General features: G+C 47.1%; 2 protein-coding genes and 1 pseudogene across 3 annotated transcripts; 1 reads left to right on the top strand and 2 right to left on the bottom strand.

Moving 5' to 3' along the window:
• Positions 1–85,853: 85,853 nt before the first annotated feature.
• Pdia6 (protein disulfide isomerase family A member 6) lies at positions 85,854–102,961 on the top strand. The gene is made up of 13 exons (XM_052186065.1): positions 85,854–85,953; positions 89,603–89,744; positions 93,521–93,578; positions 94,004–94,130; positions 95,915–96,021; positions 97,210–97,340; positions 97,574–97,688; positions 98,355–98,495; positions 99,173–99,257; positions 99,361–99,433; positions 99,688–99,846; positions 101,790–101,886; positions 102,533–102,961. Exons 1-13 carry the CDS (start codon positions 85,920–85,922, stop codon positions 102,599–102,601), a joined length of 1,338 nt encoding a protein of 445 aa, XP_052042025.1. The 5' UTR covers positions 85,854–85,919; the 3' UTR covers positions 102,602–102,961.
• Positions 100,712–100,811, bottom strand: LOC127688271 (uncharacterized; annotated as a pseudogene).
• Positions 102,962–103,249: 288 nt separating the features above from the next.
• Positions 103,250–140,147, bottom strand: Atp6v1c2 (ATPase H+ transporting V1 subunit C2). Of its 2 annotated transcripts, XM_052186067.1 has the most exons (14): positions 140,050–140,147; positions 138,763–138,935; positions 137,009–137,076; positions 125,316–125,401; positions 118,656–118,750; positions 115,226–115,317; positions 112,557–112,655; positions 111,981–112,049; positions 109,579–109,671; positions 109,380–109,473; positions 106,871–107,008; positions 105,960–106,057; positions 103,689–103,821; positions 103,250–103,545 (listed from the first exon to the last, which is right to left on the bottom strand). In XM_052186067.1, the coding sequence occupies exons 2-14, from the start codon at positions 138,889–138,891 to the stop codon at positions 103,456–103,458; spliced, it is 1,284 nt and encodes a 427-aa protein (XP_052042027.1). In that variant the 5' UTR covers positions 138,892–138,935; positions 140,050–140,147; the 3' UTR covers positions 103,250–103,455. The 2 variants fall into 2 exon arrangements, with proteins under 2 accessions (XP_052042027.1, XP_052042026.1); XM_052186066.1 differs by lacking the exon at positions 106,871–107,008 and having other exon boundaries at positions 103,252–103,545.
• Positions 140,148–144,179: the final 4,032 nt, after the last annotated feature.

Raw genomic sequence — 144,179 nt, 5'->3', positions numbered from 1 at the left:
AGCACATCACACGCCTGAGTGATGCACACCTCGCCCTGGGCTTATTATTCCCCATTCTTCAAAGCTCCAGCCTCAGGTGCAAGCCTCTGACAGGAGGTCTCCTAGGACTATGCTGCTTCCCCATGGTCCCCAGTGATAACAACCCCTTCTCTGCACACTCACAGAACCACATACTGTCCCATAGCACAGGACCTAGTATGTGCAGGGAGGGAAGGCAGGAGAGGTTACTTTACTATATACACTGTTTCTTTCTATACAATTTGGAAGACCATGAGGGTGTCTGTGTGATGGGCTTTCATTTGCTCTGCTATCCTTCAAAGTGGCATCAGCAGTTTCTGAGGTATGTTAATGAGCGGAGCTTGTCCTCTGAACATGCCATAGAACTATGGTAAGCCTTAGGAAAGACACCTGGGTGCTGAGTGGAGTGGGGCCACATGGTGGAGGGGCTGCATCACAGCTGATGGAGGCGCTGCTGAGAGGCCAGAGGATAGACTTCTAAAAACAAAATACAGGCATTCAAATCTGAAAGAGGCCAGCAAGAAACCAACCCTCCATGTACCTTGATCCTGGGCACCCTACCCCAGAACTGCAAAACAATGGCCGCTGGAGTCCAGGTGCTTGGTAGCCTCTTCCGTCCTCCCTGAGACTCCCTCCTTAAAGCCCTCGGGCCAAGCCCTTGCCTTCTGATCATCAGCCACTTGAGGAGGTTGAATAAGGTTCCTGTGCTTTCAAAAAGGCTCACGTGTTGCAATCTCATTGAAAGTCGCTGTGGCATAGAAAATTCAGAACAGTCTGGATCCATTTAGAATTTCCTGAAGGGTTCAGCAAGACAGAAAAGCCCAAGCTTATGGCTAAAAACAGAAAGTCCCTTGCTGTGGTATGTTTGGTCCTATATTTGACTTCTATGGGAATATCGTACATTTCACGGCACCATGCAGGGGGCTGGGGCAAGTGAGGGAACAGCCCAAATCTCCTATTAGACACCAGCAGACTCGTTGGTTGTCCGTTTAAATAGGGATGAAAAAAAAAAAAAAAAACCCACACCATCAAGTTATGAGTTTTGCAAAGCAATTGTTTGAGCTACACCTTCCTTTATTAACTGTGTCTTCTAAAAAATAAGAAGTTATTGAACAATAGCATCTGGGGCTACAGAATGTTCCATGTTGATGACATTAATTAAAATCAGCACATGTATACCTCGGTGATTATCTAGATAGGGGAGGATGCAAGCTATAATCTGTTCCCCCTTTATATGCTAACTAATCAGCTCTGCTCAGTGAAGGTTTCTTTGTGTCCTGCTCAATCTAAGAGCACCTCTCTTTGGTTAAGCTTTGGCTCCGTGTGACTGAAACTTACATTTCACTATTTGCTGGGCACCTCCCAGCCCTGGCATGAGCGGACCCAGCAGCCAAGCACTCCTGAGCCCGGCCACCTACCAGAACTCCCTGACAGAAGCCTCAGCCCATCTAACTGCTCTTTGGAGGTCGAGCAAAGGAGACAATCTGGATGGAGGGTGATGTTGAAAAGTGGGCAGGGAGAACGAAGTAAACCAGGATCACAAGCAAACTTCTTTCTAATACCTTAGTTTTCCCATCTGCAAAATGGACCCACTGACCCTTTTTTTTTTTTCTCCCTTGAGTGCAAGATTTTATAGAAACAACTAAAATACTGTGTGGGTTCCATAAAATGGTGGCATGCTTCATGCATACAGGCAGGTGGTGTGGAGGGAGGGCAGGAGTCAGGCTGGCCTCCTGGCTCTCAGCTCAGCTGCTGTGCAAGGTCCACAGATGCTCCACAGCCCCTCCCTGCTTCCGCCTCTGCTTAGCCTCAGCGGTGACTCACGGCTTGGGACTGTGGGAGGGATAACTGCTGATGTTGATGCTGAAGATCTAGAGAAAGAGGTCTGAGCCTCTGTACATTGTAGGCTCACTGGGGTTGGGAGGGGAAGCCTGGGCTGCTATGACTCTCAAAGAGAAAGGAATAGAGTTAGGAAGCAAAAACAGGGCTGATGCTTCCAGCAGTCAGTTCAGCACGGAGAGAAGAGAGCTCTGGAGAAGGATAAAAGTGGAGTGGGTGGAGCAGCGGAGTGAGGAGGACCCGGAGAGGGTGGGGCTATGGGTTGGGCCAAGACCCCAGAGTCTGGTCTCATACTCCCCTCCCCCGCCTCATGCAGAGGCTGGAGAAGTATGCTGGGTGCCTTCCTTTACTGTGTTCCACCATAGTTTGAAACCAGGGTTTCCCACCAAAACTGAAACCCGCCATTTTGGATAAGCCAACTAGCTTCGTGGGAGCACCTGAATTACAGGCATGAGTGACCATACTCCGCTTCACGTAGGGTGCTGGGGGTTTGAACTTAGATCTCTTGCTTTCACAACAAGTGCTCTAACCCACTGGGCTGTCTTGGAGTACTATTCAGCCATTAGAAACAATGAATTCATGAAATTCTTAGGCAAATGGATGGACCTAGAGAACATCATACTAAGTGAGGTAACCCAGACCCAAAAGATGAATCATGGTATGCACTCACTAAGTGGATATTAACCTAGAAACCTGGATTACCCAAAACATAATCTACACATCAAATGAGGTACAAGAAGAAAGGAAGAGTGGCCCCTTGTTCTGGAAAGTCTCAATGAAGCAGTATTCAGCAAAACCAGAACGGGGAAGTGGGAAGGGGTGGGTGGGAGGACAGGGGGAGAGAAGGGGGCTTACGGGACTTTCTGGGAGTGGGAGGGCTAGGAAAGGGGAAATCATTTGAAATGTAAATAAAAAATATATCGAATAAAAAAAAGAAAAGAAAAATATATATATACACCTTCCTCATATTAAATTATGAAGAGAAAACTTTCAGGGGACAATTTCTTATAAATTTCTCTTTTTGCTTGAGAAATAAGAGTCTCAAACATCCATTATAATCCCTTACATTTCTAAAAAAAAAAAAAAAAAAAAAAAAAAAAAAAAAAAAGGTCTTTTACAGCCAGTGTTTGCTTGGGAGAGACACTCGTGAGGCCCCACCTGTCGGTCCCTGAGCATCACAGGCAGTTAATGGGAGTTGGGGAAGGAGAGACACTTTCTTCAGTGGTGTAGCCACTAGTAAGGTGCCCACGTTCCTGCAAGTAACCCCTCAGCCATGTTCTTATAGGTAACTCTAATTTAACTCGTCTGTTAATACAAGTCGAGAGGAAAATGGCATTAGTGAAGAGGAGGGAAAAGAGAAAGAAGGGGACATGAGTGAGTCATTAACAGAGCCAGAATATGTGGTGAGCATGTATGAAAATGCTATAAAGCCCGTTGTTATGTAAATTAACATATGCTTTTGTGGTTTTTTTTGTGGTTTTTTTGTTTTGTTTTGTTTTGTTTTATTTTTGAGGCAGGGTTTCTCTGTTCCCTTCCTGTGACCATCTAACAACCCAGCAATGTAGTTGCTTAACTCACACCTTTCCTTTCCATATATGTGTGTGTGGTGTGAACATGTGCCTACATATGCATGTTTACATGCGTGTGGGTGCACATGGATACAGCTATGTGTGTACATGTCTGTGAACCGGAGGTTGACGCTGGTTGCATCTCTGCATCTTCTTTTCCCACTGTAATAAAATATTCTGAGAGAAGCAACTTGAGGTGGAAGGGGTTTATGACAGCTCATAGATCTCAGTTATTGTCCATCATGGTGGGGAAGGCTTGAAGCATCTGCCCACATCACATCCACAGCATCTGCCCACGTCACATCCACAGCATCTGCCCACATCACATCCACAGCATCTGCCCACGTCACATCCACAGCATCTGCCCACGTCACATCCACAGCATCTGCCCACGTCACATCCACAGCATCTGCCCACGTCACATCCACAGCATCTGCCCACGTTACATCCACAGTTACAAGAAGACAGCAATGAGTGCTCCTACTGCTCTCCTTACTTCTTCCTCTCTTTAACAGTCCCTAATCCCCTGCCTAAGGGTAATAAAAATATTATTAAAATTCCTGGTGTGGGACTGGAGAGATGGCTCAGCGGTTAAGAGCACAGACTACTCTTCCAGAGGTCCTGAGTTCAAATCCCAGCAACCACATGTTGGCTCATGACCACCTGTAATGAGATCTGATACCCTTTTCTGGTGTGTCTGAAGACAGCTACAGCGTACTTATACATAATAAATAAATAAATAAATATTAAAAAGAATTCCTGGTGTAGAGTTTCTACCCGCCTTTGACCATTTATGTTCTTGGATGAAAGATACATATAGTCTTTATATTTTTAAATATGTCAGAGGCAGCATGATAGCAGGACAACTTCCTACCGTCCACGTTGTTAGAGTTCACTTTCCTATCCATGCCTCAAGCAAGTGTTCGCTATGTTTTAGTTGGGCTGTTCTTAGTTCTAAGTGGCTAGCCCATAGGGACACGTGTTTTATGGCTCGGCTAACCTGTGACAGCTCTCCTTTCTCCTTTCCTGTATGGTCTTCTATTTCATGGTGGCCTCTCTTTCTCTCTCTCTGTGGTCTCCTCTCTTTAAGCCCGTGAAAACCTCCCTCCCACCTATCTCTTCTCCCCAGCTATTGGCTGTAGGCATTCTTATTTACCAATCAGAATTAACTTGGGCCCCAGGTTTCGAAGGCCTGTAGCATTATGATGGACAGTAAAAGACAAAGCCTCAACACCTAGGGATTGGTGCCACCCGTGGTGTTCAGGCCTTCCCACCTCAATTAATATAATCAAGATAATCTCAGATATTTACATAATGCTCACAGATATGCCCACAGATCTAGCTAATCTAACTCCTCATCGAGACCCCCTTCCAAAGTGACTCTAGATTCTGTCAAGTTGATTGACAACTAATACTAACCATCACAGGGTATCTTCCTCAACCCTTCCCCCTCCCCCTGCCCCTGTATTTATTGAGGCTCAGTCTCTTGATGAACCCAGAGTTTGTCATTTCGATAGTCTTGGCTAGCCAACTTACTCAGGTGATCCTGCCTCTGACTCATAAGTGCTGAGGTACATGGGGTACAGACAGTGCTTGCCCATGGTGTATTTGGGTCCTGGGAATCTTGTGAGTGAGTACTTTATCCACTGAGCCATCTCCCCGCAGAGTAATATCTCCTTAAACTGTGGGTCATGAACTCATCTAAGGTTGTTTAATTGAATGTCAGAGGTCCGCCCCCCCCCAACACACACAATACCACCAAAAGAATGGTAATACTAAAAGGTTTCCCAACACACAATAATGAAAAATTAACAGGTGTGATGTTGTGGGGAGCCCTAGAGCAGTTTGTATTTTAATGCTAATTCTACTTCCCCAGGAAGGGCATCTGGGACTAGGAGTGAATCAAGTACTCTGGTGACTTCTTGTGAACCTTCCCCTAATGAATAAAGATTTCAAGGAACTGAAATCACTGAGTGTGTAAGTGGGGCTTCCGGGTTGGAGAGGATTTTTTTGGATGGGAGACAGGCGAAGGTCAAAATGTAGGTAGGCGAGGCCCCTGGTTCAGGTGGGAGATCTATTGGGATCCGCTACCGGAGGATTTAGCTTAGAATGGCTTAGAATTAGGATGCTAGTTGCTGGGCCCAGAGATTGTGTTAACGTTTGATTCTAAACTAAGATTGTGTGGTATTTTCCTTCATGCAGCAACTCAACTGAGTTCCTGAGAAAAGGTCTAGTGGCGAGGCACCCTAGCTAGCCACGGGAATTTGGAAATGTGGGGCTGATGTGGCAGCAGCCCCGCCATTCAAACTTAGCGAGTCGGGTGTAGAGATTTCGGAGCTCCAGGTCAGAGTCTTGCTGAGATGAGAACCGGTTGGCCAGCCCACCAATGCCTGGCGGGCCTGCCTGCCCATACAGTGCTGATGTAGTGTGGGTTGCCTTTTTAATATTTAATGCTACAGTGTGATGAATCAGTAGTGTGCCTGGAGGCGGTCACCCTTATGTGTCATGTGACCTCCCTGCACCTGTGGTTCTAGACACACACATGTACACTCTGCACCATGTGTGCCATGAAGCCGTACCTCAACACAGCCCGGAACACGTAGGCTCAGGTGCCAGACTGCTGCTAGCTACGCATTGCAGTGTTTTCAATGCACATATGAAGCTTTCTACTCTTTAATAGAAACATAATAGCTTAGTGACAGAAAACAAAGACAGAATGTTCCCCTGCCTGAGTGTGAATCACATTGGTATATCTTTGGGGTGTATCATGTTAGGGTGCTTGATTTTCAAAATTGCTGTTTGAGTAACTGACTTAAAATTCATTTTTAAAGACTTGCTAAATGGTTTTTTAGCTTGGCGTTAGGACAGGATTTCCAGCAATTCTTGTTATGGCCTAAACATACATAAGCCATTTTGTACTCTGTATTTATGTGAAGCGGTGTTGTCAGCATTGACAATTATAAAATCAAATATTGATCAACACAGAAAAGCATTGAAGGTGATCAGCGTCCTATAACATCAAATATGCAGCTAAGACTCAATTCTTTGTGTAAAACTAAATAAGTATATCCACCTCATTAGTATGCAAATTTGCTTTAATCTTTAGTAAATGGTAAAATTGTTTATATACCAAGAAATTGTTTTAAAAGAAAATTCCTTGTGATTTACGGTTGATAAATGTTTACTCTGCATATCTATTTGTATATACCTATATTCCTGGGATTGTATAGTAATTTCTTGGGTAAAGAGCAAGTCACCAGTGGAACCTGGCTTAAACTCACATTAGCCTTGTCGGGGTCTCCAGGCTTAGAGGTAAGGATACGGCTCATCCAGGCTCTCATTCTTTGCTTTCACAGGCTTTTGGTCACAGCTGGGTCTCATCTGAGGCTCGGGGTCCTCCTTGATGTTCATAAGGCAGAGTCTATTTCCTTGCAGCTACAAAACCTACTAAAGTCTGGTAGTTCTTTTAGACCAGCATTGGCATCTCTGAACTCAGAGTGCAAACTTTCTCTTAAGTACACTTGACTGTGACGGGACCGTACAAGAGATTTTCTCACTTTTGATTAGCTCAGACTCATACTGATAAAAGGTCATAATTGTGTTCTCAAGATGGCTTCACTTTTGCCATGTAAGCTGGTCAGAAGTCTAACATCTGTCTTGTTCACAGTCCTGCTAACACTCAAGGACACACTAGTGGAGACAGGAAGCATGGGCCATCTTGGAATTCTATTTCATAAATTATCTTGTATTTCTAGTCCTTCCTGAGAGATGGATAGGTAGGTAGGTAGATGGATAGGTAGGTAGGTAGATGGATAGGTAGGTAGGTAGATAGATAGATAGATAGATAGGTAGACAGATAGACAGATAGATAAAAAGGGGAAGGGGGATGGACAATTTTTTATTTAGTAATGACATACAAGTATTCCACAATGGCATTTGTGGAATATTTTTACCTACTCCCCTGTGTCTGGATATTAAGTTTCTTTCTAATCCTTATGAAAAGAATGATGTAACCAATCCACTTGTGGCTGCAAGTGAAGGGACAGGGTTACTAGCCCACAAACAAAATTCCTGACCCAGAATTGTTCCTGTCTAAAAGAACTGCAGGGACAAAAATGGAGAAGAGACTGAAGGAAAAGTGGTCCAATGACCAGCTCAACTTGGGCTCCATCTCATGGGGAGGGGGGGCACACCAAGGTTTAACACTATTACTGATGCTGTGGTGTACTCACAGATACAGAAGGGAGCCTAGCTTGTCTGTCCTCTGAGAGGCCCAACCAGCAGCTGACTGAGACAGATGCAGATACTTACACTCAACCATTGGACTGAAGTTGGAGACCCCTATGGTTGAATTAGAAGAAGGATTGAAGAAGCTGAAAGGGAGACCAACCCCATAGGAAAACCAGCAGTCTCAACTAACACAGACGCCAGGGAGCTCCCAGAGACTGAGCCACCAACCAGGAGCATACCCAGGATGCTCTGAGCTCCTGGCACAAATATAGCAGAAGTTTACCTGGTCTAGCCTCAGTAGGAGAAGATACACTTAATCCTCGAGAGACCTGAGACCCCAGAGAACGGGGAGGCCTGATGGGAGGGGAGCATCCTCTCAGAGGCAAGGAGTAGGAGGAACGGGATACAGAACTGTGGGAGGGGCAACTGAGGGTTGGGCAATGACTGGAATATAAATAAATAAAATAATTTAAAAAAATAAAAGGAAAAAAAAAGAAATCCATTTGTTTGTTCCTCCCGCTCTTGGGTCTCTGCAGGGTAGATGCTGCCAGGGACTTGTTATGCCAAAGAGCAGGCATTTTAAATTTTGACAAAATGGCTCAAGTACCTTGCAAACCAAGATCCTCAGTGACAGTGCCTGCTCTAAGTCTTCATGGTTTCTGTGTAAGATTTAATTTTTTAAAAAAGATTTCTTTTTTTTATATTATGTAAGCACACTGGAACTGTCTTCAGACACTCCAGAAGAGGGGGTCAGATCTCATTATGGATGGTTGTGAGCCACCATGTGGTTGCTGGGATTTGAACTCAGGACTTTCGGAAGAGCAGTCAGTGCTCTTAACCGCTGATCCGTCTCTCCAGCCCCTAAATTTGTTTTTAAAATGTGGTTTCCAGCAGAGTAGAAATGAGATTCTGTTTCCATTTGCATAGACCTTTTGTCATCTGACTGTGGATGGAGCTCTCCTCCCATTTGCTTGTTTCAGTCACTTGTATTCCTCACTGAAGCTTGGCTCTCCCTGACTGTCTTGGACAACAGCACCAGACATTCACCCAACATGCTTTCACGATCGGCAAAGCCAGCTATGCGCGTCCCTTCTTTCAGACACACCCCATTGCCATCTCTCATTCCATATACTTTCTGAACTCTAGGCCAAGCATGGGAAATAAAGACATAAAAATGGAATTGTTCGTGCCACCAAGTCTGTCCACGCTAAAGGGCTTGATTTGTAGAGCAAAGCCTAATTTGAGTGACATACAGGACAGCCAGCCAGATTAACCCCACTACCACCAAGGCCCAGAGAATCCTGTGGAAGAAGTGCCAGATGTGGAGGAGCACCCTACAGCGCTGTCTTCTGCATTTGACAGGGCTGTTGGACAGATGAACTCTTAGCAACTGAGATTATCTGTGTAAGATCAAGCCAGCCAAAGCCAGCTAAAGCCAGCCAACATTCCAGCATAGATAGGGAAGAAGACCTTTGGCCCCACCCCTTACTGAGAAGATACAGACAGGTAACAGCTTCTGAGGGAGAGGGACCCCTCCTTCCAGGGGGATATGGACACTGATGGATTCCCATGCTCCTGTGAATGCCCCCACCCATGCACATATGGGCATCACAACTGAACTTAGTGGGTTATTAACAACAATAATAAAAGGATGGAGATAGAAGATCAGTTGAGAAGACGTGGGGAAATGGGGTTACATGTGCTTATATTTCATTGCATAACTGCACTGAGTTTACAGGTAAATACTGTTAATTCTCAAATTTCTTCAAAGACATAAACCATCAAACATCACTCAAAAAGACCACAGAGTTCATGAATAGCCACTTGTCTACTAATCGAGCGGGAGTTGTTACTATGTCCTTCCTATAAGTCCAGGACCAGGTGCTTCTCTGGGGCATTTGAGATAGTGTAACAGAGGCACACAGACCACTGGGGTGGAATAAGAGCCCAGTAGTAAGTGGTGGTGGCGCACGCCTGTAATCCCAGCACTTTGGGAGGCAGAGGCAGGCGGATTTCTGAGTTCCAGGACAGCCAGGGCTATACAGAGAAACCCTGTCTAGGAAAAAAAACAAAATTCAAAATCCAAAAAACAAAAAACAAACAAACAAACAAACAAAAAAGAGCCCAATAGTAAATCCTCAAACTTATGGTCAACTGATCCTCTCTCTGCACTGCAGAGCCTGAGAAGCCACTGAAACAAGTGACACTGGATACAGTTCATGCAAAAGAATGAAAAGTTCTATATCTCAGTTCGTTCCTACAGAATGTATTGTCACATTAGCATTGTAAATCCAAAATAAGTTAAGTAAAATTATTATAAATCAGAGTCAAAGCTTTTTGTGTAACAGTCTACTGTGCTACATGAGCCTCAAGAATCTCATGTTCACTGTATCTTTTTGTTCAACAACAGTCCTTAGAGAGAGACTGACCTAGAGCACTGGTACTGTGCGGTCACTCGACAGTATGTCTATAGCCAAAACCCAATGATCTAACAAAGCCTTCCTTGGAGTACATACATCCCCATCAAGCCATTGTGACTTCCATGATCATCACGATCATCACAGTGGAATATTATTCAGTCATAAAAACAAACAAAGTCATAGCCCCAAGCAAAAGATCAGGTCTCTTTCTACAATTAGGGACAGGAAAAAGTCTTAAAATTGATTAAAGATTTGTGTGAGATATGCAACCATAAAAATCTTAGAAGAAAATGCAAGAGATAGCTGCTTGCCATTTTTGTCTTGGTAAATTTTTCATGGATTTAAAGAACACAATGACAAGGCCACTGAGGACAGACCACGGCCGACCTGTCAGAGGACAAATATCTGACTTCAAGACTTAGTACAAAGGTACAACAACCAAGCCAGGATGGAACCAGGAAACAAATAGACAAGTAGGCCAAGGCAACCGATTAGAGAGCTCAGAAATAGACTCACCAAAACAAGAATCAAAGGCAGTACATCAGATCAAAGATCACCTTTCAACAAATGGTATCGGAATAGCCAGGCATCCACATGTAAAAAAAAAAAATGAATCTAGAAAGAGTATACACACTTAGTACAAACTTTCAAACTGGACCGTAAAGCTGGGTGCAGCAGTACGTGCCTGTTATCTTAGCAATCGAGAGACTGAGGCAGAAAGGTCTTGAGTCTGAAGCCAGCCTAAGCTACATTGTAAGGCCCTGCTTCAGAAAGAAAGAGGAGGGAGGGATGGAGGAAGGGAGAGAGAGAGAGGGAGAGGGAAAGGGAGAGGGAGAAGGGGAGGGGAAGAGGGAGGGGGAGAGGGAAAGGGGAGCGAAAGAGGGAGAGGGGGAGAGGGAGAGGGAAGGGAAGGGGAGAGGGGAGAGGGGGAGAGGGAGGGGGAAGGGAAGGGGGAGAGGGGAGAGGGGAGAGGGGAAGGAGAATAGGGAGGGGAGAGGGGAGAGGGGGAGAAAAAGAGCCTCATATAAAAGTAAAGCTTTTTGTAACTGTTACTATATGGTGGATACAAGTCCACCATATTTGTCAGAAGTATAATATATGCACCAAGCATGAAGCCTTTTAGTGAACTCTGGACTCTGGGTGCTGATGTGCCAAGGAAGCTGTAACAAAGGTACTGGTACCATGGGGCGCTGTGCAGTGAGGGGAAGTTGGAGGAGGCAGGGAGTATGTGGGCCTTCTGTGTACCTTCTGTGCAATGTGTCTGTGGAACTAAACATGCTAGAAAAATAATTTATTATGTTTTGTTTGGTTTTTGTTTTAATTGGCAAAGCTTCATGCATACTTACTGGCTACAGTGTTGTTTAGATCCCTTTATGCAGTATGAAATGATCAAATTAGGCTAATTAGCATATTCACCACCTTAAATATTTATCATTTCTGTGTGGTGGGAACATTTAAAACCCACTGTCCTAGTTAGCTTTAAATGTCAACTTCTTAGCATAGCCCAGAGTCCGCTGAAAATCCTTAGAGTCTAACTTTAGGGATTGCCCAGGTCAGATCGGGCCATGAGCATGTCTGGAAGGTTGGCTTGATTGTTCATTGGTGTAGGAGGAGGCTCTATTCCCTAGGCTCGTGGGCCTGGGCTGCATAAGAAAGCTACGTGAGCACAAGTCCATGACTGAGCCATCAGGCAGAGTTCTTCCATGGTTTCTGCTTCACAGTCTGTCTTGAGTTCTTGCCCTGACTTCTGTCGATGACAGACTATATGGCCTGAGAGTATAGGCCAAATAAACCCTTTCTTCCCCCAAGGTCTATTAATCAGAGTCTATTATCACAGCAACAGAAAGGATACCGTAACACATTTTTTTAGCCATTTTGAAAGGCACATGCTATTATTAACTGGGGTCATTGTGTTAATTAATAAATAGGGCCCCAGAAACTATTTCTTCTGTTCAACTGAGCCTTTCCTGATCCTCTCTGCTCCTCGTTCACTCTCCAAGGCCCCAGCCTCTGGATATTCCATTCTACTTTTGACTTCAATGAGTTTGTCTTTAAGATTCTGCAAGGTATTAGCCCAGAAGCTCTGAATACCCAAGACACAACTCACATATCAAATGATTCCCAAGAAGAAGGAAGGAGAGGGCCTTGGTCCTGGAAAGGCTTGATGCACCTTTGTAGGGGATTACCAGGACAGAGGAGTGGGAGGGGGTGATTGGGGAGCGGGTGAAGGAAAGAGTGCTTATGGGACTTACGGGGAGCAGGGAACCGGGAAAGGGAAAATCATTTGGAAAGTAAACGAAGAATATAGAAAATTAAAAAAAAAAAAAAAAGATTCCACAAGGATGTGAGGTCATGGATGTGCATCTTCATGCCTGATTTATTTCTCTTAACATGAAGTGTCCCTGTGTGACCCGCATTGTCACAAACGACAGAACTTCGTGCCTGTTCACCTGGTTGCTGAGTAGGAATGAAGACATGGCCACTCCTAGGTATGGTCGAAGAGAAGGATTTTATTGTAGACATGAGGGAGAGGACAGCCAGAGGCACCTGAAAGAGTCCAGACTGAACCGGACCATGAGATGGGGGGGTGGGGGTGGAGAGAAAGAGAAGAAAGGGGGGCCAAGAGAGGGCAGGAGAGGAGTCACAGACCAAGAGAGTGAGTAGGCAAAATGGCTGTTATATCAGGAAGGGAAGCTGGGGAGGGAAGCCCTGGAGAGGCTTAGGGTAGGAGGTGGGGTGAGAGGCGCTGGGAGGAGCCACAGGTTCTGGGAGAGACTTGTCCTGGCTTCTTTGGAACCCGGCAGTTACTATATTGTGTATGTATACCTGTAACCATGGGCGTTTCTTTCCACTCTCCCCTGAGCATTTCCATGTCCACCCTTGCTCTGAATAATGACACAGGGACTTATTTTTATTTATGAATGTCTAAGCCTTGAGCCAGGCTTGTTCCAATGAGCTTGTAACTCAGTTATCCTATCTATCTACCTATCTATCTATCTATCTATCTATCTATCTATCTATCTATTTATTTATGTATTTATTTTGGTTTTTCGGGACAGGGTTTCTTTGTGTAGTCCTGGCTGTCCTGGAACTCACTCTGTAGACCAGGCTGGTCTTGAACTCAGAAATCCCCCTGTCTCTCAGTTATCCCATTTATACTAATCTAAGTTCTGCCTCATGGCTGGTTCTCTCTCCTCAGTTTCATATGTCTGACGCCATTGGACTCTTGGCTGATCTCCCCTGCCACCCTCTTTCCCAGAGTCCTTCATTCAGTCCAGAAGTCCCACCTTACTACTCTACCTTTTGCTGTAGGCCATAGGCTTTTTTAAAAAATGATAAAATAAAATACAAATTTTATTTTAACCAATCAGAAGGTACCTTGGGCAGGCAAGGAAGGACAGAGACACATCTTCACAGCATGTACAAAACATCACTCTAGCATATAGGACAGAAGCACACCTTCACACCAGGCACAAAACAAAACATCACTCCAGCATATAGGACGGAAGCACACCTTCACACCAGGCACAAAACAAAACATCACTCCAGCATCTACCACATCATCCTCACCCATTCACCAGCCAGTCAGCCCTTTGGCTGATTGATTTTATTCCAATGGTCTTATTCAAAGACACTGATATTTTTTATAGCATCCTTCATCAGCATGTATCCAATTAGTATATCTTCTGACTATACTTGTTAGAAATGCTTGACTGTTTTAAAATGCTGATTGAGTTGCTGGGTTTCATCTTTAACTTCATTTATTTATATAACATTTTCTTTATTTACTTATTTAAATTTTTGTTTTTATGGGTCTGATGGGTCTGGGTATTTTGTCTACATGTAGATCTATGTATTGTGTGTATGTGTGTGTGTGTGTGTGTGTGTGTCCTTTGGAGCTTGAATTACAGATGGGTGTGAGTCACATGTGGGTGCTAGGAACTGAACTTGAGTCCTCTGAAAGACCTGCCAGCGTTCCCAACCCCTGAGCCATCTCTAGCACGGATATGTGTGTGTGTGTGTGTGTGTGTGTGTGTGTGTGTGTGTGTGTGTGTAATACTATTTAATATGTTAAACTACATATACATATGCATATGCGTATACATCATACATATACACATACACATACACATACACATACACATACACATACACACACACACACACACACACACACACACACATACACATACACATATACATATATATATTAGACTACAAAGGATTTGGGGAGAAATCTGACCACGCAGGACCAGGCAGGTCCAACACTCTTTAACTGAACAATAGCTACTGAGTAGGAACCGTGGTCCCTAGCAGGCAACCATTACCGTGAGCTGGAAACCTGAGGTGGCAATGGAATTTGGGAAGGGTCTGAGATGAGGCTTGGAACACTGCCTTGTTCTTGGAAGCCCCACCCTGGGAACCACTGGACAAAAAGTTATTTTGTGCTGTTCCCAGCTCCATCTTTACTCCCAGAAGGAGAATATAAGAAGATGGTGACAGCAGAGGAGACTAAGTCAAAAGAAAAGAGGGAAGGGATGTGTGGTGAGGGGAAGTAGTGTGGGCTGGAAGGGAACCAAGAGCAGAGTGGGAGGTGATGGAGAGGGGACAGAAGGTGGAATGGAGGGGGAGGGGGAGATGGAGGGGAGAGGGAGAACGCCAAAACATCTTGCAGCCTTTGGAAGAAAATGCCACCTTGGGCAGGACTTGTTAATTACTGTCATCTGTGGGATGTCTGAGTCCGCAAGAACCAAATAATTATGATGTCATGAACCTCCTAATGCAGTCCCCCAAGTGAGCATACAGTCATCAGAGGAAGTGGTTTCTGTGTCCTCAGGGGCAGATTATGCCTTAGTCACAGCACAGACTTCATGGCAGCCCTCCAGGGAACAGAAAGAAGATATCTTGTGTGGGCACAAGAATCAAACAGGACTGTGCATATACAGAGATGGGCCTGTGGGCAAGGAAGCGTGGTCTCCAGAGTCTGGACCATGCGAGTTGATCTTCTATTCAGAGCAGTCTCTGCCACTGTAACCCTTCCAGCAGACCTCAGCCTCAGCCTAGATGCCTCTGGTTACACAACGTTCCTGACAGCTGCATGAGAGGCAAATACCTCATGACGACACTCACTTTGGGGTACTGCCTCTGCTGGGTACCAGCTGCATGACCTTAAATGAGCCATTTGGTCTCTTCGAGTCTCTGTTACTTTCTGTTCTGGTTTGATTTCTGTTGCTATAATAAAACATCCTGGCCAAAAACAATTTAGGGGAGGAAAGGGTTTATTTCACCTTGCAAGCTATAGTTCATCATTGAGTGAAGTCAGGGCAGGCACTCAAACAGGAACTTAAAGCAAAAACCATGGAGGAATACTGCTGCTGGTTTGCTTACATATATGTTCATCTAGATCTCTAATTGATCCCGGGACCACCTGCCCAGGGAATGGACCGCCCACAGTGGGCTGGGTCTTCCTATGTCAATTAACAGCCAAGATAATCCCACAGAGATGCCCACGGGCCTATCTGATCTAGACAACTCTTCACAGTGACTCTCTACTCAGGTGGCTCTAGTCTATTTCAAGTCAACAGTTGAAGCTAACTAGGACACCTTCTATGCAGAATATAGATAACTGTCACTAGACCATATCAGACGATCCCCTTGGATAACTGAAAAGGTGCATTGTGAGTGATGAGGAACGAGCTGTCATTATACCTACTTGTCATAACACTGGGATGGGAAAGGGCCGAAAAAAGAAAATCAGAAACAAACTTCTTTGTGCCCCAACCAAGAATCATGAAGAAAAAAGTAGACAAGCTTGGGTCTGGGAGACTGACGTCCATATTTTGTCACATGTTACAGTGGTACACATCCTAACACAGCTTGGCTCACTGCACTGGTCTCTTCAACCTCCACTTGCCTCCTCCCCATCCCCAAGGAAGAGTGAGCATGGGATACGAATAAGCTTTGTCCCTACCTCCTGCTCCACCTAGATGGTCCTGATCTCTCCAAGCCACTCCCATCATCCTGCTCCATCCATCGCCATTATCATTTTATAGAAAGGTGAGTGGCCCCCCTCCCAAACCAAAGTATTCCATTGGCCATGAAGATGGGGAAAAGCCAGAACTCACACTGTTCCAGCCACAAGCATAGCGAAAGATGTTGTTATAGTGAGAAAAACACCCCAGTGTGGAGGGACTCATGGAAACACTGTCCTTTTATTGCTGAAATGCTAGGTCAAGGCCATGCTGAAATTTGAGCTATATCTGAGCTTTCTATTGAGAGACCCAATCTACTTAACAGTTGCTTAAACCACTTTGGGTCCCTTTCAGCAGTCCTCCCATTTTCAAACTGTGTACAAGGAGATGTGAGCATGGAACTAGGGCTTAAACCTTGGGGTTGGTTAGATGGCAAATAGCCAAGGTGCCAAGTTGGTGTGTCCACATTAACTTAGCAGCCATCAAACAGGCGTGTAATGGCCGTGTGTGGTTCCTCGGGAGAACAAACATACTTGAACATGGAAGAAAACAGGACTGTTAGGATGGGTGGCTACTTCTCTCAGCCTCTGTTGTGGTCCTACAGAGGAAGACTAGAGCACAAGGAGACCACTCAAAAGCAGAAAACAAGAGAGTTTTTATGAAGGTGCTGGGAGCAGAAGACAGGCCAGAAAGCTTAGCAGCTGCCCAAATGAGTCTTATGCTTCTTTTCTTGGGCTCATTGGTAGTAGCTGAGGACAAAGGAAGTATCAGGATGTGTCCATTGGGCAGTTTGGAACCAGAAAGCCATCTGCTGTGTCTCCTGAACAAGCTCTTGGCTTTTTCAATGTCTGACTATGGAGCAGAGGTGAAGGAAGAGAGGGAGGGCCAGACAGGAGTGGGCTGTCTGGGAAAAGAACAGAAAGAAAAGAGTTTACCTGAGAATAGGGAGTTAAGAAAGGCCCCAAAGTACTGAAATCCAGAGCGGGAGAGCAAACCTTGACCAGTTTGCTCTACAATGCCTAGGTTATCTTCAAACCTATTGTTCTTTCTCACTGGGAAGCAGGCAGTTCTTGGGAGCCTGAGTCCTAGGTGGGGCCTTCAAGATAGGCATTCAAGACCCCCATCCAAAGCCATGTCCAGGAAGGAGAACTCACCTGGGCTCTCAAGAGCTGGCTAGAGGTGAATGCTAATTGGAAAATGTGGGATATGGCTAAAAGCAGGAAAAACAACCTTGTAGGTGGGAAGAGGAAGGTGAAAAAGACAAGGAGTAAGGACAGAAGTCAAGGTTAGCCAAGATCAGGTAAAAAAATCATCCCCAACAGAAGGGCGCTCCTGCTTTGGGGCCAAGTCAGGACAGCCCCCACAGGGCTAGCTAGTTTCCTCTGGGGTTTGCAGAATGCCAGGTCTGTGCTGTGGCCCAGACTTGTATACACTTGGCAGACATTGCCTGTGCTAAGCCGGGAGCAGGCCTCGGGGCTGGCTCTACATCTGAGTACTTGCTTTTCCCAAGAGCTACACAGAAGGCACTCCTGGCCAAAGAGTGTGCATGTTAGCTTAGTGCTTTCATAACACCTCAATCAACAGCATTCATTCATAGACCAACACCAGGGAAGTGCTGACGTCCTGGACGAGTGTGGAGCAGGGTCAAGATCTTCAGTGACAGTTCCAATCAGCCCTCGAGGCTTGTCTGCCTCCAGATATAGCTATTTATCTACAACCAGAACACACCTGCTCTGGGGACCCCACCGGAGGCCACCTCAGATGATCGACTCAGGTGGCCACCTCTAATGCTCAGCTTGCCCAGCCTGAGCTAAGTGGCTATCACATACTGCTGGTCTGGGCCATGATTTTCTGGCTTGACTCTAGTTCAGCGGCTGCCTGAGCCCACAGTAGGAGCTGTAGGTGACCTTTGCAGCCACTTGTGGTTGGCTCCTCCTAACTTTGTGAGCTCAGATGGGTCAGAGTGCATATGTGGGTTTCCTAGTGGCTGTTCAGAGGGACTCAGTAACACAACCCGACTGATGAAGGGGGGTGAGCTTCATGGGTGAGCTTTAGGTAGGAAGAAAAACTGGAGATTAGAAGGAAAGGCTAGAATCCTTTGCCTTCTTTCCCAGCATTCTTCCATGTAGATGTGACTGGAACCAGCTGCAGTGTTCTTAGGTTGCACTGACCTACCTATTCCTCCATCAGTCTTTCTTTCCTCCTCCTCTGGCCTCACTGCCTTAGACTTCACCCTTGCTTCTCTGGAATTTCAACTCCCCCATCCTTCACAACTCTTCCCTGGGCTCAGTTTTCTAAAGAGAGTAGTGGGCCAAGGCAGAGCCATTCCCAGAGAAAGCCACTGCCCTCAACCCCTAAGCACCCACAGCCTAAACACAGAAGCCCAGTCACCCATGGCATCTTTACAGCATCCTGCCTTTTATGATACAGTCTGAGATAGCACAGGCTTCCACATCCTTGGGTTGCATTGTAATTATTATGCCTGACAGCTCGACAGCTTCCAGGACCATGGCGGCCTCACCTACCTCATTATTCAAGCTACACATTTCATCATAGGGCTCCCACCTCAAAATGCATGCTCAAGTTTTACCCTATTTGGGCAGAGTCTTCATGGGTATTCTAGTCTAGTTTCATTTCTGCTGGTCTGATAAAATACTTTGACTGCCCCCCCCAACCTCCCCCACCAAAAAGCAACTTATGAGAGGGTCTGGAGAGATGCCTTGGCAGTTAAAAACAACCAGCTGCTCTCCCAGAAGACCCAGGTTCAATTCCCAGCACCCACACAGCAGCTCACGACTGTCTGTAACTCCAGTTCTAGAGGATTCAACCCCCTCACACAGACATATGTGCAGGCAAAACACCAACATGAAATAATAATACATTTTTAAAAAACCGATAAGAGTTTTCGTCATTAAGGTTCCAGGTTCTAGTCCATCATTGTGGGAAAGTCAAGGCAGGAACTTCAAGCAGCTAGCCACATCACATGCAGTCAAGAACAGAGAGAAATTAGCGTATGGGTGCTCAGTTGCTTACTGTGCTCACCTCCATTTCTCCACTCTTACATAGTTAAGGACCCTCTACCAAAGGGTGGTGCTACCCACAGGAGGCTGGGCCTTCCCACATCAATGAACTTAATTAAGACCACTCACAGAATCAGAGATATGTCTCAGTGGTTAAGAGTACTCACTGCTCTTCCAGAGGACCTGGCTTTAGTTCCCATACCCACATAGCAGCTCACACACATTTTAGTTCCAGAGATCCAATGATCTCTTCTGGCCTCTGCAAGAAATGCACACATGCCTGGCGGTGGTGGCACATGCCTTTAGTCCCAGCACTTGGGAGGCAGAGCCAGGCAGATTTCTGAGTTCAAGACAGGCCTGGTCTACAGAGTGAGTTCCAAGACAGCCAGGGCTACACAGAGAAACCCTGTCTCAAAAAAACAAAACAAAACAAAAAAAGAGAATCGCACACATGATCCTGTGTGTGTGTGTGTGTGTGTGTGTGTGTATGTCAGAGAGAGAGAGAGAAACAGAGGCAGAGACAGAGAGACACAGAGAGACAGACACAGAAAGAAAGAAAAACAGAGACAGAGAAAAAGAGAGAATCCCCTACAGACATGTTCACAGACCAACCCAACTAGGATGATACCTGAGACTTTCTCTTTCTAGGTGGCTCTAGGATATGTCAACTTAATAATTAAACCATCCACTCCAAGAGGTATTAGCATCAAGTTAAGATGACTTATGAACTATGGTGGACTCTACTCCCATACTGACCTGGGGCCATATATGACTTATGTTCCCAACCAAGCCTCCTAAGAGAGAATGCAGATTCATCTATCACCATTCCTTTGGTAGAGGGTCCTTAACTATGTAAGAGTAGAAAGTGGGTGTCTTCTAATGATGGTTCCTCATATCCAAGTTGTACCCAACTATGAGTCTTTATAAAAACCTGCAAACTGGATATATAAGAGGGATAGAAACCAAATCATATCAATGCTGTGATGTGCAAATTCTTCAAAAGGTAAGACTCATAGCAGTACTGTCACTCCTGTGACTGCTGCAGCCAGCCAACCTGTGTGGATGAGCAAACAGGGCCATCTTCTCAAATGGAAAGGGAAAATTAAGAAAACAACTCCAGTGACACGTGTGGCTATGATTTCATCAGATCATGGCCTCAACTAGGCACGCTACTGCATGCTTGTAATCTCAGGACTCAGAGATAGAGGCAGGAGGATCTGGAGTCCAAGGCCAGCCTAGACTGCCTGAGGCCTCGCCTCAAAATTCTAAACAGAAGTCACTAGCTGGGGCAATAGCTGTGTGGTAAAGCATTTGCCTAGCATGCATAGAAGCCCTAGGTTCAATTCCTAGTACATGCCCTCCTCCCTCCATTAAACAAGTGGCCACAGTCTTCCCAGGGAGTTGGTTACCCTGGATATTTAGTGAATTGCAGAGTGCCTGAAGATCATCTGTCATCAACAGGCTGTGAGGCTCTCTTCTCCTTGTTTTACTTTCTATGAACTAACCAAAGACAAGAGCAGCCATTAGCAACCAGTCCCCTTTCACCCACAGAAGATCCTCTGGGGTCAGGGGTGTGTCCTTTAAATGACATCTTGACATGGTCTAAAGACACCTGAAAAAGAATCTCAGCTGAGGAACTGCCCAAATGAGATTGGCCTGTCTGTAAAGGATTGCCCACTTTGGGTGGTCCCACCCCTACTGGGGTGCCCCTGAATTCAGAGGGCTGTTGTGTGAACCTATTTGCAAGACAAACAAAAATACCATCCTCAGAGGTTTTTGCTGCACTTCCTTCATTGAGTGAGTTCCTTGGTCAGAGACAACACTACTTGAAATAGCAAGCAGGCCTGGCTTCACATTCCTGCTCAAGTTCCTACACTGACTTTCCTCCATGGTAGACTACAATCTGTGAGCTGAAATAAAACCTTCCCTCCCGTAAGTACCCTTCGGTCCTGGTATTTGTCACAGCAACAGAATGAAACCTGAACAGGAAGCAGATTAAAACATCCTCCCAGGTTTGGTGCTGACACGTAGTGTGGGGCTGTGGCTCATCATTGAGTGTGTTTCAGTAGCTGTGTCCCTAGGCCTGCTGAAATCAAACAAGTAAACTCAAGAGGTGCGTGGGCCCAGTTAAATACCACCTGCCTCTGTTTTACAAGCTTGCTATTTAATCCCTCCAATCCAGAAATGCTTCCTCCACACTGAAAACTTTCTGAGGCTTTGGGAGGAAAGGGGGACCCTGTTCCAGTCCTAGCCATCTCTGCAGTGGGTGTTAATTAGCCTTGTGATCACAGACCAACATCTGTACTCTTCATCTTAGAAGGTGGGCAATTCGCAGCTCAGTGGGTGGTGGATGGCTGAGATCTTACAGGACCATACATGGAACAGAGGGAGGAGAGATCCCGGAGAGTCGCTCCCTGCCTTGGCAAGCAGATGGTTCCAGGGCTCCACAGCAGGAGCTCTCACACTGGGAGATTTCCCCCTCTCAGGAATAATAGATTATTTTTCCCTCTGTGGTGGCTTGAATGAGAATTCCCACCATAGGCTCAAATGTTTGAATACTTGGTCCCTAGCTGGTGGTATTGTTTGGGGGATGTCTAAGAGATGTGGCTTTGCTGGAGGAATTACATCACCGTAGGTGAGCTTTGGGATTCCAGGGCTGCTTGACATTCCCAGCTTACCCTCTGCTTCCTGCCCTAGCTCCTGCTCCAGCCACCATGTCTTCCCCTTTCCCATCGTTGCAGGCTCTTCTTCTTCTGCAGCCCGAATAAACCCTTCCTTTGATAACTCGCCTTGGTCATGGCATTTATCACAGGCACAAAGAAGTAACCAAGGCATCCTCCTCCAACCAAAGAGCTATGCTTGTTGGATTGTTAGAATGCATGTCAGGCTGCTAGCCATAATGAGTGAGATTAGTGTGTCCTTAGATTGGTGGAGGGCACAAGTCTGCCCTGCCCCTGTCGTGTGAATGTGCTTGCTTTTCTCAGAAGACTGCTTGCTTTTACAGGGTGTAGCCAGGACCTCCAGGCTGCTGGAAGTCCTATGTGCTATATAGAAAACAGGTTGATCACTTTTTTTAACTGGAGGGGAATTTTGCTCCTAAAATGTACCTGGCCCTGAGTGGCCTTGATTTTGACTATCTCCACTCAAACTCATATGAAACACCTACCAGGCCAACAGCAGTGCATCCTAAGAGTTTTTCTAAGGCCTCTAAACACTGGTCATTTGCTTCTACCCTTTATTAGGGTTCTCCAGAAAAATGGAACCAACAGAGGTGTGTGTGTGTGTGTGTGTGTGTGTGTGTGTGTGTGTGCCTGTATCTCTGTGTATCTGTGTGTGCATACATGTATGTGTATGTCTGTAGATATGTTAGATTGGATCACATGACCTGGAGAACACATGACCATGGGCAACCCCAGAGTATCACATTTTCTTATAGCAGCTCAGACTAAACAATATCTGTTTTCTCTAAGGAAGAAAACCACAAGAAGCTAAAGAGAGGTCAGTAATACACAAAAAAGAAAGCTGGCAATTGCATTTTTGATATAAAGAATTAACCTGAGCCAGGCACGGTGGTACAAATTTGTAATCTCAGCACTTAAGAGTGTGTGCTGTGAGGGTTGCTCAAGTCTTAGGCTAGTCTAGTTCATCTAATGAGTCCCAGGTTAGCTGAGGCTACAGAGTGAGATCAAAGTCAAGGAGGATTTTTAAAAGTATCTGTGCACAGTGAATAGAGGAAAATAAAACTAAATCTCAAGGAAAGTCAGGGCTGGGGCACAGCTTAGTCCAGTAAAGCATTTGTGCAAGTGTGGGACCCTGAGTTTGGTGCCCTAACACTCACATAAAAGGCCACGTGTGGTGGCATGTGCTTTGTGATCTCAGCTCTGGGGAAGTAGAGACAGACCGATGGATTCAGCTGGCCAACCAGTCAGCGGAATCCATGAGCCACAGCCCCCCAGTGAGAAAACCTGTTACCAGAAACAAGGTAGCTGGCTCCTGAGGAATGCCAGCTGAAGCTGACCTCTGACCTCTGCAGGAACAGAAACAGGAATGTGCACTGCCAGGATTGACTCCCAGCAAGCAAGAGAGGGAAGCAAGAGTATGGGGTGAGGGGAGGCATGCGGGGGGGGGGGAAGGGGGGCGACACAGAGAGTGCCTCCCATTGTGTACCAGCCTAGACCCTGGGACCTTTGGCCCTTGCCTCTCCCCAAAATTAAGAAATAGGTTCTCATCCTTCCCATATACATTTACAAAACCCAGACACTATTGTGGATGCCCACAAGTGCTTGCTGACCGGAGCCTCATATAGTTGTCACCTGGGAGGCTCTGCCAGTGCATGACAAATACAGAAGGGGACACTCTCAGTCAGCCATTGAACTGAGCACCGGGTCCCCAAGGGAGGAGCTAGAGAAAGAACCCAAGGAGCTGAAGGGGTTTGCAGCACCATAGGAAGAACAACAATATGAGCCACCCAGTACCCCAAGAGCTCCCAGGGTCTAAACTATCAACCAAAGAGTACACATGGAGTTAGCCAGGGCTCCAGATGCATAGGCAGCAGAGGGTGGCCTTGTTGGACATTAAAAGGAGGAGAGTCCCTTGGTCCTGAGATAGCTCGGTGCCACAGTGTAGGGGAATACCAGGACAGAGAAGCAGGAGTGGGTGGATTGATGAACAGGGGGAGCAGGGATGGGTTAGGGAGTTTTCGGGGGTGGGGGAAACCAGGAAAGGGGACAACATTTGAAATGTAAACAAAGAATATATCTTTAAATAATAAATAAATACATACATACATACATACATACATACATACATACATACATACATAAATAAAAAGAAATGGGTCCTCGGCTAATAGAACAGTGGTAGAAACCGTGGCATCAGAGGAACCTGTGAACCAGTGAGCCCACATTTGTAGCCCACACTGCCTGCCTGGGTAACTTTTTTTCTGTCATGCATCAGCCATGGGCTGGTGTTTTTGTTTGTTTGTTTGTTTGTAACAGCCTTGTATTTTCCTGTCCTTGAGTCTGTACAGGAAGAAACAATCACCCTCCCATGTAATCAGACACCCGCATCTCTCAGAGCCACCCCAGTTAGAATCTTGAATTTGGGGGAGGGGAGAAGAGAAGAAAATACCACCTCAGCCAATCTCCTGAAAGTTTCCCCATCAAATAAAGTCCTCTCAGAGATAATTGCTGACTTTGTCCTGTTATCAGCGCGCGAGCGCGCAAGCGCGCGCGCACACACACACACACACACACACACATGCGAGTGCACCAAAGAACCAGACTTCCAAACTGTCTGTTGCCTGCCTGCCAGGGGTTCATTCCTTAACTCTTCTGTCTCCTATTACATTACGTGAGAATGCTCACACATGCACCCTAAGACCACGGGCATTTTGAACCTGATGTGCAGGACACTAATCAGACTTGTGGGAGGGATCCTAAGTCCCTGTCCCCCAGCTGGAAGAAGAATATGTCAGAGGAAATGAGTTGACTAGGTAAGAGTTGCATCTTAGCATGGGTGTGGCAAGAGGGTCATTTAGAGGCAACTTCTGAACCTACAAGGGTTCTGTCACCCCAGGAAGCCTGTGGGGACCTCACCACTGCTCCCTGGTGACCCAAGCAAAGGCTATGCTGTACAGGACAGAGGGGGCAAAGCCACCAAAGACAGAGTGGCCCCTCAGACCACTGGCTGAATGCACAGAGAACCAAACTCAATCCTCAGCACACATGCAGTCTTCTGCAGCTCGCCTGTATCTAATAACTAGCGGAACAAAGAGACTTTGATTTTGATGGTTTTAAAATGGGAGCAAGCTGATTTCACTCTGTGTTTGACTTCTGAAAAAAAATGTGCCATTTGGGCTTTTGAGCACTCTGTCCCCATCTCCTGGGGGTAAATGGGCTTTTAAGTGGACAGACCTATATCCTGAATCAGGACAGGAGCTGACGTGTACTCCTCCTCCTCCCCCACCCATCTAAGCCCTTCAGCATCTGAGGGACATTTTGTGCTGACTCCCAGTGCATAGATTTGACCTTTTCCAACCCAACATGGAAAAGCTTATGGGATCTGGGACCCCAGAGAACAGAGTCACAGCTGAGCAGAGCCCTGGGGTGGCTCCTGATGGCATGAGAGGAGTCACGCAAGAAAGCCTTACGCTGCCCCTCTGTCCTCTTCCTCTCTGTGTATTATATGAGGGGACAAAGCCCAGGTATTAAGAACACTGGTCCCCAATCTGGGGACTTATGGGAGGTACCAGAGCCATCAGAGCAGGCTGTTGGCAGCCCAGCAGCTGAGGAGTATCCATTGTTTGTTGGTTCCATCACTCATCCACGCTCCTTCACCACTGTTAGGCACTGAATATCCCCCACCCCTCCCCCACCCCAAGCATACATTCCCAATACTACTGAAGGGATGGGGCTTGACATGGATAATGTCATTTGGGTCACCACTACTCCTCTGTCTTCAGGTGATCACAAGCATCAAATCCTTAGTCCTACAGAAATAGTCACTGAGTGTCTCTGAGCGGATTATGACCATGCTGTTTCTTAGATGATGGTAGATGTGGTGGGTGCCTGTTAATGGTCTCTGAGAAAGGCTGAGCACCTCTGGTTGGCTCTGGTCTACCTCTTCATGTTTTGGTTCAGTGACCTGCCTGCTTTTGCTGCCATAAGCCAGTCTTGGATCCATGCAATGCTGGAGCCATCAGGTCCTTTGGTCTGTTGGCACCTCTGCCTTCAGGCAGCTGGTTCTCATATACCAGGATATGTTTTTTTCTGAAATAGCTACTACCAACTGAATGAATCTGATAAGGTTCCTAGCATCAAGTCCCACCCCAACTTGGACAGTGAGCTTCATTTAATATACTTACATTCCAGAATGTCCTTCTACAGAGCAACTCTGCATCCTATATTGTACAGTTGTTCTTTCAACTGGAAATTGGCTCACTAACTGTATGAGAATGCCCTTACACACACACACACACACACACACACACACTTGTCATAGAGCTGACTGAGGAAAGGTAGTGGGTCTCTTCATTTCTTCAAGGCCTGTGCCACTGTGTCTAATTTAATCCTCTTATTGATTCAGGATGGCAATTATCCTAGTTCTGCAGAAAAGAAAATTAAGTTTGGAGAGCTGACAGGACAACAGATCACCTAGAGTAGCATTCCTCCTCAGTCCCACAGCCTCTTTGTCCTACAGTCCAGGCTGCAAGCAGAAGCTCTTAGGGCCTTTAGAGTGGCTCTAAATCCAGCACGACTATGCCCTCAAACAAAAGAAGTGGAACACAGAGACAGAAGACACGGTAGAAGGTATGTAGACGATGCCACAGGAGGATGGATGGTTAGTGTCCTGCTAGAAGAAGGTAAACACTTGTCCTCCCTGCAAAAGATCAGCTTCTGACCAAGGAACCCATTTCACAGCCAGAGAAGTGCGACAGTGGGCCCATGATTATGGAATTCACTGGTCTTACCATGTTTCCCATCATCCTGAAGCAGCTGGTCTGATAGAAAGATGGAATGGCCTTTTGAAGCCACAGTTATGGCGCCAATTAGGTGGCAACAGTGTTAGGAGGGGTGATAGATCCAGATTACCACAGGGAAATTGGATTGCCTCTCCACAATAGAGGTAAGCAGGATTATGTCTGGAGTGCAGGAGATCCCCTAGGGCGTCTCTTAGTACTACCATGTCCTGTGATTAAAGTCAATGGGAAAATACAATAGCACCACTGGGGGCCCAGAACACGTCTGACATTTAATATTCTGCTGATAACTAAGGCAAAGGGTAATTTGCAGGGGAAGGTTATTGTCTTAGTCAGGGTTTCTATTCCTGCACAAACATCATGACCAAGAAGCAAGTTGGGGAGGAAAGGGTTTATTGACTTCCACGTTGCAGTTCATCACTAAAGGAAGTCAGGACTGGAACTCAAGCAGGTCAGGAAGCAGGAGCTGATGAAGAGGCCATGGAGGGATGTTTGGTTGTCAACTTGACTATATCTGGAATGAACTACAGTCTAGAATTGGAAGGCTCACCTATGATCCTAATTTGGAAGCTCAGAGATATAAGTTTCTGACCTGGATCTTGGCATGGAGACCTTGAAGCATAGTGACTAAGACACATTGGTACCAGCGTAGTGGGGTATTCCTGTGACAACCTGACCATGTTCTGGGGAAGAAGTATGTGGATAGATCTCTCCAAATGGGCAGAGGATGTGAAGATATTTGTGTCCCATGTAAATGCTCACCAAAAGGTGACTTCAGCTGAGGAGGAGTTCAATAATCAAGTGGATAAGATGACCCGTTTTGTGGACAGTCAGCCTCTTTCCCCAGCCATCCCAGTTATTGCCCAGTGGGCACATGAACAAAGTGGCCATGGTGGCTGAGACGGAGGTTATGCTTGGGCTCAGCAACACGGACTTCCACTCACCAAGGCTGACCTGGCTACAGCCGCTGCTGAATGCCAGATCTGCCAACAGCAGAAACCAACACTGAGCCCCAGATATGGCACCATTCCTCGAGGTGACCAGCCAGCAACCTGTTGGCAGGTTGACTATATTGGACCACTTCCCCCGTGGAAAGGACAGCGTTTTGTTCTTACTGTAGTATGGATTTGCCTTTCCTGCACGTAATGTTTCTGCCAAAACCACCATCTGTGGACTCACAGAATGCCTTATCTATCGTCATGGTATTCCACACAGTATTGCTTCTGACCAAGGAACCCATTTCACAGCCAGAGAAGTGCGACAGTGGGCCCACGATTATGGAATTCACTGGTCTTACCATGTTTCCCATCATCCTGAAGCAGCTGGTCTGGTAGAAAGATGGAATGGCCTTTTGAAGCCACAGTTATGGCGCCAATTAGGTGGCAACAGTGTTAGGAGGGGTGATAGATCCAGATTACCATGGGGAAATTGGATTGCCTCTCCACAATGGAGGTAAGCAGGATTATGTCTGGAGTGCAGGAGATTCCCTAGGGTGTCTCTTAGGACTACCATGTCCTGTGATTAAAGTCAATGGGAAAATACAACAGCCTAATCCAAGCAGGATGACAAAGGACACAGACCCATCAAGAATGAAGGTATGGGTCAATCCTCCAGGAAAAGAGCCAAGACCTGCTGAGGTGCTTGCTGAAGGTGAAGGAAATACAGAATGGGTAGCAGAGGAAGGTAGTTATAAATACCAGCTAAGGCCACGTAACCAGTTGCAGAAGCGAGGATTATAAGTAATATGAATGCTTCTATCTTATTTTGTTGAAGATACATTTGTCTTTCTTCCAATCCCTTTAACATCAATTAGTATTGAAACACTAAAAGAATGTTCCCAAGGGACATTTCCCCATTGTAAATTTGCAAATGAGTTTGTGATTGTACAAGGAATAGTTATATCATGTTAGGCTTATTCACAATCTTGTTATTGTTTCATGTGGACATGAGATATTATTTGTGTCAAGTTGACAAGGGGTGGATTGTGGTGACTATTCCTGGTTGTCAACTTGACTAAAGCTGGAATGAACTACAGTCTAGAATTGGAAGGCTCACCTATGATCCTAATTTTGAGGCTCAGAGATATAAGTTTCTGACCTGGATCTTGGCATGGAGACCTTGAAGCATAGTGACTAAGACAGTTATCCTTGTCAACAAATGTAACTAGATGTCTGTATGCAAATAAAATAAATCCTACCTTCATGCCTTGCACTACCTACAAATATTAAATTAAAGCATAGACCTAAATATGAAATCTAGGACTATAAGCCTGAGACCAAAACATTAGGAAGAATCTGGTTATCCAGGACTTTAGCAAAGACTTTTTAGTTGGGACACAAAAAGCAATGATCTAAGGTAGAAAAGAAAGGGGGACACTGAATTCATAAATGTTAAAGACTGATCTTTGAAAGACACCAGTGAAAATAAGAAACAAACCAGAGACTGCACAAAATATTTGCCAAACGTGTGTCTGATAAAAAGATTATGCCCAAATAGTGAAGCAGTAAATGTTGATCTGCTCTAAACTCCAGATGGATGCACACACCTCCTCTACACCTGCCCAAGTGTTTTGGATTCACAAATGAAAGACACACATACCAGCTATTTTTTGTAAAGATTTATTTGTTTTATGTATATGAATATACTGTAGCTGTCTTCAGACACACCAGTAGAGGGCATCAGATCTCATTATTATAGATGGTTGTGAGCCACCATGTGGTGCTGGGAATTGAACTCAGGACCTCTGGAAGAGCAGTCAGTGCTCTTAAGTACTGAGCCATCTCTCCAGCCCAGGCCAGCTATTTTTAATATGCCTTAACTAGCTCAAAGGCTGAGCTACTTCTGAACCTCCATGTGGGTAACACACTCCCCTCCGATGTGTCTGATATTAATAAATCTATATTTAACTTTGCTCCCCTGGACTCTTGTGGGCAGCCCTCCTGGGTCCACTTTACCCTTTGCACCTACATTTTGGCATCTCTCCCTTCTGCACCTTCCTGGCATGTGTGGTCTATCTCCTACAACCTTGTTATGGCAGACCCCCCCCCTTTTCCCTAGTCCCTTCCCAGGAATTCTAAATGTTCCACCTCTGTCTCCCTTCCCAAGTTGCTATTGGCTGGCAACTTTATTTTTCAATCAAAACCAATTTGGAGCAGGGAGCATCAGTATCTTCCAAGCAGACAGGCAAATTCCCATGTAATTCCGGAATCCATTAAATCAAATCCACAACATCTCACCTTTTCACCCATTAAAGACCTTTTCTCTCATATATACATAGAACATAGTTAACAGGTATGTAAACTAAAAGTATGCTATACTCTAATAATGTCCAGTCCATCAAATTTGTCAATTGAGGTGCATTACTTTAACATCTATCCTAACTTAAAGAGCTTACAATTTTATTCCTGAATTATGTTTTGATTTCAATGTGTATTACCATCTGAAAGCCATCGTTTCAAATCTACATCATTTTCCTCAGTGCTAAACAACTTAAGTTTGATTATGAGACTATAGTCTTCAACCCTGAAAATGAATTAAATATTACCTAAATATACAGGAAGCACAAAAACATAGCTTGCAAAACTCAGCCAATTTGCAGAGACTACCTGGACAGTGCCCTAATTTCTTATAACGTTGGAGCATCTGTCTTCAGCCTTCTGGCCCAGAACTATCTAACCGACCTTAAGTGAGGCAGGAATTATGAAGGACTAGCTTACCTTATTTGGCAGAGCTTAGCAGTCAACTATCCTACACTTTTATCCTTTTGGGACAGTATTTTTGTCTGCAGATGAACTAGGGCAATTTTTGCCCAGTGGCTACATTGCCACAATCAAAGTAACTCCACCTGGAGGTAATGATGCTCAAAGTCTTCCTAGAAGGGTAACAGGGATACTGTCGGGAATAGACATGTCTCCTAGTCAAAATTTCTATTAATAATGAAATGTAGGTGCAAAGGAGAAAGTAGGCCCAGGAGTGCTGCCCAGAAGGGTCCAGGGCAGCAAATATAAAATATAGATTTAGTAAGTATTAACTCAGGAATATTAGAGGGGAGTGTGTTAGCCACATGGAGGTTTAAAAGTGGCCCAGCCATTGATCTAGTTAAGGCATATTACAAATAGCTGGCGTGTGTATCTTTCATTCGTGAATTCAAAACACCTGGGCGGGTGTGGAGGAGGTGTGTGCACCAGTTGGGATTTTAGGCACAATCAACATTTACTGCTTCAAAATAGTCTTTACTTCCAACATAAAAAAAAAAAAGTTTGTTTTCTAAATTTAAATTTAACTTAGTCTGGCAGTGGTGGCGCACGCCTTTAATCCCAGCACTTGGGAGTCAGAGGCAGGTGGATTTCTGAATTCGAGGCCAGCCTGGTTTACAGAGTGAGTTCCAGGACAGCCAGGACTACCCAGAGAAACCCTGTCTTGAAAAAAAAATTAACTTAATCACTCATATATTTGGAGTGTTAGGGATCAAATCCAGGGCCTAGCACATGGTAGGCAAGTGCTCTGTCACTGAGTCACATTCTGTGTCCCAAACAAATGGTACTCATTTTTAAGTTTGGCATTTAGTTGACTTCACTGAAGAAGAAATATGAGTGGTAAATAAACATATGAAAAATGTTTAATGGCATTCAGCACTGGAAAGTATGGGTTAGAGCCACAGTGAGAGGTCACTATGCCCATGGAGGGCACCACATTTAAATGGAGTATGAGAAGAGGAAGTGGTCAGAACAATGCAGGACAGCTGGAGCTCTTACACAACCAGCCAGCAGCCATCTTAGAAAACAATTGGTCAGTCTGTTAAAAAGTAAGGGTTAGGAGAAAGCTATGTTGGTAATGAAGTTTGATTCTGGTGTCCACATTAAAGCCTGATCATTAAATGCTCTAGGTCTCATCAAGAGACCCTGTCTTAAAAAACAGGGTAAATGAGAGGAATAATATCAGAGGTTAGCCTCTGGCGCTCTCTCTCTCTCTCTCTCTCTCTCTCTCTCTGTCTCTCTGAATCTCGTTCACACACTCACACACACATGCACACACATACATACATGGGTTCACTCAGACACTCAGATGCACACATATACACTCACTCAAAGTAAAAAGATACTAGTACCCCACGACCTAGTCATTTTGCTCTCAGAGCAGTAAAAACATATGCCCATATGAGGACTTGTGTATAAATTCACAGAACTGCATTTGTAAAAGCTCCAAACTGGAAACAATCCACATGTCCTTCAACAAGAGGATGAATAAACACCTACTACTTATGCCTCAGAATGCTGTGCAACAGTGAAAGGCAAGAAGCTCTCACACACTCAGCATTGTGGACGCGTTTTCAAAACACGATGCCAAGTCAGAAGAAGTCAAATATAAAAGGTTACTGGATTTTTAAAAAGATTTATTTTTAATATATGCATTGTAAGGGGGACATGAGTGCAGATACTAACTAGAGTTTGAGGCAGTTGTGAGCCACCTGATGTGGTGACTGGGAATTGGCCTCTGGTCTGCTATAAGAGCTACACACATGCTTAACCACTGGGCCATCTCTACAGACCCCAATACTGTGTGTGTGTGTGTATGTGTGTGTCTGAGAGAGAATGTGTGTGTGTGTTTGTACACATGTGTGTGTGCACTGTACACATGCACTCTGGCGCCATCAGAAAATGGCATAAGATACATAAAACTAAAGATATAAGTAGTTGTGAGCTACCCAACATAGGTGCAAGGAACTTCCTCTGTAAGATCAGTGCACACTCTTAACTGGTGAGCTTTCTCTCTAGCTCTGAAAATATTTTTAATTTATCATTTAGAAAAGGCAAAACCACTAAGGACAGATACCCAGCTGCTGGCTTCCAGGAGCTGGATGGCATAAGAGAGATTGCCTTCAAGAGAGAACTATGAGACACACTGTGTTCATGCAAGGGATGAGGTCATGTCCAATTATGTGTGGCCAATCTCGGTAAACTATGCCTGAGTTTTTTTCAGTACGGGAACTACATTTGGGTAACTCTAATTTTCAAACTTGTAAGTATTACCACCATCCTATTCAGAACTTACTTGCTTCTTTTTCTAGCAGAAGTTTATTGTTAGATGAAAGGAAAGAGGGCATTATTTATTCCACTCTCCTCTGATTAATACATGACTAAATACCATATTTTGTATAGCAGGAGCTATAAATACTGAGACTCTCGCACAGCCACATAGAGCACGGTACACATCGTACCTGACAAGAGCTTTCAGAATCTCGCTTCTATAATAATCCCCGGGACAGAACAAAGGTGAGAAAAGTAGCAGTTATGTCTATTATTATTCTGTTCCTTACATGCATCTCTAACCACAGCCACGGGAGTGGGCAGGGCCAGAATTATTACCTCTGAGTTATATGTATATATACAGAAGCTAAAGAACACGCTACAGGAGCTGGAGAACGCCCAGGGGTCAAGAGCGCTGGCTGCTGGGGCAGAGAACTTCTGTGCTATTCCCAGCACCCACATGGCAACTCATGGCCAACCATAACTCCAGCACTCTCATTTGACCTCCATGAGCAACACACACACACACACACACACATACTCAGAGAGAGAGAGAGAGAGAAAGAATTTACATATATGCAATACACACAGGCAGAATACTCATAGACACATAATAAATCAATTTTTTAAAATAATAAATAATTTAAAAGAAAAGAAACTTGCTACAGACACAAGTGAGACAGATAAGCAGGTAAAGGTGCCTGAGGCCAAGCTTGACAACTTAAATTCAATCTTATAAGAGCTACATGGTGGAGAGAAGTGAATCTAAGTTACCTCTGGCCTTTATACCTGCACCATCACACACACACACACACAAAGAGAGAGAGAGAGAGAGAGAGAGAGAGAGAGAGAGACAGACAGACAGACAGACAGACACACACACACACACACACACACACCAAATGAATTTTTAAATAATTAAAGAACCTGCTATATTTCCCAAGTGAGTTGGTGGTGATTCCTGGACTTGAGTCCTTGTCTTTTTTAACCATAGAGGACCTTTAAGCTTTTCTTAATCTTTCTCTCCAAAGGCAAAGGATGGACCTTGGCCAGAGTGGGCCGAAGGAAAGCCCAGCTGAGAAAACCAACGGGCAGGAGGGAAACTTGTTTTCAAACCTGTGATCTTCTCTCAGTGTTTTGAACCTTGAAAGGGCCTGAAAATAAATCTGAAAGGGCTGTCTATAACTTGGAGCTGGGAGGTAGAGAGGAATATGGGTTCAGATGTGACAGGAACCAGGACATGACCTTCATGTACCTACAAGGTAGACAGAGCCCTTTGAAGCCACATGCCCAGAACACAAATCCAGCCCCATCCAGCCCATAACTGCTTCCGTCAGCCAGGCAAGAGCCCAGGAGCCCAGGGCAACAGCGAAGGGAGGGGCCCTTAGGCAGAAGCTCCTAGCCCTAGGCAGGCAGAAAGACCTTCCCCTACAGACTGGAGAAGGCCAGCATTCTGTGGAGACACTGCCTTCCCTGGGTCACAGGAGTACAGACTCCTCTTTGCCCCTTCCACCCCTGAGACTTTTCCTCTGTGGCCACTTTCCTCTGTTTGACTCTATCTTGATCATTCGGTGGGTCTGCTTGAGGCCTAGCATGCTGCAGGGTATGTGGTCAGTCCTTTCCGGTGGCTCCAGAGTACTGCCGATAGCAGCCACTCTGACAGTCCTCACAGCCCCTGTGTCACCATCTAGATCTTCATTATCGCTCACAGCCTGCAAGGCAAGGAGCCCAAGAAGCTGATCCCTGAGAGGTGTTCATACAGAGGTCTGTTCAAGCATTCCCACACGGGCTATTGGAACAGAGAGCATTTCCAATTTCAAGTGTTGTCATTTGTTGAAGCAACATCATTTAGATGATTTAGAACCAGTCCCCACTCAGAAGAAGCGCCTGTAGGACCAGTGGGTTGAAAAGCTGCCTTGACCAGTCCAGGCTGCTTGCTGCAGAAGAGGAAGGCCCTACCCTGGGTGTATTGTAACTGCTTACGCTTCCAAACCCATCTGTAACTGGAAGCCACTCATGGAAACATGCACTCTGTGACCACCAGGCACAGAGCAGCTCCACCCCGGGCTCTGCAGAGGGCTGAGATCTAAATAAAAACAAAGTTCCCACAGATTACAGGGGACAGACACCTGTAATCCCAGCACTTGAGAGGCTGAAGTGGGAAGGTGCCTGTGAGGTCAACCTGGGTTAGAGTGAGACTGTCTCAAGAGAACCTAAAACCAGTCCCTGCCCCCGAGCCAAAAAAAAAAAACAAAAAAACAAACAAACAAAAAAAGAAAAAAAAACGTACACTTAAGTGCAAGCTAAATGGTTAGAACAAGAATGCTCCTAAACACGATGGAAGTTTCTTTTTCTCTTACGTAAACACTTCAGAGGTGACTCTATTCCCCAAAGTCATTCAGGGAACCCTGCTACTTCTTTATACTATACCCATTTTTCCATACAAGTAAAATGCAGAACCCTGACAGGCTAGTTCAGGGACTCTGTCCATCCATCATCCTCTTTCCTTTCTCTCCTCCCTCCCTCCCATTCCTTCCTCTCCTTCACCATGTGTAACTAGATTGAGGCCCCGAACCTCCTCTCAGCCCTCTGTTCGGGTGTCTGAGCGGTTTTCATGTTCACACGGCGGTTTCCCTTCACTCACGCTATTGCCTCTACGTTCAAGCCTGTAAGAAAGCAGGAAGGAGACACATGATTACCTCGACATAGAGGCCTGGAGGCTGTGCACTGGTTCACTCCATTTGGCAACTCTTGGTCACATGACCATGTGGTCTGCAGGCTATGAGGGAAAATCCTTTTAACAGGGCATCACATGTGTCTGAAGACCTCATGGGGCTCTATTATAAGAGAAATGCGGTGAGAATAAAACCCAGGACTGCAGAGCAACTAAAGTCAGTTCCCAGCAACCACACCAGAGATCCCACAGTCACCTACAACTCCATCTGCAGAGGACCCAACACCCTCTCCTGAACATCTTGAGAGCCACACACATGTACATACATAAACATGAGTCTCAAAACAAATCTTTTTTTAAAAAGATTTATATGTTGCTAAATTTCATCTATCCATCAAGAAGAGGTAACGATCAAAACATAAGAGATTTAATAAACTATCCAGGAAACACGTTTACATTTCTACTCCCTCAAACCCACTCCCAAGTGCAGTGTCAACCCCAATAATTTACCAAGGTGACATACTGGGGAGCCCTCTTGTCACTTCCTTCCTATAGGTGACAGGTCACCAATGAGACCCACTTGGGTTGGGTCTTATTCTGAAGGAGTTTTGGTTCCTTCAGAGATGCTTTATTCTAAGTTTACTACTTTATTCATTCAATGAACACTTCCTGAGCATCCACTCTGCCTGAATAAGTGTCGAGCGTGCCACAGTGAGCAAAAAGAAAGTGAGAATCCGCTGCCAAGAGGGTACTTAGTGGCATTTACGTGCAAGTGAAGGGGGCAGACGCTGTCCTAGATTTTCATTTCTGTCCCTGTGACTCTGTGTGTGTGTGTGTGTGTGTGTATGTGTGTGTCCTGACCAAAAAAAAAAAACCAAAAAAAACCAAAACAAAACAAAAAAAACAACTTCTAGAGAGAAAGGGTTGGGGGACTAGAGAAATGACTCAGTGGTTAAGTGTAGAAGTTAGGCCTAGTTCTACCTCCCAGCCCCATGGTCCTCAGACGCAAAGTATATTTACAAATAGCTTGGTCATATAGGCTCTACTCTGACTAGATCATAACTAAAGATAACCCATTTATTTTAACTTACATTCTGCCACATGGAGGTTAAATGGTTGGTTACCTGAGCTCAGGTACCATGTGTCCATCTCTTCAAATCTTCCTGGGCAGATCTCCCCACACCTGGCTCCATCCCAGAATTCTCTCTCTTACCAAATGTCCCACCTCCTATTTCCCGCCTAAGCCATAAGCCATCAGATTTATTATTGGCAGGAACCACATCCATAGAGACATAAGATATTCCCCCTGAGGGTAAGAGCGCTTGCTGCTCTTGCAGAGTACTGAATTCACTTCCCAGCACCCACGTGGTCACTTGCAACTACAGTGACTCCAGTTCCAATGGATCCAGTGACCTCTTCTGACATATTCAGAAAGGCAGTGCATACATGTGGTACAAATACATGCATGAAGGCAAAACACTCATGCATATAAAATAAAATAAATCTTTAGGAGAAAGGAAGGGTTGGGTCTGAAGAGATGTCTCAGTGGTTAAGAGCAAATACGGCCCTTTCAGAGGACTCGAATTTTCCAGCACCCAGGTCTGGTGGTTTACAACCATGTATAACTCAAAAATCTAGGGGTAAACAACACCTCTGGTCTCCAATACTCACATACTACATACACACACACACACACACACAGAGAGAGAGGGGGGGGGGGGAGGGAGAGAGAGAGAGAGAGAGAGAGAGAGAGAGGAGAGAGAGAGAGAGGAAGAGAGGGAATTATAAAAAAATAAAACTGAGAGATATGGGCTGGGTCTTATTATGTCAGCTAACCCTCATAGTCAAGGCAATCCCCCACATACATGCTCCCAAGCCAACCTGATCTAAACAGTCCCTTATTGAGTTTCTATCCTCAGATGAGTCTAAATTATATCAAGTTGACAATTAAAACCAATTAATGATTTTAATCAAAGAATCATACAAATCTGTGGCTTCCTGTTCTGAAGGAAAAGACCATGTTGCCTAGGGAGCGAGATGGACAGCTGGAAGCAGGCAGCGATCAGAGGCCTCTCTGGAGACTGGTGAGTAGGCCGAGGGAGGATGTGCTGCTCTTCATGTAGAAGAGGGTCCTGCTCATTGTGTGTGCTCCTCCTCCTCCCCCTGTGGAAACAGTCAAGGCCAGCTACCCCACCCACTGACCAGCAGCAGGAACTAGATGAAGAGAGCCCGACAAAGGACAGAGACATGCATGAAAGGTTGCTATTCTAGGGAGCCGTGAGAAGTGACATTAAGTAAGGGACTCTTCTATCAGATTCTGCAAACCAAGGGACAGTCAAGACCCACAAATAAAATCTTTAAGTTTCGGTTGAGACACAGCCTTCTTCAGGCAGCCTCTGAGCCTTGTATAAGAGAAAGGAGCTTCCCATGTGTCTGACCTCAGATCACTGAGCTTTTCTTCCTGGGGACATGGCGCACTTTCAGCCATGTGTTGTAGGTGACTTGTTCATTCTTCTCCCAAATCTGAAGCAGGTGCAACCAACATTTAGCCAAAGGAAGGTCAGAGAACTGGGCTGGGACACTGGGATAGACCTGAGCAGAGAGCCAAGCTCTATCTAGCCGATCCCAAGGTCCAAGCCCCTGGTAAAAGAATCAATAGAAAGTCTCACAGGGGGAAGGGTGACCCCCTTCTTTTAAAATATCATACAAGGGCTGGTGATATGGCTCAGTGGGTAAGGGGACCTGTCACCAAACCCAACCCGAATTCAATCCCATGGCTCACAGGATAGAAGGAGAGAACCAAGTTCTTTAAGTTATCCTCTGATCTCCACACATGCATTCTGTGATGTGTGCATGCCCACACATCTGCACACAAAATTAATAACATATTCTTAATGTCACACAAGTCCTCATACAACCTGCAAATCTACATGGACTCCTTAAACACCAAAAAGTTATTGAAAAACTACTTGCACATATATCCATGTACACTATATATATGCATATACGTGACTCATATCACATCTATATCTGGAATACTTAGGGTATTGGCATAAGCAGTAACATCTTCAAGTTCTGTAGCTGAGGGATTCAGAGACAATTAAGGCCTTAAATAAGAATTTCTAAAAGAAAGTTCTGCTGTGAGTGCGGCCATGCAAGGGATGAGGGGACTTGCTGTCATGTGATACTGGTGAAATTAGCTTTTTAAAAAGGAATGGTTATCCCAGCACTCAGGTAGTGGAGGCAGGAAAACAGAGTTTGATATCAGCTGAAGCTATATAATTAATGAAACGCCATCAAAAAAAAAAAAAAAACAAAGCCAAAAAAAACCCCAAAAACCAAAAACCAAAAAACAAACAGGTTTCAGGCTGGGTGGTGGTAGCACACATCTTTAATCCCAGCATTCAGGATGCAGAGGCAGGTGGATCTCTATGAGTGCAAGGCCAACCTGGTCTACAGACCAAATTCCAAAAGGTTAGACTCTTTGGAAACAATCCTAAAGGCACTGATCAAATAAAGAGACATTTAAGAAAATCTACAGAATTCAGCAAGAGAGGTGAGAACTTGTGACATTTGAAGCCAAGTCCCGCGCCCTCATTCCGTCTCAGCTGTGAGGTTCCATCCCAGCTCTAGGTTGCTGTGACTCTTCTGCAGACAAAGCCTCGGTGCTCTGGCCACTGCTCCTCCTTCGGTGGATGGCACCCAGGCCCTGGTATCTTCCTGCCTGCCTGCCTAGAGGGGGCAAAAGCCACTGTTTCTCATCCTGCCTCAGACCTCTGTTACAGAAATGAGTACTACAGAGAGGTGGGGCTCCCTTCAAGATCAAGGGTGTGCTTGAAAACAGTGGATGCTGCAGTTCTATGTCATTCAGAGACGACTTGCATATTCGGAAGATAGGCTGCTTAGGTATCCTGAGAGAGCCAGGGAATACAGGGTTAAGAAGGAGTTAGAACAAATCTTAAACATGGGCCTCAGAAACTAGCCCCCAAAGCACTTAATGAAATCCATCACTAAACTGATTTCAGAGTAAGGTGAAAACCCAACAGAAAAGCCAGGCAGTGATCTGTGAACCTTTACATGTGGCTGTGGTCAAGGAAAGAGATAGTGAAAGGGTACTGCCAAGCCTGCAGCAAACCCAGGGTGCTGCATCTCACAGGGCTGTGCTGAGCATCTGATGGTGGTCATGGGATACTGGGGGGACCCTCCAAAGCAGTGCAGGCAGCTTCGACATAAGCACATCATCCCTGAGGAGCAATACCCAGACGTGCTCTATGATCTAAATGTCCAATTACCAGATCTGACCAGAAACCATCCTCCCTGAGGATGAACTTTCACAAGCCACCAAAGGGGGCTGTCCATGAAGAGATGGTATTTCAAAATGACTCCAAGTGGAAAATCTGGGTTATAAAGTGTAGGATCAACAATAGACTTCACTTGGCAAAAGAACTGCCAAACTTCGGGGCTGGGGAAACAGAGCCCCTGCTTATATGTGCAAACAAAATCAGCTTGAAGATACGTAACAGATTATGTAAATTGAAGAGAGAAAATCACGAATATGGATTGTCTTCCCCCCCCCCTGAAAAGTGGGTTACCATCAATTATACCAGCCAACATATAAAGGGATTTCCAAAGAGAAGAAAGGGAGATAAAATATTCAAATAAATAATGCCAGGCTAAAATGATGGTTCAGTGGACACAGGTTGTCACCAAGCCTGACAACCTCAATTCCAACACTGAGACTCACAGGGTGGAAGGAGAACTGACTCCAAGTTGTCCTTTGACCTCACACATGTGCTAAGGCACAAACATGCCTAACATACACACACACACTCTCAATGCTAAAAACATGTTAAAGAAATGACATCTTGCCGGGCAGTGGTAGCGCACGCCTTTAATCCCAGCACTTGGGAGGTAGAGGCAGGCGGATTTCTGAGTTCGAGACCAGCCTGGTCTACAGAGTGAGTTCCAGGACAGCCAGGGCTACACAGAGAAACCCCGTCTCAAAAAAACAAAAAACAAAAAACAAAAAAACAAAACAAAACAAAAAAACAAAGAAAAAATGACATCCCTAGATTCCCCAAGCTTGATGAGAACCATTAACTGACATATTCAAGAAGCTCAATGAACTGTGGGATGCACAAAGATCCACAAACACGCACTGGAATAGAAGATGCTCCAGGGGCTGGAAAGGTGGCTCAGCGATTAAGAACACTGACTGCTCTTCCAAAGGTCCTGAGTTCAAATCCCAGCAACCACATGATGACTCACAAGCAACTGTAATGAAATCTGATGCCCTCTTCTAGTATGTCTGAAGACAGCTACAGTATACTTAGATATAACAATAAATAAATCTTTTTTAAAAAGGAAGAAAAGGGAAGATGCTCCAGGCTGGAGCAAGAAGACAGCCTTAAAGTCAGCAGCAGAGTAGAGAAAGCCTCAGGGAGGGACCTCAGTGTGACTTCTTATCAGAAACAATGGAGACCAGGGCACAATGGGACAATACTGAAGGCACTCAAACAACTGCATCCCTTATGTGCAGGCGTGCGTGCACGCACGCACACACACACACACACACACACACATACACACACTTCAATCAGCAAAGCTACCTTACAAAGAGAAATCCAAAGATATCAGCACATAGATGCAACAGAATGCCTGGCTTACGAGAAGGATCAGGGCAAGTCCTGCACACTGCAAGCAAGCAACCAAGGAGGGGATTCGAATCTATGTGAGAAATTGAGAACCGGGCAGAGATAATCCTGTCCCGTCGGCATGAGAGACACATGAGAGACACTGTAAAGGCCTTGCTCTCTGTCGCACTCACTGCGCCAGCTATGTCTCCGCCACATGCAAGTGAAATGTACGCACAGCAGTGCCAGGGAGCCGAGAGCAGAGCCAGGGAGCCGAGAGCAGAGCCAGGGAGCCGAGAGCAGAGCCAGGGAGCCGAGAGCAGAGCCGTGCTAAGCCAGGAAAGCAGGGTCGTGCGTCAGCACAGTTAACAGGGACAAGCAAAAGAGCCAGAACTAGGGAATGCGAAATTTAACATAGTAAAGGCTGTAAACACACACTTACTTGCTCTCCTTTCTTCTCCCAGACTCTGCAAAAGGCATTAAATTATATAACATAATAATATAACAACATATTATAGGGTTTATAACACATGTAGGTGTAACACTGTTAAACAGTAATACTAGGAAAGAATGAGAAGTAGAATTATATCAAATGAGGTTCCTAAATCTGTCACCAGAGTTGTCTAATAGACTCTGACTGAATATCTCATATACACACAAACAGATATATACACACACAGAGAAACATACACACAGAAACATACACACACATATACGCACATATTCACACAGAGACACACATATACTCTGACACACACACATATACACACATATTCACACAGAGACACACATATACACTGACACACATACACATGCACACACTCACAGACACAAACAGAGACACACATACACATGCACACACACACACATAGACACACACACAAACATAAACACATAGTCACAAACACAGACACACAATAACAATCATACACATAGACATAGACACAAACACAGACACACACACAGAGACACACAGAGACACAGAGACACACAAGACATTGATACATACCCCCACACACACAGAATCATACACATAGACACACACACACACACACACATACACACCAAACCCTGACTGCTAAGGAAATGACTTTAAAAGAATATATAGGAGGAAGTCATAAATTAACAGTTCTCACCTTGGTGAGAGACACTTCTTTTGCAGTGGGCAGCAGTTAATGCCAAGACTTATAACTTGTCAAAGAGCTAAGAATAAGTGACTGCTAAGTTCTCAACCCCAAATGGTGGATCTATATCACCCCTCAGAAAAGGAGGTTCTATATCACCCCTCAGAGGAAGGAGTGAAAAGAATGTGAGGCAGGGAAGAGAGCTGTGAAATGCTGATCTCTGGGCATGACAAGGCTGTGCCATGTGTGATCTCTGGACATGACATGGCTGTGCCATGTGTGATCTCTGGACATGACATGGCTGTACCATGTGTGATCTCTGGACATGACATGGTTGTACCATGTGTGATCTCTGGGCATGACATGGTTGTGCCATGTGTGATCTCTGGGCATGACATGGTTGTGCCATGTGTGATCTCTGGGCATGACATGGCTGTGCCATGTGTGATCTCTGGGCATGACATGGCTGTGCCATGTGTGATCTCTGGGCATGACAAGGCTACTGCATGCATGGACTCACAGCAGCTTCAGTTACCTGTGTAAATCAAAGCCAGACAATAGTTTCAGCATGGAAGGGGAAGGTCACAAGAGGCTCTAACCATAGCAGAAGAGTCAGTGGCACCTGATTGGCTGGAGGAGAGGGCGGGTCATTTGTCTTCAGTCATATGGCCACTGGGTGAGTGCGCAGGTTTATGTGGGTAGCACTAATTAAATCCAATGGGTCATAAAAAATAAATTTAAGATAAAGGACATGGAAGTGGAGGCACATTTTGGAGAGGTCCAGGAGAACAGAAGTGGGGAGTTGGGATGGGTGTGATCAATATATATTCTATATATGTGAATATATATATGAAATTGTCAACAGATAAATTCAATTCTTTTTAAGTATAGGGGCAAGCAATTAAGTGACCAGATTGAAAAATATTCACGGAGTCTAAATGAAAAATATACAGGAATAATTGAGCAGGGAAAACTTGAGGCAAATAGAAAACCAAAGTACAATGTCAGAGGGGAAACTGACAGTCACTGAGTCAAGACCAGATCAAATACACGGCTGTGATCCTGTCAGATCACAGTGGTGATGACAATGGCCTTCTTCCTGGTAAGTCACAGCCACTGTGTCATTGTAAAGTGACACATTCTTATTGTGTTTGGGGTAATGCTGGTGTAAACAGACCTACTGTGCTTCATCTTCTAGAAACCCACAGGGTATTCAATAACATGTACACAGTCTTGATAATTGTGTACATAGTCAGCCATGTGTCTGACTATGCAGTGACTATAGCATACTTCGTATGGCTGGTGGATATGGTGCTCGCTCTCTCCCTCTCCTCTGTCTGTCTGTCTGTCTCTGTCTCTGTCTCTCTCTCTCTCTCTCTCTCTCTGTGTGTGTGTCTGTCTGTCTGTCTGTCTGTCTCTCTCACACACACACATACACACACACATGCAAGTATGTGTGTGAATATAGGTGCATGTTGTAGACTGTCAAACTTATAAGAGTGTCAAAAGAGCTAGGCATTTGCCTGTGCTGCCTAGCAAGTCCCCAGCAAAGCTGGAACCAGATGACTTTCCCAACCCTCAGTGCAAAGCACCTTCAGCCACAATGCAAGATGTATCAACAAAGGAGGCTCCTTCCTTTCTGTGAGCAGTGTGTTTGTTACAAATGGAATGCTGTGGTCTGGGCCGAGGCTTAGGAAGTGGTTCTGTGACTCATGGAGACCTGAAAAGGCTGCCTGGAGGACACCAAAACAGGAGATGCTCTGAGAGATGCATAGCTAGAAGTTGAGCTGGCATTTGATGAGATGCCAGGGACTTAGGCAAGAATTCCTGCACACCCAAGCTGGGGCACTACCCCCTCCCCCGGCCCCAGAGGGATGGACTGGCAGGCGCCAGCAGGGCCCAGTGATAGATGCTTCAGAGCAACAGAAAATCTGCAGGGGCCCTAGGCAGATAGGAGCCCAGCGTCCTGGGGAAAGCCCCCATCCTCATTCCCACAGGTTCAGAGGCCAGGGTCTCTGGGGCCCTGGAGCCCCCGGTACCTGCCAGTTTGTGTGGCTGAGCAGATTCCCTTCTTATAGGTGGTGATCAAGGTTCCTGCCCAAGTTTTTGGAGGTGAACAAAATGAAGTCACACATAAAAGCCCAAATAGGATTCTGGGCACAGCTGACAAATTCAGGGGCCTCAAGCACCCAGCAAGCACCCAGCAAGCACCCAGCAAGCACCCGGCAGTCCCTAAACCCAAAGACAGGCACTTGACTAGGTCCATCCAAGACCATAGCTTCCAAGGCTGGCTTCAGAGGAGCCAAAGACAGAACACACACAACTTTCAGCTTTTCTTAGTTCAAGAGCAAGATGGAGAGCCTGGGAAATAATCTATCCCTGGCCTGTGAGTCTGAGAAACACTCCTTTTTTTCTGGTAAGCACAGCATGGCTCTGGGAAACACTCCCTTTTTCTGGTGAACACAGCATGGCTCAGGCTCCGCCACATATAATAATTTCTGAGTTCTCATGAAGCTTTTGTCTTATTTAAAAATCCTCTTTTTTTTCTTCTTCTTCCTAATTATTCAAAATTACTCAATTTTGAATTCAAAATTACCCTTCATAATTATCTGCTAATGTGTCCTTTCTTCCCTAATTCAAAGTCCCTAAAAAAAAAAAAAAATAGGGACTGTGGGACTGGAGAGAGATACTTAGGGGTTAAGAACAAGTATTTTTCTTGCAGAGGACCTGGGTTTAGTTCCCAGTACCCACATGACTGCTCATAACCATCTATAATTCCAGTCTCAGGTAATCTAATGCCCAATTCTGACCTCCATAGCCACCATGCATGCACACGGTGTACATTCATATATGCATGCAAACATTCACACACAAAATAAAATCTTTTTGCTAGAGTACGCACTATGCCTGTCTAGTCCGCTGTAGTATCCCCAATGCCTGGTACACAGCAGCGTTCGGTGAATCTTTGCTGACCCACATCTTTCCAAGCCTGCTTCCTCCTCTGTAGCTGCAGTCATAGTACAAGAACTTGGGCTGAGTACTATGCCCCAGAAGGGTCAATATTTCTACATAAGGTATCTTTGTCAGTCTTAATGAGCTTTAAAGCTAGGGATACTCAACCTCACTAGAGACAGAGACCACTCTGCTATGGCCTTATAAATACTGAGTCCCAACATGAAGGAGCAAATGCGGGACCCGAGACTGCCACTTTCAGCCTGTCCAGGACAAACAGAAAGCTGTTCAGCAGCAGAGGGGATAGTGCTGCCCCCTGTAGGTCATTCGGTGCAATGTCTGGTACCTGATCAGCTCATGTTAACTCATATACACTAAGATAGTGAGCCTTCTCCTCTTAGGATCTGAAACATAAGGAACATGTTGTTCCAAGCATCCCCTCAACTCTAGGCAGCAGGAAAGGCTTTGAACGTGGAGCACCTGAATTCTAGACTCCAGATCCATTCATCTTTGCAGTCTTGACACTGTATCTGTTCTGGGAGGGACAGCATACCCAAATCCTTATTATGAAACTAGAGCATCTTCTACCTTCAGACTGTAGTGGAGACGGTGCCTTTGAGAGGAGATTAATGTGGAAGAGGTCGTGGGGTGCAGTCCCCACCTAGTAGAACTGGTGCTCTTTTAAAATGTGGTACTGAGGGCTGGGGAGGTGCCTCAGTATGTAAAGCGCTTACCCTGCCTGCATAAGGAGCTGACGTTGGATCCTGGCCACCCATCTAAAAAGCCAGGTGTAGTGGCATGGCCTGTAGTCCCAGCACTGGAGTGGCAGACAAGAGGATCCCCGGGGCTTGCTAGGCAGTCAGTCTAGAGTAATAGGTCTCCATCTTCCTAATGCTGCAACACTTTAATACATTTTCTTTTATTATGCTGACCCCCAAACATAAAATTATTTTTGCTACTTTATAACTAATGTAAATATCCTTTTAGATGGTCTTAGAGGACCCCTGTAATATTCCCCCCCAAGGCATTGAGATCTACAGGTTGAGAACCACTGATCTAGACAATTAGTGAACTACAGATTCAAGAGATCTGACTCACAAAATAATACATACACACACACACACACACACACACACACACACACTGTATTTCTCTCTGTCCATAGTGTGAACACACATTAAGAAGGTGGAATCTGGGATCCAGAAGGAGTCTTCATTTGAATTCAGATAATTAGTACCCTGGTCTCAAACTTCCAACCTCCAAAATTATAAGAAGGTAAATATCTAGTATTTAAGCCCCTCATTATTATTGTGACAGCCCGGGCTGATTAGCACAAAAATATTACAAAAAAACAAATAGTTCTGTATTGCATGAACAAACTCTCTACTCAGACGGAGAACCTCCTTTCCCCACTGTGCAGTCTTTTAGAGACAGGAAAAAAAAAAAAGAAAGCTTAATATCTCCCAAGGACATCATAGAGTTTACAAAGGAACCGGGAACTGGGGGCCATTGGTTTAACTGCCTCATAAAGAAGTAATGAGGCACTAGTGCTCCCAGGAGCTGTGAGAAGCCCTTAAAGCCATTCTTCCCAGTCTGATGACTGCCTTACCAATGCCTGGGCCTTCCCTCTTCAGCCCTGTCCCCAAAGGCTGCATTTGTGTCTTCTCTGGATGCACCTGCTCTGTAAAGAACCCCTCACGTCTTCCCAGATCGTATAGAAGGACTCACTGTGTTCTATACCATCACATTGAGTCTAGGGGTGGGGGGGCTCATCTTCCCCTCTCTCACAGTCAGGAAGCTGGACCAGGGGGGTCACCTGACTTTCTGTTTAACACCAGTCTTTGACCTCCATCCATCCCTGCCTCCAGCTCCCATATCAGCCGACAGTAAGCAATATACTTACACAGTGTAAACATGTACATTTGAATAAATTTTGTTAAATAAATGAATCCATTTATGGGCAAACAATTAGCTGCAAAATGACAACTAAATAATTAGAGCTATTTGAACAACAGCCAGAAACAGAAATAACCCAAAAATAAGGAGAAAAGTGAGAGAGAGGAAGCAAGAAAAAGAAAATAAAGGGGGGGGGAGTAGAGATTTCTGCTTTCCCCTATTCACAGGGAGGCTCCTGGCGACCATCGATCAATTCTATTCTACTTGCAGTCGTTGGCCGAGGACTGATGGAGATGCACTAGGCTACTGCTAAGCCTTAAGAGTGAGTTGGTCAGAGTCTCCTGAAGACTCGATACACTCTGCGACAATCTCATTAAGCTGTGCTGACTATCCAGGCTGAACTTGTGAGTGGGAAGACACAGCTGCCACGGAGGCAGGGGTGCAGGGAGCCACTCTGTCACCACCACGAGTATGTGGCCTGAGTACAGAGCTCCCCAACATTCCCATCCTAACAACCTCAGCACATACGAGGAGGCCCAGAGTGTGTGCAGCGTGCTTCATCACGCACAAAGTACTTCTACGACACACGGTTGAGATGGTGGGGCAGTGTGGTTGTCGTGTTTACTGTCTGTAGCTGTCCAGCAGCCATCGATAGACTGGGTCTCCCTGAAAGAGGGGCTGGAAACGGAAAAAGGAAGTGGGTGTGAGAGAAGAATGAAGCCAAGACAAAGTTTCTGATCAAAGCTCTAAGTTTCTTAGCACTGAGTTTATATAGGAAAAGTCACAGACCCCCATCCTTTGTTTCAGCTGGATTGAGTTGCAAAGCAAGCTCAGCAGGCTGTCTGCTCCTGTAGGAAATTGGCTCCACCTCAGTTAAGGTCCAACTGTGGCAAACACTTAAGGTCTATTTAGCCTGTTCAAGGCTGTCAGGAAGGGCACAACTGTCAGCCTCACAGAACCTAGAATCACTTGGCAGACTGGGTCATAGGCAGGCCTGGGAGGGTCATCTTGACCACTTTAATTAATATGGGAACATGCTTGTCTTAATTGTGGGTAGGACCTGGGCTAAGAACAAACAGAAAAGCACTAGCTGCATTCCTTGGTGTCCCCCGTTTCTGAGGATGGATTTAGTGTGACCTGCTTCCTCAAGGTCCTGCCACTGTGGCCTCTCCTTGGTAGGGTGGATAGTAACCGGGAATTGTGAGCTGACAGAAACCTTTTCTCCCTTGACGCTTCTGTCAGCATCCTATCCCATCACAGGGGGAAAAAGCTAGGACATATGGTACCCAGCTCTGCTGTGCAGGGGGCGGGGAGGGGAGGCCATGATGGTTAACCTTCACTATCCACTTGACTGGACTTAGAGTCACCTAGGGGATTGGTGAGGCACACTTCTGGGTTTAGAATCACCTAGATTAGTGAGATGCACATTTCTGTTTCTAGACAAGGTCAGCTAAGTGAGAAATGCTTACATTGAGTGTAGGAGACACCACCCCAAGGGCTGGTCGTCCATACTCTGCATCCTCTCCGCCATGATGTGAGCTGCCCTGTTCCACCATGCTATCCCTGCCATAATAACCAGAACTCTCTGAGCAAATTAAGCAAAGAATACTTTTCCTAGTTGTTTGTCAGGCATCCTGGTCACGGTAAGGAAAAAGCTAGCTAACAGGGACGTATGTCACCCAGACATCAAGGAACTTTTCCAAGGTCACATTGCTAGTAAGTTACCCAGCAAAGGTCTGAATTCTCATCTTCCTGATTCCAAACCCATGCTCTTTCCAAGTGGCTCCTGAGTTTCCTGGCAGAAACTTCATCCGTCCATGGATACATATGTCCGGCCTGGCACGTCCTCTGGGCAAATTTGGATCTAGACTCCTCTCACACTCACCCCGGAACTGTGAGCAATTTGTGTCCTTTGAAGGAAACGATTTGCACCTGTCGCTGCAGGCCATCTGAAACTGGCAAGTGGCCGAGATGAGCCCGGCCATCTGCTGAGCCACACAGACGTGGGCCACGGCCAAAGGCAAGATCACTCTGTGCCTGCTGACCAGCAGGAAATCTGTGCGCAGAGTCATGGAGCAAGGCCCGCAGGGGTCTCTGCAGATGCTGCCCAGTGAGTCTCCACCTCTGTTTCTTTCTCAGCATAGCTATAGCTTATCTGATGCTTCTCAGCAGAGAACAGAGAGGTGCCTCAGTCCCCATCAGTTGTCAACCCTTTGTCAGTGCTATCCACTTCTCCAAATCAAAACTCTTTTTAACCTTCCTCATAAACATTAACACAGCCATAGAGTTGCAGATCTGCATTCTGGGGTGTTTCTGAAGGCAGTCTGATAGAAACAGAAACACCCTGGCTGTTCCCCCAAAATGCACAAACAGCCTCTCTGTGAGACCCGAGGAGACTCGGGTTTAGGGGAACATGGTGTGAGGGATAGCACTGAGGTTTACATGGGACCCGCTTACAAATGTCTCCTTCCCCAATATCTAATTATCCCATTCAAACCCCAGTACATTGTCTTCTAAATTTCTAAGTGGTTTAATAATAGAATTGCTTCATTAACTCTGATGCGTGCTTGGGAATCAGGCAAAGAAATTTAAAAACAGCTAGAAAACCAAGCAACCGCAGACACATGCATTTGTGAGTTTCGAGCATCTATGAACTTGGCAGCAGGGATTGTTCTAAGAATAAGCCGGGGCTTTGGCTGAGTGGTCACCCAGGGTACTACCAACTTCCCTGTTCCCCCTACACCAGGTCTAGCTTCCTCACAGAAATGAGCTGCAGGGGTTGGGGGGTTACAGGGATGTACTACCTGACCAGCACACCGCAGGCCCTGCAAACCTCCTTAAAACCATTAACTTCCTCAGAGCTCACGACATCCCATCATCCCTTCTGAACTCAGCATTTTCTCCATCACTCCAGGCCAAATGGGAGTCTGACTCCTCCCCTAGTAGCCGGGCACTCAGGATCCAGACTCACTCTTTCCTTCCCACAGGTCTCACCCAGATGCCTCTTGGTACCACTCAGTGATACGTCTCCCCACCTACCTCCTGCCTCCTCCAGCCTCAGAACTTAGTTATCAGCACTTGCTCCTGACCGCAGGCCATCCCTTCCCCGACAGCGCTGTTCCAGATCCCCCTAACGTGTTTTTCTGTCACTGAGGGCCCCTCTGTGGCATGCATCACACCGTTGGGCTCAGGGTGCAGAGAGCTAGCAGGCCCATCACAGCTACTTCCCTGGATTTTGGTCCTGAAGCTTACTTAACACACTTGTGGATGTTGGTATGAAAGAAGCAAGACAACTGTATGAGGCAAGAATTCCCTTCACACATCCTTCCAAACCATTGCTGGGACTATTTCCACACTGCAAAGGGGTTTCATGTAGAAGAACTCCCCACACAAGCCCAGCCCTGAAGATGTGGTATGAAAGATACTATCATACTTCTGCAAAGTAGGGCACTGGGAACTCCCAACAAACATCATTGAGTCCCTTGTGATGGGGCCCAGAGGAGTCCCACCAGAGACCACTAAATGTTTGGAGAACCAGCCCAACTTTCAGTGCATTTCCATGCCCCCTGTTATGAAAAGACCAGACAAGGGGAAGAGTGCAAGGAACATATGGCCTCATATTGGGTTCGTGGCCCAATGCAAAGGGAAGGCCACAACTGAATAGAACTCTGGTGCCCTGCAGGAGGCCACAGGTGCAGCATCAGGGACCAAACATGACACTGTTAGAGGAAGGAAACCTGATTTCAGAGCCATCTCCACCTCCAGTTAGCATGACCAGCAGTGCCCCTCCTCGTGACCACCAAATAGGTGACATCACTCACACAAAGAATCCTTGCCAGGAAAGGAAGTTGTTTCTGGTGATGCCTTTTTACAAAAAAAATGCCAGTTCCCCTGAAGATTGGCTCCCACCTCCTTTGGCTGGGGCCAGTGGCCTGGGTACTAGCCTGAGGAGAGGATTTATTGATATAGCTAGTCCATTTTCACCCCCGGCCTAGGGAAGATCCTAAAAATCATCCACCCCTCTACATCTGTAAAAACCTCAGCTTTCGGTGGAGAAGACAGAGGTGGTACCCACTGATAAGAAGAGTCTGGAGGTTGGGATGGTACCCACAGACGAGCAAAACCTCAACGCAGCCCACCCTAGCCACAGGGTAGACTAGATTCAGCACTCCCCCCTGTGATAAAAAGACAGGCAGAGTTAGGAGAAGGCAGCATTCTGGTCAATGATCTCAGAGGCCCTGGTGTTTTGAGTCTTGTGGTTGTTGTTGTTGTTGTTGTTGTTGTTATGTGGTGGTGGTTGTAGTTGCTGCTGCTGTTTCACTTCTGAGACCTGCCAATCACCTGAGCAAGCCCTTTCTCTCTCCCTGAGCCTATGTTGTTCTCCTGGGGTGGAGACTGTAATCTTTCAGCTGCTCAAACTCAGGTAAGGAAGGGTAGCATCCATATTGTGTAACCTTAAGTGACATAAAGGGGCCCCTTCCCTTCTCCTCAAAACATGTAAAAATGAATGTGCTGTGGATGCAGATCCCTGGCTGATACCAATGGAGGCTATTTTGGGAGGCGTGGTTACTAAGAAACAGTAGGCTCTGGTTGCCTTGGCAACCATGGGTAAGATGGAAGCATGGTACACCAGCCTTCTGTATTCTATCCTTGTCTCCTCACAAAGTGGGCTGTCTGGTGATTCATATATATGAGCAAAGGTGTCTCCCAGCAGCGCATTAGCCTGGTTAACCTGCTCCTGGCCAAAGGGTCCAGATGGGCTCTAGAAGAATATAGTTCCTCAATCCTACAGTCACTGTGAGAAAGCCCAAGACAGCCTCCCAGGGAGGCTGCTTTCTGCTTCCCTCCTTAGGATGGCCCTGATATAATGATGCAAATACCATATGCAGAAATAAGGGCTGGCTGATAGAGCAGCAGTTCTAATGCCTCCTAATGCTGTGGTCCTTTAATACAGTTCCTCATGCTGTGGGAACCCCAACCATAAAATTATTTCATTAATACCTCATCAATGTAACTTTGCTATTGTTATTGACTGTACTATAAATATCTGATATGCAGGCTATCTCATATGCAATCCCAAAAATGTCAAAACCCACAGGTTGAGAACCACTGCAATAGATCAGGTAGGAGAGCAGTTACAAGATGTGGGCAGCTCTGCCCAAGGACCCATAATGGCAATGTGCCCTTCCAAATTCAAGTGATTGAACCTCCATTTGTATTGAGTAGATGGAAATGATATTAATAGGTACACATACCCGGTATGGCTTATACACCTGGCAATGTCTGTCTGTCTCATGGGTCTGTTGTAAAGGCAAGTGAGAGATTATACCCTATTTCCCCCAAACAGGAAGGGATAGATCACTTTAAAGGAATGATAGATCCAAATAAGATTTCTCCTTCTCTTCTCTCTCTATACAAATGCATACACATGTGCCCATGCACCAAGGCTAAGACAAAGAGCGTGAGTTTCAGACCAGCTTGGGGATGACCCTGTCCCAAAGAAACGTGGAGGGTGGTGAACAACAGAAAGGCGCAGGCACAAATGGAAGTTCTATTCTTTGTCTCCAGTGAGTCTTCTTGCGCATGCCCACACAGGACGCTGCATCCCTATAGTATACTGAAATCCCCTATGGTCCTACAAGGAGCACTGCCCAGACAGGGCATGAGTGAGCTGAGTGAGTGGCTGAGACAGCCCAGAGCCTGGGATGGAGAAGAGGTTGTTCTGGGAAGCCGTCACCCAGCCCAACTCTACATGCGGCTAGGAAACACCTTGGCCAGGGTACTGTCCCTCAGACAAGGCCTTCTAGACATGCAGTCCTCAGCTTCTCTGCCCATTTCTCTTTAACTAGAACCACATCAATGTTTCCCTTGTAACGACTTGGTCACAGCCAAACAGGTCCTATCTGCCGAGAGGGCCCCACCTTCTCTTTTTAGGGACAGTTGCAGAAGCTGAGTTTTTCCACAGTCCTGTCTCACACTGATCTATCTCCACTGCAGTCATCCCTTTATTAGGAATATCCCTGCTTCTATTTTGAAAGTTTATTCTGTATTATATATGATGGGATCCGCTAGGTAAGAAAGGGCATCTCAAGTTTTTGATGGTGTCAAATTTAACACACTGACTTCGCTGATATTGATCCACTTCAATCAAGCAAACAATAGTAGCACACATCAGTTTGATAATCCTACTACAAAATAGATCCCGTCACTTAAGACAGGAAGATGCCACAAGTTTGAGAACAGCCTGGGCTATATAATGAACACCAGGCCATCTTAAGCTATAAAGTGAGATCTCACCTTAAACAGAGGTGGGTTTGAACATGTGGCTTGATGGTTAAGAGCACTTACTGCTCTTCCAGGGGGTAGGAGTTTGATTCTCAGAATATACTTCAGACTTCTCTGGGTATATGTGTGTGTGCCCGCATACACACACACACACACAGCATATATAGATACACACAGCATATATAGACACACATACACATAAATAAATATAAATTATTTAAAAGGATGGTATGGAAGGAAGGAGAGAGGTAAGAAAGGGACCAAGGGAGGGATGAAGGAAGGAGAGAGAGGGAGAGAAGAGAGAAGACGGGGAATGGAGGAAGTAGGATGGGAAGGTAAAAGGGAGGGAGGGAGGGAGGAAAAACTGTAGACATGGACCAGAGCCTGTAGGGCACCCACTGAGATGTCAAGGTTCTTATGTACCAGACAGTGGAAGTGGGCCAGAGGGCTGGGAAAGGCCTGAGGCTCACAGACCTGGGCCGGGGGTCTCTCTCCTTTTAGGACATCTCCAATGGCGCCAGCCATTGGTCTTCCTGAGCTGTTTGATAACATGGAGCCCTTGGTCAGAAGGGTTCCCAGCTGTCCTCTGACACTAGGGCTTTTTTCTATGTGTGATTCTTAATACCTCTCTCCTACATCAAGAGGAAAGGAAAGGTTGGAGAAGAGGAGGGGAAGGAAGAGGAAGGTCTAGTCAGACTCGCACTGGGGGAAAGTAGGCACCAGGAAGTTGCAAGCTTTGGTTAGCAAGGCCTGTGGTAATGGACACAGCCAGGACGTGAACCAAGCTCTTTAGCCGCCAATCCTCACTGCCCTCTTCCTCCGCTGGCTCTACCCCAGGGTCAGGGTAGCAGCCGTGACTCAGACTTTAGCAGGAGGGATATTGCAGATGCTATCATAGCCTGTAATTACAAGCTGGAACAACTATGACTTCAATACCATATTTAATTTTTTTGTGCAAATACTTGGCTTTTTCATTGCATCTGAATAAAAATGCCCATTACCCTAACCAGATACCTAGAATTAGAAAATAAGACATTTTTTTTAAAGACTTGAAACATCTACCGGTGTATAATTACTCACTGCCTACAGACCATACTTTTAAAAATAGTCGCAAGGAGCATGAATAATTGAGCTGGCACAACTGCTCCTGCATTAGAGCAGCATTGTGTCTCAGTCCCACCATTAACAAATTCCCTTCTTGGTTGGAGCTGGAATGACCACGCAGAGTAGCTGGATCCCAGGGTCAGTCAGAGAAGGAGGTAAATGGAAGCAGGGTTTTGATTAAATAACGCGCAGGGACTGGCAGCGCGTTAACACTGCCCAGGCCATCCACAGGGTAGAGGGTGAGTTAGGGGAAGCTTCTGAAAGGGGCAGGCAGCCACCCCCTTGAAGCTACATGAGAATTTTCAAAGAGAGAGAAACCCTAGGACAAGAACAAATGGCAAAAGCGAAGCAGAAGGCTGCCTGGGTCGGCATCTGAAGCCGGGTTGCGGGCAGCCAAGAAGACAAAGCTGGCACATTCCCACAGCCGAGAACATCACTCCTAACCCTGGACAGGGGCTCAGACAAAAGGCACCACCTGAATGGGGTGGGACTAGGAATGTGGCTCAGTTAATGTGCTGCTATCCAAGCCTTTGGACTTAAGTTTAGTCTGGTGGCCCACATTGTAATCCAGCCCTGGGGAAGCAAAGACAGGTAGATCCCTGGGGCTTGCTTGCTGAACTGCCTAACTTAACTGTTGAGCCCCAGGCTAGTAGGAGACTATGATATCCTGAGGACCTCTGGCACATACACACACAGGTGCACATGTACCTACACATGCATATACATAAACATGTACACATACACACATGTATACACATGCATGTGCACATGTACCTATACATGCATATACACAAGCATGTATACATGCACACATGTATACACACATAGATGCACATGTACCTACATATGCACATACATACACACACAGGTATACATGTACCTACATATGCATATATACAAATATGTACACATACACACATGTATACACACAGGTGCGCATGTACCTACACATGCATATACATAAACATGTACACATGCACACATGTATACACATGCATGTGCACACATACCTACATATGCATATACACAAACATGTACACATGTATACACACACACACACACATGGAAGATCAAAGCTGATTTAAGTTGGGTCTTTCCCATATGGAAAACCCAATAAGCATTAAGTAACAACCACAACAGTCACAGCTGATAGAAACATCAAAGTAAGGTTTCTGCAGAATTCAGAGACAACCCACTGGTGTTTTCCATTGAACAGTCCGCCAACTGTTCTTTCTGAAAATCTTGGGAGAGCCATCAAATCTGTGCTGGGGAGTCTGGAAAATAAAACTGTAAATGTGTAAATGACCAGAGAGCAACACCAAGGTGTGTTACAGTGAAGGCTGACGGTGGTTTCAACTCTCATGTTGGGTTGACTGCCTGGGATAGGATGCTGCAGCCTAAGGCTAACCAGTGAGAAACAGCAAAGGGAGGGCAGAGGAGTGGTTGCTCCTTCTCTCTCTCTCTCTCTTTCTCCTCTCTCTCTCTATCTCTCTCTCTCTTTCTCCTCTCTCTCTCTCTTTCTCCTCCCTCTCTCTCTCTCTCTCTCTCTCTCTCTCTCTCTCTCTCTCTCTCTCTCTCTCTCTCTCTCTCTCTCTCTCTTTCTCCCTCCCTGCCTCCCTCTCTCAACTTAATTCATTTTGTTTTATGCGTATGGGTGTGTTTTGGCTGCATGTCCATGTAGTGGCCATAGAGGCTGGAAGAGGGCACTAGATGGTATGGATCTGGAGCTAAAGACATTTGGTAGCCAGCGTTTAGGTACTGGGTTCAAACCCAGCTTCTCTAGAAGAGCAAGGAGTGCATTTAACTGTTGAGCCACCTCTCCAGCCCAGGGGAGTGGGGTCTCTTAATTTCTATCTGTCTCTTCTTCTCTATGAGCCTTTCTTCAGTCACTGCCTGCCTTTCCTGAGAGGCTGCTGCATCTAGAATCTGAAATGATAGCAAATAAAATCAGGGGCCTTTCTGGGATCCAACAAAAACAGGTGAGGACAGAGACCCCACACACCCCCCACAGGTACCCCAAGGTGTACCCACACAGCTGAATTCTGAAGGGATGGTTGTCTCAAGTTTTCTCTTCCCTGAGGGGTCAGAGGTATAGCCCTTATCAGAGCAGGGATCATGCAGGAAGATGGCACACAGGAGAGGCTCTCAAGTCCAGTCTCCCCTCCAGGGCTCTCTCTCTCTCTCTCTCTCTCTCTTTCTCTCTCTCTCTCTCTCTCTGGGGGGGGGGTTGGATTTGGTTTTCTCAAGACAGGGTTTCTCTGTGTAGCTCTGGCTGTCCTGGAACTCACTCTGTAGACCAGACTGACCTCAAACTCAGAAATCTGCCTGCCTCTGCCTCCCAGAGTGCTGGGATTATAGGCATGCACCATCACCGCCCTGCACAGGGCACTCTCTCTATAGCACTCTCAGACCAGCAAAGGCCCCACCCTGGACTCTTCCTAACAACCCGAGCTGCCCTTACATAGAGTAATTGACATCCTTACAGAGCCTGAGCTCTATAAGGTCAAAACAACCAGAGTTCCAAAGAGGATAGCACTGAAACCAAGAGTGCCTGTGGACATTACTCACAGTTGAAGCAGATGTATTGGAAGACCAACATGTTTAAAGAAGAATAATACCAAATGTCTCCAAGAAGGTGAAGGTAAGTGTGGGGCCATCAGCTTGTAAGCCCAGCCTTATGAGTCTAATTCAGGAGGAGAGTGACTAGAAACCCAACCTGGGGTTACAGTACGAGGCTCTATCTCAAAACTGAAAACAGGCTAATCAATGCCAAACTCTCAGCCCTGAAAATACATCCAAACAAAACTGTAGAAGCAGAGCAGGTTATATTTAAGAATACATCTGTATATATATATGTGTGCGTGCAAAATCAATAAAAAACCATGAATTTGATGGTGAACAAGAAAGGTTAATATATAAGCATTTAGAGGAAGAAAAGGGGAGAGAGAAATGTTGCAATCATTTTATTAATATAATTATTATTGTAATTATCAACTAATTAATTGTTAATTATAATTATATACTCAAAGATAAAATAATGTCAACAATGATAATGCATACAAATCAAGGAAGAATTATCAAGAATTATTTGTAAGAGCATGGAAATTCTTTTTTATTATTAGTATGTGTGTGTGTGTGTGTGTGTGTGTGTGTGTGTGTGTGTGTGTGTGACGTGTATGAACTCCCAGGCACGCATTTGGACATCAGACATCAGAGGACAAGTTTCAGAGTCTTGTTCTTGCCTTTCACTGTGAGTTCCAGGGCTGAAACCCAAGTTACCAGGCCTGCTCAGCTCCCCTCGCTGAGCCTTCTCACCAGTCCACGTTTGTTTTGTTGTTTTAAATGGGAGGAAGAGCATCAAGAAAGCTCAAATGTAAAATGCTTGCCGTGCAAGCCTGATGATCAGAATTCAGTTCCCAGAACTCACTTAAAGGTGGAAGGAGAGAGGTAACTCCACAAAGTTGTCCTCTGACGTCTGGCACACATACCCACACCCCCACGCCATACAAACAGACAGAGCAATGATTAAAATTAAATTAAAATATATATTTAAAATTAGCAAAAAACAAAAAAACACTCCTAATTTAAAGAAGCAAGTGAAGGGCTAAGGACTTGAATTCTCCAAGGCAGGTGTACAGCTGTGGCCAGCGAGTGCTGGAAAGATGCTCACCATCGGTTGGCATTAGGGCAAAGCAAAGCAAAGCCACAACTATGGGGCTGGAGAGACGGCTCAGCAGTTAAGGGCACTGGCTGCTCTTGCAGAGGACCTGGGTTTGGTCCTCAGCACCCTCCTAGTGACCCAGTCCCAAGGAATCTGACTCCCTCTTCCCGCCTTTGGAGGCTCTGGGCACAGCTGCAGTATGTGTACGTGATACAGCTCTACACACATACAGATTTAAGAAAAAAATGCGGATGTCACTACACACCCAGTAAGTTGGTTGTTACTCTTAAAAACTGAAAGAGCAGCCAGGTGGTGGTGGCGCAAACCAGGTGCATCTCTTAAATTCAAGGCCACCCTGGTCTACAGGTCAAGTTCCAGGATAGCCAAAACTACACAGAGAAACTCTGTCTCAAAAAACAAATGAAAAATGAAAGATTATCATGTGATCCAGCAGTCCCGTGTGTAAGCAGGCAACTAAAGAAACAGAAACCAGCCGGGCAAAGGCGCACGCCTTTAATCCCAGCACTTGGAAGGCAGGGGCAGGCAGATTTCTGAGTTCGAGACCAGCCTGGTCTACAGAGTGAGTTCCAGGACAACCAGGGCTATACAGAGAAACCCTGTCTCAAAAAAAACAAAAAAAACAAAAACAAAAAAAATAAATAAAAAATAAAAAACAAAAAAAAAGAAAGAAAGAAAGAAAGAAAGAAAGAAAGAAAGAAAGAAAGAAAGAAAGAAAGAAAGAGAAACCATCCCATTCCCCTCCTCACCTCATCTCCTACCCAGTTCCCTCTCAGTCCACCTCCAGTGACTATTTAGTTTCCTCTTTTGAGCGAGATGCGAGCATCTTCGTAGAGACCTCCTTATTAGCCAGTCCTTTCAGGTCCGTGGGTTGTACTGTGGTTATCCTAGACTTCTTGGCTGTTCATCACAGCAGGGGAGAGAGGCTGGGCTTAACACTGCATGCATACGCATGGTGTGTGTGTACGTGTGTGTGTGTGTGTGTCTGTGTGTCTGTGTGTCTGTGTGTGTGTGTGTGTGTGTGCTGCACACATGTATCCTGGAGAATTTGTTCCTGCTAGGATTCAAAGTGACTCAAGAGAGAAGATTAAGGACTTCACTTATCTCTGAGCCTTCTGCCAAAGTGCAGACACGAAGGAAGGTAGAGACAGGCCGCCTTCATCCTGCTTTAATTACCTCGTGGGTTCAAGTTGGGGGTCAAGGCTTTTTGCAAAAGTGGCTTTTAAGTGCACGTCCAAGCTATAGTGAGGAGTGTCTAAATGGAATCGAACGATTGCACACCCAGCTGGTGTCTAGAGAACCGGAGGACTGGTTGTTGATGTGGAAGACAGCCCTGCTCCATTTGATGTCAGAAGTATTTTGTGTAAAGAGACATCCTGGTGTGAGGTTGACTAGGTTTCAGAGTTTTACACACCACATTGTGTTTCCTTATTCATCTGCTGATGGACCCGGGTTATTTCTACCTTTGGCTGCTGTGAGTAATGGTGACAGGAACATAGATGTATGAATAGCTGTTTAATTCCTGGCTTCCGTTTCTTTCTCTTTTTTTTTATTCTCTTTACATCATGATCAAAGCCCTCATTTCTCCCACACTTACAAGTCCCTCCCCTGAATGCCTCCTCTCCTTTACCTCAGAAAAGGGGAGCCCCCCTTGGGTAGCACCCCACCCTGAGACATCTAGTCCCAGCAGGACTAGTAGGCACATCCTCTTCCACTGAGGCCCACAGGCAGGGAGCAGGGGATCCAAGGCAGGGAACAGAGAAGGGGACAACCTCTCTCTGCTCCGCTTGTCAGGAGTCCCACGTGAAGACCAAGCTGCACATCTGCTACAGATGTGTAGGGGATCCAGGTCCAGCTCCTGCATGCTCCCTGGTTCTGTGAGCCCCCATGTTCCCAGAGGTTAGTTGCGTCGGTGGGTCTTTTACGTGGTGTCCTTGATCCGTCTGACTCGCTCACTTCTATCCCCCCCCCACCTGACTGTAGCTGAGGGTCTCTGCACCTGCCTCCATCTATTGCTTCTCAGGAAGCAGTCATACTAGGCTCTTGTCTGTAAGCACAGCAGAGTAGCATTAACAGGGTCAAGGGCTGGCTTTCTCACATCCGATGGGTCTCAAGTTGGAGCAGTCATTGGTTGGCTATTCCCTCAGTCTCTGCTCCAACTTTATCCCTGTACATCTTGTAGGTGAGACAAATTTGGGGTTGAAGTTTTACAGGTTGATTGATGCCCCCCTCTCTCTTCGAAGTCCTGCCTGGCTACAGGAGGTAGACATCTCTGTCTCTATGTCCCCCTCTGGTAGGAATCTCAGCTAGGCTAAGCCCCATAGACTCCTCATGGACTCTCCCATCCCAGGCCTCCAGCTAGACACCAGAGATGCCCCTCCCCCACTGATTTCCTTTCTCCCTCCCAGCCCTCTCCTGCTCCCCTTCTCCCTACACCTGATCAGAACGCATTGGTACATGAGACAACTTCCTGAACAGAGCTTAGGCTGATGGCTTAGGCTCTAAGATCAACAATTGACGAGTGGGACCTCATGAAACTAAAAATCTTCTGTAAGGCAAAGAACACTATCAACAGGACAAAACGGCAGCCTGCAGATTGGGAAATGATCTTTATCAACCCAACATTTACATATAATCCATCCCTCTAATTCGAGTACTCATGAGGCAAAGCAGGTTGCACTCTGTGAGTTTAAAGCTGCCCTGAAAATTCTATCTAAAAACAAACTTTAAAAAAAAAAACACCCTCTCATTTGGATACATTGTATAGCCCTAAATTATACCTCTCAGATGAAGTTGTATAATTTTTTTTTTTTTTTTGGTTTTTTTCGAGACAGGGTTTCTCTGTATAGACCTAGCTATCCTGGAACTCACTCTGTTGACCAGGCTGGCCTTGAACTCAGAAATCCTCCTGCCTCTGCCTCCCAAGTGCTAGGATTAAAGGCGTGTGCCACCACCACCCAGTGGAGTTGTGTATTTAAAGGAGAATTGGCAAAGCAAAATTGATCAAGTATTAATCACAGATATTGGAAACACATTCAGAGATAATTTAAATTCAACTCTGCTCCACTTATTTATGTGAAGACTATCCTAATAAAATTTTTCAAACTCAAAATTATTATCCAGTTCCCTCATTCTGTCTCCTGTGAAGACCTTTTGGGGACTAAAAATTAAGAACAGGGGCCCTTAGAATTTACCAACTATTACAAACAGCAATTGTGAGTGGCTCAGTGGTGAAAATGCTTCTGGAAATGCGCTTGTAAGAGACTACTTTCTCTAATCTACACAGACAGCATTGCCTGTGTCAGCCACACAGCATCAGCCTTCACTCCACAGCTAGAAGCTAAACAGGATAATGCTGCACTAGATGCTGCACTGGATGTTGCAGGCGGCTGCAGCACAGCCGTACTGGTGTACATCAGTAAGTATCTACACATAGGAAAAGCACAGTAAGAACACAAGGTGAGAGTCTGGGATGTCATTCAGTTGGTACCATGTTGGCCTAGAATATATGCAAGCCTGGGATTGCTCCCCAGCACCTTGCAAACGAAGTATGGTCTGCACACCTGTGATCCCAGTGTTGGGAGATAGACACAGATGGATCAGAAGTTCAAAGTCATCTTCCACTACATAAGAGGTTTGAGGCCAGCCTGAACTTTGCAGAGCAGGTCTCGATTTTATAAAATATATAATTGTCAGCCAGGTGGGGTGTAGTGGTGCATGCCTTTAATCCCAGCACTTGGGAGGCATAGGCAGGAGGATCTGTGTGAGTTCAGGGCCAACCTGGTCTACATAGAGAGTTCCAGGACAGCCAGATTTACATGAGACCTTGTTTTGAAGAGACAGAGACAGATACAGAGACAGATCAGTCAGACATAATGTTGTATGCCTCAATCCTAGCACTTGAGAAGCAAAAGCAGGCAGATCTCTATTTGTTTGAGGGCAGCCTGGACTACCTAGAGAGCTTCAAGCCAGCCTGGACTACACAATGGCCTGTCTCAAAATAATTAAGTCATTAATTAGTTGAAATAATCTTTTTTAAGAAGAATACTGAGTGGTAGTTAAGATTCTTTCCTGGTCCCTCACAGATGGAAATCTCACGCAGTGCATGACTATGCAGTTGATGAGTTCTAGCTCTACCCTCATGAGAATTCAGGGCAGCCCTAAAGTCTTAACCACTTCCATATGGGGATTAGGGGGAACCAGGACAAGATAGGACTTATTCAAGATCACACAGGCTGGACAGCTGGACCAGGACCTGAGCACCAGCTCCTCTTTGAACCCTTTCTCACCTAGCAATGCCTCCAGGCAACATGGCCCCAGGACCATGAGACCCCCCTTCCCCAAATGCGGAACTTCTGCCTCCAGAGAGCCCTGTGATCCACATCTAATGAAGTTCACAGGAAAAAAAAAATAAATAAAAAAAAATAAAAAAAAAAAAACTTCCTGCAAGGAAATTCTAACCCAGTGATTAGCAGCCCTGATTGGCGTTAATTGCCTGTTAGTTACCATGGTTATGTCTATCTCCGGTCCCCCTTGAGGCCCAAACAGGAATAAACCCCAACTATTCCCCCGCTGGTTCAGCGGGAGGAAAACAGCCCAGCAGACATGTTCCCTGAGCTGTTTGTAGAACTTGTCCAGTATCTACATTTCCGAGAAGGCTCTCACACAGAAATGGAAACCAAAATGCCCAAGCAACACTTTCCTGGTATCCCGAGCCACAGGCCACGTGTGTGCAGGGCCCAGCCACAGGCCGGCTCGCTCTCTGCTAATGTTTCCCGGAGTGCCTGATGTGCTGTCTTGTATTGAACATTATGTCTCAAATATCTCAAATTAAACTGCTTTTATTTTCTGTTCTTAACAGGTTAGCTGGGCCTAGTGGTGCATGCCTGTAATCCCAGCTACTCAGCAAGCTGAGGCAGGAGAACAACGGAGAGTTCCAGGTCAGCTTGGGCTACCTAGTTTCAGGGTAGCCTGTGCTACATGGTGGGACTTTATCTCAAACAAAACAAAACAAAAAACACCCACTTCACTTCAGCTTCCTCATCTAAGGTTCCCAGTTTCAGTGAGCTAGACCACAGAGGACAGTCCTAGGCCAAAAGTCCCAGAGTCTTCCAAGTGTGCCGTGAAGTCGCCTTCAAATACAGATCTTCACTGTTCATCTAAACTCAAACCCCTGAGTTCATATCCCAGGCCAGTGTACCTTCTTAGGGACAAGTCAGCGAGTCTCTTGGTATTTCAATATAGAGAAGAGAAGGCTGTACTGAGAGTCAGTATTAACTGTTCTCTCTCTCTCTCTCTCTCTCTCTCTCTCTCTCTCTCTCTCTCTCTCTCTCTGTGTGTGTGTGTGTGTGTGTGTAAGCATGCTTGCAATGCATGCATCAGCGATTACCATCTGAAGAGTCAAGCTTGCTCACTTAGCATGCACTCATATGCGTACGCAAGCACCCCTCATCTCAAAGCACAGGTGCCTTTGGCTAATCAGACGAAGTTGCCTTAGTCTCTTGGCCAACAGCTCCTATACATATGCCGTCAAAAGCTGGAGATTCTTCGGCCACAGTAGGATAACCCTCGTGGGTCAGCGCTCTTGCCTCCCAGGATGGGCACTCAGAGTTAGGAGAACCAGTCTGGCGGATGCACCTAGAACACACACATCCCTGGCTGGTGATGTCTCTGGATCCGGCTCCACCTCTCCTTCCCTGACTACCTTCCTGAGCTCACTTCCTGCCACTCCATCTAAACCTGGGTCTGTCCTTCCCTACACACCAGTTGAGTGCCCCACCCCAAATAAATCTTGCTCTTACAGCAGACCTCAGGTGTCCCTTAGGCCCAGGATAGCTGAAAATGGTTCCATTTTCTTTCAGAACAACTGCAGTTCAATTTCCTATTTCATGAGATAGAATATTCAAGTCTTATCTTCCTGGATAGCAAAGAAAATGATTTTTATAGATAGTTTCATATTAAAATAGATTGAACATTTCTGTCTCGCTCTCACTTTATTTGAGCACCTACTGTGTGTATGCCACTTGTAGATATTCACCCCTACCACTCTTACACACACACACACACACACACACACACACACACACACACACGTAATCCAGCCCTTGCTCCTAGGCATAATAGCACCTTCTGCCAGGGAGCTACTGAAGAAGACACAGGTTTCCAGAAAGTTTGTTGACAATGTAGCAACTGGAATGGCTGCCCAGACAAACAGAGAGAGATGCAGACATGTTCATGATCCTAAGACCATCCTGAGGGTATCATGCCTTATGACTAAATAGAAATTATACAAGAGGAAAAGTAGACCAGGCGGTGGTGGTACACGCCTTTAATCCCAGCACTTGGGAGGCAGAGGCAGGTGGATTTCTGAATTCGAGGCCAGCCTGGTCTACAGAGTGAGTTCCAGGACAGCCAGAGCTACACAGAGAAACCCTGTCTTGAAAAACAAAAAAACAAAACAAAAACAAAAACAAAAACAAAAAGGAGGAAAAGTAGGTGTACCTTCCTAATGCTGTGATCATTTAATACAGTTCCTCATGTTGTGGTGACCCCCAACCATAAAATTATTTTGTTGCTACTTCATAACTGTAATTTTCTAGTTATGAATTGCAACATGAACATCTGATGTGTGACCCCTTCTCTGAGTTGAGAACCACAGGTTGACAGCTGCTGGCCTGGAGGCCTTGAGTTACGTCACAGCACCTGGACATGGGCCACAGAAGCCTGAGCCTTCCCGTGGAACTGAACAGAACTCAGGCACTTGTGTACCACATTCTCTCTGTGATGCCTAAGAGATGAGTGGAAAAGTCTTGGGAAATAGAAGAACAGCACAGAAGAAAGAGGTGAAATTAGAGCCTTCTGGAGTTTTCAGAACATCAGAAAATGAACTTGAGTTAAATCTACCACGAGCTGGGAGGACTCCAGGGGGAAAGAGAAAGGTGTGTATTGTCAATGTTCTCCAGAGAACAAACACTCCTCAGGGATCCAGGGGAACAGTGAATGACACTGTCTAAAAGGTTCAGCTGGGCTCACTTTGTTTTAGCCTGTCCACCGGACCTGACTTTGGTGCCAGCAAAGCCCTCAAAATCTATTACCGTAATGTGTGTCTGCTACCGGCTACCTGGAAATGTAAGAGGAGAGAGGGTAATGGGTAATTTCACTTAATCTCCTGAGTAAGTGGGGGCCAGCTGACTTACACAGGCGTTCTAGAACACTGTGTTCCTGTATAATTTGATGCTGCATCTAGAACGGTTTACCTTGTTGTGAGCACACTGCTGCTAGGAGACAGCCAATGAGCAAACACCCTGACTTTCTATTATTGTTTCATCGCGGCATAGACCATCTGAGTCTTGGTGGCTATAAAGCCACCAGCGTTGTGCTAGTGTGACACCTGCGTTGTACCAGCGGCCCTTCCAGGCGTCAACTAATGGTCACTAGGTAGTCCAACAAGAATGTTCTTGATTTACACTGACCACAACATCTTCCTCCTAGGCACTCATTCACCTATGTCTTCCTTCTGAGATCCTCCTCTCAGTCTGTTTCCCAAATTCAGGGCTGAACCCAACACCCATCACCACCAAAGCTGGGATGGGATGGGGTGGGGTAAAGCAGGCTCCAGGCATCAGCAGGTCTGTTTGGGGCCTTAGACTAAGTATTCAAATTCAGACCTTGTGTTCAGGTGCTGTCCCCTTGTGCCCCACACCCCAAAGCCCCTGGCTTGTCCCAGGCCAGTCTTAGCCCCATCCCTTCCTAACATTCCTAGGTTACCCCATAGATCTCAAGGCTGCACCTTACACACACACACACACACACACACACACACACACCACAGGGCTTTACTAGTTTGTGTCTGCAACGCATAGCCATTCCACAGTGCCACTCCCTGACCTTTGGATCCCTCCACCTGGTTCACCTCCTGGGCACCACCCTTGTCACCTCTCTCAGCACTATGTAGCTCCTGCTCCACTCTCCCAAGTACCCCTCACAACTGAGAAACACAAAATTAGAAATCAGATATATATATGAGCACTTGCGTTCATTCAGACTGGTCCAGGATTGAAACTTGTAACAATGATTGCTTCAAAGAGGGGGACCTTGGCTTCCTCTCTCAGGAGAAGGGAACTGACTAGTCTACGTGTGTTTTCCTACCAATTCAGCCCTCTGTGTGGAGCACACATTATCTTTTCATATAAAGATGCATTTGAAGGGCTTGTCTTAGAGTTTCTCTTGCTGTGATCAAACACCATGACCAAAAAACAAGTTGAGGAGAAAGGGTTTATTTAGTTTATGCTTCCATGTCATAGTCCATCAGTGAAGAAAGTCAGGACCGGAACTCAAGCAGGGCTGGAACCTGGAGGCAGGAGCTGATGCAGAAATCATGGAGTGGTGCAGTGTACTGGCCTGCTCAGCCTGCTTTCTGACAGAACCCCGAACCACCAGCTCAGGGATGGCACCACTCACAATTTGCTGGGCCCTCCTCCATCAATCACAAGATGAGAAAATGCCCTACAGTCTAACCTACAGCCCTATCTCATGGAGACATTTTCTTAATTGAGGTGCCCGCCTCTCAAATGGCTTTGTGTTGTGTCAAGTTGATATAAAATTATCCAGCACAATTGATCCCTTGCCACCTTGAACACAAACACATCACTCTTAAGCCACAAACTTTCCTTTCTCATTCATCCTCCAAGAGCTCACATTAAAACTTTAAAAATCCCAGTCTTTACAAATTCACTTTTAAAGTTCGGTCTCTTTACAATAGACCATCTCTTTTATAAAATCCAAAATCTGTTAAAATTCAAAGTCTCTCTAAAAATCAAAACAATTAAATACGTTCTTACTTCAAGAGGGGAAGAAGCAGGGCAGAGTCACAACCAAAGCAAAGCAAAACCAAACTCCAACAGTGTAAATAACCCAACACCCTGCGTCTGGGATTCACTCACCATCCCTGGGCTCCTCCGAGGGACTTGGGTCGCTTTGCCCTCTGCAGCACACACAGCTTGTCTCTGAGGTTCTGCTTGACTCCACTCCAAAGCTGCTACTGTTTTTGGTGGTCATCCCATGGTACTGGCATCGTCAAGACGCTGGTGTCTTCCTGCTGCAACTAGGCTGCCCTTTCACCAATTTTCTCATAGGCTCTCTTCACGGTGCCAAGCCTCAACTTCTCTCCATGCCCCTTTCAGTCCTGGGCCTTCACCTACCACTGAGGCTGCACCTTCACCAATGGCCTCTCCTGGCCTCTCAGTGCCGAGCCTCAGCTGCACTTCATGCCTCCAAAGTCCCCACCTGGGTGACTCTTGGGCTCCCAAGAAAATGCTAGTACAAGATACAGCCTTGGCTACCTCCAGAACACAGCTTCCATGTGCTGAACTTAAGGATGCACTTCCCAGAAGATTTCACTTCATCCACACTGGTCTCTTCTTAATCAACTTAATCAGCTCTAGCTGACAGGGATCAAGTATCCTAACAAAGCAAAGGTTTCTCTTTAGTGGTTGATCACAGCTGATTCTTCAGCCCCAGCTAGCCAGAAACACTGACTCTTAATTCAAAATAACAAATGGACCCACAGGGTTTTAAAACTTCCCTCTGAAATGTCACAAGCCAGGCCTCCAGAGTCTGCATTGTCCTTGACATTCTCACTCACCAAGCTCTGCCGAGCATTGAGCACGCAATGGTGTTTCTTGTACAAAGCTCCAAAGTCCTTCCACCATCCTCCCAAAAACAACATGGCCAGGTCTGTCACAGAAATACTCACGATCCTGGTACCAACTTACCTTAGGGTTTCTATTGCTACAACGAAACACCATGAGCAAAAAACAAGTTGAGGAGGAAAGGTTCTATCTGGCTTGCACTTCTACACTGTAGTCCATCACTGAAGGAAGTCAAGACAGGAATCAAACTGAGCAGGGATCTAGAGGCAGGAGCTGATGATCACGGAGGGACTCGGCCTACAGGCTTGTTCTTAAAGACTTGCGCAGCCTGCTCTTATAGAACCCAAGACCACCAGCCAAGGCACGGCACCACCCACAGTGGGCTGGACCCTGCCCCCCAAATCACCAAGAAAATGCCCTACAGATTTGCCTAAAACTCAATTTTACAGAGGCATTTTCTTAATTGAGGTTTTGTCCTCTTAGCTGACTTTGGCTTGTATCAAGTTGATGTTAAACACGGCTGGGTTTTTTTTTTTAAAGAGGGGAGGGGAAAAGGGGAAAAACAGCACTTCCCAGAGCTTCCAGAGCTTACAGCCTGAGTTCAACCCCCAGCATGCACATAGTGGAGGGAGAAAGCTGAGTTCGGTAAATTGACTTATCTCTACTCTTGTGCACACATACAAGAATAAACAAATGTAAAAATAATGTAAATTCCACTGTCTTTCACTGAAAGCAGCAACCTTAGAAAGTAAATCCCCTCAGACACCCCCCTGCTTTACCTCCCCAGGGACACTATATGAGGATGTCTCAGGGGGGCCACAGTTTATATAGCTGTCAGAGCAATTAATACCTGCTAATTAATTTTAGCACCTTCTTACTTTCAAAAGTATCCTGGTGAAAGCAATACATTTTATTTCTACTCTCTCATGGTCCTAAAATCCACTCACCTTACCATGGGCCAGCTATGTCCCGCCCACTCTCGGACTCACCCTATTCCGGCCCTGGCCAGCTCCAATAACCCCAGGCACACTAACCTAGGGGCTTGCCTGCACACAGTCTACTTTTGACCCTTCATCCTTTCCTCACTCTGGACCTTCCTCTTGGAATGCCTGGCATACCTGCCCCGCCTCAGCTCCGAGACCAGCCTGCCATATGCCCTTCAGAACAGGGACGTGACCTTGACACCTAGACCTGCCCTGCTCAGAAGCCCCGCCCACACAGCCCTAACAGCCAGCACACCTTTTACAGAGGTGTCACACACCCATCTCCTCCCCTCCAGTTCAGGTCCCAACCGTGCCTTGCTTGAGATGGAAGGAACCGGGCCCCTGAACTGGGCCAGCCTGGAGGTCAGGCTCGGCTTTAGACCCTGCATCTCCCACGTAACTCTCCTCGAAGCCAGGTCCTTAATTTCCTTGAGCCATCCTTTCTGCTTGTCTTATTTGTTTTCCTACCACCGTGATAGAACACCCTGGCGTAAGCAACTTAAGGAAGGGAGGCTTATTTTGGCGCATAGTTTGAGGATGCAGTCCATCGTAGGGAGAATTCGTGGCAGCAGGAGCGAGAAGCCGCTGGTCACGTGGCATCCGCAGCTGGGAAGCAGAGAGGGGTGAATACCAGTGTGGGGCCGGCCTGCTTTCTGTCCTTCAGCCCTGGCCCGAGACTGCGGAATGGCATTAGCTACCTTTAAGATGGCTTGTCCTACCTTCATCAACCTATCGGAGAAATTCCCTCACAGGCGCGTGCACCCAGAGACTCTGTCCTCCCTGCTTCTAGGTCCTGTCAGGTTAATCATCAATACAGGCCGCCGCACTGCAACTCTGTAATTTTATCTTACTAATGCATAGCTGTTGTCGTTCTTTGGGTCTATGAATGTGCGTGCACGCGGGAGGGCCTGGTTCGTTATGTTCGGCAGTAACAAACACAACTCACCGGGATTCCGGCTGCTCTCCCTCTCAGGTCCCCCATCTGACACGGTCACTCCATATCCACTCCTCGCCCTTTCTACAGACATCCTCGTCTGACTTGGGTGAGTTTTCTCCTCCCCCCGACTTTTGCACCTGTCTGCGTTTCTTTTCTTTCTTCTCACTATGGTATCTCAGATGCTTTGGAGTGAGGCGGGGCTGACTAAGCAAGCAAACACTACCAAACACCAGGTGAGACCTCCAGAAGATGGCGCAGAGACAGAGGTGGTGAGGATCAGAGGGGTCCTCTGGAACCTTTTTCCTTGTAATGGTTGTGTGTGTGTGTGTGTGTGTGTGTTGAAAGATTGTCTTTCTTTCATCTTCTGGTGTTTCGTTTTAGTTTTTGAAATGTTTCCCTATGTTACCCAGGCTTGGATAAAGCAATCCTCCTGTCTCAGCCCCTCACATCCCGTACATAGTTACATACACCTATGCCCGGCTGCTTAGTGATCACCCAACTTCCTTGGCTTCCTCATGTTGAAACACGGATGTCAGCCACGCCAGCACCATAGAGCTGTTGTGATTAGATGGTTCTTGAAGCCCAGCCCTTAGCAGGTGTTCTGCCGCATCAGCAAACACAGCGATGACTGGGAAGGTCCCCTAGATGAAACTGGCTCTACTGAACTCAGAGTCCAGGCAGCAGAGGAATGTCCCCCAAAGGGTACAGCCATAACCTTGTCTCCTGAAGCAGTCAGATCTCACACAGGCTCTCCCCACAGAGGGCTGGATCCCCCCTCCCCCCCCAAACACACAAAAGGATCAACTCTCCTCCTGCCCAGAGGATGGGATATCTTACCCAAGGCTCTCAGCATGACCCTTCTGTACTTAGGACAAGTCCTTCCCTGAAACTTCCGGGCCTTTTCCTAGCTGCTGACAAGGAGCCAAATGGATCATGTCCTTAAGGACAGGATACTGAGGGTGCCTCCAACTACCTTCTGAGGAGACACCCTTCTGTTATGAAGAGGTGACCACCCTCGTTAGTAATCACGAGAAGTGAATCGGACCCACCTAGAGTTGAGCTGCGGCTCCCATCCCTGTGTGCCTGAGCCTGAGTCCTCAGAGCTTGTGGCACTGTGCGGGGTGGGGGTGTGGTGTGGTGTGGTGTGGTGTGGTGTGGTGGGGGCTGGGGGCGGGTCTGGGAGGCAGGTGTTGGAAATCCTCTAACCTCCTCAGCTATTGAATCCCCTGAGCCTGCTGCGGGCGAGAGATCAGTGTCCCCAGTGGCTAGGTCCCAGACGAGCAGTGGAGAGGGCCGTGTCACAAAGAAAAAAGAACTAAGGGAAGGCCACAGGAAGTTCTCAAGATAGAGTAGCAGGCATGGTGGTCCTCCATGACAGTGGCATCAGGGCGTGGCAGAAAAGACAAAGTCCCCAAAGCAGAGAGCAGCACCTTAGGAACGGCATGACTTTGAGCGCACCATCAATGCCTCAGTGCCTCTCTTCCCTCACTGGTGCAGCATGGGTAACAGTGATCTATGGGGGGCGGGGGGAGACAGACCAGGAGATACGCAGTGGGACCAAGTACTGCCTAGGTCATCTTACCATATATTTCAGTGTGCACAGCCATGACAACGGCACAGCTCTCGCCCTCTCATATGTGCTCCCCGCCTCTCTTGTCACCTCTGCCAGTTGTGAGTTTGTCAACTCGTCAAATCCACCCTTCTTCACCCGCTGTAGGATGCTGGAGTTGGGCCCCCGGAACCTTCTCCTTTGCCAGCTGGTGCAATGCTAGGTTCTGTCAGTAGAGGGCGGTGAAGAGAGGCCACTGGGTCTTGGAGGAGGGGGAGCTGCTCTTCCTGGTGCCTGGTAGGAAGAGTCACAATTTCTCCCCAGCATGGCTGCTAGCGGGATGATGATGGAGCGCTAGCTAATCTGGCAAGTCACCCTATCCTCATGGCAACCCTACAGATGGAGACTATCTCCACAGGACAGACCATAAGGTCTAGAGGCAGGAGAGTTACAAAAGCTGCCAGGGTTTCCTGATCTTGAGTGACAGAATTTAGGGCAACCTGGTCTTGGCTGCAGGCTTTAGAGCGCACGTGATCTGCAGAAAGCCTACATGCGCTTTCTGGAAGCCCTATGACCTGAGGGAACTCACCATCCAAGCCTCTCAAAGCTACCACTCTCCACAGGCCGGGAGGCTACCTGAGGCGGACCCGTGCAGTCGAGCAGAATAGACACAGGAACATTAGAACTGCCAATGCTTCTAGCTCTCCTCTCACGGGGCGAGTTCACACTATAATCAAACAGAGTAAATTTAATTTCCTTATCTCTCTGGAGTCTGCTGTGCAGGTTGTGTTTAGAGCATGGCAGGAAGAAGTCCATCTCTCGTATGGTTTTTTTGTTTGTTTTTGTTTTTAAAGACAACCTTAGGCCATGGGAGCATTGTCCATCATCCAGTAAGCCAGAATTTGCAGACCCCCGGGTCCTGTGTCCATATCCAGCATTTGGGACCTGAGGAAGACTTGACTTCTCAGAGCCCCAGTCTGAAGGAATGAGAGATGAGGCCATGGAGCTAATGTCTACCAGGGGTCTGTTACAGAATAGTGGGGGGGGGGGGCACAGTGAAGGGCCCAGCCCAGAGAAGGAGGGGAAGCCTCTCAGAGGAAGGGGCACGCAAATCCAGAAGGCTCCAGAATCTTCCTTGTCTACTACAAGGATTTTTTTTCTCTCTCTGAAGCCCAGGGCTGAGGGCAGCATCCCTGGCCCGCAGAGAGCACTTGCCTTTGATCTTGTGTGAGAGCCTTTTACATTTTAAATCTCAGATCACAAGTGGAGCCCAAAAGCTCCTGAAGGAGCTAGCTGCCTTGCTTTGAAAGCCTGCCGCCCGAGGCTGCCAAACACAGATAATTCTCTGGGAACGTCTCTCCCCGATGTGCTGTGCTCGCTGTACAAGCTGCCGGGGTTGTGTGACAGTCGATAGAAAATTCCTAATGCCCAGCTTAATCTGCCTTCAGAAGTTTGCGGAGGTGGGGAAGGGGGAGGAGCTTATTTTAGAATTCACTTTCGCTGTGGCAGCACCAAAGGGTAGGAAATAGAATGAAGACTTGAGAGAGCAGGTGTTTCTGCACGTATAGAGACCCAGGTGTGACAAACCGGGTCCTGACGGCCGAGTCCCACTTTCAGACACCTGGTGGTATTGAGCCTTGGGGGTATATCACTTCACCGTTTCAGCCTCGATTCCTACGTCTTTTATTTCATGTGTCTCCTGGAATATGTCACTCTGCCTAGGGACACACACATGAGCCTGAGGGTTCAGCTTACCTTCCTGAGCTCCGGTCCACCCATTCCTGTGAGAAGGGTGTGTCTACACTCGTGGGTGCTGGTGCAACAGCATTCTTGAAATTTCTAAGAAGAGACTAAAACCTAGACTGATGGTGGTGACACTGACCTCTCCGAATTAGAAGGGCAAGCCGTCCCGGGCTCCTGCAGTGACCAACTAAAAGTCCCAGTGTGAAGGGAGTAGGGCTGGGGTAGAGGAAGGGGAGCAAACACACACACACACACACACACACACACACACACACAAAGAGGCTAAAGATGAGCCTGGCTTCATTCCAGGGGAGGGAGCTGTGGTAAACTGTGTGAGAGTGTAGAAGGAGAAAATTGCCTCTGAGTCCTGCGTCTGGCCCAGGCTGATGTCTGTCCCTCTATGAAGCTGCTCTGATCAAGGGCTGGGTGTATAGGCAGTAGCCTCAGATGTCCTGACTCTAAGCCAGGGTCTGCATCTGGCCTTGCCCCAAGAGACTGAAGGGATGTTTAGGGGCGCTGTGCTCCCTGGCTTCTCTCCATGCCCCAAAACCACCCACGCCCTCGCGCTCCTGGCATATCCTCTCCTCTCACTCTACCACAATCATATGGGAAAGTGACCCCGAGAGCTGGAAGCCCCCAGGATTCCGACTCCCATGTCTCTGGGTTTCTGTAGCTAGAGGGGGTCATATCAACCCTAGATTAGAGTCTACCTTATATTTCCTGGGTCCCCAAGATGGCCCTGGACATCCCAGTTTCTCCTCAAAGCTCCTTTCTCTACTCCTGACCTTTCCAGACACCCTCTCCTCCCGACAGAAGGCCTCATCTCCCCCTGGACCCCAGGGCCCCCAGACCCTGCTACACCTAAGATGATGCTGACAACAGGATTCAGCCAAGCCAGGACGCTGAGATTGGGACCACACTGTGTAGCATAAATGATTTGAAATCTTTACCACAGCATCTATTTTTATGACGTAAACATTTTATCGAAGCCTGGCACGCAAAGAAAAATGTGCACGAATCGTGGGGCAGACAGTTCAGTTTCCATGAGCAGCTCTGGCTGAGTAACAGAGCAAGCGGAGCGCCTCCTGGTGGTCCGTCCCTGTCATTACTTCCTCCGGGGTATCCGTTTCACCTTCCCAGTCCATTTCTGCTGGTTGTTTTGAGCACATTAATTGGTAATATTTCGCTGTCTGTCTGTCTGCTACTTGATAGTTGTTCTTTTACCCAGGGCTTGCTATAAACTTGGTAAACTCACTCGGTCAAAACCGGAAGTGCGGCTCTTGCCGATCATTCTCAGGATTGAACAGAACACCCCACATCCAAGTCTCCTGAAGAAGATGCCCGTGTGGGAAGGAAGCCCTCTCTGAAGGAAAAGAGGCTATGAGGGGAAGGTCAAAGATGTTCCATTACTAGAAGCTCTGACTGGCTCCATGGCCAGAGGAGACAGGTTTTCCATCTCAGCAGCGCAGTTAGCCAGGCAACGGGATACAAGGCAGCAGCCTCCTTCTAGCCTGTTTGCTGCAGGTGTGTGCATGGGGCCAGGTCTGTAGGCATAGCCTCTCAGGTAGTGGCTGCAGCAGGCGTGGCTTGGGACTTGTAAGAGCAGAGAGGCCAGCAGCTTCTCCCTGAGAGACACTCTAGCTAATTTCTCCCCCTTAGCGACCCGAAATGTCTCTTAACAAAACCACTGTGCTTCCACAGGCTGGATGTGGGATTTGAGATTTTTAGGAAGAGCTCCTGAAATCAATCTAGAAAAATCATTTGGAGAGGCTGCTGAGATGGTTCTGTCAGGACAGTGTTTGCTCTGCAAACGTGAAGCCCTGAGTTGCATGCCCAGAAACCACACCAAAATGCTAGCCATGGTGTTGCATGCTTTCAAGCCCAGCTCCGGGGAGACTGGACCGGCGGCTCGCAAGGGCTTGCTTGCCTGCCCGCCTTGATGAACTGGTGAGCTCCAGGCAGACAGGAGGTAGTGCTTCTGAGGACACTGGAAGTTATTCTCTGGAGTCCAAATCCACACACAAGAATACACATGTGCCTGCATTTAGAAGAAGGGGTGGGGCAGTGAGATAGCTCAGGGGGTAAAGGTGCTTGCTGTCAAGATCTGAGTTCAGTCCCCAGGACCCACATGGTAGGAGAGAATCAACTCCCAAAAGTTCAAAAGTGCTTCAACCTCCATGCACGCTCTCTGGACCATATGTATCCATACATACATACACGCAAACAAGCAAGCAAACAAACATACAAACAAATGGTATTTTTTTTTAAGCAAAGAAAAGGAAAATCAACTGCCCTTCCTGACTATGCTACCAGGGCTCTACAAAAGGCAAGGCATGAAACTTTCCAGCATAGGGTATTTAGCGCCACCTAGTGGTCTTTATTATTATACCACAAGTGCGATACCCGGCACCCCCACCCCACGCCCCCATCGGTTCTTCCTTCCCTCCCTTCCTTCTTTGAGAAGGGAGAACCCCACTCCAGGTATCGCCTCCCCACCTTCCATTCCCCCAACCCTCCCACCCCCAGCTTATCAGGTCGCTGCAGGACTAGGCAAATCCTCTCCCACTGAGGTCAGACATAGTTCATTTAAGGAACCGGTCTCCGCAGACAAGCAAGCAATGGATTCAGGGAGAGGCCGGGCTACATATGTGCAGAGGGCCTCGGTCCAGCCCGCGCTCGCTCTTTGGTTGGTGGTTCAGGAGCAAGGACCCTTCCTAGAAGGGGTAACAGGTTAACATCTGGGCTTAGATTTAAAAGATTAACGAGTCAGGCAAGGGCAAGTAGGGGCCAGGCAGCTAAGTTGGGACAGACAGAAAGAGGGCTTCCTACAAGACTTCAGAAGGACCCTTGGCTGAAGCTGGCAGCCTTCCCTCAGTGAAGCCACCAAGCCGCAGGAAATGGTGTGTGCCCTTCCAGATGGCCTGAAGGCCCACTTAGCCAGGCTTCTCATCTTCAAAAGACTCCAAGGTTCCTCTGTTCCAAGTGAGTGCGCGGAAACATATGGACAAACTGGCAGAGTGGAAAGAGGCCGCTCGACTCTGCTCCTGTGGACTGGTGTCCCGTGGCACAAAAGTCACCTGGTTAGCAATCTGCAACTGTCTCTGCTTTTTACTGGACATTCAGCTAGAAAACCATCCCTTTCACCTAAAGAACTGATTCTGCTCAAAATAAACACAGCATCTTTCACAGGGCTGGGTATAGCCCTGAGTTTAATCCCCAGAGCACAAAATAAAATCATAACCTTTACCATACGTTGACATATTTTTATTGATTAGTATGTTTTTAAAAAAAAAAAAAACGGGCTGGTGAGATGGCTCAGCAGTTAAGAACACTGACTGCTCTTCCAAAGGTCCTGAGTTCAAATCCCAGCAACCACATGGTGGCTCGCAACCATCTGTAATGAGATCTGACACCCTCTTCTGGTGTGTCTGAAGATAGCGACAGTGTGTTTATATATAATAATAAATAAATCTTTAAAAAAAAAAAAAAAAAACAGAACAAGGACAGGGCAGGGTCTCTCTCAATCTCCAGAAAGTTCTGGGGAAGTTAGAAGGGAAAGAAACAGAAATGGAGGGGAAGCCATTGCACTGCCAACCAAGGCCAGACCTGTCAAAGGATTTAGGGATCTTGTGGTGATTTGGTTTTTGTTGTTGTTGTTTAGAAGTTCTTTTTAATTATATGTGTGTGTATATATGTGTATGCATATTTGTATATGTGTGTGCATGTATGTGTATTGTCTATGAGTATGTATGTGAATATGTGTACATGTATGTGTCTGTGTGGTTTTGTATGTATGTGTGTATGTATATGCATGTGGGGGTGTCTGTGTTGTGTGTGTCTCTGTGTTTTTCTGCGTGTATGTATGTGTCTGTGCACATGTGTGTATATATGTGCATATATGTATGTGTGTGTGTGTGTGTGTGTGTGTGTGTGTGTGCTTGAGTGTGTGAGACAACATGCCTGTAGAGGCCTGAAGATAATTTTTAGGAGTTCTCTCCATCCTTCCTGAAAGCCCCAGGAGCTGAGCTCAGGTGCACAGTCTTTCAGAAAATGTTTTTACTTATTGAGAAGTCCTGTGGGTCCCTGTTGTTTTGTTTGTTTGCTTGATGGTTTGTTTGTTTTGAGGCAGGATCTGTTATGTAGTTCTGGCTGTCTGAGAACTGTATAAACCAGGCTGGCCTCTGCCTCTACCCTACAAAGTAGATCGTACCAAGTGTTAGGATTAAGGATGTGCACTGGTATGCCTGGCTCGGTTTTTGTTTTGTTTTGTTTTGACAGGATCACATATAGCCAGGTAGCCTGCAACTTCTTAGGTAGCCAACAATGACCTTGAATTCCTGATCCCCCTGCTTCCACCTCCTGAGCGCTAGGATGACAGGCATGTGCCATCCTGCCTGGTTTGGGGCTGGTGGTCTAGTCCAGGCCTTCCAGCCTGCTAGGCAAGCACTCTGGCAACTGAAGGGGGATTTGTATGCTCAGGACGGAGAAAGATCTGCTAATGTTTCAGCTCTGCAAATGAGGAAGAAAACGATTTGTAATGTACTGTGTCTCTGACAAGAACAGATCCAGATAGGGCAGGATCTTTTGTTTGTAAAGCCCAAAGTCAACATCCTTGTTGTTGTGGCTTTTGGCAAAGATCCAGGCCATGTGGCAGAGAAAGCAAGTGTGTGTGTGTGTGTGTGTGTGTGTGTGTGTGTGTGCAGCTCAGAGAATTGGGTGCTGCTGGCTGCTTGGCCAAGGGGCACCATGAGATACCATAGAACCTCTGTCCTTGGTGCCTCCAAAAGAGGGTGTGTTGATTATTTTACTTGGTGCTGTGACAAGAGCAAGTGGATAAGGGAGAGTTTGCTTTGGCTCACGGTTTGAGGGCACAGTCCGTGGCAGGAAAGGCATAGAGGCATGACAGCTGGCGTGTGCAGCAACGGGCTGAGCTGCATCTGCAGTCCGGAGAAGTGAGAGTGGATTTCTAGACTCTATCCCAAGCCCAGAGGATAGTACTGCCCACATCGAGAGTGGTTGATCCCCACTCAGGTAACCCAATCTAGAAACTCCCTCACAGCATGCCTAGACACCTAGACATGTGTCCATGTTGACTCTAGATCCTGACAACTAACAATATTGACCAGTACATGTACACACACACACACACACACACACACAGGTTTTAAAGAAAAGTTAATTACAAACTAAAACCAAACTAAAACAAACAAATAAACAAACAAACAAAAAAAAGTCAAACCTGATAGCTTATACTTGGAATCCCAGCACAAGAGAGCATGAGACAGGGGAATCACCATTTTAGTTTAGTTTAGCCAGACCCTATCTCAAAATGCTGAAAGGAAGAACGAAAAGGAGGGAGGGAAAAAAGATGGGAGGAAGGGAAAACAGTGCAAAAATTCCATTATAAACAAAATCTTTATTTTAAAGCAGTTTTTTTTTCCACAAAAACAAGGCCAAGAGGCTGGAGAAATGGCTCACTGGGTAAGAGCATTTGCTGCAAAAGTGTGAGAACTTGAGGTCTGATCGCCAGCACTCTGTGAAAAGCTGAGCACAGCTGGGTGCACTTGTAACCCCAGCAGTGGGGAAGAGACATGGTCAGAGGCAGGAGGATGGCTGGTGCTCTCTGGACAGCCAGCGTGGCTGGGAAACCTGTGCGTTCCAGGGTTAGTGCGAGACTCTCTCTCAAGGAAAGAATATGGAGAGCAATAGAGGAAGAGACCTGTTTCCCGTGGGTATTGGTCAACAGGAACACATGCACACACACCCTGTGGCAGTTTAGATAGGTTTGGTCCCCATAGATTTGTGTGTTTGAGAGCTTGGCCATAGGGAGTGCATTAGGAGGTGTGGCCTTATTGGAGGAGATGTGGCCTTGTTGGAAAAGGTGTGTCACTGTGTAGATGGGCTTTGAGGTCTCCTATGCTCAGGCTCTGCCCAGTGCAGAAGAAAGTCTCTTGGCTAACTCCAGTGCCAAGTCTACCTGCATGCTGCCTTGCTCCCAACCATGATGAGAGTGGACTAAACCTCTGAAACTGGTAAGCCAGCCCCAATTAGATGTTGTCATTTATAAGAGCTGCCTTGGTCATGGCGTCTCTTCACAGCAATGGAAACCCGAACTAAGATACACCCATACAGCTTTCAAAAAAAAAGAAAGAGTAATAATCCTTTTAATCCTTTGGCTCAGACTGTGCTATGGAACCAGAGGGCACTGCAGTGAGGTTTGGTCCACGAGGCATTTCAAGCTTGTTAACAGCCTCACAGATACGACACAATTGTTACAGCATTTCCTTGGCAGCTGTGGAAACTGAGGCCCAGAACGTCTGGAGTCCATGGGGACACTGCTGACAGGGAACAACGGCAGCACTGGAAGCAGGCGGTCCAACGCAGGACCTAGCTGAGCTCTTTTTCTGTCAGGTCCCTGGCTGGATGAGTTCACTCACCCCAGAGAAGAAGGCTGTCGCCTGTCTCCTGCCTCCATAGAAGACACTCCTTTCATCCGCGTGCGTCAGAGTCCACTTGCCAGCATGAGCAAGAAGATCAAAGCCCTGTGCTTTCTGTAGGACCAGAATGACCGGAGGCCCTGGGAGAGTCTTGAGGTGGTGGCCTGCCCCCTGCCTCACCTCCTTCAAGGGCTTTCCATGGTGTAAGAACTTACTCAGTGTCCTTTGTTGTGAGGAGACACCCTGACCACAGCAACTCTTCTAAAGGAAGGCATTTAACTGGAGCTGACTTGCACACACACACAGGTTTCACACACATCATCATGGCAGGAGGCAGGGCAACACACAGGCAGACATGATGCTGGAGAAATAGCTGAGAGTTCTACATCCCAATCTGCAGACAGCAGAGCGAAAGAATGGCACTGAGGTTGGCTTGGGCTTTTGAAACATCAAAGTGTACTCTCAGTGACATACTTCCTCCAAATAAGGCCACTCCCCCGTGACCAGGTAATCAAATATGTGAGCCTGTAGGGGCCATTCTTAGTCAAACCACCACACTTGTCAGCAAATTCAGCAACTCAAAGGTTCACACTCCGTGTATGTGTCTTTGTTGATGGGCACTTGGGTGGCTTCCCGAACCCATCAGCAGGCTGGCAGAGCGCAGTGGCAAAAGGCCCAGACACACAATCTTCCTGCCCATCCACAGGCCACTAGCAAAGAGATGCATCATACGTGACTGACTGTTTGTATTCCAGCTTAAGAGACCCAGCTCTGCCAATACCTCCCAAACACAGTGTAGGAAAACATGTACAAATCCTCAGCCTGAGGCCATTGATAAGTGACTGTCTTTGTTAGGGTTTCCATTGCTGTGAAGAGACACTGTGACCAAAGCAACTCTAATAAAGGACGTTTCATTGGGGCTGGCTTGCTGGTTCAGAGGTTCAGTCCATTATCATCAAGGCAGGAGCATGGCAGCGTCCAGGCAGATGTGGGGCTAGAGGACCCCAAAATTCTGCATCTTGATCCAAAGGCAGATAGGAAAAGACTGTCTCCCATGTAGCTAGAAGGAGGGTTTCAACTACACACAGAGACACACTTCCTCCAACAAGGCCACACCTACTCCAACAAAGCCACACCTCCTAATAGAGCCACTCCCAGGACCAAGCATATTCAAACCACCACAGTGACTATCACAGCAAAGGATTTACGTTAAATTATGACAGAAGTGGCTGAATCATATAAGGAGATACATTGGCTGTTCTGCAACAGGAATGGATGTAGATGCTATTAGAAACACGAAAGAAACCAAAACTCGGCTACAATCTAGAATGATCAGGTCCTTCGTAAACAAAGTCTTTGCATCTGAAAGTTGAAATATAAAAGAGGCTTTGACTACAGATATAAAAGAAACCCCTTATCCATGAATTCCTTCTTGTCTCCCTCTGTGATGGGAAAACTATCAAAGTGACACAACCTAAAATCCCTTGGGAAGAGAGTCTCAGTGAGGTACTGTCTAGATCAAGGTAGTCTGAGGACATATCTGGGGGAATTATCTTGACTGTGTTCTTTAAGGTAGGAAAACATGCCCACTTTGGGTGGCACCATTCCCTATACAGGAAATCCTGCACTGTGTATAAGTAGAGAACGTAAGTTGAGTGCCGGCATGAATGTGTTCACTTTCTGTCATTATTGAACAGTACAGAAAGTACCACGTGAGGAAAGAGTGGAATCCGTACAGAAATCTTTAGCAGAGTTTACAAGGAATTAGTCTCTGATTCCAACTGACCCAACCCATAAACAGTGCTATAAACATCATTATGTATCAACCGACATCCATAAATGAATATTCACAATAGAAAACAGCTTTCAAATGTTTCATGCTATTTATGCAGTTCTAGAGATCAAACCCAGGTCCTCCTAGCAAGTGACGAAAGCACTCCATCATCTGAGCTACATCTCCATTTGTAAAGTCCATGAAGCCAAGCACATGGTGCAGGGCACAGTGCACAGCAGGCACTCGGGAAATCTGTGCTGAGTGAAAGAATCAGTTCAGTGGGAAGCAATGAGCACATCTCTTTTATACTTAAGAAAAAAATGAATGGGGGTGGGGAACGCATGTGGCTTCCCAGAGCCCCAGAGCTCGGGTCAACAACAGTCAGGATGGACTAGGGTTTGCTGCAGTAAGTACAGAGCTGAACTTGGGTGGCTTACTTCAGTGACAGGCTGTTCCGCTCCCACTTAGTGTGTCTCTCGTCGCCCCGCCTCCACTCAGCTCCACAGGGCATCGTGGGGCCTGGAGATAGAGTAGTCCCTGTCAGAGTACTGCTGATCTCAAGACTGTGAGGAAGGGCACCCACAGCCCAGCCCCACACTGATTCTCAATCTACTTAGAGGCCGCACACCTGACTTCCACTCACAACGATGTAACTAGGCAGGATACAAATTATAAGTTGCCAGCAGCAGTATTAAGTGTAGTCACTCCTATGAAAACATTGTAACAATGTCTCTAAGGCAGGCAATCGCATTCTAAAAACTGACCACAGGAGCGGGCAACCACATTCCTAAGAACTGAAGATACTTGACCATCAGTGACCATAGGAATCTTGTTGTTGTTGTTGTTGTTGTCTTTTGGGTTTTTTTTTTTTTTTTTTTTTTTGGTTTTTCAAGACAGGGTTTCTCTCTATAGCCCTGGCTGTCCTGGAGCTCACTTTGTAGATCAGGCTGGCCTTGAACTCAGAAATCCGCCTGCCTCTGCCTCCCAAGTGCCAGGATTAAAGACATGTGCCACCACTGCCTGGCGACCATAAGAATCTTAAGACTGAAAGGGAAAAATCCCCCAGATGTCTATCAACAGAGGAATGGGGAAAAAACATGCTGTATCTCTACAATGGAAAACTATTTGGCCTTAGAAAGAAATGGAATTCTAACACCACATATGGAGAGGCTTTGAAATCATGTATGGTAGCATGCATCTGCCGTGTCATATATAGAAAATAGGCTAGACTCTAAAAGGACAGAATTGACCCAGCCTGTATGAAGCATGCATATTAGGCAAATTTCTAAAAATGGGAAGTATGATGACCAGGGATGAGGGGGAAATATAAAGTTCTTGTAAGCAGAATTTTGTTTGGAACAATGAAAACTCTGCATGTGGATACTGATGGTGGCTGCAGAACATTGTGAGTGGGGGCTGGGGCTGAGGCTGGGGCTGAGGCTCCCAGGCCGAGAGAGGGCTTGCCAGCACGTGGGAGGCAGGCCTCGGATCTGACCCTCAGTGTTGTGAAAGAACCCAAAGCGCAACAAACTGTATGCACATTTTACCACAGCGAAGAAGCAAACAAAAAGATTAATTCTGGGTTCCGTGGTACCAGGGTTGTCACTGATTCGGAACCCAAGGAACACAGCAATATGATGCGCCTCTGTGTGGGCTCTGTGCTCCCTGGCAGGGGCTGTGCTGCCAACAGGACCTGGCACAGCTAGGCTGCGTCTTAGGTTTTTTTTTGTTTGTTGTCTTTTCCTGTTGTGATAAAACCCTCACCAGAGGCTGGAGAGATGGCTCAGGAGTTAAGAACTCTGGTTGCTCTTCCAGAAGTCCTGAGCTCAATTCCCAGTAACCACATGGTGGTTCACAACCATCTCTAATGAGATCTGATACCTTCTTCTCTGTGTGTGTGTGTGTGTGTGTGTGAAGACTGATCACTCATATACAAATAAATAAATATCAAAAAAATTAAAAAAAAAAAAACCACTCACCTAAAGCAACTTGTAAGGAAAAGGTTAATTTGGGTTCCAGGTTCCGGGCTACAGTCCGTCCTCATGAGACATGAGATGCGAGACATGAAGGCAGGGAGCTAAGGCAGGAACTGAAGCAGAGACCACAAAGGAACTCTGCCTCCTGGTTTGCTTCCTACCTCACATTGTTCAGTTCCCTTTCTTATACAATTAAGGACCACCTGCCCAAGGAAGGCTGGGCCCTCCTCCAAGTATTAGCAACTAAAAAGGCCACGCTGATAGAATTAAGTTTTTAATTGAGTTTCCCTCTTCCCAGGTAACTCTAGTTAGTGTCAAGTTGACAAAAAATAACCAGCATAGACATTTAATACATGCTTTGCTTTGAATAAAAGGGAATGGGTCCTACTTATCCTGGTACACATTTCCAAGCCAGTTTCTATATACAGGATGCTTTACGGGAAATTCCACATTTGCCTTGGACTCTGGGGCAGATTGGATGGGGACCTCATGAGTTATGAAATGCAGCAGAAGTATTATCACTAACAGGACTGCTTTTTAGTAGGACTATGGTGTTCACATAGCAGGCCTGAAGAGGCACAGTCAGCTAGTAGCTTCAGAATGCATGCCCCGTGTTGTGGAAGCTTGGTGGTTCATGTGAGGAGAAGGCTGGGCTAAGGAATAAGAAACGAGGGGACTCCCTGCAGGAGATCAGAATTCAGTTCCTACATCTGGATGAAAACAGGATTTCATTCCCAGTCCTTATGCCTCAAGGGAAAGGATCTCACTGGAGTCTGGAGTCGGTTCTCCATAGCTGCATATTTCGGGGGAAACAGAGGAAGCTGAGGCAAACCTCAGAAAAGCAAGTGGCATTTCACCTCAGGGCCTTCCAGGAGAATGCACTGGCCCAACTGTGCCTCTGCTCTGATGCCACACATAGCTCTGTGAAAACTGGCTCTCCAACCAAGGTTCCAGAGGGACTTCCTGTCCCCAAATAAGCAGTGGATGGGAAAGCTTGCCTATGGCTTAGGAAGGGTCAGCCTCGTGTTCCCGTGCTCCTTGGAGCCACCTTTGCTTGCCAGTTTCTCCAAAGGCTTCTCTAGGACTCCAGCTCCCAACTGGGTACCACCTCTCCGGGAGCCCTTTGCCCAAGAGAGCTCTGGCCAGGGTCAGCGCTGTTTTGTCATTCAGTACCACAAGAAGCCGCAAACAGTAAACCCCCAGAACAACAGAAAGAGTGTTCACAGTCACTCCAAGCATCTGGGGCGGGGTGGGGGATCAGAGGGAAAGATAGTGGTTTTACTATTATTACTGTTAAAATTTTTATTAGCATTAAAAACATTTAGACAGGCTCTTGTGTAGCCCAGGCTGGCCACAAACTCACTATGTAGCCAAAGTTGGCCTTGAATTCCTGGTGCTTTGGACTTGAGGCCAGAGATGTAGACTCAAGTCTTTGCCTTTTTTTTTTTTTTTAAGATTTACTTATTTATTATTTGTAACTATACTGTAGCTGTCTTCAGACATCTCAAAAAAGAGCATCAGAACTTATTATGGATTGTTGGTTCCTGGGATTTGAACGCAGGACCTTTGGAAGTGTAGTCAGTGCTCTTAACTGCTGAGCAGTCTCTCCAGCCCTGGCCTTGAACTCCTAATTCTCTTGTTTCCTTTTTAGCGCTGGCACTACATGTGTGTTAGTGTCTTAGTTAGGGCTGCTATAGCTATGATGAAACACCATGACCAAAGCAACTTGGGGAAGAAAGGGTTTATGCTTCCATGTTTATTATTCAAGAAAGTAAGTCAGGGCAGGAAGGCAAACAGGGCAGGAACCTGGAGGCAGGAGCTGATGGAGGCCATGCAGAGATGCAGCTCACTGGCCTGCTCCTCATGGCTTACTCAGCCTGCTTTCTTATAGAACCCAGGACCACCAGTCCAGGGATGGCACCACCCACAATGGGCTGGGCCCTCCCCTTTCAATCACTAATTCACTAATTGAGAAAATGCCCTACTGTTGGATCTTATAGAAGAGTTGGTGATGGCGTTTTTTTGTTTTGTTTGTTTTGTTTTGTTTTGTTTTTTTTGTGAGGTTTCCTCTAACTTGAGTCAAGTTGCCATAAAACTAGCCGCCATGTCATGCTTCTGTGGTCCAGGGCTCCAAGCCAGGCCTTCAGGCATGTTAGCCAAGCACTCACACCAACAGAGAGGCATCCCCTGCCCCATTATTCTTCAATTGTGTCTTACTCTGTTAACCTTAAACACCTTTGCACATATTGCAAAGCAAAATATTTTAGTTCTCACCCCCAGAGCCAAGAACAGTGAACCCTGCAGTTTTAACTCTGAGGGTCTAGGGGTCACATGTGTGAACAAGGCTTTGCAGTCAATTTAAAATAATAAAGAAGTTTGGAATGATGCTATATACAGAATAAGTTTGGCACATGGTTTTCACTGAATACTGAGCCTGCGTACAAAAGAATAAATACGGTCTCAAACACACTGAATACCTAGGACTATCCTCCCAACATAAAGAGACAGGTCAAGGAGAGCTGGAAGCCGCCACGAGAGAAGCAAAGATGAAAGAAAATGGGGGCCTGGAAGAAAATAAGACCCCTTAGCCCTGGGGTTTTATCAGTTAACCCAGAAAAAAATTAGGAGAACAAGGGGTACTACGCAGGGACAGGGACAGAGGTTCTCTGACCCCGCCCCTTCATTCCCCGCCCATCCTCGCCTTGCCCCGCCCCACTCCGCTACACCGCTCGCCCCCGCCCCCACGGAAAAAAAAAAACCAAACCGGTAACCTCTACCCGGCTGCTTTCAATTGGCCATGCACATGAGCGAAGTCCACAGAGACCAATGAACGGCGGCCACGGCGTGGCGAGCCCTTCCGGCCCGCCTCCGCGCGCCGGCGCACCGCCCGCTAGAAGCCGAGGGCGGGACGTGGGCGCGGCAGAGCTGAGGCAGCGGTGGCGCGGACGGAATGCGGGTGATCGGCATGGCTCGCCTGGTTCTCGGTAAGCGCGGGCCTGCGGTGGGAAGCCGGGCGGAGGCGGCCTGAGGGGCCCGGGCCGCGAAGCAGGCCCGAGTGGAGGAGCGGGATGCCGGGCCTGCCTGGGACTTGGCGGCATGCTGGGTGGGAGAGGCCAGGTCGGGCCCTCTACCGGAGGCCCCGGGGAGTCGGAGACTTGCAGCCTCTGCTCCCCTCGAGTGCGTCCTCGTCCCGTCCAGCTCAGCCTTCACTTTTATAGGCAGAGAGCAGAGGCCGGTCCCGAAGGTGTCTTAGAAGTGGGCAGTACCCTCTGAGGAAGGCCTCACAACTCCTGAGCACTTAAAATGCCACTGAACGTCCACCCAGGTGTCCGGGAGTGATGTTTAGCCACTCGGTGGGCGAATTTGAGGGTCCCTCATTTCCCGGCTGGCCTGTAGTTTCTGGCATTAGTTTACTCAACCGATCCTGGCTAGAAAGTAGGAGAGGGAGGTGGGTCCCTGCACTCGCTCTCCCTCCATTTAGGAGTTGAGACCCGAAGCATATTTCTCACCCCTCTGCCAGTTTTTTTCAACCGTGATCATCCCGTGAGCTATAGAACATACTTAAAGAGGAGAGCAAGCAAGAAAAATACTACTTTCTGGGTTACTGTTGAGAGTAGATGAGAGGGAAAGATTTAATCTTTAGTTTTCCAATGAGTGGCTATGGAAAAGTGATTCTATCAATTAACTCATTATTTTAATAAGGTAGTCAGCCTTTTTTGGCCACCCTGCTGCTGGCGGGTGCCAGGCAGAAATGTTACTGGTGTGAATTTATAACACCCTGAACTGCTACAGAGATTGAATGGGAAGCCACAGATGGCAAAACCATCTGCACGCTTAGATTGTGGACCCCGGGAGTTCTTCCCTGCCCCGCCAACCCACCCCCACCCCCCACCCCCCACCCCCCCGCGGTGCTCATTATCACTGTGTAGAGTGGCCACGTGAATTTTAGAAGCAGGATTTGCTGGGTCAGCATTGACCTATTCAGCCATAGTAAACCACCCGCCCCCCCAGGGGTCGGGGTGGGAGTGGGGTTGTTGCTTGGAGAGCAAGTGCAGGGAGCAGTGTGATTCTTCCTAACCCTGTTGGATCATCTCAGAGCCATCAGTTGGTAGACTGAGGCAGAATTGGGTGGTTCCGCTTCTCTTGGCCATTAGGGCAGCAGGCATCCAGAGATGGAGGCTCTGTGCCTCAGGAAGACATTTCTATTTCTTGGATGATTTGTTTTCATAGACATTGTGGTAAGACTTTTGTCTTTATACTTTGTCTAGTTCCCTGAGAGCTTCCCTTAACAGTTGGCTACCCAATAAAAAAATACCCTATCAAAGGCCTAAGACCTAAACGCCTTAAAAGTTAGAATGGCCATCAGTCAGAAGTAGATTGCAACAAGGTTACGTGGGAGACAGTGATAGTCCATAATGTCATGTTACCTGAAACATGTCCATAACTTCAGATTTTTTTTCCACCTTTGGATTTTCACAAGGCTCAGTGTATCGAGCGATTGTTATGAATTCATAACAAGTTCATAAACAAGATAAACTTACCAGGCATAGTAGCATGTGTCTTTAATGCCAGCACTCTGGAGGCAAGCTCTATCATTCCCTTCACCGAGCATCACCATCCAATAGAAATACAATGCAAACTGTGTGTGTAATATCCCAAGTTTTCTAGGAGACACGAATAAAAAGGCAAAGCAGAAGAGGTAACAGTGCTTTGAATGAAGTTTATATAATGAACTGCATTTATGATGGCAACCCCATTGGGTTCTATCCCCCTAATGATGAGCTAGCTGTCCATTTGTGGCTTTGACCCAGTGTGAGTTAGTCTCCGTACTAGCTTGTCAGCACACATCTTGTCTTTAAGCCACACTCGTGTATTTTACCCATCATGATTTCAGCACATAATCAGTATAAAAATATTAATAGACATTTGTTTCTGTTTTTCTTCAAGTCTTTGGAACCAATATGCTTTCTTACCTTTGGAGAAGCTTTCAGTTTGGGGTAACCACATGTGGCTGATGGCTTTCATAGGGGTAATAGTTTGAGGGAAGGTCCCACTGGCCGAGCCAGCATCTAAACATACTCATCCTGTCCCGCTTAGTGAAATAGTGGAAGCCCTGCAGAGGTCCTGACTCAGGGCATCTTGTTCTGATCCTCAGTGCCCTCGGCCTCTCCCACTGTTCATGCATGCATACATACAATACATGCATATCCACCCAGACCACTCGAGTCTCTACAGAAATGCCTCCCTTCACCTGGCACGGCTCTTGTTCTTTCCAGTTCTTTACAATAAAACTCATTTAGACAGTTGTCTGTGTTCTCTAGACTTATTCCCTCCACTTGTCCAACCCTCTGCCCTCTGCTGCTGGTTATTTTCACTGTCACAGTAGCCCAGGTGCTCACAGACAACTTTGTCGTTAAATGCAGTAGCAGCTTCAGCCTTCCCTGCTCTGCCTTCTGGTTGTATGTTAGCTGTTAAATTCAAATGCAGTGTACTTCTTAGACATTTATATTAGCACATACTCACTGTACAGAAGAGTAGATAGCTTGTGACATTTTCATACATGTATGTAATATACTTTGACTATACTCACTACACACAACACATTGCCCATTTTTGTTCTCTCTCTCTCTGGTCCCATTCCCCTTTCTCCATAGTTTCCTTCAGTTATATCTTTGTATTTGTATGTGATGTGGGCATATGTGGCACACTCTCTTGAGTGTAGAGGTGTATACACCATGCCTGAACCTGCAGAGACCAAAGGGGCATGTTGAGTGTCTTCTTCTTTCTACCTTACTCCCTTGAGAGAGGGTCTGTAACTGGACTAAAAGCTCACCTTTCAGCTGGCCAGCATGTGTTCAGGACCCTCCTACCTCTGCCCCTTTCCTCCTCCACAGTGGAGTTACAGACATATAAAACCGTGCTCAGCTCCTTATGTGGACACTAAGAATACATGGATGTTTATGCTTGGGTAGCAAGTGTTCTTATTCACTGAGCCATCACATCTGCTTTCACATCTTTAAAAAAAAAAAAAAAAAAAAACATGGGGTTGGAGAGATGGCTCAGTGGTTAAGAGCACTGACTGATCTTCCAGGGTTTCTGAGTTCAATTCCCAGCAACCACATGGTGGCTCACAGCCATCTGTTATGGGATCTGATGTCCTCTTCTGGTGTGTCTGAAGACAGAGAAAATGTATTCAAATATATAAAAATAAATAACTCTTAAAAACAACAAAACTGGATTCTATCAGATACAATGTTCTTAAATAATGTATCTATTTATGCCAAGACATACTGAATCAACAACTTGGAAACCGGAGTTAGAGAGCTCCTCTGCCACTTGATCTATTTACATTGCATATACATGGGCCTTTTCTTCTTGTGTTTGTTTATTTGAGAAACTGAGGATGATTCCTACAGTCTAGCTAGCTGTGAAGACTCAAGTGATTTCACTTGGAATTAGAAGCAGCAACTGTCACAGTTTTGAGTTCCATGCCCTTCATGCTCGGCACTGTAACAGGAAGAAAGAAAGAATGGGAGGCAGGCCCTGCCATCCTCTTCTATAAGGGCTTTGGTTGGGGAAGGTCCTCGTGCTGTGGACTGTGCTGTCATTGCTGTGTTTTTGTCATCTGTCCAGGTCTGGTGAGCTGTTCCTTCTTTCTAGCCGTCAGCGGTCTGTATTCCTCTAGTGATGATGTCATCGAGTTAACACCATCAAATTTCAACAGAGAAGTTATTCAGAGTGATAGTCTGTGGCTTGTAGAATTTTATGCACCGTGGTAAGTATTATAAAATAGTTATATTTTTTAAAGACTTATTTATTTTGTTTTTTTAAGACAGGATCACTAGCTGTGGCTAACCTGGAACTCACTCTGTAGACCAGGCTGGCCTTGAACTTGCTGAGATCTGCCTGCCTCTATCTCCAGAGTGCTAGAATTAAAGGTGTGCACCACCAGGCCTGCACATGAGTACAGGAGTCCAATGTGCTCTTGGTTGGTCTGGAACTCCACTATGGCCCAGACTGGCCTAGATCTTACGTGTTACTGAGAAATACCAAGATTACAGAACTGTACCACTATATCCAAATAGTTGTAGAAATAGAGAATTGGAGAGTGACCTGCACATGTCAAGTCTCTTGAAAGTCATGGAGACTGAGTCAGTTGTGGGGTGGTCTGGCAAGGTGTCTGAGTGGATAAAGTGCTATTGTGCTTGGTGGCCTGAGTTTAATCCTCAGGACCCACGTGGTGGAAGGTGACCTGGAGCTTTCATTCATACACAGTCTGAAAACATACTGTGTTTCCATATACAGTAAACAGTGTTGCAGTATTTACTAGCTAAAGCATTTAATGATGAATGCAAAGTATGTGAAATATGTCAGGACTATAGTTGTAAAGCAGTAGACTGTGAGACCCTGAGAGAAGTTAGTTTACAAACCATGAGCTAACACACGGGGCTATACTCTCAAATGTGAACAGCATCTTATAAGCTCTGGAAAGGGATATTCTTAGTTACTTTTTTATTGCTGTGGTAAAAACACCATGACCACGCAGCTTTTAAAAAAAAGGAATTTATGGAGACTTACAGCTTCTGAGGGTTAGAGGCAGCAGTCAAAAGGCATGATACTAGAGCAGCAGAGAGAAATAGTATGAGTCTAAACTTGCAAAGCCTGCCCCAGTGATAAACACCCTCAAGGCACCTCCAAAGCAGGTCCAAATAACCACCCACTGGAGACTGAGTATTTTAGTGTCTGAAACTAGGGCAGGGGTATCTCATTTGCACCACCACAGGATATGACATGAATTTGGTTTAATTTTAAGGCAGGTTCTTACTGGCCTTGAACTCACTTACTTCCAAGTCTCAGGGAAGCCTCGAACTTGTTCCTTTCCCTCAACCTCCCAAATTGCTGGCATCACAGACGTGTGCTACATGACTTGGGCTCACATGAAAGTCTTACCATCAAATTCTGAAGTCCTGAGTGAGTGTATTTTGGGGTGTGCCTGATGAAGGTTCTTTGGTGGATTCTGAAATAGCTCTAGAAACTTAGCACTGCTTCTCAACAGATTATTTAAGGGCCAGTGTAGAAAGTGGAGTTGTGGTGTCAAACATTCATGCCAGTGCGAGTCTGGCCCTTTTGGTTTGGTTTGGTTGGGTTGGGTGTTTGTTTTTTATTTTTTATTTTATTTTTTGGATTTGGTTTTTTTTTTTCTGAGACAGGGTTTCTCTGTATAGCCCTGGCTGTCCTGGAACTCACTATAGACCAGGCTGACCTTGAACTCAGAAATCCACCTGCCTCTGCCTCCCAGAGTGCTGGGACTACAGGCGTGCGTCACCACCGCCCGGCTGAGTCTGGCTCTTTTTAATGCTTTGACTATCTTATAAAGGTCCTTATGCTTTTATTCCCAGTTGCTGGTTTCTGTGGTTAGTCCATCTGCATTAGTACGGGCAAATAACTACTTGTACAAGCTGTTAATAACTGGCTCTGTGAGATGTTTTTCACATTCAGCTTCTTACCTCTTGTGTTGTGGATAGTTGATTTGTTTTTGAGTGCTACAGTGCAGTTTCCCTGTGAAGCGTTACCTGATGGTGTGATTTTGAAGGCAGGTTCTGGGGGTGGTGGGTAATGATTGCGTTGGCAGGTTTATGCATAGTATTCTAAGTAAGAAATGTCTAGCTAGAACAGTCACTTCAGCCTTTTTATGTTTGGATTCCTAACATCAGAGTGAGAACCTGGGCTTCCTTCATAGCTTTGGATGTTGAGCAGAGCATAGAGTCAGGATCAAGGCACATGCCATTAGTTCCAGCACTCCGGAAGCTGAGGTGGGAGCACTGTGAGTAGTTGCAGGGCTGCATGCCAAAGCCTTTTCTTAAAAAAGAGTTAAACAACAAAACACTTGGGATATGGCCAAGGGATCAGAAGTTCAGCATCAACCTCTTGACTATATAAGACTCAGATAAAAGAACAGAGAGCCAGAGCATGCATGGAAGTACAAAGTGATGTCTCCTCTCCAGGAAGCTTGGGGCGGGGGGCGGGGGAGGTTGGAGTTTCTCAGATTTTGAAATATTTACACAGATATTACCCATTGAACAAAACCCCAAACTGGGCGTCAGAAAGTGCTCGGGTTTCATGCTTGGGTGGTTTTGCTTGGTTTTACTCTTTGCAGTGCTAGGCATAAAAACAAGGCTTTGCCCACACTGGGGCCTGAACTACATCAGGGATTGAAATTCCAGCATTATGGACACTTCACTTCTCTTCTAGAGTAACAGATACCATGAGGCATCAGTAAGTCTAACAACTATAGTTCTAAAGTTGTTGTGCACATAATGATGTTAGAATGTCTGCAGCAACTGTAACGTTCATTTATAATAAGAATAGCTGTGAGTTTTAATTCATGGCAGCCATTAAATATTAATTTCATCAACTGTAGGATGTTTACATTTACATTAGAAAGAGCTACATTTTCTATTATAGTTTAGCAAAAATGGATTCATTTTTATGTGGTACTATGGTCTGTGTAGTGCCTAACATTTGACTGAAGGGCTGTGTGCTCTAACAGTGTGAGTCCTCCTTTCTTAGACAACTGAAACCTAAGCCTTGTGAAAACTGGACCTCTGGACTGTAAGTGTCTCACCTAAACAGCAGAGCACATATAAGTATGTCAAAGCACCAATTTAAGGGATCACCCACAAATAATTTTGCTTAAAATGTTGGGACTGAGTTCAGATCTCTCTAGCATATTATTAATCCCATGACATGGTGTTCCTGTGGGAACATGATGGGGCAGTGGCTCGATTCAGAAAGGCGGTAGACACAGTCTGGCCAGCATTGGAATCGAGTCATTTGCTGTCTCTATTTTATTATCATTTATAGAGTGAAGATACTGAAGGCTTGTCCTCAGTTCTGCATAGGTCCAGTGACATCCTTTGTGAAAGTGAAGGTGGGTCTTTAGAGACCCAGATAGAAAAGACTAGTAAAACCTTTCTTAGAATATGCACCATGTTGCCTATCGGTAAACTACACTGTCTGCATATAGTGGGCATTGTACAGCAGTGAGAATACAGTGGGCATTGTACAGCTGATAAACATCAGTCCCTGGGGGTGAGAATGAACAGAGCAGTTGCCCATGGCCTTATTGGACAATAGAAATAGGTTTTCTGTCATATAGTATGTTGGCCTTGAAGAGGTCCCCAGCCTCCGCCACTCAAATGCCTGCATGGCTGGTGTGCCGCCCTGCCTGACTTACAGTGAGTTCTGTTTGATGGTTGTTTTACAGTATTAGTGCCTGCGAACAAAGGCCTTTCTTTCCCCTTGTGTTCTAACCGGCCTGTTCCAGGTAGTGGACAAGAGATGGAGTTTATTTAATGATTATGGTTTACTAGAGCTTTTATTAGGTTAATGAAAAGCCAGTGTCCTGTGTAGTCATTGGATGGCTCGCACTTGTCTTCCTTGCAGGCTCCCAGCCCCAGGCATCCTTCTGGGGAGACCATGGGAGCTATTTTATGAGCTGAAGATCAAAGGGTTTAACTGTCACCTTGTTTTTGTTTTGTCTTTCTGAAGGTGTGGTCATTGCCAGAGGTTAACACCAGAATGGAAGAAAGCAGCAACTGCATTGAAAGTGAGTTTCTGAGAGGGTCTCCTTGCCTGTGTCTGTTTAAATTCGGAGATGGTTTAGTTTACCCTGGGGAGGTAATTTGCCTAATAAAGTACTGTATGCTGGTTGTATTGCCAAATACCATGCTGGGGAAGGCTGTGGGGCAGATGTTACTGCTCTTGTTGTCTAGCTTTCTTCCATCTGTTTCCAGGCTAAATTATGTAATTATCTTAGCCATACTGGTTCTGAAGGCTTTGGTGTCCGGTCGTCCATGGTTTCTCCCCTGATTAAACTTGCCCTTCACACAATGTACAATTTAATCTCTCTTGGTTTTCAAGGCTAAAGTCTGCAGTGGTCCTTACAACTGCACTCAGTCCTTTACCTGTGTGTTTGAGTCTGATAAAGTAGTAGTAGTAGGAAAAGGAGGTAATCTTTTTGTATTTCCTCAGGATGTTGTTAAAGTCGGTGCAGTCGATGCAGATAAACATCAGTCCCTGGGAGGTCAGTATGGTGTCCAGGGATTTCCTACCATCAAGATATTTGGAGCTAACAAAAACAAACCAGAAGATTACCAGGGTAAGGATTCTTCCTACTCCGTTCCCCTGGAGGCATCACCTTCTGAAACAGCCTGGCTCCTTCAGTATCTTAACATTGTTTTCTGTAATGGCCTAGAGCACTTAGTCCCTCCCCCGTTTTGGGCATTAGCTTGTAGGTAAAGGGGTATGTGCTTGAATTATTTAGGGTAGTGGAGACCTACACCTTTTTACCTCCTTGCCCTTTTCATTACAACTGTTTAATATTTGATGATCTGTTTGCCTCCCTTTACTGTAAGACTAGGATCTGGCAAAACATGAACAGTTTTGCCCATAATCTTTATGCCTTGTGTGCATATGCAGTTGTTAGTGTCATAAACTATTGGCAATAGGTACTCCAAATTCTCCCAGTTCTAGAGATGCAAAACTTGTAAATGTCTGTTAGGAGTCACGGAGGCAGCCAAACGAGAGTGCTGGCCCTGAACTCTGGGGGGTAAATGTTGTCTTAGTCCCATTGCTCTTCTAAAGCATCACGGGGTTGAGGTGGGCTTGTGCTCAGTACATACAAGGTCCTCCATCAGTCATTAACTGCATGCACACAAACAATATCCAATCAGAGTTGTTGAATTGGGACAAATTATGGTCCTAATGAAAGTGTTGAACATAATCTTTACAGCAAATTTGACTAATCATTGCTTAGGTGAACAGAAGTGCCTGTGGGCTGAGTAGGAGAATCACAGTGAAACACAGGCTGAGGAGGGCTAAGGTTATGGAGTCTGAAGTAAACTCAAGGCAGCAGACTGCCGTGACTGCCCTCCCGCTCCTGCTCAGGCTCTGGTCCACACAGCACTTACTGCTCTACCTTGCTTCTTTTTCTGTAAACAGTGTGATAAAGTCTGCTCCAGGCTACCAGAAATGTAATTAAAATAGTATATGCAAAGTATAGAAGATGCGTACCTGGTAACAGATACCAGTCTGCTTGGTAAATCTCCATACTTGGGAGGAGGTCAGCATCCTTAGAGATAAAGCCTTGGGTACATCATGTCTTCTAACTGCCCAAACTGCAAACATCTGTGAAATGATGGCCGTTGTCTTCCAGAGTACACATCTTGTCTTTTGTGGATTGATAATTGGTTATAGTTCTGCTGTTTGATAAAAGTGGAATGCTTAGAGCATTCTTCTGCCATATTTACTTTTAAATAAGCTTGCTTTATTGCACGTATTTATTGGTGGCATATATGAACTTCGGTGCTCACGTGAAGGCCATAGGACCAGTTTCAGGTTCTCACCTTCTACCATGTGGTCTCAGAAATTAAGCTCAGGTTGTCAGACTTGGTGCCAAATACCTTTACTTGCTGAGCCATCTCACTTGTCCTGGATAAGGTGTTTGGGACCCGGCTGGACCTGTAGTTTTGTGGATTGGCAAGGTTGCTTTTGCACTAAACAGCAGGGCTGAGTGGCAGCAGGAGGCAGTGTGGCCTCAAAGCTGGAAAGTACTTGCATGTATTTGGGGATTTTTTTTTTTTCCTATTTTCCTGACTAGAAATTAAGCTTCTCTTCTGTGTCTGTGGTGTCCATACAGTAAACATGACATTTTCTTATTAGATATTGTTTTCCAGACAGAGAACAGAAGGATCTTGTTCACATTAGTAACAGTAAACTAGAGAAATTAGAATGTGTAGCAGTGAGTGCACGGGACACCTAACTGCTACCAGTTACTTCTGACAGATATATAGTTTTGAGTCTTCACAGGCCTCAGAGAGGTACGTGTGCAGAAGGGCAGTTTGAGTTGTCTGCCCTCACCTGCCCGTTCTTTGCTGTCCACAGGTGGCAGAACTGGAGAAGCCATTGTAGATGCTGCCCTCAGTGCTGTGCGCCAGCTTGTGAAGGATCGTCTTGGTGGGCGCAGTGGTGGGTACAGTTCTGGAAGGCAGGTAAGGCTGCATATTTCAGAGTGTCTTGCTTTCTGCCTGGATGTGTGTGTGACATAGAGAGTGTCATGTAACCAAGGCTAGCCTTGGATGACCTGAAATTCCTGATCCTCCCAAGTTCTGAAACTGTAGGAAAAAAAACAGTTCCTGTCCAGTTATTATAAATCAATAAACTTTCTATTAAAAAAATATTGAGTGGTTCATCAGATCTCAGAGAAGAAAATCAGCCACCCAGCCTGTTCATCACCATCTTACAGTTACAGGGCAATTCCTAGTCAGCTCCAGAACATCTTGTCATAGTCTGCTAATAAGGTTCCCAGATGGGTATCTTGGGCCCTGAGCTGGAATGGAGAATTGGAACTACAGGGGATGAAGAAGCTCCCAGCCCAGGGCAGCAGGCTCTGAGATCTCATGACCCTCACAGTTCCAATCTGGACTCACATGGCCTCTGCATGAGCTCTTGCCCTGTGTCTGTAGCAGTGAGTCTGAAACATGTGGGAACTTCTGCAGGATGAAGAGGAAGAGACAGAAACTCCTGTTGTAGAGATGGCTGGTTTCATGCTTTTGTATAGAGCGTGAGGCCTGACTGATGCTGAAGCAGCCTTAGAAATGAAGTGTTGAAGTTCTTTATAAAATGGCTCTCTGCCCCCTCAAGAAGCCAGAAAAACTAGCTTGAGATAGTCTCAGCACCATCTAGTGGGAACCCTCTTGCCTTGCCCCTGCAAAGACAGCCAGATGACAGATGACACAGCACAGCAGAGTGAATGCAACTGTAGGTTTGGCTGAAGAAAATTCAGGTCTAAGGGTATAGGTTCATGGCAGAGTGTCTGCCATGTACACAGCCTGGGAAGGGAGAGGAAACAATAGGTTAAGTTATCTCAAATGATCGGGACTTCAGATATGAAAATGAGAAGCAGTTGTGTTTACACGGAATGCTCTGTCAGAATCTGCATTCAACCCTGCTGTAGGGTACTTGAGCGTCATGAAAATAGCAGGTGCAGATCATATGTTGCATAAATGTAACAGGAATTGTTTAAGATGGTTATCAAGCTTCCGGTGCGATCATATTGAATAATGATTTTCATGTGTTTGCTGATGAACAAATCAAAACCTTGATCACCTTGTGAAACAATTGTTTTGTCTGTACTTGTAGTAGGAGGGGTGTTCATGTTTGTTATGTTGCTGTGACAGGGCAGAGGTGATAGTTCAAGTAAGAAGGACGTGGTAGAGCTAACGGATGACACCTTTGATAAGAATGTCCTTGACAGTGAAGATGTTTGGATGGTTGAGTTTTATGCTCCGTGGTGTGGACACTGCAAAAAGTAAGTAGTGTAGTCGGTCGGTCCGACACTTGCTCGTTCAGTGAGAGCTGTGCTTTCCAGATATAGCCAGGAGACTGGCTAGGGTCCAGATTTGGCCAGCATACTTCGGATAGTTGCAGAGGTTCATCCCTTTGCTGAAGCTACCACAATGTGTTTGAGTTGTGACATAAAACAGGGATTAGGCTATGCAGCTCAGTGTAAGGACCTATGCTATGAGGTCACTGTTTCTACAGCTTGGAGCCAGAATGGGCAGCTGCAGCCACAGAGGTAAAGGAGCAAACAAAGGGGAAAGTGAAGCTGGCAGCCGTGGACGCCACCGTGAATCAGCTTCTGGCCAGCCGCTACGGGGTGAGTGTGTTCACAGCTCATTTACTTTGAGAATTACTCGAGATTTTCAACAGCCACTTGGCTCCTGGCCTCCCTTCAAAGTAGGCAGGGAGATATTTAACTATTTTGTAGGTAAAGAGGTGTCCCTCGAGTCTAGAACCCAGGACTTGTGGGTTCTTTCACCAGCATTCACCTCACTTTTGATGCCCTAGGTTTTGCAAATTCACTCACAAGGTTCTTGAAAGTTGGTTCTCTTGCTCTGGAGTATACACATTGTATTACTAAATACCCAGAGCCTGAATATGGTTTGCCCGAATGCCACAATTAATGAACCTTTCACTGCGCTTCCCGCTGGGATTTCTTCCCCCAGTTTTGGTGATTTAAGCCAGGACTGACATATGCTAGGCAAGTGACCTACCACTGAGCTATGGTCTGCACTCCACACTTGTTTCCAAGGGAGAATGTCAGTAAGTTGCCGAGAGGGGCCTCCAACTTTGTAGGCCTGGCTTCAGCCTCCAAAATAACTGGAGTTACAGATGTCCCCATACTTGGCTACAGCATACCTTTGTGAGAGTGAAATGTCTATGAAGTGGTTTTAGAAACCATAAAGATTGGGAGGTTTGGGGGGTTTTGGTTTTCTTTATTCAAGTTTCCATTTTAAATATTTTGATTGTTGTACTTTGATAGATTAAAGGATTCCCTACAATCAAGATATTTCAGAAAGGCGAGTCTCCTGTGGACTATGATGGTGGACGGACAAGATCTGACATAGTGTCAAGGGCCCTAGATTTGTTCTCTGATAATGCCCCACCTCCAGAGCTGCTTGAGGTAAAGTACTTCCCCCAAGGAGTGAGGAAGCTTCCCGTCAGCTGATGGCAGCTACTGCGGCAGCAAACCCCTTGGTTCAAATGAACTCTTCACTTTTTACACAGTTTGACTGTGTAGCCCAGGCTAGCCTTGAGTTCACGGCAATCTTCCTGCATCTGCCCCACAAGATCTGACATTATCAGCATGTATCCCCAGTAACTGACCCCTTTCCTCCTTTTTTAATTGACTGCTTTTCATAACTTTCTGGCACTAATATACTTACACTGTGAGCTAAAGCTCACCTAAGCTGCTTAAAAGTAAGAGTGGATTCAGCCATACTTGGGCTGTAGGAGCACCTGGCAGCCCTGTCTCTGCCCTGGGGTTTATGCAGATGTTTTCATTTCTTATAGCAACACCAAAGGGGGAAATCATTCCCGTCTTCGTAGACTTTTGGAGAAGCAGACAAGCCAAGAGCCTCACACTGTAAATAGCCGTGCACAGACATATGTTCAGCTGTGGCAAGCCAGGCTGGGTCAGGGCACTGTAATTACAGAGACTGCTAGGTAGCTTGGGACTGAACAGTGGCACTTGGTTCTAGCTGGTTCTAGATGACATATCTGTACTAGGCGGCATCGTGTGGAAGGAGTCTCTGAGTGTTAGGTTGGACACCTTTCCGACTGCCCTTGTCTTCCATGCAGATAATCAACGAGGACATAGCCAAGAAGACATGCGAGGAGCACCAGCTCTGTGTTGTGGCTGTACTGCCTCACATCCTGGACACTGGTGAGCATGGGCTGTTTCTCATTGCTGTCACTGCCAGCTGCTTAAAGCACTACCTAAGTGAAGTGATGATATTTCACCTTCAAAATATTTTATTGTAAACCAGGAGCTGCAGGCAGAAACTCTTACTTGGAAGTTCTTCTGAAACTGGCTGACAAGTACAAGAAGAAAATGTGGGGGTGAGTTCCGAAGCCCAGCTCACCTCAGAACAGGGCAGGGCCTCATGACTGCCCGAGTGCTGTCTATCTGCTTGTTGCTTACCAGCCTCGAGACTCAGGGTGTGCAGTGTAACCTGCGTTCAGGTGACACGGGAAGGAAAATATAAGCAGACACTCTGGGGATCTGAGCACACCCTGTGCAACACTCCTTTCTGAGGGTTAATTTTAGTCTAGTACAAAAAGCATCCTTACCCTAACCCCATCTGCTCTCCCAGGTGGCTGTGGACAGAAGCTGGAGCTCAGTCTGAACTGGAGAATGCACTGGGGATCGGAGGCTTTGGGTACCCCGCCATGGCCGCCATCAATGCACGCAAGATGAAGTTTGCTCTCCTCAAAGGCTCTTTCAGTGAGCAGGGCATCAATGAGTTTCTCAGGTACTTTCTTAGTTGTCTGTTTTTTCTGTTGGGCTTTGGTTTTCATTGTTATGCGTAAGCCAGGAAAGATGTTTATAAAATTGAGCTTTTCCTCAGTACTCTTTCCTGCGGCGGTAACTGTCCACGTGCATGGTGAGGCTGTTGTCATACTGCACGTCATCCCGGCCTCGTGGAACTCACACAGTCTTAGGCGTGCTCAGGGCAGCCGGGTCTCACCCATTCCCACCCTTGCTGTGCGCTCTGCTGTGGGCTAACATGACAGGTTCTTAATTCAAAAGCCAGTTGGCAGAGCTAGCTCTCCAGCCTGCCCTCTGTTCACCTCTTCCTCAGACTCACTCCATCCATTCTTGGGCAGATACAAGGCACTGACCTAAGAGATCGGGTCTCCCTATCCCTGCTTTCTTCCTTGTTCATTTCTCAGCGGCCATGGGGAAGACACCTGGCACAAAGGATATTTGAGTTCTGAACTTCCTGTTTGATATAAAAGTTGAGGGCTGCCTCTGTGCATAAACACACTGTCCTGTGAGTGTGCCTGGACCAGGGGCCACACTGAGGCTGGGTTTCTGTTTGTTTGTTTTTCTTTTTTTCAAGACAGGGTTTCTCTGTGTAGCCCTGGCTGTCCTGGAACTCACTCTGTAGACCAGGCTGGCCTCGAACTCAGAAATCTGCCTGCCTCTGCCTCCCAAGTGCTGGGATTTAAGGCATGCACCACTATTGCCTGTGAGGCTGTTGTTTTGTTTGGTTTTGGTTTTTAAGACAGGGTTTCTCTGTGTAGCCTTGGCTGTCCTGGAACTCATGTCTGCTTGTCTCTGGCCTCTGGCGTGCTGGGATCAAAGGCGTGCACTACCACCCAGCAAATTTTTTTACTGGTTTTCTTTTTAGAATTATTCTACAAGAAAAATAAATAGTGTAAAACTAAAGAACCCATTGTACACTTGATCTTAGCCAAAAGGCCGAGAAGCAATAAGAACCCATTTTAAAAGACAGCTTTTAGCCTGTTGTCTAGATAACTCAGGAGATGAAGGCAGTAGGATCAGCCTGGGCTACAGTAGTCTCAGAATACCACCACGAACAAAAATACTCTACAAGTGAGCTTTCAGAAACACAATTAGAGCTGAAATGGTGGTGCCTGTAATCCAGCAGTCAGTAGAGGCCAGAGGGTCAGGCGTTCAAGACTGAGCTATATAAGACTATAAAAAAACAAGAACAACTACCTCCCTACAGTCACCACACCATTAGAAGAAAAATGACTTCCTCCTTTCCCGGTCATGCTGGGTAGTGGTAATGAAGTTAGTGAGTCAATCCTGAGGATCTGATGATCGGGAGTTTCTGCATACAAAAATGGTTTTGTCCTGGATACTTGATGCCACATGGCTTCCTCTCTTGCTGTCACCTTGTACTTTTTGATGGTTAGACAGATTATCTTCTTACTGATGGTATTTTTGGTTTTCTAGTAGCCAAACTATAAGTCTTTTTTATGGATAGACGCTTGGGTCTCACTGCTAAGCTGCTTTGTGCACCAGCCGTCTCTTAGCACCAGGCTGGGTTAGTTGAAACCATTCACCTCACTAGTGATGTGCTCTTCAAGCTCGTGGGCTTAGCAGACTATGGTCATGGGCAGCCAGCCTCTTCTCAGAGTGAACTTGCATAATATGTTCTCATCTTTTTAAAACATTTTCATAATTTAGGGATTTGGGGTTTAAACTTAGTAGTAGTGCTGGCTTTATCAGTGAGAGGCCTGAGAAGCATCATTCCTGACTGTGGTGTTAGCAGTGGTTGAAAAGGCTCTTCAGGAGGTATACTACAGCAAGGGGCAGCGCCTCCATGTTTCCACGTCTGTGTGGTGGGCAACACCCCTCTGTTCTTTAAAGATGCATTTCCTCTTGACTGGTCAGCTCATTCATTGTTTATATCTAAATGTGTGTTTGGTATTTCTTCCCAAGGGAACTGTCTTTCGGGCGTGGCTCCACAGCACCTGTAGGGGGTGGTTCCTTCCCTACCATCACTCCCAGGGAGCCCTGGGATGGCAAGGATGGTGAGGTGAGTGGCATTGAGGGGCTTTCTCCCCAGTTTGTGCATCTCTGGAAACCAAGTCCCCATCAGACCCAGGGCCGTGCTCCTCCTGTCCTGGCTGGGGCATGACTGTCCTGGCTGGCTCTCACTCTCACAGAGAGAATGTTCTACTACTAAAATCACAGTTTACAACTGGAGAGGTGGCTCAGCAGTTAAGAACTCTGGCTACTGTTTCAATAGGACGAGAGTTCAATTCCCAGCACCCACATAATGGCTTAAAACTGTACCCTCAGACCTGGTGGGGCCTGATGTCCTTCCTCTTCGCCCTTCCTGGTTATTGAATGCACGTGGTGCACAGACATACATGCTTGCAAAACACTCAAACAGATACATTTTTTAAGAAGTTTAAAGCTTGGTTTCATGTCTATAATTGCACATTTGCCACTTGAAAGGCTGAGGCAGGAGGATTGCCATGACTAGACTGAAGTAAAGGGTGAAGCCCTGTTTTAAACAGAAAGTTTAGGTGAGGCGCAGTCAGCTGGTTGGATCTCTGGATTTCCGTGGGGTTATAATTGGTGCAGGAGCCAGACTGGAACGTGGAATTCCTCTGGAATTCGCTTTTCTGTAGAAACCTTTAGTCGGCTGAGGCTCTAACCGTCACTCTGTGTCCTAGCTTCCTGTGGAGGACGACATTGACCTCAGTGATGTGGAGCTTGATGACCTGGAGAAGGATGAGTTGTGAGGGCCACAGCCCAGCCTTCAAATGTCCTTCCTTGGGAGCGAGCAGCTTTCCAGCAGTGAGCGTTCTTCCGGTCAGCTATCCGCCGCTGGCCTTTCCAAGCAGCACGGGCTGGAAACTGCCAACAGTGAACCTCAACGTCTCAAGACAACACTGAAGAATTCTATGAATTGTAGCAGTGAATTGAATTGTATTCTCTGGCATATTTTGAAGAAACTGGGCTATTGAAACATTTTTCCCTCCTGACTGCTGCTTGAATGTTCTTGGAGGCTGTTTCTTATGTATAGGGTTTTTAAAATGTGATTCCTTTGTTTGAATATTAATGGCTTTTTCCATTAAAGAATAAAATGATATTTTGGACAATGCTGATAAATGTATGAAATTAGTAACACATCATAAAACCAGAGTCTGAGGTTTAGCCTGAAAACTACTAGTACTGTGACCTAATGGCTCACATCTCCACCTTCCTGTAGAAATGGCTGTAAATGGAAAACCAGACCTGGCAAGGATGTGTTTCTGTATAGAAAACCTGGTACCAAGCGAGAGCAGCATTTATGCCGAAGTCTGTCTTCTGCTTCACTATTAGGCTCAGGTCTTCAGCGTGTACTTATTAATCTCCCGTTAAAAACCCTAGTGGGTTGCCAAGTTAGAGGCAACCCTATAACTTCATGGAAAACTCTTGGAGAAAGTTTGAAGTTAGCATAGGAGACAAGAAAAGACTCAGGACTGAGCACTTTATTGTAACTTAAAAAAATAAATACACTCTAACTAATGTCTGTGAGTATCTTCTGAGTCAGAATCCTGCAGGACTTGGTTGTCTGGCAAGGTCTGAGGCTGCAGTGAAACAGGCTGGCCACCTAGTCAAGAAGGCTGAGGTCGATGTGGAAGTACACGTAGGGGAAATAGTCCTGGTTGCTGAGCTGCAGTCCAGGAATCTCCACAGACGCCTGCAGAGCAATGGCAAAGGGAACTCTCTTGGGTTCTGGGCACACATTCTGTCCTGTGCAGTTGCCCTGCCACCACACACATTCCCTTGCTTAAAAGTGACACCATGCAACTTGTGGTGAATCTGGGTCCCCGTGATACATACGTCCAGTATGCTCGCTGCCGCGACTTCATCCAGGTGCCGGAAGACAGAGTTGAGCACCTCTCTCAGGCGTTTGGTGGCTGACTTTTTATGGGGCTGCAGGAGCACAGCCTGGAAGTTCACTGGAAGTCCGTACCTGCTCAGACAAGACAGGCCAGTTGGGTGCTTCCTGTAAATACCAGCCAAGAGGGCCTGGCCAAAGTAGAGGAGCAACTCTGGATGGAGAGGTGGCTCTGGTTAAGGGCACTTGTCCTACAGGGCTCTCATCAGTTCCCAGCACCCATGTCAGGTGGCTCACTACCTATAACTCCAACTCCAAACAGTTGCCTCTGGCCTCTTTGGGCACTGTGTATGTGTCACAACACACTCATGCACACATGCATAAAGATAAATCCTAAGAAAAAATTAAAAATGGTTGTAATTGACACAACTTGGGAAAGCAAAACTATAAAAAAAAGATCGCAGGGCCAGGTAATCAAAGGCTAAAAATGATGCTAAGTCTCTGAGCTGCACTAACCATTTCTACAGGTCACAGCTATGGTAAGAACCAAGAGTTCATGGCCCCAGCCACCTGTACTTGTGTGTTGCACAAGCAGCAGATCTGAACTTTACAGGTCTCCACTCAGCTGTTATTTGTATCCACTAAAGCAGAACAGCAAAAGTCCTGTCAAGGTATATTCCTCTTGCTTAGTTTTTGGGTGCATAGCAAAGAACTTAAATCTGACCAATCATTTCCTCAAGAATCACTGTGCCTGGGGTGTCCATTATTCCAGAATAGCATTCGAATGCATCAGTGAGCCAAGGTTCTCCTTCCAAGCCTAGCTAGTGTGGCTGTACTAGTCTGTGCCCCAGAAGACTGTCCTCAGTGCCTCCCTCCTAGCTAGCACAGAATTTCCTAGCGTGTGCTGTGGAAATGAGTCGGGGGAATCTGGATACCACCAGCATATGGTCCCAGTCTTCATTGTGGGCAAAGTATTCCTAGATTACAGGCCTGCCCTTCCTGCTATGTCTGCAGGGGCCACTGGTGCCTCTGCTTCTGTTGGCCAGAGTGATCCCCTTGTACTGACTGCCCTTGCTCAAGACAAGAGCCATGGCCACTGGCCAGCCAGGTGATCATAACACAGGCAAGTCCCAGGTACGCTGACAGCTCAGTTGACTGTTGACGAGAAACTCTAAGTGATCTTGCCTTGGCCAACTACAGCATGAGCGCAACATGTGGCTTCGGGGCCATCTCACCCTAAGTCCTACAGATCTTGGTTTCTCTGTCAGTGGCATCGGACCTGCTAACCCTCCTGTGACAGCTCAGATGAACATCAGCCCACCAGGACATGATTTTAGCAGGGTTGGCAGGTTCTCCCACGGCCTGTCCTCAAGGCCATACCCCAGATACTCCCCTAGACTTCTCAGTAGAGAAGCTGCCTCCTCTGGTGAGGTCAGCATTAGAGGGCATCTTGCTGCTTCTGAGTGCAGGCTCCTCAATACTGTCCCCATCCCACTGGATGTAACATAAATGAGATGGCTCACTGTCCCTTGAGGGTCTAGTCTGCACACTGAGGGTCCTGTGTCATTATTCATTCTTCAGCCACTGCCTGCCTTTGAAAAGCACTTGCTATTTGATTCCCTTTCCATGAAAACATTGAGTGATGTTTTTGCTTGGGATGTGTTTGCTCTTAAAACAGCATATGCTTGGTTTGCTCTATGACACTGGTGACTGAATTCTGGGCTTCATGCTTGCCAGGCTGATGCTCTGTGGATCACTGAGTGACACTTCATCCCTGACAGGTGATTTGGATTCACACCTGTGCTAACCCTATGGTTTCCACATTTTCCACAGTGACTCTGTCTTTCTTTTATTTTAAAATGACAGAAATTAAGACAAAATCATTCTTTTCAGGTGTAGCTTTTCTATTTTAGTGAGGAGCTACCTCGAAGACTACCCTTGGAGGGTGGAGAACTAAGACAGTCCGGGAATGTCTTCTAGGAACCACTGGGGCCCTGCAATAGTACAGAGGCTCTGTGTGGGCACACAGGTAAGTGAGGCAGGCAGAGCATACGATGAGTCTTGTAGGAAAGAATGAGTTCTGACAAGCAGGGCACACATGGCCAACTGGGATTCCTTTTGACGGAATGGAGAGGATTGCTAAGATGCAGTCACGGAAAGCAAAGGGCAGGAGGGCAGGAGGGAAGGGGAGCAGAGCGTTCAAGCTTCCTCCCCCCCCCCCCCCCCCCGGGCCTGCCACTCAGAGCTGCCCAGCCCGAATCCCTGCCACACACCTGAGCACAGACTCCACAAACACTCTCAGGGCCTTTATGTGAATCCAGGCAATAAAAGCCTCGCTGAAGTTCACCTTGAGCCAGCGCAGCAGAGGTCCCTGCAGAGATGGGAAAACTACATGAGCCTCTGGACACTCGACTGATAAATGCCTAGAAAGGACTCGCTATAGACAGAGCAAGCCCTGAGACAGGAACAAAGGCCAAGGAGCAGCAGAAGCAGAGATGATTGGAAGAACCTAGGGAGGCTCGGGACCACTGCATGCAGGCGCCTGACACTGGGGAAGCTCCAGGGGCAGCCACCGGCACATGCGAGAGGCCACCTCAGACCAGCGGTGGGAAGCTAGGCAGCTCTTGACCTCAAGTCTGTCACTGGCATCTGAAGGGTCTTGTCTGACACTGAACAGTCTAGAAGCCTACCCCATCAGAAGGTACTGCCTTCAGAGTACAATCCCGTCATCCACAAGTGTACCTGACAGGGTTCTCAAAGCCCCAGCTAGGCCTATCTGTTGCTGCTGTTGAGTCTGATGTGGGTGTTCCTTAGGCACAGCCCTCACCTGACATTTTTAACTGCTGGCCAAGGCCAGAGATGGCCCAGCCAGGACAGTCAGGGAGGAATGCTGAGCGACCGAACCACCCAGCCTCCAGCCAGAGCCCTGCCCATCACCAGTCACCAGCTCCAGCCACCTTCAGCCAGGGCACAGGCATCCCTGCCAGATGACAAGCCCCATTCCCTGCCTAGAGAGCCAGCTCCAGAAAGTCCATGAAGGTTAAGACAGCAGGATTCTAGGCTCCAGTTTCAGCCTTCACAAGCAAGAGGAAACAACACCAATTGCATAGATTTGATCCTTAGAAGAGCCTCAGCTGGGGAGAGAATTGAGCCAGGAACACCCAGGGTTCCCAGGGGTGCTTACCTCACCCTCGCCCTCACTCTCTCTGTCTCTGTCGGTCTGCCCCGCAGCAGGCCTAGCAGGGTTACCTAGCGGGGTTACCTTAACCTTGTGGTCACGGTAGGTGGCTGATCCCTTTTTAAGAGCAACACAGGAAGTTTGCTAAAGGTACAGAAATGATTTATTAATCTTTCAGCAAGTATGTATCATGAACACAAATAATTCTCACAGCCTGGAGAACGATATACAAGCAAGCTCTGGAGTCCCTGTTCACAGAGGAGGCCAAGGCCTGTGGTTTCGGACACTAGGGAAAAGAGCCCAATCTATTGCTGCTTGGGTCAGGACCCCAGCAGCAGCAGACAAAGACAGCTCCTGGGTGTATTATTAAACTATTCTGACCTAGGGGAGCTCATTTACCCTCAGGAACAGCTTCCTCCTTGTCATTCATAACATTTTAGCATATCACATGCAGGACACATAAAGGCACACAAGCCGGGCCACTTTACCCTTTATCACCTGCTTGCAAAAGAGTAGAAAACACAGGGCAACTCAACCCTGTGTTCCCAGAGCAAGCCAGCCCCTAGCCTCCAGTGGGCTAGTAACTAGAGGACATGGGACACTCGGATTTATGCACTCTCAGTCAGACCAAATGAGAGAGCTTCTCAGAGTGGGGTGCGTGGCCTTCTCACTGGCCACCCCTGAAGCTCCATTCAGCAGCACAGTTTTTGAGTGTCTCTAGGAGCTCTGTTTCCCAGACACATGGAAACTCTAGCAGGTTCTCTGGGGCAGTTGGGGACACAGAGGTCTATGGGTAAAGACACCACCAACTAGCAACCTAAGACCCAAGGTGCAGGAGGCAGGCTCACTTGTGTCACTGAAACACACAGGGTGGGTAACAAATGTCCTGCTTCACCTATAGGCGGGGTCCTTAGGATCTGTCCCATCCAGGGACACTGCAGGGACTCAGGCAGGAGAGCAGCAATCAAGGAAAAGTTCCTCCTAAGGGCAAGGCTAGGCATTTGTGATGGACGGGGTCCCAGGAAGCTGAGGTCAGGAAAGGGCACCACTGGCCTCTGTTCTTGTTAGTGACAGCCACCCCTGCCAGAATGTGCCATGTCTACGCCATTGCTCCAAGAAGCTGAGCTGCACCCCAAAGCTCAGGGGCCAGGCTGCAGCCATGCCTTCGGTCTTCAGGAGCCTTGGTTAGGATCCACTTGGCTTTGGATCTGAGCACTGTGGGTGCAGGCTCAGTACATACACATGACATGTATGTGTGTATGTACGTGTGTGTGTGTGTGTGTGTGTGTGTGTGTGTGTGTGTGTGTGTATCCACATGGGCCTAAAAATGAAGGTGTCACACTTGCCTATCATATACAGTACCCTCTGTTCATCCCCAGAGCATAAACTGAGCACTGTAGCACACACCTATAATCTCAGAACTTTGTTGGTGGAAGCAAGAAAATCAGAAGCTCAAAGCCATCCTCAGTTACATATCAAGTTGGAGGCCAGCCCGGGGCACATGAGACCCTCTCTCAAAAACAAACGAAAAACAACATAAAGTCCCCAACTCTGTGAACTACCATCAACTGCGGTTACTGTCCGAGAAGGAAAGAGCAGGCAGGTGAGGATCCAAGAATAATTTTGGGGGACTCAGCAAGGTTAGCGTGGATGTGCTCAAGCTATCTGCCCAGTGTGTGAGGAGGCCTGGGGCAAATATGGAGCCACAGGTGAAGAAGTACCCCAGTCCAGCAGCTCTGCCTCGCCCCAGGACATACTTAGAGCTGTGGGCACACACAGGCTTCCTCTGAGGACTCAAGGACACTCTACCTACCCCTCCCACCTATCGCTGAAGGGCTGCTAGAACGTACTCTAATGAAGGCTCCCTCTGCAGAGCCTGGGAAGAAGGAACTAGAAACCGTCCACCTCAGCAAGTGCCTTGGCAGTGCCGGGCTGAGCCAGGTGCTGCCATCACAGGACACCAGAGCCTGGAACACACTTTTGCAGTTCACTGCACTGATGGTCATAGAACTACAGGGTCCAGTTCAACACCAAGCTCTCAGTTTTGCCCCAGGGACAGAGGCTGATCTTTCCACGAAGTGTCTATGGCCACAGTGTCTCATCCAGGCTCCTAAGAGCACAGGGGTGGTCAGCACAGCGGCCAGGGGCAGCCTGAAATCTACAGTCAGCATAAGGAAACTGGTGGTTGTGTAACCTCAGAGGCAGTGGCACTGTCTACTCTGGGCACAGATGCTGCATCCTGGTGCCCCCTGCTCTGGCTGATCTGTGGCACATCCAGGGTGATCCCCTGGCCAGGGTCCACTTCAGCATCTCAGCTACTGTGGAGCGGACAAGCTCTTCCAGGACAGGGATCCAGTGGTTGTGAGCTGCATCAGCACATATGCCATCAGAACTCACATGCGCCCAGCATGAGCTCAGGAGATGGGAACTGTGAGACTGAGGAAGGCTGACCTACAGAACATTAGCAAGTGCCCGTCAGCTGTCTAAAGAGCCCCTCCCGCACCCCAGTACTCACATACTGTTGTTTCTTATCAGACAGCAACCTTGTCATCTCCTCCCTTTCTCTTTTAATTTCTTTTTCATCATAGTAAAATTCCCGGACAATGAACCTTTAAAAAAGCAACTAGAGCTGTAACTGGGAAGAATCTGCACAAGGCTGGTACTACCCAGGGATTCACACCAAACATGGTAGAACCCATGGCCCACACCCTTACTTGTTTTCTTTGGCTTTGACTTTGAAATCTTCAATCACTTTTCGGAAAAGAGTCACCGTGAAGAGGCCACCTTCGTTGTCCTCGGCGATCAATCTAGTAGGGAGAAGCATATGTTAGCTGGATGATCTAGGATCACTCCCCCAGGCTCTGAGCTGAATAAACCTCAGGAGGCCATCCCCACTGGCAGTCAGGTTTCCTGGGCCTGGTGGCCTATGCTTCAGTCCTTAGCTGGACCAGGACCTGGGAACCAAGGGTGCCTGGTAACTTCCTGCTACCCCCTGCCCCGCCCCAGGCTCAGCCTGCAAGTTCCAGCAGAGACTCTGGTTGGGAGCAGCGACTTGTTCTGTCTTGTGCTCCTCAAATGGCTGACTGATATCACCAGCTCCCCACAGGACCCCAGACACTGTTGCTGATATCATGAAGCCCTAACTGGACATGTCACTGCCAACATGTAGCACGGGCTGCTGGAGTCACTGTCCTCAGCAACTCAGACAGTGGTCTAAGCAAGAAGTCTTGAGGGCCTAGGTATGTGTGGTTGGCAGGTCCCCTCACTTGTGTCTCAGAGTCCTTACCCATAGGAACTTTCCCTGAGCTTTAGACCTTTCCAGAATTGTTTGGTATAGACTTAAGTACTCTCTTAATCATGAAGGGTCTGAGGTCTCTGCTCTGTGGCCTAACACCCTGCCCAGCCAACCTTCCTCTAGAGGCAAGCCTCAAGAACAGAAGCCCTCTCTGCCTACCAGGCAGCTCCTGTCTGGTGCTACCTGCCCAAAAAAGAGGTGCCTCTTCAAGCTCTGTCTCTCCAAAGACCATAGGCTGTGACTAATCTGTTCTTCGCAAACCCACTAGTTAGCTCCTGTGGCTGTATCTTGGGAGTGAGTGATATGCTCCCCAAGGCAAAGGTCTAAGGAATGAACAGGGTGGATAGGAAGGGGGCTGGGGTAGAATGGGGTGGGGGACTGAGTACGACAGGATGGCAGGGCACGGGGTGACAGGACAGGGTGGGTGGGATGTAATAGGATGGGTAGGATGTAAAGGGATGGTGGGGGGATGGGATGAGGTGGGGGGATGGGATGAGGTAGGGGGATGGGATGAGGTGGGGGGATGGGATGAGGTGGAGTGGGTGAACAGGGAAGCTCTGGGTGCAGTATGGTGGGGCAGATAATTGAGCTCATGTTATTTGTGCCTCATTCCAAAATTTCCTTTATGGCATACATAAAAGTGCATGATTCGATATCACAAATAAGTTCCACATGGTTAAGAGCCCCCCAAGCTCTGCCCAATTAACTCGGCTGGAGGCTCCTAATCTCATGACCCCAGGGGGTGGTTTTTCTTGTCGCCATGGTCCCATGACTCTGCTGTATTTTGGCCCAGGCACCGAGACATTCTCGTCACGTTTTTATATTCTAGATAAATGACAAGGTTCTGAGTGTCCCTGCTGTGGTACTAAGGATGGCCCCCATAGGCTCATATTCTGTGAATGCTTAGTCTCCGTAGAGTGGCACTGTTTGAGAAGGATTAGGAGACAGGGCCTTGTTGGGGTGTGTGTAACCTGTTGAAGTATGCTCTGGGGGTAGGCTTTGAGGTTTCAAAAACCCATATCAGGCCCAGCATGCACGTGCTCATACACACCCCTCCGTGTGTGTGTGTGTGTGTGTGTGTGTGTGTGTGTGTGTCTGCCTGCCTGCCTGCCTGCCTGCCTATGGATCAGGATGTAGCTCTGTGCTATTGCTTCAGCACCCTGCTCCCTGACATGAGAAAAGATGGACCAAGGCTCTGGAGCCCCAGGCAAGCCCCAGTGAAATGCTTTCTCTTGTAAAAGTTGCCTAGGTCATGGGGTCTCTTCACAACTGTAAAACAGTGACTTGGACACTTGTCAACAACTAACGTTTTGCCCATTCTCAAGGTGAGCGCTGATGTGTGGAGCTGAGTTGCTGGCTTTCCATGGTTTTCATGGTTTTCCTTGGCCTACACAGGATCAAGCCAGTCCTACCCTTCATTTTTGCTGTGCCCTCCTGATGCTCCTGTTCTGACCCCAACTGGCCACACTCTGAGACCGTCCTCTGCTCAGACTGTTGCCAGCCCCTGGGCTGCCGCTCTGTCCAGGCATTCGCTGAGCCATCTCTGCGCCCACCCGCTTAGGCAGAGAGAATGGATGTTAAGAAGAGAATACAGAGAAGGCAGGCAGAGAGCACATGGAGAGGCTCTGCTGAACGCAGCCAGAACAGCCTTCCTGGGGGAGGGACAGGGAAGTGGAATCCGCCAAGAAGGAACTCCATGACACATGGACTCGATGCACAGGTATGGTGCTGTGAGGTGTCCTGCCCTTGGCACATGTCTGGTCTCCATGAACATCTACACATTCCTTTCTGGGGACATAGACTAAGCAAGGTCTCACTTACTTGGTTGACCGAGGGACCACCATGTCCGATAGGGACTCATAGGTCTTCTGCCACTGTACATAGCTTGACCTGTGAGGACACAAACTGTGGGGTATTTTGGGAAGACAGGGCTTCTACTATCTTGGGAAACTGTTTGCCCCTTCTCCTTAAGTCTGAACATCATGAGATAGAACCAGGGAGTGTCCCCAAATCCCCGAAGGTCCTGTTGTAGCCAGGTGTCATGCTGAGCCCAGTCTGTGTGCAAGGGCCCCAGGACTTCCCAGAAGGTTCCCATGTGGAGAACCAAGGAATTGGTATGTTTTAAAGGTCACTAATAATTTTCTGATCCTGGTCCACATGACCTGGGCCCATGACCTTTCTAGCTTCAGGTCAAAAGGAACAGTAGACCTCAAAGTTCTACTGATGGGCACAACACAAGAAGTACTGCCATTGCTACTGCCCCCCTACTTCTGTGGAGACACTGGCCCTCCATAGGCCAGTGCAGGAATGTCTGTTCATCTGTAGGCATCAGGGCACAAGGGGCCCACCTCATTCTTTACAAGAGCCAGGCACCCCATGGCCTTTCTGTCCACATACTTGGGGACGATGACCAGCAGGGTTATGAGATATTCAGAATCGAGTACGAAGTCTTCCTTGCTGACAATATCACTCAGTGTCCGAGTGAAGAGGTTCCCCCTGGAAGGTGGAGGGACAACGGATGGTCATCAGAGAGAGGATCGCACATGTCCTATAGCATCCAGACAAACAGCAGGAAATGGAGCAGGTTCACAGGAGATTCTGAGCCTGGCCTGCCAGAGCCAGGTGCAGCCAAATTGTAAGTGAGCTAGTGTCTCTTCCCTCAGGGGCAGGGAGGCTGGCAAAGCCTCTGTAGCTATCACCTGTCACTCAAGGGGCTGCTGAATTCAACACCTCAGTGACCTGCACTCCCCCCAAAAGCCAGCCCAAGGGCTGGGAGGGGAACTCAGGTGGCAGGCAGCTATAGCTATTCAAGTATCAAGACAGCAGCCAGGTCTCCGAGTTGCAGAGGACAGATAGGCCTAGATAGAGCTAACTCAGTGTCACTTTACACTCTTCAGTCCAGCAGCTGGGGACACTCACCTGAAATAGCTTGGACTATGCCACCAGCCCTGGATAGGATGAAGAACATGGCATTCTTACCATGCTGCCTCAAGGACAGATGTGCCTGCCAAGACATGGTGAATCCCGACTGCAGAGTCCTAGCGGGAGGCCCAGAGCATGGGGGCTGAAGTGTTAGCCCATGGCTTCCCACTTCCCAGGCAGAGCCAGGGCAAAGCCTCAAAAAAGCCTTGCAGGCTTTTCTGTCCTCCAAGGGTTTCTCCTCTCCTGCCTGGGCTAACACCACCCAGTTGTGTGGTGATGGACAAATGCCTCCAGAGGTATCCCAGGCACAGCTACACTATCACCATAGCACACACATTAGCCTGCTAGGGGACTTATCTCTGGTTTATAGTGTACCCAGTACAAAGCAAGAACCCCACAGGTTTATTGAATGAGTAACTGCAACTTTTCAATATTAGACACTGTTTCGGCATGTTTGGTGAAGGAGGAGGAATCAGAGACTGTATTGGAGAAGAGAACACGGACCAGCCATCTGCTAAGATCCCAATTCTCTTTTTTCCTCTTTGGTTTTCTGAGACAGGTTTTCTTTGTGTAGCCCTGGCTGTCCTCACTCTGTAGACCAGGCTGGCCTCAAACTCACAGAGATCTGCCTGCCTCTGCCTGAGTGCTGGGACTAAAGGTGTGCACCACCATCACCAGCATCACCAGGCATCCCAATTCTCCTTCTACTCTCTCTCTCTCTCTCCCTCCCTCTCTCTCTCTCTCTCTCTCTCTCTCTCTCTCTCTCTGTGTGTGTGTGTGTGTGTGTGTGTTCCCTGTGTGCCACAGAACATTTGTAGATGTCAGAAGACAACTTACAGAAGTCAGTTCTCTCCTTCTATCAGATGGAACCCAAGGATTGAACACAGATCACCCTGCAGATGGTGGGTACCTTTACCCACTGATCCGTCTTGCCAGCTGCCAAGCTGTCTAGGACTTGGTGGTGAAGTGAGTGAGCCCACCATGGTCTGACTCCAGGCTCAGGAGGGACCAACCTACCCTGAGCTCAAGGCAACTCGTGCCCACCTTACAGCTAATATCCACCTTGGCTCACGTGCAGTTACCCTGGGACTTTCTAACCAAGGTGGACTGCGGCTTCAGCATTGCCTCTGTGGGACCTGGGGCTGCTCCGGACACGTGAGTGTTTTATTCGAACAATGAGCTCTCTTGCAGTAGGAGGCAGTTTAAAGCAGATCCCGCTGGCTCCATACCACACTCACACCAGCCGCAGCACGCTTACACGGCAGCTTCAGTCTGTGTGTGGTGGCCATGGCCAGAGCCATGAGGTCAGGTACAGAACTTTCCATTTAAAGAACCATAATGATGCTTAAACCTTCCCCTCTTCTTGGGAGCATTTTTCATTTTGAATTTTCAGATTAGAAATGGTCAACTTTTGATTTCTTTTGTGACTAGCAAATCTGGCCGAGGGACCCTAAAGAGGGAAGTGTAACTGGAGTTACAAAGGGAAGGAGGGAAACTGGCTCTGAGCTCCTGGGCCACTCTGCTTTTCTGACCTCAGATTCAGGATCTAGAGGCGTGCGGGACGCCACTTCATGCTAATTGGCCCTGTCCATCCTTCCCTCTCACATAGGAGCTTGCCCGGGTTCATATGCAACTATTTCTTCCAGGTGCTCACTATCTGACAGTCCCTGCCATGGTGGCCCTGAGCTTGCTTTTTTACTGATTCCACCACCTTGGAGCCTGGTCTGTCAGGAGCCTGAACAAGACATTGTCCTTATAAGGCCAGCAAACCGTTTTATGACTGAGTCCCTGCAGCTGTCCCCCTGGGCAGCTGCTGATCCTATCTACCCCTTGAATACTCTAATACCCTGCCCTACCTGCTCCCCTTGGAGAGGAGATGCAGTGAGAAGCCTGGGCAGGCTCCCCAGAGCCGTGTAAACTGCGTGAGGAGTGGGGAGGAAGGGAAGAAGGACAGAGCAGGAGAAACGCCATGTCCTCTGCTCACAGGCAGGACGGCACCCTGCCTGGCTCTGTTCTCTCTTCCTCTGCTCCGGGTTCCTAGTGCACGGCTCCATCTGGCTCAAGAGCCACAGCCATGGGGCTTCCCCACACCAACCCCAGCAGAGACATGCACAGAGAATGCAGTGGCGTTTCGCGGTACGCACGTGGATTTCTTCTCCAAGTTCTCCAGGTTGGCCTTCAGAACGCTGTAGGCGGCTGTTCGGGACTTCAGGTCTGTCTCAATTTGTGCCAGTTGCTGGGAGGGAGGGGGGAGAGACGCTCCTGGTGACCTTGAAGAGTTAGTGAGACTCTTCAAACATCTCACCAAGCATCCATGGGCACTTAGCAACAGTGAGCAAGCTGGCCATGGGCGCCCATTCATGTAATTCCACCACTTGGGAAGCAGAGACAGGAAGATCAGTTCAAAGTCATCGCTAGATAGCGGATTTGAACCTAGGCTACAGGAAACCCTGTCTCAAGGTAAAGAAAGAAACAAAAGAAAACAAAAAGAAAAGAAAAGAAAAGCAGCAGCCTGCTGACTCACCAGGGTGGTCCCATCTGTCTCTCTGACTCTCCCAACCCCCTACCCCCACCACCCCACCACCCCACCACCCCACGATGCCCACCACCCCACCCCCGCAGATGGCCCTCTTAGTTTCCATGTGGGGAAGCAGAAGAGAATAAGACCTCACTTCATAGGTGCTGAGGTATCAGCCACACAGCTTGCTTGCCCAGTGAACGCTAGCTCGGGCTGTTTCCTAGCAAGTAATGCCAGACTGAGGAAGCCCCATGTCAGCCTTCCCTCGCCCTGTGAGAGGGCAGCCAGTGATGTGTCCTGTCTTCCATGGTGACCTTCCATGTTCAGTCTTCCAATTGTCCACCTCCCCAGTCTTGACTGCAGCCTCCTCCCAAGCTGCAGGGGCACAATAACTGAGCACCTCTGTCCCCTGCCTTAGGCTCCCATCTACCCAGAGGACCCCAAAAACAGCTGGCCACAGTGACGAGCAGTTCAAGAAGGCTATGGAACTAAGCTGAGGCCAGAGAGCAACAAGTGACTAAAAGCCACAGTGAGCCCCTCACACAGGGTGTGCTCTGTGGTAATTTAAAGAAAGCTCTGCCCCACCCCTCAAGGGCTCCCACAGATCTGGCCCCGCAAAGACACAGCAGGACAGTGAACAGTGCCCTGTAGCCAGAACTACAAACAGGTGGGGGTGTATTTGATATGCATGGATGCACATCAGCTGACAGGCAGTGGTGGGCACTGCAGAACTGAGTATGTAGCCTGCTGGTTCTCAACCTGTGGGCTGTAACCCCTTTGGGAGTTGAAGGACCCTTTCACGGGCTCAGGTATCAGATATCCTGTATATCAGGTGTTTACATTTCGATTCATAACAGCATCGAAGTTACAGTTGCGCAGTAGCAGTGAAGATCACTCTGTGGCTCGGGGTCTGCACAGCGAGGAGCTGTGTTAGAAGGCAGCAGTGTTAGGAAGGTGGAGAGCCCCTGCTGTAGCCTTTGTACTCAAGCCATCTGGCCATCCACCCCCTTGCTGCCGTTCGTTCGCAGTGGGCTGTGAGGAGAGTGCTGGCTGGGCCCAGCAAGGTGTCTGCGCTACAGGGCAGGGCACAGTGCTGATGGGAGAGATGTTGGGATCATGAGATGAAACCCACAGCACTGTGGAAGCTCTGAGTTAAAATACTCAGAATCGACATCTGGGTCCTCTCTGACACCGATCACTTAGAGAGGGAACGGGAATTGAATCAGTAGCAGACTTCCAATGACCCTGTCTTTGCATTAATTATGGGGATGAGATTTATCTTTTCCTTACATTTTAAAAACATTTTTCTTCAAAATGATTATATATTCCCAGGACATTACAAAGCTGCTTCAGAGATCCACGTGCCTCATGGGGTTTTCTCTACTGATGGCACCCTTCTACGTCTGCACACCAGGCTACACAGGCTGCACAGCTACAATATGCTCCGATGATACCACATGCCACACTCTGGTGGCCACACCATGTGACTACAGGAAATGCGCTATATAAACTGTAAAAACCCTTGCCGCCACCTCAGGAGAACCAAGTGAGGCTGGGGCCGAGACACGTGCTCTTGTGGCAACATGGACTGAAGAGCAGTCTCTCACAGCTTCTGTCCCGCTGGCCTGTGGGCTCCCTGTGGTGGAGGGTGGAGCCATGCACACAGCACAGTTTGCGGGGATTTGTGGGACTCACCTTCCTACCCACATTCCCTCCCAGTGTGCTGCTTCAGCAGCTGTGCATCTGGGAACCCTGGCCTGGAGGGGAGCCAGTTCTCCTCTGTGCTTCTGCTGCTCTCTGACTCCCAAGCCAGGTCTAGTGTCCCTGGGACTCAAAACTCCCAACTTGGCATGCCCAACCTCATAAAAATGTATTCTCTGGCTCAGTAGTGGACAGGTGTGAGGCTCTCCTGAAAGCCACACCTGGCACAATGCCCCGGCTGCCCTTGTATTAATACCTTTGAGAACTTGTGCCTGATTGTCTTGGACAGGGATGTAAGCCCAAAGAGCCACACCCAGATTCCCAAGAACCTGAAGAAGAAAAGGATCCAAAGCCACCCGTCCTGCCCTGCCCTGCCCTGCCTACCGCCCTCAGGGAAGCTCAGCTACTCAGAGAACAGGACAGCTTTGTTCAGAGAAGAGCTGGGATCTCCCCAGCCATTGGGCCAGACAGACATGATGTAAATGGGGTTCTGTATGCATCAGGGCTGGACAGACAGGCACATGGAAGCCACCTTGGCTATGGGAAGCCCACATGTCCCTGCAGACCCCTCTGCTGTGGGGCCTGTACACAGGTGAGCAAGCTGGAGACCATGGCTTCCCAGATGGCAGACACCCTGTCACGGGGCTGCTATGTTATCACAAAACACTTGGGGGATGAGTTGGCACAGTGTGACTGAGAGGGGGGGTGGTCCTCAGCCAAACTGTCTTCTAAAATGATGAGGTTTCTTCCTGAGGAGCCAAGCCTGGTACCCAAGGCCTGTAATTGGAGCTACTAAGGAGGCTGAGACAGAAGGGACATGAGTTTAAGTCCAGCTTGAGTTACAAAGCTGGTTCAAGGCCAGCCTGGTCAAGTTAGTGAGACCTGTTCTCAAAATCAAAAGTAAAAGGGGGCTGTGGTAGAATGCTGAGTATGTGAAAGATATATCCAGTACCACAAAACCAATCAATCAGCCATCAATCAATCATCTGAGGGGCACTGGGTTTCCACGTGCAGAGTGAGGGAGGAAAGATTAAGCCTTCCCATCATCATATTTGAAAAGAAGTAGGGGAGTGAACTGAATTGGTGTCTGGGTCTGAGGTCAAAAGTCAAATACCTCAGGCCCATCCAGGGGACTGTCCTATGAGACTATGGCCAGTTCTCTGGGAGACAGGGACAGGAAGAATACACACAAGTCTCTCCTGGGCTTTAAGCTTACCAGGAGCATGGTAAGAGGAGACCTGCCTAGGGTCACTGAGGGGGCTAACATGCCAACCCTTTGCCCTCCACCTTGTCAGAGTCCCAACTCCATGCTCGTCATCTCTGATGGCCAGATGTGTGCAAGCATCTCTCCTCACCTTGGCCAGGGTGTCCACCACGCTCACCAGTGGCTGCTTGGCAGGATATTTGGCCATGTCCCACTCAAAGTGCGTCACGAAGGATGTCAGGTCAACTGGAAGAGCAAAGACAGTTTGACAAGTGAGTGCAGCCTTCCTGCCTCCCAGGACTAAGACTGGAACCCAGAACCAGGCCAGGCTGAGAGAAACCGACCTTGTTGCTCACACCAAAGAAGCAGCCAGAGAGAAGCTGAAGAAGGGGCATGGCTCCGGAAGTGCAGATGCTCCATGAGGGGACAGTTTAGAGCCACTGGGAGCCACCAGCTTGCCATCAAAACATGCCAAAGCTGAGGGAAGGACCCTGAAGCCGGTGAACTCTGAGCCCCACGGTCTTCCTCTGCAGCTTCTGCCTGGAGTTTGCTATGAAGCCTGCTCTCCCTAGAGGTTGAATCTAAGAAAGTAACATTCTGTGGCTATTGGTAACTTCTCCACCTTTGATAGGTGTTTGCCTACCCTCTCTAGCTGGGTTGATGCTGTTTTAGGGCATCCCAAAGGCATGCCAGAAAGTACCATACCAGCCCCCCAAACCACACAGCCATGGCCTGTTGCAGATGCCAGCTGCTTGGAGGATAGCCTCCCTGCTTCTTGAGCCCCAACAAGAGCAAGACAATGTTAACCCCCATCAGCCACCTTAAGGAAGACCTCTCATCGCTCAGCCACACAGTGGAACTTGCTTGTGACTGGCTTTTCCACCTGGGGCCACAGGCACCGTTGAACGCATGCCTGTTGCATTTTCATTAAAACCAAACAAATTTCACTGTAGAGAAGGATGTTCCTGCTACCCTAGCCAGCTGCACAGTAGAGGAATGGGAAGAGCTGATTGGGAGTCCAACTGAATTGGTGAATTTTAGTCCAAGAAGGCTGGCTGATTATGATATTTAGAGGTGTCTTGTTTTTATATGTTTGATTGTTTGTGACAGTCTCACTGTGTATCTCTGCCTGAGGCTATGACTAGCTGATTCAAGTTCCTGCTTTGACTTTGCTTCAGTGATACACTGTGACCTTTGTCGGGAAAATAAATCATTTCTCCATTAAAGTAGCCTTTGACATTTTTTTTATTATCACAAATGAAACTAAGACACTGGTTTAAGCCCCAGACCCCAAGCAAGAGAAAAAATGAGTCACTGTTCTTCCCTGAGAAAGTGGTCAGACCACTCACCTCTTATTGGCTTGCTTGTTTTGAGACGTCTCACTATACAGTGCTAGCTAGTCTGGGACTCACTATGTAGACCAGGCTACCAAACTCCCAGAGATCCACCTGCCTCTCCTCCCAAATGGTGAGATAAAAGGCATGCACCACCACATATGGCCTAAGGGATTAATTATTATTATACTGTGCATATCCAGAGAGAGCTATGGTACCTTGTAACTTCTCCTTTCCCCTTCCTGATCTTCCTTTCCTCCATCATTTCTCTTTATTCCTTTTGAGAAATTCTTTGTGTGGCCCACTCTGGCCTGAACTCCTGGGTTCAAGCCATCCTCCTGCCCTAGTCTCCCAGGTAACTGGAATGACAGGTACACAATACCACCCTCTCCTGGGGCTGGGGGATTCCCACCACAGGGTCCACACAAGCCAGCCCTTCCCTGTGTGTGCTTGTTCTTATGCACATGGAGAGAACCTGCCATCACCCTCTGAACTTGTATGGAGTCTAGCTCCCTGCTCTTGGGAATCCAGGGCAGACACCCTTCCCTCCCACCCTCAAGTGCTCAGTTAGGTAATAAATGGTGAGAGACAATACAGGTTCCCAGAGAAGCCACCAGGGTTACAATTGGACAGGGACCCTGAAGAAGCTGACACACAGAGGCTGCTGGGTGAGGCTGTGAGAGGGTCAAGGGTCAAGGGTCAGAATGACCATGGTGAACTTGGGAGGGTAACATTAGGAGTCTAGATGAAGCTGCTGGAGCAGGGAGGGCAGGAGCCAGGCAGGAAGACAGACAAGGTGTGAGGTCACATCTGTGCTTTCCTGCCTGGAGCTGACATGGAGAAGTAGGCAGGACTAAACCCCGTGGAAGAGTCCATGCTGGGAGCCGGTGGGGGGAGAGGAGAGGGCAAGAGAAGCTCTGGGAGTAGAAAGGAGGGGCCCACTCAGCAGGATGTAGGGCCAATGATGCACAGGCCATTAAATAAAGCAATACCCACATTCCTAGGCTGGGTGGCTAGGTGGAGGGAGGGACACTAATTTTCCTGGGAACCACGGAGCAGTGGAAGGGACAGGGCAGAGAGGCTGGATTAAGTTTGGGGCCAGCCCAACTTTGATGAGTAGATGTACAAATTCCCAAGAAGATGCAAACCAAAGGAGATTCAAGCATGGAAGTGGCCCTGCACTCAACAGGCAGGAATGCCTTAAAATAACAGCGACAACGACGCCGATGCCGGTGCTGACCAGTGAGCAGATGTGGACTGCAGCTTACCTCGGCCCGGATGCATGAATCATCTCCTCTGATTTACTCTTCAGCCCCTTTGAGGAATGTCATTGTCTCCATGGGGAAACTCCAGCCCACAGTGAGTTCTATACGCTCCATTACAGCAGGAAGAAAGGAAACAGCACCTAACACCGTCCATCATGAAGAAGGTCCTTGGCTCCCCATCCCCGCTGTCACCTCCAACAGCAGGGTATAGCTAAGCTACAGGAGGAAGGAGGCACTCCTCACTGGTCTCCACACAAGGTCCACACTCTTGATTTTTTTTTCCCAGAGTGTTTGGACTTAGCAGAGGTGGTGGAGAGAATCTCTGTGTGTAACCACACTGTGACCATACACGCAACCACAATGGTGTCAGAATTTACAGAAAATCTCTAAGATGCTGGGGAGTGGAACACCTGAGAGGATCCATGTTCCTGAGGAAGGGACATCAGAGAGCTCTGGCCATGCTCACCTTCTCCTGACACTCAGCCAAGGAAAGACTATGAGGATACAGACAGTGGCCGCCCATAACCAGGCAGAGTTCTCATTAGAACCTGAACCACCTGGCAGGTATAGTGGGGCCTGGCCATAATCTCAACTCTCAGAAGGTTAAGGCAGGAGGTTAGCTTTGAATTTGAACCTAACCTGAATTACATGATGAGTTCTAGGCCAGCCTGGACCACAGAGTGTGAATGTGTTGTAGAAGCCTCCCAGTGTGTGGAATTTGGGGATGGTGGACTGACAGATATTAATTTAGGTTTTAGCATTAGGACAAATTTTGTCCTTACCATGACCCCAAAACTAAACAAGATCACATGAAGCCTCTCTAGAGACAGCAATGCTAATTGTGGCGAGGACTGGACAAGAGAAAGACCTCCCACTGGTGATCTTAAGCCTTTCCTGAAGGTGAGGAACCAGCAGCCAGAACAGATGTCACAGTGATGTGTTTTCAGGGCCACTCCCTCCCCACCCTCGCTGTCACCTCCAGCCATGTCACCCTTCCACCCAGGCCATGTAGTGCCCAACCCCCACCCCCTCTGCCAGCAGCTCTGTCAGTGCTAAGGTTGGATCTGCTGCCCTAACTGACCTGTTCCCTCAGTGTCCCCAGAGCCCATCACAGGCTCCACAGAACCAAGTGCTCCACAGAATGCTCAAGACACTGACAGCCATGCTCATTACAGCCAAGATGGCTGTGGGAATGCACACTCTACAGGCTGCTTAACAGAGACACTTCAGAGCAAGCTCTGTTCTTTATGCTCTGTCACCAAGCCCAAAGCCTCCATGGTTTTCCCATTCTACTGCAGGGTGCATGGCACTGTGGGTCTCTTCCACAGCCTGTGGACACCCAGGGCACTCTGGGGGATGACAACGCTCTCCTGCAGGAACTCAGTGGCCTCTGGGTTGGTGGCTACTCTCTTCATCCTTGATCCTCTGCCATGTCTCCCACTCCAGTGACAGCTCAGGACAATAACCTTTGCTCCAGATCACAACCTGAAAGTCCTTTCCATCTACACCTTGGGAGGAACATTGTTCCAGAGTGGCCTCTGCCACCCCAGCCTTCCTGCCCTCTCAAAACATACTCCCCACGGGCGGCTGCCTCTTGAGCAACAATGACTTCATCTGAAAAGCCGAGGCAAGGCCTTGCCCAGCACACAGGGCTCTGGCTACATGGGCGGCAGCCAATCCCTGCCTAGCCTGTCAGGTCTCCCGCAGCCCAAGCCAGACACGTGCGTGTCTGCCCTGCATCTTCTGGATTCACATGGGTCTAGGTCTTACTGTACTCCGCCCTCATCTGGTGGCAAAGACAGACAAAAGTAAAGACTAAGACCCTAGAATGGGACTGTTATAAAGTCCATCGCAAGGGAGAAAAGTAAGTCCCAGAGAGTTGCCTGGCCAAGGTCAAGATGGACAGCATGACATGACCTGGTCTGACCACTTCAGGCCTTCATACTATCAATCCCCTAAATGCCCCCAAAGGATACGGGATTAGTATTTTAATTTACAAACCAACAAAGAACTCTAGGAAATTCTATCCCTGATCTGAGGGTGTCCTGCAGAAGAAAAGACTTCTGGGAGATTTTGGGTTGAGTGAAGTTTAAAAAGTCTCTTGACCCTAGCTGGACTTTTTGGGAGGCACTGATGCTCAGATGTATGGTTAAGGTTGGGCTGCTACTGTAGGCACTGCCTTGTGGTGCTAGTAGGCCTTTGGCAGGTTTGGTTCACAGAACATGCTCAGAAATAGCTTTTGGAAGTGACTAGGCCTTGCAGGAGGGCTGGAGATAATGAAACATGCTAACCAAGCAACAAAGCCCAAGTATGCTCCATCTCTTAGAAACAGTGCCTGCAGACAGGGCAGAACCCACGCGGAACAGTTCAGCAGGATCATTGTAGGTGAGAGCTGAGTGTATGGGTTTGTTTGCTTTCCATGGTTTGTTTGGTTTAGTGCTGTTAGGGTGGAACTCAGGGTCTGGCACTTTGCTAGGCAAACACAGATGATGATCTCTATTCCCTGTCCTGGATCATGTGAGCATTTTGATCAACATTTGAATGTATGCTTAAACCCTGATTCTTCCTTCTTACTCAGAAGACCCTTTGAAACTTTAATGCAGAAAAGAACCTCCTAAGCTTCGCAGTCTGAGGCTCCTCAAGTCTCCTGCCAGGAAACAGCGTCAGTTGTGAACCTCACAGAATCTGTTGTTCTTAGGATTGTTAATTCACTCTGAAATGACTTGCTTGGGTTGCAGATGTAGCTCTGTGTAGCCTGGCACGTGCAAAGACCAGGGCTTTATTTCCAGCACTATGTGAACCATAAGCCAGATGTAATGGAGCACTCCAGTCAATCCCAGCACTTGGGGAGTGGAAACACACTGATCACCCTGAGCTACACAGCGAGCTTGAGACCAGGCTTGGCCATGTGACACTGTCTCAAAAAGTTATATGGAATAATATTACTTGCTCTTTCATTCTGCTAGTTACAGCAGATGAGGAAAAAATACAAAGCCAACAGTTCCTTCTGCCACCCCAGGAGCAGCCTATTCTAGAAGACTTATGATGTGTACAAACCTTACCCAGGCCACAGGAGCAAGGCCTGGCACCTAAGGTGACATCCTTAGAGAGAAGGCAGGACACCAGAGACAGGCTGTAAGACCAGGAAGATAACAAGCAAAAGGATGCTGAGGCTCACCGAACCCCATGGAGTCGGTGGGTGAGGCCCAGTTTCCGGGAGCATGCAGGCTGCTCAGGAGAGGCAGAGGGGGACAGGCAGGAGAGGGAGACAAGAATAAAGCAACTTTGAGAAACTTCTGAGGCCTGATCACTGTTCCCCCACAACCAGCCTGAGCCCCACCCCCACCCCCAGGGACATGCAGCAGCACACCGAGTACGTGCACAGCAAACAAGACGCAACCTACTCTTTAAACATTTCATTTTTTCCTTCAGACCTGAAACATAATATAAGATGGGGTTATTAAACCACAAAGACATGCGAATCCAGGTTCAGAGGGGGAGTGAGTATTCCATTTGCCAATTTAAGCCAGTAAATGTAGAAGCCTTTTAACAGTAACAGGGGTATGCGTGCATGTGTGTTTATATATGTGCTACTTATCCTAAATGATATAATTGTAAATATGCATGCTCTCATTTTCATGTAGAGAGTTAAAGTTAATTTTCTCTACAGATATGTAAATATTTAATTCTAAAGTTTTCAAAGTATCCAGGTTTTGGTGTGTGTGTGTGTGTGTGTGTGTGTGTGTGTTACTTTTATATACATTCTGAGACAGAGTCTTATATAGCTCTGGTTGGCCTAACTTACTCAGTATCTCAGGATAACCTTGACAGCCTGATCTTCCTGCCTACACTTCCCCAGTGGTGGGATTACATGTGTACACCACCACAAGTGGACTCCAAAGTCTCCAAGTTATTGCAACATACTGAAAATACAGCCCAGATGGCATCTGCATATTTAACAGCCAAAACAACATTGGATGGAATCAGGGTATGTGTCCATCAGCAACATTTTGGAATGGGAATACTCAGGAGGCAGTGTCTGGATGCAGCCCTGCTCTCTCGGCAGGCGCGGCCGCTTCTCACATCTTGTCAGGTAAAAAAGTGATAAGTGGGTGGAAGTGCGTGGGAGTTTCTATCATTGGTACAGAAAGGGTTAACAGAGCTGTGCCCTGGAGAGGGAAATGGCCCCTGAGGAAGAACCCGAGGACCTACCTCCATTGGCCAGGAGGTTCTCCTGCACTTTGCCCTTGGAGTCTTCCATGACTTCCACCACACTCTGCGCCATTCTCTTTATGAGGCTTTGGGAGAGAAGAAAGAGCCCGTGAGGTGAGGAGCTGCCGGCAGGGCCTCTCTGCCCGCCCATCCTGCTGGCAGAGAACAGAGCCCTCACAGCTGCTGGGGGCAGCAATTCAGCAATCTGTAAGGAGAGACTTAAAACATTAAGAACCTTTGAACCAGTCATTCCACTTCTGGGAAACCATCTTGAGGAAACAGGAAAAAAAATACAGAAAAGCTTTCTGAATAAAAATATGTTCTTTGCGGCACCGTTGCTGACAATAAGAAATTGGAAGCAACCTGCAGGTTCAACAATAGAGAATTGTTTGAGGATGGTCTATCCAGCAAGGGATTATTAGGCTGACATTGAAAATAAGATTTACAAAGAATTTCAAATACTGTGGAACAAGGCATGTATTATAATGTGAGATGGAAAAACACAAGGCAGAAACTTAGACAATCACTGGCTGTGCTATGGGCAAATATTTCTACTTGATACTTCTTTTTTATTATAATCTGGTAGTCATTTTATAAAAAAGCCAAACCTTGGGCCTCCAGTAAACCTACTAAAAGATCTAGGCCATCTACCAGATCACAGAGGGGAAGGCAATACATTCTCCTTCATTCTCTCGCCCTCTCCCTCTACCCCTCTTTCCCTTGCTCTGTTTCTCTCACACCATACTCCAATTGATACAAGGTCTCCTATGCTCCAGGATGTCCCCAAGGTTACTATGTAGTTAGAAATGACCTTAAACTTCTGCTCCCCCTGTCGTCAGCTCCCCGGGGCTGGAAATGCATTCTCATACCCCTATGCCCAGTTATGGGCAGGCACAAGTCCCACTGACCACTCATAGTGTGGACCCTTGGGACTGCCACAGACACTGAGGCAGAGAAACACCTTGAAAGACCCTGTGGTTGAGAGGAAGAAAGGGAAGAGGTAGGCATGTTTCCTTCACTAAAGTAATAGAGCTGATAGCTGACAGAAACTGGAACACACACGTATGACGCAGTCTAAAATGAACAACCACAGCACCTGCCTAACCTGTGTGAGGCCCTGGGGTTGATCATCAGCACTGCTTAAAAACATAAACAATCAAACAAATGAGTGAACAGGGCTAGAGATACAGCTCAAGTACTTGCCCAGCAGATACAAATCTCCAGCACCATAAAGAATATGCAATGCCAGCTGGGAGATGATGGTGCACGCCTTTAATCCCAGCACTTGGGAGACAGAGGCAGGTGGATTTCTGAGTTCAAGGTCAGCCTGGTCTACACAGTGAGTTCCAGGTCAGCCAGGAATACACAGAAAGACCCTGTCTTGAAAAACCAAACCAAAACAATAAAACAAACAAACAAAAAAAGATTATGCTATGCCAGCACTCCGGGAGTGGAGGCAGGAGGATCAAAAGTTCAAAGTCATCCCTGGCCACGTTGAGACCAGCCTGAGATACATAAGACCCAGTCTCAAAAATAAGTAAGCTTGGGCATGGTGGTGTACCCTTTAATCCCAGCATCTGGGAGTCAGAGGCAGGTGAATTTTCAGTTTGAGGGCTGCCTAGTCAGCACAACAAGTTCCAGGTCAGCCAGGGCTACATAGTGAGTGAGACCTTCCCTTAAAAAATATATACATATTAAGAACTATTGTCCTCCAAGAACAAGAAACACACCAGTTATGCATTCTTCCAGAGTCTACCTAAGTGTACTCAATGCTTCTCTTGATGTCGACTCTCATCTGTAGGGGTCAACAGGTGTCAATTTTCCAATTTTTCTTAAGGCTTCTGGGAAGTTGAGTATTATCCCACCTCTTAGATGAGGAAACTGAAACAATCCGCTTCCCCTCAAGTGTCTGCAAGCAGGCTTCAAAGACAAAGCTCTGGGCCACTCTGTCATGCTACACTGTAGACACTGTGGCCTGTCCTGCATTTAAATGCCCACCAATGTGCCTGCATCTCTTTAAATAGACGTTAACAGTCTCACTTCAGATAGCACTGGCCACGAACCTAGCTAAGCTGTTTTCTGGGCCTTAGACTAGGGTGGTACCAACAGTGTCAAAGGTTCTTTGTAGAGAAAATAATGCAGTTCCAGGTGTTGCTGTGAGAGACCAAAAGATGTGCTCTGGGCGCCAGTCTGACTGCTCTGGATTCTCTGCCCTCTGGCTCCCAAGTGGGGTCAGCCTGCTTCCCCCTGGCAGCGCTCTCAGCTCCTGTAGCCTCAGGGTGGTCTCAGCCCAGGTCCCTTCATTATCCCTTAAGACTCTGCTATAGTCCCACCCAACCCTGGGCCTCTCTGTCACAAGAAGACTTCCTCCAGTTACCCTAAAATGAGTGTGCCTCCTGTCATCTGCTGGGACTCAGATTCAGTAAGAGATTTTATATACTAACGAGCCAGCTACCGTGCACCAACCACTATTGTAGGTGTTGAGACTAAGCAAAGTCCCTCTAGTCACAGAATTTCAGTTTCAGTGCTACTGAAAGTTCCTTTTCTTTTTTTCAAATCACCATAGTAACACATGCAAGCTGATCCTATTACCGTAGCCACTGCAACTTATCCAGTAATTACCTATTTACATGAAGGTAGTAGGACTCTGACTGCTACCATATCACCCGGCTCAGCAGCTGCTCAGCAATGTCTGTTGGATGAATAAACAAAACCAGTGCATCACAGCACCTCATCCCGTCTGTGATTTTCTACTGTTCTCCATCTGAGCCCCTTTGAAGTGTCTCGCTGCAGCAAATGTGGTCCCTCAGCGCGTACCTGGGTTCTAGACCACCTCAGAAGAGCATGTTCTGATGAAACCCAATGGCTAGAAAAGTCCCTTGTTCCAAAGAACAAAAGCAACTTGCTGCGATCAGCAACTGCAGTCACCAGAGAATTACCATGTCACCTAACCAGAACAATGTTTTTCTCAGCAAAACGAATGTAAGGGTCTCGCGCCTTTCTCAGATTTCTTTTTCTCCAATTCCACTATGTGTGTGTGTATCTCCCTTTCATGTCAGAAGGGGGCAGCTTCTGCATCTACAGCATAGATTCCCATCACCCTGCCTGGCCACAAGGCATTCCATAACTCTAGGTTGCTTCTCGTTTGAATTGATGTTGCAATGATCCATACATTTTACCTTCTTGTACAGGTGTGTGTGTGTGTGTGTGTGTGTGTGTGTGTGTGTGTGTGTGTCTGTAATGGGGTTCTCAAAGACAGAACCTACTGGAATAAAAAAAGAATGGTCAAAGTCACCTCTTAATACACCAAGCAAGTGTCTATTCCCCCCAGCATGCAGAAGCCTGCCTGTGTCCCTAAACCCTCACCAACACCAGCCTTGAGAATCCTTTTAGTCTCTACTGACAGCTGAGAAGCCTACACCTCACTGTCATCCCAGTTTGCATATTTGTGATCATCGGGGAGGCTGCATATCCCTCCCTCCTCAGGTCTGCTGAATATAGAAGGATGCTTTCTTCTGTGAATCACAAGTTCAAATCCATCCCGATCTCTCTTGTTTTGTTTTCCTCTCTTGCTTCCTTCACTGATTTGTATGAGTCTCCATGATTTGGTGACCTGATTCTGGTGACAAAGCGTTGGTACTTTTCTCTACAATATCCAGTCAAAATCAGTATTAAGCGTGGAAGGAATGGCTCAGTGGCCAAAGCCACCAAGCATAAAGACTCAATCAATCCCTGTGAGACTACATGATAGAGGGAGAGAAAGAACGTCTTTGAGTTCTCCTCTGGCCTCCACACATGAACTATGGCACCCACACATGTACACACAAACACGTACGCCTCTTTATTTTAATATTCTCATTTGTACCATATACACATTTACTGATTTGTAACAGGATGTTTGTTTTAATTGTTAATGATAATTCTACCAATAAGAGTACACACACACACACACACACACACACACACAAACCTAGATCATGGCCTCCAAAGTAGTTTCCTCAGGGCTCAAGAATGGAACTGCAGCTTATCCTCCCCAGAGGTACAGGTGGGAGAAATCTCAGATCCCTAGCTTCTGTAATTACAAGCCAGAAAACTCCTGCTGCACAGCGACCCTGGGGCCCTCCCAGGCCTGTCAGTAGGTAGGAGGGCAGAGGCTGCAGGCACTGGATGAATCTGGAAGGGAAGGCTCACTCCTCAGTCACCTGAGTCACAGTTCCCAGGACCGAAGCACAGAGCAGACTCTTCCTAAGAGGCCTTAAGACACAGTGGCCCTGAGTGATCTCTGCATATTTTATGGCTGATTCCCAGTGTCTGAGCAGCTCTGTCAGACAAGTCATCATCTAGAACCCCACCTGCCCCAGAAGCTGCAGCCCAGTCCTCCAGCCTTCTGGTAGGAAGTGTTAGCTTGCTCCATCTCTCAGGTTGTCAGATACAAGGTTCCAAGCTCCTGAGGGCAAATCTGAATTCTAATAGGCTTTGGAGTTGTTACTCAGTAGGTCAAGTGCTTGCTTCAGAGATTCCACAGAACCCATGCTAAACATAAAATAAACTAGTGTGACAGTGCATGTTTATAATCAGTGCTGGGGAGGCAGAGGTAGACAGGTTCCTCAGACTTTCTGGCCAACCAGCTTAACCTACTAAGTGAGACAGGTCCCAGGGAGGAGAAGGGGGAGGAGGGAGAGGAGGGGGGAGATGGGGAGGAGGGGGGAGATGGGGAGGAGGGAGAGGGAGAGAGGGGCAGGGAGAGGGAGGGGGAGGGGGAGGGGGAGGGGGGAGAGGGAGATGGGCAGGGAGAGAGGGGCAGGGGGAGGGAGAGAGGGGCAGGGAGAGGGAGGGGGAAGGGGAGGGGGAGAGGTAGATGGGCAGGGAGAGAGGGGCAGGGGGAGGGAGAGAGGGGCAGGGAGAGGGAGGGGGAGGGGGAGGGGGAGAGGGAGAGGGGCAGGGAGAGAGGGGCAGGGGGAGGGGCAGGGGGAGGGAGAGAGGGGCAGGGAGGGGGGGGGAGAGGGAGAGGGAGAGATTTGGAGAAGTTTAGTAAAACAGGATAGAGCTGCCCAGATGCCTGGAGAGAGAAACAGGTTATAGGGCCCGAAACTTCTCAAGGACTGAAGCACCAAGAACACCAAGAACAAGGCTTGGGAGCCTTCTTTGGTACACCAAAGGGACTCCTCAGGGCATCACCCGAATCCTCACTGAACAAGACAAAGCCGGAGAGCTGAGAAAATTGAGGCAGACAGCCAGGAAATCTGACCCCGAGTCACACACTCTGTCCTAAGCTCCAGTGTCTATCACAGAGACAGGTCTCCCTCTGCCCCAGGTGCTGAAGTGTCTCCAGGGCAACCAAAAGCTCCACAGTTCCCCTGTGCCTCACTGTTTCCAAACAGGAAACACCATCCAGGAGAAGTGCCTGGCAAGAAGTGAGCCTAGAAGCTTCCACAGAGGGTAGGATGTGTGACTCACTGCTTCCACCTCTGCCAAAGGACAATGGCATGCAGTCAGTTGCAAAGACATAGCATCGGGAAGGCGTAGCAGAGAGTTTCTTAACATAAAAACAAAGGTCAAATGAAGCCTCTAGATGTGCCTGGAGGTTCTCCACTCCAGGAAGACACACCTTGCTTTAATTCCAACCGACTTCCACAGACACTGGAAGTTCTGATGACAGCAAGTTTAAGGAGCTGGTTTTGGAGGGGCATACCTGTGATCCTGGCTACTCAAGAGGCTCAGAGTAAAAAGATGGAAACCGCAAGGCCTGTCTAGAAGGTAGAGTGAGCTGAAGAGCAGGAAGCCTGGACAACTTTGTGAGGTTTTGTTTAGGGGGGGGGCGGAGTCTGTGGACAGAACTCAGTGTCTGGTAAGCAAGCATGAAGCTATAAGTTCAATTCCAGGACACACACACACACAAGTCTTTTCAGAGAACCCTGCCCCTATCCCATACACTGTAGAGCCACTCAACCAGATTTTTTTTTTTTTTTTTTGCATTCTAGGACTTGGATACTATTGCCCAGCAGAGTAGGCTCTCCAGAGGTGGAGGAAGGAAGATCAAGAGTTTAAGGTCATCCTTGGCTTTATAACAAGTTCACTGCCAACCTAGGCTACATGAAACCTTGTCTCAAAAACTAAAGACAACAGAAAGCCAAAACACCCTAAGCCATTGTTTGCTTGCCCTGAGAGGAGACACAAGTAAGGAAGACTGCTAGATCAACTCCCAGAGGACTGTCAAAAATGCACTGAGGTCCCAGGGCCTCTTAAGATGAATTTATTCCCCCCTAAGAATCAACAAAGAAAAGGGTCACTACACAGACATTTATATTTTGAACACCAACCAGCACAACCACTGAGCTGGGCTCCAGGACACACAAGGTGAAGGGCACCTGGGGAGGTGCCCAGGGGGTGCATGAACAAACACAGGGAACAGGTAAAGCAAGAGAGCGGAACTACAGGTGGCTAATAGGCACTTGAAAGTGTTTAGTCTGGCTGGGAATCCAAGAAATACACACAAAAACAATCACACAGCCGCCTCCTTCTGCCAGGTAAATGCGCCATCTCTCAAGGACACTTAGCTGATGGGGTGAGGGAAAGGGCCTCTTGCAACACTACAGGAACAATTTAGCAATATGTGCAAATGGTTTCAATATTCCATGTGTGTGGTCTGGTGTGTGTATGTGTGTGTGTGTGTGTGTGTGTGTGTGTGTGTGCGCGCGCGCCGCGCGCGCGCGCGCGCGCGCATACGTGCTACTGGGAAGTAAAATCCAAGGAGAACCTATAATTGCAATCTGAGGGTATAATTTTAGGATAATCAAAAAACATAGAATTACATTAATGATGAAAGCAATACCTAAAAGAATGAAGATGGTTAACATATTCAATGGTTAATTATAATAGAATAAAATATGTATTCTATCCCCATGAGAGGAGGGAAGGAAGGAAGGAAGAAGGAAGGAAGGAAGGAAGGAAGGAAGGAAGGAAGGAAGGAAGGAAGGAAGGAAGGAAGGAAGGAAGGAAGGAAAGACATGCTTAGTGGTACAAACCTGTATAATCCTAGTACTCAGTAGGGCTGAGAGTACGACTAGGAGAGTTCAAAGCTAGTCTGGGCTACATTATAAGGGAGGCTCTGTCTTATAAAGCAAAAATGGAGGTTGGAGAATGGCTCAGCAGTTAAAAAGGCTTACTTTTCTCACAGAAGACTCAAGTGTGTTTCCCACCCCTGTCAGGCAGTTTTACAACTACCTGTAACTTCAGCTCCCGGGAATCTGATGTCCTCTTGTGGCATTCATAGGAATTGCACACACATGTACACACACACACTCATACACACACACACACACACACACACACACACACACACACGCGCTCGCGCATGTGCATGCAGGTAAAATCTTTAAAAAAGAATCAGCAGCAGGTCAGGTAATGAAGAAAATTTCAGAATCTCAAAGGTAGATGATACAGCTCCTGATTCATTCTTTAACAACACAGCCAATAGAATTAAAAATGAAAAAAAAAGCAGAAATAACAATTTTTAAAAATCAGCCTTCCAAAGATATAAGGATTAAAAAATTCAGAATACCTAAATTAAAAATAGGACAGCATTGCTAGGCGTGGTGGCACACAACACTAATCCCAGCACTCGGGAGGCAGAGGCAGGCCAGCCTGGTCTACAGAGAGTCCCAGGACAGCCAGGGCTACACAGAGAAAACCGAAGTGGTGGTGGGACGCCCCCCGCCCCCCCCCCTGCGGACAACACTGCACATTACACCTGAAAGCATAGCATATAATATACAGAGGCAAATTTCATTGCTTTTGCCTTTAAAAAAAAAAAAAAAAAAAAAAAAAAGCAAAGTCTGGTGTGATGGCCCAGTGGTTAAAGCAGAGAAACTAAGTTCCATCCCTGGGGCCTACATGGTGGAAAGAAAGAAAATGACTCTAATAAGTTGTCCTTTGAGCTATTTGTACACACACAACAAACAAACAAAAAATGTATTAAAAATTTTAAACTAAACAAGCAATTCAGTATACTTTCTTGGAAAAAGAAACAAAAGCACCCAATAAAGGCATCCAAATAAAGCAAGAAGGAACAAGATTATATGCAAACATTTAAAAATTTTAGAATTCATAGGTCACACAGGCAGAGAAGGGAAACCTAGGAATCGATCCACACCCGTTACAGTGTCCTCATGAGAACTCTGCATTGCTGCGCAGACATCCACCCTCAGCCATGGAATCAGTCAACTCTGAGACAGCTTCATGGAATCACTTGGGAGAAGAAAAGCCACCAGTTATTCCACATGACAGGTGACGTGCCCAAGGGCAAGAGGCAGGCAGCAACATGTCAGAGGAGTCCACGAGGCTCAGCTGAATGGCCACATACCTGTGAAATGCAATATACCAACCAGCACCACAGAACAGCTGAGGGGCTGTGAAAGACTCAACTTCTTAGAAGGGGAAGGGATGCCTTTTAAAGGTAAAATCATTAGGTTTCTTAAATTATTATTCTAATAATTTACAGAGTGAACTAACATGGGCATCGTGAAGGAATAAACTTTTCTAAAAACAGAATGCTCTCATAAGCGCGAGCCTTCCAGCTACATGGAAAAACACTCTTGTGCCCAAGTAAATAAATAATAAAAGGATATGGAAACAATACACCTTGAAAACTGTCCCTTCTCTGTTCCCCTGGGCAGAGGCAGAGCTGACAGGTTCCTGCTGCACGACTTAGAGGCCCCGCAAGCATTTATTTATCTAGTAACACATGAGTACCATTCAAAGAATTAGGTAGGCCATTCCCAAGGACTGAAGGATTTATGCATCTACTCTTTCTGCCCTAAGCTCTAGTACAGACCCGTAAGGCAAGACTCCTAAATACAGCCTTGATTGAGACTATTTCAGGGTGCTCGCAGCACACAATTGTCCTCCTTCCCCTTCAGGAAAGTGGCCTGGGAACACATACATACACCCCACACACACACACACACACTAACACACACCAAAACCAAAAACAATATATGGTGCATATAAACTTTCATTCTTTCATTCTTACCACACCTAGTGTCTGCTTTTAAAGATAGTTTTATGTCATCAGTGTTTCCCAGTGACAACCCTCATCCTGCTCACACGTGTGTGTTTCTTAAGCACGTGCTGCATTGCCATCAGGGGAGACTTGCATAATCAAAAGGCAGGGGACAGAAATATGAATGCCTATTAATGGGAAATAGCATGCAAACAAAAGAGTAACCTGAGAGCCAGAATTGTCCTGCACAAGAGCTTTCGCACCGTCTGGGCTTCTGTAAGGGAGGAGGCACTAGGTGTGTCAGAGGGGCAGCTAACGATCTCAGAGTCTAGGAAAAGGAGCAGCTGAACAGCCGACATTTCTGCAGGCCGTCAGGAAACAGTCCACGCTAAGCCAGCTGTGCAGGGCTTACACGCTGCAGCCCACACAGAGACAGAAAAGTGAAAGCTCGAGGCATCTACAGCAGATGTGCAGCTCGCAGGTTCTTTGCTTCTGTGCAGATCACCTGTTTTGACTGATTAGGACCTGGCCTTCCAGCTAGACATGAGTTATCTGAGGCTGGTGAGGCCTCCGTGCGGTGCAGAGCAGCCTCTAACAGAAGTTGACATAAGGGGACTCAGCTCCTTTTTCCTGGGTGACCGACATGCCTTCACAGGTTCAAGACTGGCATTACATCTGTCTCCTTTGCTCAGCCATGGTGGCAGAGCAGTGGCCACAGTTATCTCAGTTGTCTTCCTGGCTCCTGCTGTCTCGTGGCTTTTGCAAACTACTGTGATGAGGACTGCCCCCACCTATGTAAAGCCGACCTCCCACATAGAGCAAAAAGACTGATCAAGGATCAGAAAACACAATTTTCCTTTTTTTTTTGAGACAAGGTTTCTCTGTGTAGTCCCGGGTTATCCTGGAACTTGCTCTGTAGACCAGGCTGAGAACTCAGAGATCCTCCTGACAGCGCTGGGATGAAAGGCGTGTGCCACCACTGCCCGGCAGGAAGCACAATTCTTAGGCCATGATCTTCATGCACTTTGATAAGAGTATAAATGGGATGGACAGTTCTTCTAGGGGTTAACAGAGGCGTACCTACAATTGCATGTGCAAAGACTCTGAACCCGTATCTCTATTTTCATCCCTTTACATGTACACCAAAAAGACAGGTATCAGGGCACTGTTGGCAAAGGGCCAATGACTAGAAGATGAAAGCATCCAGCAATAAAGAGACAAGCAAGTCAGAGTCCAGATGCTCAAGGTAACACATCCATAAACAAACAAACAAATAGGCGGCCAGCCATGAGCTAAACTTTAATTGAGGTATATTATTAAGCAAAAGGAAAGAAAAATCAAGATACACAGTATATGCTATCATTTACATAAAATTATTCTCAGGCTAGACAGTTCTATCTGTATAGTCTCTTGAGATGGTCTCAAGCATCCCAGGGTGACCCCTATGCAAAGGGGATGGCCTTGAGTTATGGGTCCTCTTACTTCTGCCTCCTATCTGTTGAGATTTTAGTCAAGTGCCATCACACCCAGCATATTTCATTATTGAACTCTTGCTATTTTAGGCTGAGAGTAGTGGTACAGGCCTTTAATCACATCACTAGGGAGGGAGGCAGGCAAGGCAGGCAGAGGCAGGCAGATCTCTGTGAGTTTCAAGGCCAGCCTGGTCTACAATGTTCCAGGATAGCCAAGGCTGTTACACAGAGAAACCTTATCTCAAAAAACAAAAACAAACACACAAAACAAGAAAAGAAGGACGGACCAGTGGTTGTGCAGGCTTTCAATCCCAGGACTCTATAAAGTAAGTTCCAGGACAGCCAAGGCTACACAGAGAAACCCTATCTTAAACTAAGTAAAACAAACAAGCAAACAAACAACAACAACAAACAAAACAAAAAAGAAAAAAGAAAGGAAGAAAGAAAAAAGGAAAATAAAAAAAGAAATCTTGCTATGGTGACATAGCTGGTTTTGAACTCATGGACTCAAGTAATCCTCTGACCTGACTCCTGAGTGCTGGGCTTTGGGCATGTGCCACTGAACCCAGAAAGACTATATACATATTGACTTGTACTTTCACAGGCTATCTCTGGAAGCCTCTAGAAGTTATGATAACAAAGCTTCAGGAGAGAGATAATGAGGAGATGAGGGAACACAGAGGAGACAAACGGATTCAAAGAAAACTTAATTTCATTCTGTAGTCTTGTTTTGGACTTTTTTCCGTATGTGTATACATTACTAAAATCAAACTGTGTATACATTACTAAAATCAAGACGGCCATGTTGCCTTGGCTAGCGTTTAGCATGCTGAGGAAGTTTAAAGGCAGCCAGGGCTGCTGCACAGTTGAAGGCCAACCTAGGCGAGTCACAGAGACTCTGAACAAAAGGAGGGGAGAAGAGAGCAGAAGGAAGGGTGGGAGGGAGGGAGAGAGGGAAGGAGAGAAGGAAGGAAGAGAAGGAGAGGTGGAGAGAAGAAAGGAAGGAAGGAAGTTGTCTCCAAAAGTCAAAGCAACGAGGGACCCAGAGGACCCAGCACTGTTGACACAACATGCCCAAGAGAGCCCATGGGTTCTTTCTTCTGGCTTCTGAGACCAGGTTTAGACAAGTCACACTTTGGTTTGGCCAAAGCAAGAACACTGTGTCCTCTGACAACAATGTCAAATTCTTACTTGTATGTAGTAAATAAGAAATATTTTACCTTTCAGCAAAGGTATCGAGTTTCCCCAACTCATCAGAGAGACCAACAAGGGAATCCAAAGTCCCCACCTAGAAAAGAACCATAAAGGAGTTAAGTTCACAGGCTTTCAGGCCAACGAGCGTGAGGTGTTCTTGTAACAATTGCACAAGGGACTCTCACTTCATGTTGAGCTGGCTGCTTTTAGCCAACAACCAGACTAAAAAATGGAAAAACACTTTGGGGAAACATATAGACTGAGAACTGTATATTTTTATTTTATTACATGTCAGTATGTGTGAATGCATGTATGGGCAGATACTTATACATGAGGAGGTTAGAGGCCAACATGCCATGTCTTCTTCACTTTCTGTCTTGTTTTTTGGTACAGAGCCTCCCACTGAATCATGGAGCTCATCAGCCAGCTGAGCGCTGACCATGGACCTCTGTCTGTCTGCCCCGTGCTGCGACTAAAGGTGCACGCCAGTGAACCTGATACGGATGCTAGGGATTCAGACGTTGTTTCTCGTAGCTGTACATAGAATAGTTTACTACATGAAACTAGGACAGAATGACAGCAGAATAAGCTGACACGTCTCTCTCATAGGAAGGACTAACATGTTGGTGGCTGACCTCAGTCCAGTTTACAGAGGTCCTCTTTGGATTATTTAAGGTCTGTTTCTAAGTATAAAACTGAATGTGATGTCCAAACGCCTTCTGAAGTGTCTTTTCAGAGAGATGGGAAGAAAAGGTCTGCCTCCTTGGAGCAGGATTACAAGTAGGCCACACCCAGCTTTCTGCCTGGGTGCTGAGGCTTGAACTCAGGCCCCCACAGATGGTAGCCCAAGCTTCCTCCCTCCCTCTCTCCCAATCCCTCTCTCTGAAATAGGGTCTCACAATTTAGCCCTGGAACTCTTTTTGTAGAGCAGGCTGGCCTAGAATTTATAGTAACCCTCTAGTCTGCCTCTAGAGTGCAGGGTTTGTGGATGTGAACCACCCGGCCTAGCCTGGCCTAATCTTTGAGAGAAAAGATTGTTCCTGGGGCTGGAGAGATGGTTCATCAGTTAGGAGCACAGGCTGCTCTTCCAGAGGACCCAGGTTCCACTCCCAGCACCCACGTGGCAGCTCACAACTGTTTGTAGCTCCAGTTCTAAGGTCTCTGATGCCCAAAGGTACCAGTCACACACAAGGTACACAGACATACATACATGTAAACAAAAACTGATACAAACAAAATAATAAAGTAGTTTTAAAAAGATGGTTCCTATTTCCTCATCTTTAACATTTATTTCATCTTAGCTTCCCTGTCTCCAAGAGCCTCTCAGATCTTGAAACTCCCACTATATCTGGCCCCCACACCAGAATCAGAAAGACCCCAGACTTCCTGGACTACCTCTAGATCAAGAGAAGCATTGAAGCTCCCAAAGTCCATAGTCAGCTATGCAGTGGGTCTGTTTAGGTACAGCAGACTCTGAGGACCACTCTGAAGGGTCAGAGTGTGCATACACAGTGCCCTTCCACTTCCCACCTTCACTCTATGCACACGGCCTGCCCAGTTCATGCTTACCGATGGCTTCAGGTCCCGAAGGGCCACAGTTAACCTGGGGCTATGGCATGAAGTCCCACGGACACCTCTGTCATCTTCTAGCTCAGGATCATTTATCATCACTGTTCTACATTTAAGTCCTTAGCCCTGGCTTCTGAGAAGCCACCTCCTGCTCAGAAATCCCTGCCCTTCTCCAATCCATAACCTCCTCCCTCCTCCTGGGAGATCTTACCTTGAAGTCTGGTATGGCAAACTTGGTGTTGTGGGACAGGTTAGACTTTGAAGTTACGCTGTTCATCCTCTCCAGAGCTTGTAAATTTTCCTTATCGCCGGGGGCCGAAATAAGCCAAAACTCGGACATGTTTGTAAGTCTTCCAGTTATCTAGTTACTGACAGGCACCAAGACTAATGCACACAAACAGAAACAGGAGCAGAGATGTGTCTGGTCTACTTCGCCTTTCCTTACCTCAGAATTAATCCTCCCTGGACCCTGTCACTCTTTCCATTTGTCACGCCTGGCTTCCTTGACCTTCTAGTTCATTTTCAGCAGCTTTAAGGACAACCATTTGCTGCCAAGCAATACTGTACCCCTGCCCCAGGGAAGCTCCAGGTCATAGGGAAAGCTCACCTACCCTCCCTAGGTGGCTCTGATTGGCCCACACTGGTTCCTTGCATTCCCCAGCTCCAGTGTACAGCAGCTCTAAGATGGGCAGACAGCAAGCTAAGCACGGGAGGCTTCTGGGAGGATGTGTTTTCATCTTGGCTTGTTGTATTTTACGGAATCCAGGAAGGGTGGATGAAGATGGAAGACAAGGGATTTGTCACAGTATGATATCAGGTCAAGCCCAGATCTCAGCTGGCCAATCTTAAGACTGGAATTAGCTTTAGAAACAAACTTCAAAGAAGCATTTCAAAGGGCTACTGGAGTCTTCTGCTGAGGGAGATAGGTCTCGGTAGGACCAGGTAGCTTGCTGGGCCGGCAGAACCAGCAGTTTCCATAGGGGTGTAGGGGTCTCGATTTTTTCTGGTTATTCAAATGTACGCACATCCACATCTTCCCCCTCGGCCCGTTCTTGTTCTCTGTGCCTGTCACCCCCCTAGTGCATCCTATCCTGGGACACCTGCAGAAAACTGGAGAATCGCCGCGGGATAACCGGTACCCCCACTGAGTTCTTTTCTTCTCTCCTCCCATCTCACCATCTCTTTCGGACCTGAGACTCTGCCGGTCCCTGCTAACCTTGCAAATGCTGTTCTTTCCGACCTGAGTGAATATCGCCTGGGGACAAACTGGCCAGTGCGCAGCTCCTGGGGAGATGCCACCTGCCAAGCCAGGGAGAGTGCGGTGTGGGCACTGGTTTCCCGTGTTCCCACTGAGAAAGTGCACACCCGGACCACGAGGACCCACGGAAGTACCGATTCGACCGAGGGAACACATGTTGCCCCTCGCTCGTAGTGGCCTCAACAGCTCGCTCCCCACCTCTGACTCTTGTGCAGCTCGGCTTCGGCTTCGAGTCCTTACCAGGAGCGGTGGGAGACTGAGCTGTAGACCACACGCGGGAAACACCGGGCGGGCGGGCGGGAGGCTCCGCGGGAGCGCAAGGCCGGCTCCCGGGAGGCAGCGGCTTCTACGGTCCGGTGCGCGCCCCGCCCCGCCTTTTATCCCAGCGGGAGGGGCAACCCTGGGCCCCTCTGATATTTGCATACGGGCTGCCCGCCTCCTTTGGTGTCCGTGTCGGTATGGCGCTACTGGGGACCCAAGACTCAAGCTCCGGAAAGACACTATGTAGGCAGGGTACAGAGGGGGCACTAGTCGACGCAAGGGCTCTCAGGTCCCTTCTGTGCGTGGGTTTAGCCCGGAATTGGGGGTAGCTGGGAGCCTGACCCGATCTCCATCCGCTGAACGGAAAAGCTGGGCGCTAGTAGAGTGACCTCCGTGAGGCAGCGATAAGACAGATTCTCTAGAGGAGGGTCCTCCAGTCACAGCCTTTGCTTCCCATTCCCACTCCACCGCGGCCGGCCTGTCTCCAGGGAATCACCTGCTCTAGGGTGTTTCCGAAGTCCATGCACGAGAGACCGGGTTGACCCACAGAAAGCAGCGCAACAGGTTCACAGATGTTTTCCAACACACAAACACACACACCTGCAGGGAGGAGAGGCTCCTCTACAGTGTGCGTAGGCGCCAGCTTGCCCCTGGTTGCCCAGGAAACACCCATCTCTCCCCACCCACATAGTGGGGATTTAAAGCTGCTAAAGTCGTGCTGAAGGACATAACTGAGGTGGACTGCGTGCCTAGAGGGTTCAAGGCCCTGGGTTCCAGCCCTAGGACAGAAAAAATAATATGGGAAGAAAAGTCGCAACGGAGTTCAGTGTACCTAATGAGGTCTTACTAGCCCAGCCCAACGTTCATTTTGGTTCCCAGAAAAAAATAGGCAGGCAGCCGGGTAGCTGAGTGAACTGATAGGTAAGTAGGCAGGCAGGTAGGTAGGTAGGTAGGTAGGTAGGTAGGCAGATAGATGGGTAGGTGGATGGATGAACAGACAGGTAGGTAGACAGACAGACTGACTGACAGATAATTATAGGTTATCCTAAGACTAAGTACATACTTTATCTGTAATCAGATAGAGAAGTCATGAAATTGCTCAGCAGATAAAAGTGCTTGCTTCCAAATCTGACAACCTGAGTTTGATCCCGGGACCCCACATGGAAAGAGAGAACTGACTCCCAAAAGTTATCCTTTGATTTCTACAGAGGTTGCCTTGGGGGACTGCACATACCACACACACACACACACACACACACACACACACACACACACACACCAGACAGACTGATAGAGCAATAGATCTACAAAAATATTTGAAACTTTAATTCCAGCACTTGAAAGGCAGAGGCAGGAGGATCTCTGAATTCTACAGAGTGAATTCTAGAACAGCCAGGACTATACTGAGAAACCTTGTCTCAAAAAACTAAAAAAGAAAGAAAAGAAAAGAAACTTGAAACTAAAAAGGGGGAAACCCCAGGAATTAACTCATGAATGTAAAAACAAGACAAGATTCATACGGTGGCACACACCTTTAACCCTGGCTCTGGGAGACAGAGGCAAGCAGACCTCCGTGAGTTTGAGGCCAAACTAAATTATATATCAAGGTGCAGACCAGACAGGTATATATAGCAAGACCCTGTCTGATACATACATACATACATACACACACTAACATACACACATACACACACACACCAAAAACAAGGCAAAAATAAACACACACACACACACCTGAGAATTCATTTTCTAGGCTCTATAAGAGGAAACTCAGCTTGTCCTTCTCTGTAGACAATGACACTGGGTCTTCTGGAAGAGCTGATGCTAAAGGGGTTGATGAAGAAGTCATCTGTTGCTGCCCTGAGAAAGGATTCTTCTCTCTGCTCTCTCACACTAGCCATATCAACCCATTCACGTACATCCTTTCCCATCCCCGGGGAATGAACTTGATGTGTGTGAGACCTGCTGTGAGTCCTGGTGGGTGGGAAGCCCAGATCCAGGACACTTGTGGTTTGAGGCCAAGGTGACCCCTCTTCCAGGCTTTGTAGCGCTGGCGATCCTAGCACCTGCACTGCACATCATGGTGTTGAGACATTGCCTCGCATTAGTCAGTCCTTGCAACATGTCCTGAGGGAGGACACCTGAAACTGAGGGATGAGGAAACACTGTGCACAAGGAGTCTGCGTGCCCATTCCAGAAAAGGAGTGGCGTGCTGAACAGTTGTTGGGGTGGTCTCAGTCTTTTTTTTTTTTTTTTTTTTTTTGGTATAGAATAGAGTTTATTCAGGGTAGGGGATAGGAGTTAGTGGTAGAGAAAGGGGGAGAGAGGGAGAGAGAGAGAGAGAGAGAGAGAGAGAGAGAGAGAGAGAGAGAGAGAGAGAGAGAGAGAAAGAGAGAGAGAGAGAGAGAGAATAGAGAGAGGGAGAGAGTGGAGGCCGGCCATGACCACGTGGAGGGGGGAAGAGCCCCGGGGGCAGAGAGGTGAGAGTGTGGGAGAGCGGAGAGCAAAGAGCGCGTGGTCTCAGTCTTAGACTTCAAATCATTCCATTGTTTTCAGGCCAGGGAAACCAATATGATAGACTCGGGACCAGATGACACTGACAAAGGGGAGGAAAGCCCAGGGGATCAGATGAATAGCTCCACTAATGGAAGAACTACAAATGGACCTCGGGATTGGTGGTCTGAGGAGTGTGTCTTCACACTTGCCAGCAAGCCTACAGAATGTGGCATGCTTGAACTCATGAAATCCCTTATAGTCAACATTTTCTACCCTCCATTGCTAAAGGCCCCCGGCCTAGCTTCCTCAAGACTGCTGGAGTGTTAAGAGTGTCTTTGACTTTATGATACCATTCTTCCTATAAATCTGATCTCCTTGAGTTTGTTGTGATTTGAGTCATGCCATGGCTGGGGTGCTGTGCAGTGCAGAACACTTTCATGGTATGTCTGAGGCCCTGGTTTTAGTTATCAGCAATTCAAAATAAATAAACCAGTAAATAACTCAAACTGGTCATGGTACAGCACATCTGTGTCTGGGATGCTGAGCAGGAGGCTTTTGAGTTCACAGTGAAGCCCTATCTTAAGCGCACACACACTTGTACACAAGAATCAATATGATTTCAAAGTCAAATAATTCTAGGAAATCTGAAGGAGAAACCAATGAGCTGTGTTTCTACCACATCTTTCTCTTGAAAATCTGAACTCCTTCTAGTCTTTTATTGCCAATTTTTTAAAAGATGTTTTTGTTTTATGCTTTACTTGCATGCACGTCTGCACCTCTTGCATGCACGTCTGCACCTCTTGCATGCAGCGCCCTTGGGAATTATAGATGATAGCTAACCCATATGGTACTGGGGATTGAGCCTGAGTCTTCTGAAAGTGAGGCCAGTGTTTTTTACCACAGGTCCATTTCGCCAGCCCTCATTATCAATTTCTTGTTCAACATCTATATTTACAATGGAGACAATAGCTGTTTGCAAGGGCAGCTCAACTTTCTCTATGTAACCTTTCTTCTGTTTACAAAGATGCTTCAGGGCTTACTATAAAGAATCTGGGAATTAGGCAAAGTGGTGCCTGTCTATAAATATCATTACTTCCAAGGTTCAGGCAACGGGATAGCAAATTCCAGGTCAGCCTGGGCTATGTAACATGACCCTGTCTCCAAATACTGAAATAAAAATGTTAAAAAATAGAGAAAGTATAAAGAAGCTTAAAATACTACTAAAAAGAAGTTAAAAATAAAAATATAAAGAAGCAAAATATAATTCTGTGATCTGAGAATCATCACTGTTAACATGTAAAATCTGTAAATTTTAATACATATTCATATATGCAAAGGCAGACAGTTTTGTATGACTAAGTTTGTATGCTGTGCTTAAACTTCAAATCCTCTCTCTCTCTCTCTCTCTCTCTCTGTGTGTGTGTGTGTGTGTGTGTGAGCACGCATGTGTAAAAGACATGTTCTCTCACTCACAGAGGCCAGAGGTCAACTTCTGATGTCATCTTCAGGTGCCACCCTTTTGGTTTTTGAGACAGATTCATCACTGATTCTGCTAGGCTACCTGGCCAGGGAAACTTTAGGATCCTTCCATATCCATCTGCCCAGTGCTGAGA

This window comes from Apodemus sylvaticus, chromosome 6 (genome assembly GCF_947179515.1).
Source record: "Apodemus sylvaticus chromosome 6, mApoSyl1.1, whole genome shotgun sequence".
In the NCBI taxonomy this organism is placed as follows: Eukaryota; Metazoa; Chordata; class Mammalia; order Rodentia; family Muridae; genus Apodemus; species Apodemus sylvaticus.
This window is presented reverse-complemented; position numbering and strand designations above follow the sequence as displayed.

Excerpts from the sequence above, each read along its gene's own strand:
- Atp6v1c2 (XM_052186067.1), bottom strand. The coding sequence starts at position 138,891 with ATGTCCGAGTTTTGGCTTATTTCGGCCCCCGGCGATAAGGAAAATTTA. Across the intron at positions 112,656-115,225 it reads AACTTGGAGAAGAAATCCAC|GGGGAACCTCTTCACTCGGA; the intron begins GTGCGTACCGCG and ends TCCACCTTCCAG. Across the intron at positions 109,672-111,980 it reads GTGGTCCCTCGGTCAACCAA|ATTGATCGCCGAGGACAACG; the intron begins GTAAGTGAGACC and ends TCTCCCTACTAG.
- Pdia6 (XM_052186065.1), top strand. The coding sequence starts at position 85,920 with ATGCGGGTGATCGGCATGGCTCGCCTGGTTCTCG. Across the intron at positions 93,579-94,003 it reads AAGCAGCAACTGCATTGAAA|GATGTTGTTAAAGTCGGTGC; the intron begins GTGAGTTTCTGA and ends GTATTTCCTCAG. Across the intron at positions 96,022-97,209 it reads GGTACAGTTCTGGAAGGCAG|GGCAGAGGTGATAGTTCAAG; the intron begins GTAAGGCTGCAT and ends TTGCTGTGACAG.